This window comes from Geotrypetes seraphini, chromosome 4 (genome assembly GCF_902459505.1).
Source record: "Geotrypetes seraphini chromosome 4, aGeoSer1.1, whole genome shotgun sequence".
In the NCBI taxonomy this organism is placed as follows: domain Eukaryota; kingdom Metazoa; phylum Chordata; class Amphibia; order Gymnophiona; family Dermophiidae; genus Geotrypetes; species Geotrypetes seraphini.
The window spans coordinates 244,421,653-244,565,831 of record NC_047087.1 but is presented as its reverse complement, the minus strand read 5'-3'; the positions used below and the strand labels follow the sequence as shown (position 1 = coordinate 244,565,831).

General features: G+C 42.1%; 2 protein-coding genes across 9 annotated transcripts in view; one reads left to right on the top strand and one right to left on the bottom strand.

Annotated features, from left to right (window-relative positions):
- Positions 1-9,597, bottom strand: part of RTKN2 (rhotekin 2) — a 175,826-nt gene extending 166,229 nt beyond the window's left edge. For 4 of the 5 annotated variants that reach the window (XM_033943543.1, XM_033943544.1, XM_033943546.1 and 1 more), the window contains exons 1-2: positions 9,168-9,597; positions 2,674-2,873 (exon numbers count right to left, since the gene is read on the bottom strand). In XM_033943543.1, coding sequence (XP_033799434.1) covers positions 2,674-2,873; positions 9,168-9,278 — 311 coding nt within the window. In that variant the 5' untranslated portion in view covers positions 9,279-9,597. Of the gene's footprint in view, positions 1-2,673; positions 2,874-8,722; positions 8,826-9,167 lie in introns of those variants that run through there. The other variant, XM_033943545.1, reaches the window with a different exon arrangement.
- Positions 9,598-44,851: 35,254 nt separating this feature from the next.
- Positions 44,852-102,514, top strand: ZNF365 (zinc finger protein 365). 4 transcript variants are annotated; one of them, XR_004539254.1, is made up of 6 exons: positions 44,852-44,987; positions 50,579-51,310; positions 78,683-78,863; positions 88,614-88,651; positions 92,094-92,282; positions 95,111-95,245. XR_004539254.1 is itself a non-coding variant. In XM_033942477.1 (6 exons), the coding sequence occupies exons 2-6, from the start codon at positions 50,592-50,594 to the stop codon at positions 102,102-102,104; spliced, it is 1,149 nt and encodes a 382-aa protein (XP_033798368.1). In that variant the 5' UTR covers positions 44,852-44,987; positions 50,579-50,591; the 3' UTR covers positions 102,105-102,514. The 4 variants fall into 4 exon arrangements, 3 of the variants coding, with proteins under 3 accessions (XP_033798368.1, XP_033798367.1, XP_033798369.1); XM_033942477.1 differs by lacking the exon at positions 92,094-92,282 and adding an exon at positions 102,085-102,514 and having other exon boundaries at positions 95,111-95,301; XM_033942476.1 differs by lacking the exon at positions 92,094-92,282 and having other exon boundaries at positions 95,111-96,309.
- The last annotated feature ends 41,665 nt before the right edge of the window (positions 102,515-144,179 follow it).

Genomic DNA, 144,179 nt, shown 5'->3' with positions numbered 1-144,179 from the left:
TACAAAAGAGTTACCCCACAGCTATAGTCCTCTGAACCAGAGGCTGTACCTTCTCCCAGGCAGAGTTATCTCAGAAATCCCTGGAACCTCTAGGGCACCATGAAGCCTCAAACTTCAGATTAACAACCCCAAAATAATAACTCTGTTACACAGCAGAAGAAAAATACACCTTCTCAACTTGCTTGCAGAAGGAAAAACTTGAGGAGATGGGGACTGCCCACTGACACAAGGAGGCAGAGTTGAAAAGCTGTAGATCAGGGGTGCCCAATACTTCGATCGCGATCGACCAGTAGATCGGGAAGGCAACACGAGTCGATCGTAGAGCCCATCCCGGGCTCCGTGATAGACTCGTGCTGCTGTCCTGATCTACCGGACTAATCAGCCTTCCTCTCCCTGATGTCCCCCACCACCCTCCCTGCAGAAGCATCAGACCGACCAGCATTCCGCTCCCCAACGTCAATTCTGGCGTTGGAGAGAAAGTTCTGGGCCAGCCAATCGTTGCCTGGCTGGCCCAGAACTCCTCTTTGATGTCAGAATTGATGTCGGGGAGCAGAATGCTGGTCAGTGTGATGCTTCTATAGGGAGAGCTTGGGGCGGCGGTGGCTTGAGAGCCTGTTCCCTGATGGCAGCAGCGGCGGCAAACCTAGTGGCTTGGGGGAGGGCAGGGAGAAAGAAAGGGGGCAGGCAGGCAGATAGAAAGAAGGGGGACAAGGAGACAAAGAAAGAAGGGAAACAGAAAGAAAGGGGGAACAGGGAGTCAGAAAGAAAGGGGGCATGGAGAGAGAGAGAGAGAAAGGGAGGCAGGGAGACAGAAAGAAAGAAGGGGGAAGGGAGAAAAAAAAAGTTGGGGGAGAGAATGAGGTCTTGAGGGGAGGAAGCATACAGGAGGCTGAAAGGGAACCAGAGACTCATGAAATCACCAGACATCAAAAAGTAGGAAAAATTATTTTATTTTCAATTTAGTGATCAAAATGTGTCCGTTTTGAGAATTTATATCTGCTGTCTATATTTTACACTATGGCTCCCTTTTACTAAACCGCAATAGCAGTTTTTGGCGCAGGGAGCCTATGAACGTTGAGAGCAGCGCAGGGCATTCAGCACAGCTCCCTGTGCTAAAAACTGCTATCGAGGTTTAGTAAAATGGGAGGGAATATATTTGTCTATTTTTGTATGGTTGTTACTGAGGTGACATTGCATAGAGTCATCTGCCTTGACCTCTTTGTAAAAAACCCCGGAATATAAATGATAATTAAAATTTTCTCTGCGTACAGTGTGCTTTGTGGTTTTTTTTTATTTTATTGTTGGTAGATCATTTTGACTTGGTCATTTTAAAAGTAGCTTGCAAGCCCAAAAAGTGTGTGCACCCCTGCTGTAGATGATTCCTTCTACAAAAACTCACGGGTAGAGGCGGATAACCCACTGGTCAAGACTCATGTTCCTTTTGCACTGGAACTCGATTAGCTCTCACACCCTATGAATTGGCAACTGGCAGAAATGTACCTTTAGGGGATAGCAGCCCCTGAGTAGGTAATAAGATACTTGTTGAATCTTTGTATATTTATTTTTCAGCTCTGGAAGCCATGAATGCTGAAATCAAAACTCAACCAGTAGGTCAATATTAGAATCCATCAGCTCCAACATATCGCTACAGTGTTGGCCATTGGATTTACAAGCAAATACATGACCGAAAGTACTGGACTGTTCCATTCTTCACAGGTTCACATCAAATTGAGGTTTGCACCCCAAGAGCAGTCAAGCTAACAGGCTCTAATTGGTTTATCCACAATTCCAATATCAGGCCAGCACCTTCTTCAAACACTGTAGACTCAGAACACTATTCTTTTTGAATATAACTTACAGTAGTTGAGTTAAAGGACATATTCTAGTTTTCCTCTTGTTCACATTTTTTTTTATTTACACATTGTGAAGGCTAAGAAAAAAAAATGTTAACCGATCACATGAAGGTAGCCCTGATAGCTGGAGTAATTTTTGCCATTGTATACTGGACATATGAAGTAACTATTATACTGTTGTCAGATGTTAAAGTGTATAAAAATGAAAATCACATGTCTAAGGTTGCTAGAAATCAAACACTCAATGATTCTAGATCTATTCAGCTTTTGGATCATAATCTGTGGGTAGAGGGCAAGCTTTATGTAGCCATGCAATTAAACATCACTAACTATTATTTGTACTCCCATTCCACCTGCTGCTAATGTAGCACCAGTCATCATGGTACCTTTGAATACTTCTGAAATGTTAGGGAAATTACTAAAATGGGATCCCTTTAATATCAAATGGGATTAAATTTGAAAATGATACCTGGACTGCATTGCTTTTTCACAGTCAGTGTGGTCACACTGCTTTTTATGGTTAATATATTCTTTTGGTCTCATAAACTCCCTCCCCCACACACACACACCTTTTTTTTACAAAACTGCACTAGCATTTATAGCACTGGTCACGGTGGCAACAGATCCGACGCTAAAAAACACACTACGGTTTTGTAAAAGTGGGGAGGGGAAATTTGTTGGCTAAGGATGAAGAGGAACAAAAATTAATCATAGGGATTTGAACATGTATATCAGGTACAAAAATATTCAGAAAATAATTTTATCTAAACAAATTTCTGTATTAAGAAAAAAAAAAAAAAATCAACGATATTTTACTGACCTTCTCCCTGTTCTGTCGATGATTTGATTGTCCATTTGCTTATGTTGCTCTGACATATAAGCTTGAATACGGGAATTGCAAGTCATCAGGTTCTTAACTGCATGGAGTACTTGATCTTTTTGGGTGCTCACTGAAAGCAGTCTACAGATCCCTTCTCGCATGCGCATCTCAAAATCAATTTTTTCTTGAATGCAGTTATTCTAAATGGGAGATTTAAATATGCAAAAAAACACACACACACACTGTCAGAAGTCTATATTTAGGTTCTTTTAGCCCTCAAACATTAACCATTTTTAACTTAAAAGATCAGTAAAAAGCTGTCAAATTCTTATCAAGAGGCTCTAACCAGCTCTTCAAGATGCCATGCCTTTGAGTTGGTGTAAAGGTCAATGTGGCTGGAAGACCAGCAATTTTGAGTCGTTATTGAAATTCCTGTCATTGTTCCCTATTTCTGCTTCCCCACTACCTCCAATAACTCCAATATTACAGGTCTGCTATTTGCTATATACCGTAGTTTCTGAGTAACATATTTGCAGGTTTCTACGTGACTTCACAGCATCTGTTATTTTGTGTTGCTGTTACTGAGGTGACAGTAAATTTGCATATACTGTATAGGTACTATTTGTTTTGTTGTATGAAAAGCAAGAAATCTAGGATTGATGCGTTTTATACAGCTTTTTGATACTGGATAGACAAATTCAAACTAAAAACAAGTTAAACAATGAAATATTTAGGCATGCTTTGTTCAGCTGTGAATATTTGTGTTTGGAATGCACATACATGAACATTGTCTGTCAGACATGTCACAACTGAAGAAAGTCTCTGAAATATGCTGTTAGCTATGCATTGCCATCCTAAGTTTACCATGCTATCTGTTACCATACTATGTCTGAGAATGCAGGTGAAGCTACAGCCTAGGCATCCTGAGATTGTGCATGCAGGCCCACGCTGCTCCTTGTGACCCTGGGTAGGTCATCTGCTCCTATATTGCCCCAGGTGCAATAGATAGACTGTGAGCCCACCAGGACAGTCAGGGAATTATGCTCGAGTACCTGAATAAATTCATGTAAACCATTCTGAACTCCCCTAGGAGTGGTTCTCAGCCTACGAGTTCTATACCTGCAACAGTCTCAGCCATCCCAGAGAATAGAAAACCTCACTTTGGCATTGAACAGAGGTCCTTCTGCATGATTGCTTACCACACTAGGAACCTGACCAACCTTAGCAGCCAATTTTAATAATGGTATAGTGAGGTTAGTCAATGTTGGCATCAAAATACTCAGCACTGAAGGAGACATATCAGCTGGCAGATTGTTCAACACATCTGTTATGATCAAGGTATTCAGTGCCAAAACCTTGGCAACAATTCAGTATCAGATATGCTAAATTCTCCCTGAGCTGTTTGGGTAAAGGATGAAGGGGAGGTACAATAATGATGTCACAGACCTCAAAGGAAAAATGAGACCTTGATCCAGAGGCAACTACTAAAATGGTCTTCATCATAAATCATATGGGGACAGACAAAGATCTCAATATGTATACTTTGGAAGGAAGGGAGGGGAGATAGGTTTTTAAATGTTTCTATCATATGTGGCATAAATGCACAGGAGGCGAGTCTCTCTCAGTTTAAAGGAAACTCTGGAATGAAAGGGCATAGGATGAAGGTGAAAGTAGACAGACTCAGGAATAACCTAGAGAAATACTTCTTCACAGAATGGATAGTGAATTCATGAAACGGCCTCCCAGTGGGGATGAAAACTGAATTCAAGAAAGCTTGTGACAAGCACATAGGATCTCTAAGGAAGTGAAAGGGATGACATGGATGGGCAGACAATAGGCCATGTGGTCTTTATCTGTCTTCATATTTCTATATACCAGTCAGCAAAAAACTACATCACTTCTCAAAGATAACAAATATCAAAAATGCTCAAAGTTCCTCACTGAGTACCTGGTTTGGTCTATCACACCAATTTTGACTTTCTAGGATGGTAAGTGGAATGCACCCTCCAGGTTCCATTAACCTCCTGAGGTATACAAAAAAAACAAAACCTCTTGCACAAGGCTAGTGCAAAGGAAATATTATCGTATATACTCAAATATAAACCCATTCAAATATAAACCAAGGTAACCTTTTCCCCCAAAAAAAGATTGACTCAAATATAAACTAAACATGTACCAGTCTTGCAAGGTTACTGTGGGAGTGAGCGGCCTAGTGATTAAAGCTGCTGCCTTGGCACTCTGAGGTTGCAAGTTCAATTCCAGCCTGTTCCTTGTGACTCTGGGCAAGTCACTTACCATATATACTCTAATATAAGCCAAGATTTGGGGCAAAAAATTGCCCAAAAATTGGGGTATTGGCTTATATTCGGGTCAGGGCCCTCCCACCCACCCTCCCCCCACCCCAACCTGGACCTTTACAGGCCTCCGTCATGCCTGCCATAAGAAATGGTGGTCCAGCAGTGGCTGGGGCACGAGGGATCCCTCCCGCCTCCTGTCCCAGCCGACTATGATGACTTAGCTCCCTCCTGCCTCCCCAGCGTACCTTTGAAATCCCTGGTGGTCGATCAGTGGGACAGAGTAGTAGTGATCTTCCCACGCTCCTGCCCTGTGCTGAACCGCTAGCTGAATGGCTGCCGCGAGTTCTCACAAGTCCCGCAGCAGCCATTCAGCAGTTGGTTCAGATGGAAGGCAGAGATAGCCTTAGGCAAGAATGACAGAACTGTCCTGATTGACACGCCCACCTCCATAAAACAGAGAAAGATCTCCAAAAGAAGAGAGCTTACAATTCCAAAATCCTCCTAGCCATAGAAATGGCAACCAGCAAGTTTCCATATTTTTTGTTCCATCGGAAAAGTATTGAACGAGAAAAGTGTATAGTCCTTTACTAAGACTGTCCCAACTGAAGTTAGCTGGGCTGAGAACTTTTCAGCATACCTTCATACACTGGATTGTTTTGGAGCTGCTTTTCAAGGTTCTTGGGTGGGATTATAAAAAAAAATATCTGGTAACACTGCTTTCCTTTCTAAAACCAAGAATATGTTTTGATTTTCTTGCAAGTTACTTGGAAAGTACTATGGGCTAGATTCACTAAGCAAACCAATCATGTACCGATCGGTTTGCGAGCTCTTTGCGACCAAATTTCCCTCCAACCCCATTCACTAAAGCCTGTAGCGATCCGATCCCGACCCTTCCATGCAAATTAGCAAAACCCCATGCAAAATAGCCAAGCGATTGATTCACTAACAATTGCTTGGCTATTTCGAATCGGGTTTTACTATTGGCAAACCCGACTGCTGCAGACCTGTCGGTGAGTTACCGACAGGTCTGCAGGATTTTTGACAGGCCTGCCTATCTTTTTTATTCATTTTTTTTCCATGGCACAGATATGTTGCGTGTATTACACATGCAAAATATCTGCCCCATTAAAAAAAATTAATAAAAGACAGGCAGGCAGGAGGGATGCCAACTCTGCCTCCTGCCCCCCCCCCCCCCCGCCACGATCGGCACAGACCCAAAAAGTTGGGAGCAGGAGGGGTGCTTAGTCCCTCCTGTTCCATAGGCCTGCCACCCCACCCGCTGCCCAGCCCGGCCAGGACTCCAATACCTCTATGTTGGGACCAGGAGAGGTGCTCAGTCCCTCCTGCTCCTCTAGGTCCAGCGACAGTCTGCTGGGCCTTAGGCCCCGCCCTGGTGCATCATGTGATGCACACGGAGGAGCCTAAGGCCCTGATTGGCTCAGGCCCCTCAGGCCCCTCCCATGGGGGGAGGAACCCGAGGCGCCTCAGCCAGTCAAGGCCTTAGGCCCCTCCCCGTGCCTCAGATGATGCATTGGGGCATGGCCTAAGGCCGCTATTGCACAGCAGCCAGCGGGGGTGCAGGAGCAGGATGATTTTGCGCTTCCTCCTGCTCCCGAAGACTGAGGCCTAGGAGCAGGAGGGACCGGGCACCCCTCCTGCTCCCAACAATTTAAAAGGTACGCGGGGCGGGTGGGTCGGGCCCGACCTGGGGTGGGCCGGTCAGGGTTGATTCAGGGGGGGTGTCGGGCTGGGCCTGGGTGTCAGGCTACTGCAGATTACTGCAGACTCTTCTGCCTGTCCCGACTCTCCTGCTCTCTGCCGCCGTTCCTCCATTGCAGGCACGCTTTAAAACGACGGGCTTGCACTGCGACGGTGGCAGAAAACAGGAGAGACCGGCAAGCAGGCAAGAGCGATTGGGCAGAGCAAGGCAGGCAGGAGAGATCAGGGCACAGCCCTGACAGCAGTGACAGGAGGCTGCTTCTCCTGTCACTACTGTCAGGGTATGCGCATGAGCAGGGATCGCACATTTGCGATCCCTGCTCGCAAATAGGGGCGTTCCTCCGATCACCCCCATTTGAATACAACTAATTGGTGAATTAGTCAGACCTGCCCCAATTGGAAACAGATTGTTCCGATTTGGGCAGGTTAGTGAAACTAGCCCTATGTCCTTAAGTCATGTAATAAATGAAATAAACCCATACTCAAACACCCTTTCTTGGGCTTCATCTGTAATGCACTTAATCTTAGGACACAGTACTAACCAGAGAAGTAGCCCAACAGTGCAATGGCCTGAAAACCAAGAGGGTTGATTCCCACTGCAGTTCTCAATCACTTAACCCTCATGCAATTTTTCACTAATTGTTCCCTACACTGAGCAGAATATGTGATTTTGTTGAGACAGTGTATGATAAAATGTCTAGTAAGTTACCTTTTTTATTGTTTTTACTCTTGTTAGCTGGAAGAACTATGGGCTAGATTCACTAAGTCCACTGATCATGACCCAGTCCGATTCACTAACCTTCCGAACAAGCGTATCTGCTTCCGATCCGATCCGTGCATGCAAATGAGGGAAAACGGCATGTAAAATAGGAAGGGCTTCGATTCACTAAAAAAATTCAGGCACACCGACAGGGCTGGCCGATTCAAAAACAAGCGACTGCTGAGGACCAGTCATTTGTGCAAAAAACCCTGCTCTCTGCCCCAACTCTCCTGCTCAATCTGCTGCCCTGACTCTCCTGCAATTCTCAAGCAGCAAGTGCTAGTCTGCAGTAAGGAGGCGCACTTTTCCAGCCTGAATGTTTTAAAATTTGCAGAAGAGCTGGCTTGCTCCCATAAAAAAAAAAAAAAAGTGTTCAGCCAAGAACTTCAGTTTTATTTTGAAACTGCATCTCCTGCTCTCTGCTCGCCCTTCCCCGCAGTGCGAGCCCATGGTTTTAACCCGCGGGTTAAAACCACAGGCTTACGAAGTAAAAAGTTTCCAGCTCTGTAAGCATGCACAAACCATCTATAGGCAAAAAAGATGGTCTGCGCATGCGTCGGGATCACTCTACAGCGATTCATGTGGTCAGTTTGGGGCGTGCCTCTGATCGACCTAATTAGCATGAGGATGCGTTGTGAATCGGGCGCCTGGCCACCTCACGGATCGGATCCGTGAGGTTAGTGAATCTAGCCCTACGAAACTTGTGGGTTTTAAAGAATATGTATGTTGAATTGTGAGCCGCTTTGGCTAAAAGCAGAATACAAATGTTTTAAATAAATCGGTTAATGTTATTTGAAGTTGGGGATGTTTGTAAGTTTCCAAGACGTACACATTTCTTTTTGAAAATTTGGGACCCATATATTCAAAATCTTTCCTCTAGAGCACGAAGTATGATTATTAATATTTTACATTGAAGCTTTGGAAACATTTATAGCATTGCAATACCTGGTAATATGTGTTATCTTCCATTTGGGGAGGGGGAGAATTGGGAGGTGCAGGGGTAGGATGGAATAGGTCATATAGGAATGTATATTGAAGAAATGATAGAAATATGTATGTAAATTTCATAATTTATTATAATTTGATTAATTACTTTAATACAATGTGAATAGGAGGGGGTCGATATGGGTCATATGGAAATATATTTTGGAGGAATGATAAAAATATGTATGAAAATATCATAATTGTGAATCTGTTTGAAATGAAAATATATTATATTTACTTATTTCCTTCAATAAAATGTTATAAATTAAATAAATAAATAAATAAGTACCTGTATAAAACATGTAAACCGCTTTGATTGCGAGCACAGAAGGCTGTATATCAAATCAAATCCCTGTCCCCCTTTCTCTTAAAAGCCCGAGCTCCACTTTTCTTCTTCCCCATTTCAATCTTGCCCTTACCAAAAAAAGTTAAGGTTAGCAGATGCACCTCATTTCCATATGAATTGCTCCAGCCATCGCCCATTACAAAAAAAAACCACCAAAAAACCACCCCCACACTATAATTTATCCCTTGGTGGGGAAAGAAAGTCCTAACTCTCCATCTTTACAGTATTTTGTTTTCTCTGATGAACGTTATAACTCTGTGGTGAGTGCTGCAGTGGCTGCGGGCTCAGCTCAGAATTAGGGTGAGACGAGGCGGGTCTCGCACTTCGTTCTCTCGTGGCAAAGTTAGAAAGAAATTTATTTTTTTTTTAAAAAAAAGGCGATTGTTACCGTTTGCTCAGGGAAGTCAGGGCTGAGCTGGTCTCTACCGCGTTTCAACTCCATGCTGCGGGCTGAGTACCCGGAGAAAGTGGCGCGGATCCTGTCAGACCGTGTGAACATGTTTTGAAAGTGGCGCCTCTGCTGACACCGACTAGCGAGTTAGCAGACAAACGCAGGCTCGACGTACACCCCCCTTCTAGGTCCGTCGTAGGACTGTACCAACCCCGAGGTGGAGGCCTCGAGATAATTTCACTTGAGGCCGGCTTTATGGCATTAAGGGACAACGATAGATTGCCGGAAAGAGTATAGTGCACTGGAAATAATTACACGTAATTTTGAATTTCTGTTTTTTGTTTTGTTTTAAACCGCGGCATTTGAAATCACAGCCAGCTGCTTGACTGCCTCCCCAATTCTTAGGCGTCTGTTCTGTTGGAACAGAGCAACTGCTTTGTCGCAGGTAGTTGAGCAGAGTCAAGCTGAATGAATGGAAATCTGTGTAAATTTCAGCCCCGGATATGCAGAGGGGGAGGGTGCGAGGAGAAGTACTGTTTCAACAATACTTGAAAGGCTGTCTGGCAATGCTGCTTCTTGGTAGCCCTAGCTTTAGTCTAGGTACGTGGAGGGGGGGGTATTAAATTTATATTAAACATTGTCTCCTTTTAATTTAAAACATTTGCTCCAGACCTTGATACCTTCAGTAAAATACAAACGTCTAAAATTTACAGCATTTATAATCTCATAATCTGAAGAAAATTTCTTCCAAGACAGCCATTATCTCAGGTTCAAAAGCAAAAGGAAGGAAATCCGGAGAGTACAATGGATGGGCAATTAATTCAAACTGCAGTTCATGCAATTTCACATTCATGATTGTTGATGTGTGAGCCATTGTGGTGTCCTAGTGGAAGATAACTATCTTGTGAAACACACTAAAACCTTTGAAACTTGGCTAAAGTACAAGACACCATTACCTACAACAGGTAATATAGAGAGGTATCAGGGATCTCAAGCGCTCACAGTTAAAAGCCCAATGTTTGTTTCAAGGCTAATAACTACAATGTGAGCTATTATTGGTCCCGTACACTCTCTGAGTTTTTTTATATTATTTTATATGATTTAGTGATTTCCTATGCCATGCTTTCTCATTGTGAGATTCAATATAGAAGTACTTAGCCAAAGCTAAGTCGGAGTGTTCGTTGTTAAAGCGTACCTGGTAAGAACGGGATGTGAGGAAGCCACGAAACCAGTTTAGTACCTCAGCTCTGATACCAATGGCGTCTAAGCATTGCATCATTTTCTCATGGTCTACCAAGTCGAATGCAGAGCTCATGTCGAATTGCATGATCAGGGCGTTGAGGCCCTTACTAAATAATAGGCGCAGATAGTCTAGGATGGCAGCAATTACTGTCTCCGTACTGAATAGGGTTCTAAAGCCGGATTGAGTTTCATGCAGGAGAGAGAATTGATTAAGGTAGTCCATTAGTTGGGTACTAGTCCTTCCATGATTTTTACAATGAATGGGATAGATGCTATTGGTCTGTAGTTTGTTATTAGCGCTGAGGATTCTTTTCTATTTTTTTGGGATGGGGTTATTATTATGTGGCCGTTGTTAGTGAGGAAAGTCCCATTTTTTAGGTTGTGGGTTAGGTAGTGTAATAGTGATATTTTGAATTCTGGTGGTGCCGGAGGGCATGTATCTAGGATGCAGTGAGATTTAGAGTATTTCTTGTAGAGTTTGGTGTAGGTATTCCATTCTGGATCTAGAAAGGAACTCCAGATCATGTCTATAGGTATTTCATTGTCATGTGAGTTAGCTATTTGGTAGTTGCTGGGGATGATTGTTACATCGTTATTGCTTATACAGTTATTTTTTAGGTTTTTAATTTTGGAATCAAAATATAGAGCTAGGTCCTTTGCGGTGGGTAACTTCGTGTTGTGCTCAGGTGTGGTGTAGCGGGTGGTGTCAAATAGGTTTGTGACTATGTTGAATAACTCTTTTGTATTGATTCCTTGTGAACCTTTGCATGATAAGTTAATTTTGGTGGAGTAGAACGCTTTGCGTTTGTCTTTTATCAGTTGTTTGTAGGTTTTTATGTAGACAAAGGTTAAATTGAACCAGCAAGAAGCTGGACTCTGCATACAATGCAACACCATAGAAACAGTGACACATGTCTCCTAAAGCAATAAATAAATAGAAAATTTTTGTTCTACCTTTGTCTTCTCTGGTTTCTGCTTTCCTCATCTTCTTGTTGCTCTCTTCCTTCCATCCACTGTCTGCTGTCTCTCTGCCCTATATGGCATCTTCTCTCCTATACCCCTTCCAGAAACTGTATGCCTCCCCCTTCCATCTCTCCTTTCACCCCCATTAGTCTGGCATCTCCCTCCTCTCCTTCCCTCTCCCACACCTCTCCTCTGCCCTTTTTTCCCTCATTTTCCTTTTCAATTTATTTTCTGCATCCGTCTATATTACGTTCTTACTACCCTCTCATCAATTTCCTTTTTTACTATACTGAAACGAATGTGGTCCGTTTCTTGGTCCCGAAAATGTCCTGCAAAAAATCCTGCCGCCTGGTCAGATATCTGGAGGCAATTTCCTTAGGTAAGAAGGATTCACAGAAGGCCCAAAGAAATTACCTGTTTAATTTTCAGAATACATCCAGTTATATATCTTTTCACATGGGTCAGTGGTAACCATCACAGGAAAAGGGGGATGGACAAGAGAGGGGAGGGGGTGCGTGAGCAGGATATGTACATGGTAGGGGGTTTGAGCTTGTATTGTCTTAAAGACAAACTTCATTAACATGATTAAATGAACTCCTCCCAAACCATCAAGAGAGCAAACACGAACACCCCACACCCGATCACCTCCAACACAGGCAGGAACAAAAGACATAAAATATGTGTGTCCTTTTTAAATGTGTCCTTTCATAGACAGAGACAGAAAACCTATCTATTCAAATGTGTCCTTTCAACTATCTACCTACAGCTCGCCACCTCTTTCCCTCACCCCCTCCAGTATTTCACTAATTCAATCCTTTTCCCCCCATCATGTGCCCTCCTTTTATTTATCCCCCTCCTTCCATCATGTGCCCTCTTTCTCTACCCATTCCATCTAATACCTTCTCCTCTCTCTGTCCACTCCCATCCAGCATCTGCTCCCCTCTTTCTCTTCTCCCATTTCCTTCCTACATTTGTTCCCTTATTTCTCCCATCCGCACTTCCATCTAGCATAGGCTCCCCCTCTACCCACCCCACTACCATCCAATGCCTGCCCTTTCTCTCTCCATCCACCCCTCTTCAATTAGCATCTACCCCCTTTCTTTCCCTCCAATCCAATTCCATCCAGTATCCTTTCCCCTTATGCCTCTCTTCCCTTTCCCTGCACACCAATTCCATCAGTACCACCCTTCCCCCTTTCTCTCCCTCCACCACTCTTGAAGTCCTGCTCCCTTCATGTAGCAAGGTCCCGCGATGAGTATGTCTGCCGGCTCTGCTCCGAAAGAAGTTACTTCGGAGGGGGTGGATCCGGCATACGCAGGGAGTTGCGATGACTGCATCTGCCGAGTCCACCCCCTCAACATAACTTACTTCTTCTGGAGCAGAGCAGGCAGATGTACTTATTGTGGGACCTTCCTGCATCTCAGCGCGGCTGCCGACTATGCTCCAAAGCAAGTATATCGGAGGGGGTGCACTGGCAACCTCGCTGAGGTGCAGGTCTTTCTCAATAGTAGGGCAGGACGTTCCAGACCCAGACCACTAAGCACCCCCCTAGGGCGTGCACCTGGGGCGGACCTCCCCCCTCGCGGTACACCACTGGATGGTAGCCATCCCCTTCCCAGCCAATGGAGCTATTTTCACTTTCTTTGAGGTTGGTTCTTCTCTTGTAGTCCATTGGACTGTTGTTTTGTTTCAAAAGTATAGTGATGAACCCCATCCACAGTCACAAAACACTGCAAAAAGTCATTCTCGTTGAGCTTAAAATGTTCAAGACGCGTTTTTGAAATATCCAATCAAACTCATTTTTTGGTTGATGGTTAGCAAATGCAGCTCCCACTGTGCATTCAACTTCCTTGTGCCTAAATATTTGTGTGGGATGGTGTGTACTCATTCTGATGAAATGCCAGCAGCCTCTGCTATCTCATTTAGGGTCAATCGGTGATCTTCCACCACAATTCGGTAACCTTATTTTGTTGGTTGTTGCTGTTTTTTGGACATCCGGAGTATTCTTCATCAATAGAGCTTGTCTGGCCAGAGTTAAACTCAGCAGCCCACCTTTTCACCATTGAAAATGAAGGAGACACATCATCATACATTATGGGCTCCTTTTACAAAGCTGCGCTAGGGCCTTAACGCATGGAATAGCGCACGCTAGTCGCTACCACCTCCTTTTGAGCAGGCAGTAGATTTTCGACTAACGTGAGCTAAAACGCTTAGCGCACCTTCGTAAAAGGAGCCCTATGTCTATGTCTATGATTTAGGGCTCCTTTTATCAAGCTGCACTAGTGGGGTTGACGCGCACGTTTCATCACGCGTTAACCCTCACACTGGCCTAAAAACTAATGCCTGCTCAAGGAAGGCGTTAGCGGCTAGCGCGGCCGGCAGTTTAGCATATGGTATTACATACATTAAACCGCTAGCGCGGCTTGATAAAAGGAGCCCTTAATTTTGGTAGGCGATTTTCCCTTCAAATGAAAGAATTTTATCATGGCATGATACTCAATTTTGTCAATTTGTTGGGTTTTTTTCATTACTATTTTGTTGAAATTTTAAAAATACAACAGTTAAAATATAATATACAAATAAAAAGCAGAAGACAGAAAAAGTCATAGGGTGTCATGAGATATGAATCTAACTAAGCATAATACATTCATCATTAAGTTTCAATAAACATTCCCATACGTTCCTAAATTTCTCTAAATTACCATATTTAATTGCATAAATCTTTTCATACTTACTATATAAACATAACATATTCCACCACATATTATAATCCAATTTAGAAAAATCCTTCTAGTTAATGTAAATAGTTTTAAGTGTTAACATTAGTAAAATCTTTAACAATTGTGTCTTATAGGTACTTAAGGCGGTTTGTAACCCGAACCCTCCTAATATAATTATCGGATAAGACAATGGCTCTGTTATAGGCAATAAATGTGAATTTTTTATAAAGTGGAGCAGTTATTCACTTTAAAAGGTTGACACAACAAAACTAGACATCAGACTAACTTGAAAATCTAGCCGTAGATGTTTGTCAACGCCATCTGCCAGACAGTTGTAATATTATGATGCTAATCTTGCTCTTTCTTGGTCGGGCCAGACACTTTTCAATTGACCCTCTGGGACATTAAACTCATAGAGTGATGACACGTCCATAGCTAATTGTATACCTAGGTATTTAAAAGAGCCTTCCGCCCACCTTAGAGGGAAGTGAGGGCCCAAGCCTGCCTGTACCCCCACTGAAGATGAGAGTGCTTCTGATTTTAGTAAATTTAAACAAAAATGTTTTTTTCTGCATCAAGACTAATTAACAAGTGAGCATGGGGCATTGACGCCATTTGTGAAAGCTTCAGGTTTGAAAATAATTCTACATGCAAAATGACACCAGCGCAAGGTTTTAAAATTATAACCAGGATTTATTGAATTATTGGTTCTATTTTCCCATTATTAGATCAAAAGAATAGCATAATTGCTTACGTTGCGCTCATGGGAGATCATCATCGTGGCCAAAGACTGGCCTTCTCACAATGGTCTCGTTTTTCTATCTCATTACAGTCTATTATATAACTTTTGGTTTAGTGACATCATCAAGTTTGACGACCAATAACATTTCTATGGGTGGTCTTAAAGTTTAGACAAAGAAACATTCCTCCATGTTTAAAAGTTAGTCAAAGTTTCAGATGATTTCTGAATTAACATTAACATTCAAAAGAATTCACAATTATTAACATGGTAAATTCTCAGTCCTTCCATGCTGACAAGTTCTGAGCCTTAAAGGAAAAAAACTCCTAAGCTGACAGATTCAAATTGCACAGCCTTACACAGAAATCTTACTCAGGAGAAAAAGGGGGGGGTTAAATCCCCCTCTCCTCTTCCTGAAGCGTGGGTTTCCAATGCCCCCCTTTTCCCTATTCTTGAGACTGACTCTAATTACTTCCAGATGTTATGCTCAGGATTTTTTCTTAATGTTTATGCTTATAAAACCATTTATATATCCACAATCATATCACATCCATGGGCCCCAAACATTCATAATTTCATTCATATCTTGGCCATTCATACTTCATACATTTTATATCTCAGTTTGGAATATGGAATCTAATATGCTTTTTTCTAACTAGCCTGAGCACATCTGTTTTCAATTAGAACCACGAGGCTAAAGGCGGGAAGCTGAACAAAGAACAGAAACTATTCACTGGCACAAGATGCTGGCCTAAGACAGGACAGTTATAGTAAAGAACCTAAACTGGACTCCATGTAATCATGATTTCATGATTTCCACCATGATTTAGCTCAAACAGCAAAGTACACAAGATCCTTATATTAATCTTTAGTGTGTTTTTTCTTCTGGCCTTAGCTACATTATATTTAAATGTTTTATTCACCTGTTTTTCGTACGCTTCTATTTGGGCGTGGTCCTTAACTGACACAGAAATGTCTCTAACTAGAATTACCCAGAACCATATGAAAAACTGGCGCTACAAAAATACTGCACTATCATGCTTCTGACATCCATTGCATCGTACCATAAACAGCACGTTGGCCACGCGCCACGCGCCATGCGCCACGACTCAGTCCCCTCTTGGATATTACTGAATTTATGAAGTAATATTCATAATTGAGCTCGTGGTCTTATCTGTGGCGCTGGGGTTCACTCAGGGTACGGTTCTTCTTATGGATCAGTGTGTCTGTGCAAGTATATTCTTTTAAATGCCAATTAGATAGCAAAAGCCAGAAAAATGTACTACCTAGGCCTGCAACGGCAGGTGCCTAGAAGATCTTACCCAAAGCTTACTTGAATTCTCTAGTGAGAATGCAAGCAAATCCCATCCACTATTCTAGATAAAACCCATTTAAGTGTACATTTATGTAAGTTGCTGTCTAAACCATATCATATAGGAAACTTACCATTCCAGTGGTAGTTAGACAGTCAGTGTCTGTTCTAGGTGCAAGTACAGTCCTAGAGCAGAGACGTCTGTTGTTTTATTCATAGAGGTATTCATGAAACTCCAGTACTTTTAAAGTTTAAAAGTCAGAAAATTTAGAGAAAGTATAGTTAAAGAAAAATAGAACCCTAGATTTCCCTAAGATAAAGAGAACCTCAGTATTACCTAATTTAATTAGTCCCTATGCTCAAAAGTGTTATGTTATAACACCTTGGAATTATATCAATAAAGTGTAAAATAATGTACAGTGTTAAGAAAACCCAAATATATGCTTAATATGGAAATGTACTCATGTGCAGATAATGCATGCACATCAGATATAAGTTTTCTTTTTCTGTGTGTGTTGCAGGAACTCATTTCTCAAATTTAAATTAAAATCATTAAAAGGACTGATGATATCAGCTGTTAAACCCAATTAAACAATATTGTGGCACTGTGTTACAGCTTAGAAGCTGCCACTGTGTATAGAAATACAGTCATATGAAATAAAATTTAAAATACAGGATACACAAAATATTTTCTGAGAACAATGCATGAAGACAATGATAAAGAAAATACAGTTATTAATACAATATCAGAATAAGTCTATGAAATTATGCAAAAGCATAATTAAAGTTCAGAAGCCTAATTCAAATGAAATGATTTAAAGTAACGTGGTTTAAGATAAAGTCTGTTTTTTCATTCAAAATTTTTTATATGAGTCCAGAAATGTCTTTTGCAAATAGTTTTAGCAACTTGTAAGGTCGGAGTCTCTAAATTAATTTCAGTGAAATTTAAATCATGGCTTTAAAAAGTTCATGCTGCAACGTTTTCATAATTCAAGCTTGGCTTTTCTGTAACTATGGAACTGCTTTTCTTTACACCTGGTACAACTGAAAGGTAAGCACAGCTCATTAGTTGAAGACAAAGGAACACTGAAATTCCCGCCGAAAATTCAGCATCGGAATTTTTTCTCTGTGTTCTCCACAGCTCTAGTGGTGGAATGTGGTACTGCTGATCAGTGTAAATCCTGGAAGGAAAGCACATGTTCATTAACAAAAGAACAAAGAAAAGAGAAACACATAACACGTTATCACGTTATCCCCTCTGCAAACAGTACTAATTCTTGTATTGCAGAGTCTTCTGTGTAGAATTGTTGAAAAGATTCAAAGAAGGTTCTTAACTGAAACACAAAACATACAGATTAAATAGACTTTTTTCAGGGTCCTGTAGTACCAAAATATAAATTTAAACATGCAGACACATTCTCTACATGTTAAAATTAGACTTTCTTTTTTTCTAATATCAGGGAATTATTCTCAATTCCATATTCTTTATTAGGTTCCTATCCTGAAGAGCTTACTTGTAAAAAGTAAGCAAAATTTCAATTCCGAATTCATCCACTTACATAAAAGTTTATTATAATTGTTCTTTTCCTTTAACTAAGTTAGCAAGCCCTTTGTTTCACATTTATTTCGAATTTCAAAAAAAATATATAGGTACTTAACCTCTATTTTTGTTAATCTTTTTATTTTAAACTTCCCAATTTAATTTTAAAATGCATTTAAATTTAATTACTCCCTAATCATACATTTTGGACAATGCACAAGTTTTAAAATACTTTATAAACCATGCAGGGGCACAAAAATTCATATTCAAAATTAATTTGAACCCTGAGATAAAAATATAAAGGCAGGGATTTTATTTTTCCCTTATGCACACTTGCCTGCTTTTAAGCATGGTATCTGTTTTTTGGAATAAATCTTTTTCTTTTCCACAAAATTATTCTTTCACTGTTGAATACATTCCCAAGTCCAGCAGAATTCTTTCTTTTCTCCCATCTTCCCTATCGAACTCCTCCATATCAGATCCCTTACAATCAGGTCATAATTCATAGCACATCCTTCCTTAACACGTCTCACAAAACTTTCTTCCACATTCTTGTACGTTCATTCTACAGACTATCTCCCTGCTTTGAAACAGCCAAACATTTAAACTTTCTTTTCCTTTTCACTTAACCATCTCGTTTAAAAATCACTTTCCAATTACAGTTCTGTTCTTCCAACATTCTAATAACCTTTTTAAAATATAAAGGAACAAGGGAAAAATTCAAGCTACATAACGTCTTTTTTTTCTAGAGTGCATCTTGTACTGAGCCCTTAGGCTACAAACAGCTTCTGAAACTCGCCCAAAGTACCTCCATTGTTCCTAACATAGCAGGGATCACTTAGCTATGTAAACTCTGCTCTCCCAATACACTGCATTTTGAACTTAAATCAACATATTCAACTTCTCGACATCAAAACCACTTTGAATTAACTTCAAGTGCCTTACTAAACAATTACCCGGCTGATCGGAACTCCAACCTGCATGCATTTCCCTGTTAAAGTTTTATCGGAGAGAGACCACATTGAATCTTTTTTCTACTACATCGGAAACAAATTTAAGCCACGGATACATAGGATTCTCATGTCTTGCTAAACTACCAGTTCTCAATAAACCCTTTTAATATGCAAAACAGACTTGCTCCGAGATAAGCAAATACCTGTTGGAAATCTGTAGCCCCGAGACAAAGGACTCCATTGCTGCTATTCCCTCCCCCTCTTTCCTCCCCCTTCCCCTCTTCCTGGTAATGAACAAAGGAGAACACGTGATAGCTCTGTAGAAGGCATAGAGGGAGGAAAAAGGTGGGGGTGAAAATCCCCCATTTGCAGCCCGCTCTTTCAAACAAAGGAGACTGAAGGGAACGGGAAGCCATTAACTTTATTTTTCTTTTTCCAGAGACAAGAGAAAAAGTTAGGGCAGAGCACGACAGAGAGAGACAGAACTGGAGTTTAGAAAGACAAAGCTGAGAAACACAATTTCTTTTTTCTTTTCAAAGTAGTTACTTCAGATAGGCACTGAAAATGCACTGAGGGAGAAAAAGAAGGAGGGGGTGCCCTCAGCCCGTTTTTTCAAACAAAGAGACGGGTGAGGGAAACTTTTCAAAGTCAGATTAAAACAGACAGTTTTCTTTTTCACAGAGAGAAAGAGTTAGTTCAGAGATAAAGCTTAGACACACAGCAGGAAAGAACAAATTTGTTTTTTTCTTCAAACTTAATAACGCATTTTCAAACAAGCAAAAACTTACGTTTTTTCTTCTTTCAGACAGGCACTGCTCAGTTTAAAAGCCAGATGGAAAAATGCCAGCACTGCAAGGTTTTTTCTTTCTTTTCACAACATTCTTTCTGTGTTACTTTTATTTCTAATTTTTTCTTTTTTCTTTTTCCATTAATATTTAATTTCCACTAACTTCATATAATTATGTACAGATATATACAAGCAGCATGCTCATTATTGTTAAATAAAAATTTTTTTTTTTAATTATTTTTAATTATTTTTTATTAATTTTTTTTTCTTTAAACAGGCGTAATACTCACAATTTTCCAGTTTTCCGGTCCCGTTTTATCTCTAATTTCCGCCATATTCCTGCGCAGCCAGTCAACCTTTGACTACCTTTTGTTACACAACCATGCGAAATCTCCAGAGCTCCTAGAGTTTCCATGAATAACCTATAAGCTTTTTCAAGGCGTCAAATTAGTTAGTTAGTTCCCGGGTTTCGGCACCAATTGAGCATGGGGCATTGACGCCATTTGTGAAAGCTTCAGGTTTGAAAATAATTCTACATGCAAAATGACACCAGCGCAAGGTTTTAAAATTATAACCAGGATTTATTGAATTATTGGTTCTATTTTCCCATTATTAGATCAAAAGAATAGCATAATTGCTTACGTTGCGCTCATGGGAGATCATCATCGTGGCCAAAGACTGGCCTTCTCACAATGGTCTCGTTTTTCTATCTCATTACAGTCTATTATATAACTTTTGGTTTAGTGACATCATCAAGTTTGACGACCAATAACATTTCTATGGGTGGTCTTAAAGTTTAGACAAAGAAACATTCCTCCATGTTTAAAAGTTAGTCAAAGTTTCAGATGATTTCTGAATTAACATTAACATTCAAAAGAATTCACAATTATTAACATGGTAAATTCTCAGTCCTTCCATGCTGACAAGTTCTGAGCCTTAAAGGAAAAAAACTCCTAAGCTGACAGATTCAAATTGCACAGCCTTACACAGAAATCTTACTCAGGAGAAAAAGGGGGGGGGGTTAAATCCCCCTCTCCTCTTCCTGAAGCGTGGGTTTCCAATGCCCCCCTTTTCCCTATTTTTGAGACTGACTCTAATTACTTCCAGATGTTATGCTCAGGATTTTTTCTTAATGTTTATGCTTATAAAACCATTTATATATCCACAATCATATCACATCCATGGGCCCCAAACATTCATAATTTCATTCATATCTTGGCCATTCATACTTCATACATTTTATATCTCAGTTTGGAATATGGAATCTAATATGCTTTTTTCTAACTAGCCTGAGCACATCTGTTTTCAATTAGAACCACGAGGCTAAAGGCGGGAAGCTGAACAAAGAACAGAAACTATTCACTGGCACAAGATGCTGGCCTAAGACAGGACAGTTATAGTAAAGAACCTAAACTGGACTCCATGTAATCATGATTTCATGATTTCCACCATGATTTAGCTCAAACAGCAAAGTACACAAGATCCTTATATTAATCTTTAGTGTGTTTTTTCTTCTGGCCTTAGCTACATTATATTTAAATGTTTTATTCACCTGTTTTTCGTACGCTTCTATTTGGGCGTGGTCCTTAACTGACACAGAAATGTCTCTAACTAGAATTACCCAGAACCATATGAAAAACTGGCGCTACAAAAATACTGCACTATCATGCTTCTGACATCCATTGCATCGTACCATAAACAGCACGTTGGCCACGCGCCACGCGCCATGCGCCACGACTCACAAGGCATGGGAAGCAGTCTGGGCCCTCTATTCAAAGGAGGCCATTATTTTGCATGTTTTTTTTCTACTGAATGACCCTGAACAAAACCCACCTGGACCTCATGTATAAGGTTTGGCAAAAATCTAGCCAGTCTATTGGCTAAGACCTTGGCTAAGATTTTAACCTCAGTATATAGTAAAGAAATAGATCTATATAATTTAGGATATGCTAGATCCTTCCCCGGTTATGGAAGAATTATTAGAACATAAGAGGTCCATCAAGCCCAGCATCCTGTTTCCAACAGTGGCCAACCCAGGTCACAAGTATCTGGCAAGAGCCCAAGGAGTAAAATAGATTTTATGCTGCTTATCTTAGGAATATGAGGGAGTACTGAAAAGTTCTCAGCCCAACCAAGAAAGGAATAATGTGGAGCCATGAAACTTACAAGTTATTCCACATATTCACCCCCTAAGTTCAACACTCCAAATATATAACTGCTATAGATACTTAAAAAGATACAAATAAAGCAGTAATAGTCAATAGGTTCTTAAAGGGGACCATCCTGTATACATAAGCACTTGCCAACACACAAATTGTTTAAATAATAGCTTAATTAATTTGTAAAGCGGGGTGTCCTCAATGTGAAAGGTCAGTGAAGGGAGAAGATTCTCCAGCGCTATACACAACAAGGCACTGGTTAAAAACCCCTACCCGCACACCATCACTGGACACTTCACGTATGCTCAAAACAATTAATAGTGTTCCAACTAAACAGTGATATTTACACAAGTGCATTTGTACAGCAGTATCCTTTAATTGGTACAGCAAGTTACAGTAGTATTCTGTATTAACTGTTTGGCCCCTTGGTAGATAATCAGTCATTACAACACCTTTCTGATCTTAAACACCTGATGACTTTTGGGTTTTGAATTCCATTGGTCTTGGAGAACCTGAGTGCCACCATTGCATGGACTGTTCTCTTGTTTCAGGATCCTAGTGGTGTAACCATGTTTCATCAGCAGTAATTAGTCATTCCAAAACGTTGGCACCAGCTCACTGAAAATGCTGCAAAATCTTGGACGTGTCCACTCAACGTTGTTTCTTGTCAGCATTCAAACATTTAGGTACCCACTTGGCTGACAGCTTCTGCATACCTAGGGTTACAAGACGTCCGGATTTCCCCGGACATGTTCTACTTTTTGAGAACATGTACAGAGGTCCAGATGGCTTTTCAAAACACGGCACTTTGTCCAGGTTTTGAAAAGTTCCTCGAAATCACGTTGGGCAGAAGGGCATCTGTGCATATGTGGATGCCCTCCTGCCTGACAAGGGGGGAAGGGGAATGGGGCTAGGGCAGGACTGGGACTTAACAGGGCGGGGATAAGTGCAACTGGATGGGCTTGGGAGGCGGGTCTAGGGGAGTCAGGATTTTATTAAAGTAAAATCTGGTAACCCTTTGCATACCCAGCTGCTCATGGATTATGCACCCATGTTCCCTGGATATATGTAGTGTCTCAGCAATTGTTTCAGCTGATATTCGCTGATCTGCCAAAATCAGTTCAACAATTTCAGGAGCTTACACCATTTGAGGCTACACAGATCTTGCTGCATCTTCGGTATCAAAATCTCCATGCTGAAAGTTTGCACACCACTTCTTTATTATGGAATATGATGGGTATTTATCAATCACCTACCCTTTTACAAGACCGCAAAATCGTTTTTTAGTGCCAGCTGGTGTGCTGAATGCTCTGCGCTACTCCTGACATTCATAGAATTCCTGTGAGCATCAGGAGCAGCGCAGAGCATTCAACTCGCTGGCTTGTGCTAAAAACTGCTTCTGCGGTTTTGTAAAAGGGTGGGGGTGTCAATGTCTGCATCATACTTTCATGGATTTCCTTTGGAGTTTTTCTTCTGCAAAGAATAGGAACTTAATGACGACTCAGAGTTCCACACTTTTCGTTGACATAGTAACATAGTAGATGATGGCAGATAAAGACCCGAATGGTCTGTCCAGTCTACCCAACCTGATTCAATTTAAATTTTTTCTTCTTTGCTATTTCTGGGCAAGAATCCAAAGCTCTACCCAGTACTGTGCTTGGGTTCTAACTGCTGAAATCTCTGTCAAAACCTACTCCAACCCATCTACACCCTCCCAGCCAATGAAGCCCTCTCCTCCTCCAAACGGCCATGTACAGACACATACAGTGCAAGTCTGCCCAGTACTGGCCTTAGTTCAATATTTAATACTAATCTTATAGCCCGTTACATTAATAGGTGCTAGAATATATGTGTGTGTGTCTGTCTTTATTTCTTTCTCTCTCTCTCTCTCTCCTTCTCCTCTCCTTCTGTATTTCTGTTTCTTTCTGTCTTTCTTTTTCCTCGGCTGTCCACCCATTCTCTCTTCCTTTTACCTTCCCTGTGTCCACCACCACTCCTTCACTGCTCCCCTTATCCAGCGAACACAAAAATGGAACCCAAAAATGTATAGGGAGGAAAAATATATAACTGCTGCAAAACCTCCCCAACCCCAAGAAAACCAACTGACAAGGGGGAGAGACAAGAAGAAACCTCAATCTAAGTTAATCAGCAAATTACACATAGTGTGAAACAGGAGAACCCTCAGTAACACAGCCGCCCACTAAGGGAAAGGCTGTCACCGGCTGACACTCAGAAAGAGTGTAAACTGTGAAACATCCCCGGGTTCTTCCTGTAAGTGAGAATAAATCAAGTGCACCCCCAAAAAGTGCTACGTGTGAAAAAAGATTCTAGAAATCAAAAAAACACACTATAAGGTTAAGAAATTCTTGTCTCTACTCCTTGCCAGGGGGGCCAAACAAGGAAGGAAAGTGTCCAAATCTGTCCAAATCAGAACCAAGCCAGTCAATGAGTGGAAGTACTTAGCTTCTTTAAACTGTAGAACAGCCAGCCGATGTGTGACATCATCCGTCCAACGGGACTCCGTTTCGGGGGTTTCCCTTAGTGGGCGGCTGTGTTACTGAGGGTTCTCCTGTTTCACACTATGTGTAATTTGCTGATTAACTTAGATTGAGGTTTCTTCTTGTCTCTCCCCCTTGTCAGTTGGTTTTCTTGGGGTTGGGGAGGTTTTGCAGCCCCTTATCCAGCAGCAGCCCTTCTCCCTTTTTTTAATCTCCCCCTGTCCAGCAGCACCTCTTTCCTGTCCCCCTGTCCAGAAGTAAGCCTCCCTTCCTTTTTCTCCCCCCACCTAGCACCTCTTTCCTGCTCCCCCGTCCAGCAGTAGGCCTCCCTTCCTTTTTCTTCCCCCCTAGCACCTCTTTCCTGCTCCCCGGTCCAGCAGTAGGCCTCCCTTCCAAAAAAAAAACCTCCCCCAACAAAGCGCTCCCTCCCTTCCCCCCTCCCTGAACCCCAAAAAATGGCAGAAGGAATGCCGACTCCCTCCTACCATCAGCGCTCTCCCCCTCACAGCGCTCTAAAATATGGCAGGAGGGATGCCGACTTCCTCCTGCCATGGGGCCAACTGCTTTCCTCCCCCCTCCCCCCAAAAAAAAACAACACAGGAGGGATGCCCACTCCTTCCTGCCACTGGACGCAGACCCACGCTTCCCCTCCCCTCCCCCTCCCCTTACCTCTAAAAGTTGGGAGCAGGAGGGGTGCTCAGGCCCTCTTGCTCCTCTGACGAACTGCGGGCCTTAGGCCCCACCCCAGTTCATCATGTGCTTTCTGCCCTCCGACGCAAGCCGCCGTGGCCTGCAGACGCCAACAGCCGCAGCGGCCTGCAGGCGCCGACAGCCTCTGCGCCACCTGAAGCCAATAAAACCCTAAGCAGCGCATGCGCACTCCTACCTGCAGGGACCTACAGCACACGGAAAACAGGAGTACGCAGTTAAGAGTGCGCATGCGCGGCTTAGGCTTTTATTATATTAGATTATTTTCTGATTCTAGATCCTCTGTGTTCATCCCACACTTCTTTGAACTCAGTCACCGTTTTCCTCTCCACCACCTCTCTCAGGAGCGCATTCAAGGCATCCACCACCCTCTCCGTAAAGTAGAATTTCCTAACATTGCTCTTGAATCTACCACCCCTCAACCTCAAATTATGTCCTCTGGTTTTACCATTTTCCTTTCTCTGGAAAATATTTTGTTCTATGTTAATACCCTTCAAGTATTTGAACGTCTGAATCATATCTCCCCTGTCCCTCCTTTCCTCTAGGGTATACATATTCAGGGCTTCCAGTCTCTCCTCATACGTCTTCTGGCGCAAGCCTCCTATCATTTTCAGCGCCCTCCTCTGAACCGCTTCAAGTCTTCCTAAGTCCTTCGCCAGATATGGTCTCCAAAACTGAACACAATACTCCATGTGGGGCCTCACCAACGACCTGTACAGGGGCATCAACCCTTCTTCCTTCTACTGGCTACGCCTCTCTTTATACAGCCCAGCATCTTTCTGGCAGCAGCCACCGCCTTGTCACACTGTTTTTTTGCCTTTAGATCTTCTGACACTATTACACCAAGGTCTCTCTCCATATTGGTTTCCTTTTTCTCTTGTTTTTATTTATTTTCTTCACATAAAGGTCCATAGCCATTTTTATCGCTCCTTTCAGCTTAGACCACTGTCTTTCCACTTCTCTTATGTCCTCCCAAACAGCTCTTTCTTCAGGTACTCTCCCATTTCATTAAAGTCCGTACATTTGAAATCTAGTATTTTAAGTATCGTGCGGCCGCTCTCCACTTTAGCCATTATATCAAACCAAACCATTTGAATATCACTACTTCCCAGGTGAGCACCCACTCAAACATTAGAGATACTCTCTCCATTTGTGAGGATCAGAACCAATATCGCTTTTTCCCTCGTGGGTTCCGTCACCATTTGTCTGAGCAGATCCTCTTGAAAGGCATACACAATCTCCCTACTTCTTTCCGATTCCACAGCGGAACATTGCAATCCGCATCCAGCAGGTGAAATCTCCCAACAGCAGCACCTCCTCTTTCCTTCCAAACTTTTGTATATCCACAATCAGATCCATATCAATTTGTTGCGATTGAGTCAGAGGTCTGTAAACTACACCCACATAGATAGAAGTTCTCTTTTCAGAGCGATCCATATCGCTTCTTCCTCTCCCCAGATCCCTTGCATTTCGTTTGCTTGAATATCGATCTTTACATAAGATTGTAGGTGGGTAATAAACAGTTTTAAATAAATAAAAAAACCTGAAACATAACACCAAAGTAACATCTTTTTCAGCTACAGTGCCAAAATAACGCTCAGAATTTAGGAGGTTGGTTGGGTTGAGAACTTTTCAGCACCCTCATATGCAGCTATGTTTAGGGAGTCAGGTAGGGCTTATGCATTTACCATAACATCTGATCATTTTAGTAAGTGGAGCCATTATTGCCTCTCCTAATAGCTTGTAAAACTCAACTCTTACTTCAATTTCTCCCAGGTCGTGGCAGACAGAAGGCTTCCATATCTGCTGCAGGCAGTGAACAGGAATCGCTGCTACTCTCACTGGCCCTTTGAAAAAGCTAGCTGCTGAAGGGAAATAGGTGCAGGACCCCGGAAGTTCCCTCGATGCTAGCTGTCAGATTATTGTTGGGTGGGCCTTAGGTTTTGGAGAAGCATGAAAAGGTAGATATTGGGGGGGGGGGGGGGGGTGAATCTAGACCGGGGAAAGAAAGGCTGGGAAATTGGAAGGAGGAAGAGAAGACATGTGAGGGAGGGAGAAATGAGAGGAGAAGCTGCATGGAGGGATAATAGATGCAGCAGGGGAGAGGGGAAAGAGTGGGGAGAGATGCTGCATGGGGGAGGGGAGAGATGTTAGACCGAGGGTCTAAGGGAGAAGGCGAGAGAGATGGTGGACAATGGGAGAGAGGAAGAAGGGAAGAGAGGGATAGGTGTTGGATATGGCAGTGGAGGAGACAGAGGGAGACATGCTGGACAATGGGATAGAGGGAGGGAGAAATGCTGGACTATTGGGGAAGGGAGGAGGAAGGAAGAGCAAAAGAACTAGAAGATGCTGGTGGAGGGGGGGGTGAGAGGAACAAAGAGATAGACTATCAGGGAGGGGAGAAAAAGGAAGCAGTGGCTGACCTAGAAAGTGGGAGGGAAAAGGTTCTGGGAATAGTGGAACTATGTGAGAGAGGCTGTTGGGGGGAGAGGAAGGAATGAGAGGAGGACAGTGATTACAAAGTATGGAAGTAGGTTAAAGATAAAAGGGATTGGAAGGCTAGAGAAAGAGTAAGATGAGAAATGGGGAGCAAATGAGATGAGAATAGGAGATAAGTAGTTGAAAAATATAAAGAAAATATGTTAATGGGCAGTGGTGTAGTGAAAGGAGGTACCCATGGCGGAGATGCTTGGCTCACACCATGCACCCCCACCCTTCCCCACTGCATCATTCTTTCAGCCCTGACACCACCCCCACCCCCAGTACTCTTCCCCTGTCACACTCAGCCCCAAATACCTCTTCAAAAATCTTTACCCGAAGTGAGCAGCATCTCCTTCCTGCTGCTTGCATTGACCTCAACTCTCCCTCTGATGTCACTTCCTGATCCCCACTCTCCCCCTCACTACACCACTGGTTTGGGGAAATGTACATATCAGATGTCTTTGCATCATTTTCACTAGAAAATGAAATGCATTTTCCTTTTTTTATTTCTCGATTGTTGCAGTACATGCTGTTTTACTTGGGATTCCCAGTTCAATTTTTGCCTGCATAATTTTATTTCTAATTTGTGATTCCTTGTTCTGTATTTTGTGAGGGTATGTCAGTGTGATTGTAATGACAGGTGGAGAAATCAGAGGGGAGAGAGGATCTGGGGTGCCCTTCCTTTATTTTCTAACCTGGGTCCTACCATGTCTACCACCTGTCCTGACTGTTGATGTAGCTGGTGAGGATCCCAAAGCATCAACAGCTAAGGACCTTCTCTAAAGGCAGTCAGAACTCTTTTTTATCAGGTTCTGCAGTCGATGACAGCATCCCTGAGCCACCGACAATTAAGCATGCATGAGGTGTTGGCATCAGTGGCTCATAAACGTTTCTGCTGTCTGCCAAGCTTGATAAAAGTAGTTCTGGCTGCCTTTGGAGGAAGACCTCAGAAGAATGGGGAGATGGGTAGAGGCTGAGAGAAAATTGTATGCCCACTCATTATGAGCTCAGGCCTACCCAAAATTGGCTGTCTGGCTACCCCACTGTCATCAACTACTCCTTTCCGAAATAATAAAGCAAACCCCTCTTTGTTGAGGTTGCAGCCACACAGTCTCCCATTCACCACTGTTTCAGTTTAGCATGTTCAACCTCATCAAGGTGGGTTTCTTGCAAGAGAGTAATATCTATTCTATGGCGATGTAAATGCTGCAAAACATTTGTAAGATTTATGGAGAACTTGATACCACCAACATTCCAAGTTACCATATTTAGAATAGTGCAGAGGATGACAACACTAACCAACAAATAACCCATATAATTATAAATAGAGGGAAAGGCCATCCCAGCCACCAGTCTTCCTTCCCAGTTCTCCATTACTGTAAATAAGTATGCCCCATATCTGCTCCAGGCACTAACACTCGAAAATAGAACCCAAAATAAAAAATAACCCCAAAACACCTCATCTATTCCCACCTCTATAAAAATCCTTTCCATCCAACATACCCACCCCATCTCCATCCCTTCCCTCCCAGTACACCACCACCACCACACCCCAGCCTGAAATAGGCCTGGGTTCTCATTAGAGAAAATGCTCTCCACAGTAGCATGGCTGTGCTATAGCTAAAGATCTTGACTCACTCTTTCCACTCCTTTCCTACTACCCTTCATACCCACTAAAAACACTTGATCCCCACCCCTACACCTAAACTACAATCAGTCCCTGTCCTCACTGAACTCACACCATATATTGTATATTGCACTGAGAGTGTTATTCAGGATCAGCAATATACTCGACTAAGATACCATGTTTCCCTGAAAATAAGACAGTGTCTTATATTCATTTGGGCCCCATAAAAGGCACTAGGTCTTATTTTCAGGTAGGGCTTATTTTTTTCATGTACATGATCATCTCTCCCTTCCTTTTCTTCACCCCAATTCTTCCTCTTTGCTTTCCCCCACATGTACAACATCTTTCCTCCCTTCTCACCCATCCCCTTGTGCCTTCCCTCTGAAGCATCTCCCTCCATCCCTCCCATCTCCCTGTGCAGCAGAACCCTTGCCCAGCTTCCATCCTTCCTGATAAGACGCTACCTGTCGGCATAATATTTATAGTGGCCTAGGGTACCACCTAGTTACAGATTACATCACATTTTTATTGGTTATATGGTATATATATTTATCATGGAGCCATACTGAAGCATGACGTCACCTGGTGCCAAACCTGACCTTTCTATATTTCCCTGACACATGCATTCCCAATACTAAGGCTAATAACTTCAGAGAGCAAGTCCCCACCTTCCTGAGTTACACTGTCCTTCACTAGTACTTCTTAGGAGGACCTCTTATCATGTATTGTACTGTTCTGTCCCAAAACAGTGATGTCACAGTCAGGAGATCTAACTGCTGGTTCTGGAGCAAAGGTGAAGCTCTCTCTTGCTGGCACAGAGGAAAATGACTGCTTAGAAGTCTGAATTCATATGCACAATGTCTCTCTTAGAAATATAACTATTTCGGGTTCTCAGGGGTCTTCGCCTACAATATATGCAGGTTTTATGCTTGCGTCTTCTTCCACCTACATTTTCATGCAGGTCTTACTCCCTATTTTCCCCTGATTCGTCCTCACTCCCATCCCTTGTGCAGCAGATCCCTTTGCCAAGCTTCCCTCCTTTCCTCCCTCCCATCCCCCTGTGCAGCAGAACCATTGCCCAGCTTCCCTCCCTCCCATCCCTTGTGCAGCAGAACCCTTTGCCCAGCTTTCATCCTTCCCTCCCTCCCATCCCTTGTGCAGCAGAACCCTTGAGCACCTGCTGCCGCACCCGCCGCACAGCCAAACTGCTGATGACCCTCCATCCTTCCCTCCCAACCGATCCCTGCAGACTGCGACCATAAATACCTTGCTGCAGAGGAGCATTGGGCCAGCAGCACTCACAAGCTGCTTTATGCAGACAGCCCCAGCCCCAGAAGACCATAAAAGCAGAAAAAAAGGCACTTCAGTGGCCTGGGTTTGCATTCGGCTTGAGAATGATGCACTCTCTTACTACACTCTCTGCCAACGGGAGAGTAATGTCTAAACTAAAAGCCTCCTCTGAGAGTTTAGCCATCCTACTCTGCTGCACCAGGTCTCCTATCAACACCAGGCAGCCGTAGCCTTCATGGCTTACTGGGAGTTAGACCAATACCAACATTCCTCCTCATGAGAGTCATTCAGCTCCCTAAGGAGCTTTTGCCTTCTGAGCTCTCTGTGATGGGAGAAGTTCTTTTCAGCACCACAATCCACTCCTAGTGAGTAGACTGCTCCCAGCAGCATTTGCAGCTGTTATGCAAATCATAAGAGGGAATGGGACATCAGAGTGTGATCTCTCACAGGGTAGTTAGGATGGTGGGAGGGTCAATAGAGTGGGCAGACTTGATGGGCCTTGGCCCTTTTCTGCCGTCACTTTTCTATGTTTCTATGTTTTCTATGTTTCTAATGAGCTCCACTGCTCGGACTCCCTCTGCTGGCAAGTAACAGGAATTCCACCCTGTCACATTATTTTCCATAACATCATAAATTAACATGGTCTTATTTCTCATAGAACGAAGGCTCAATAATCCAATTTTCAATCCTCTTAATGCTGCAGATGCTGATAAGTCCAACTGAACAGACAGCAATATCCTACCACATATTGTGTCTCTTCAGTAGAATCATGCTGGCAGTATCCAATACCATCCTTGCCCAACTATCACAGGAATTTTATATATTAGAAACATGGGTAAGCGGTCAATAATCTACCCAAAAAGAATCACCCAAAGTCTTGAACAAAGGAGCAAACTAAGGAGCTCCTTAGCTACATTCCTTTGTCAATGTGCCTGCTTTGACATGCACCTGCTGGCATGTGGCGCCTCTGGCACACAGCCTCTGAATTTCAACCACCATGCTATCAGTGATATCACTGGGAGTGGGGCAAGATCTCACTAAACAGCGGGCTCTCACAGCTGATATTCTCAGGGAACAGAAAGTAGTAGTAGGTAGCAACGGCATTTAGGCAGGTCAGCAACTCTCTCATTCACTCTGTTCTTGGCCTTGTAACAATGGAGTCAGTCTACCAACACCACTTATAGTAGTAGCTACACCAATGAGGCAGGAGGGATCAGGGATTATGTTTAACCCAAGAAGTTTTAAACATTGATTGAAATGAAATGTGAAATTTTGTTAAAATTTCCCATTTTGTTTCAAATTAATGCTCACATCTATTAAAGAGCTAATTTAGCTTCAACAAAGACTTGCACATATGAAAATTTCTATGTTTATTTTATCAAGCAGTTACACTGTTTGAAATGTGAGTTTTCTGTTCCTTAAGTTGCTCCTTTTAAGGAGACAAATTATAGTCACACATTAATACTGAACATCAGTAATTAATTATTTTTTGGACCCGAAATATAAATCACTTTTTTCACATTAAACTCTCTGATATGTTGACACTTTTCATTTAATTATACAATATTAATATTATTAATATGATAATACCTCAGTAACTTTATTAATTTAACTAATAATACATACTCTGAAAATATCTCAAATGCAATTCATAATGCTATAATAATTTCAATATTAATCACGTTCTCAATAATATTTCAGTGTGAAGTGACATTGAATAGGCATGACTAATTTTTTAAGAGTTAGTCTGGAAACTTACTCAATACACTTTTCATAAAACAGCAATTGCCATATATTGAAGATTCTCCCACTAATAAAAACATACATCTCCTGAAGAAGGCCAATTCAGACAAAGGGGAGCAAAGGCTGTGAACTAATTGTTGGGGGTAGGCCCAGCATATCCACCAGAATCCACATATGGACATGTGCATTAGTGCATCTAGAATTTAGTCACTATTAGCATGACTGGCTGCACTTAACACATGCTAAGTACCATGCACTCACATCAAAATGCAGTGCTTACCTGTTCTCAGCCTAGTTACCCACTTGCTCCCTCATTCTTTAATACTGCATGCACAGGTTATTTATGTTTAAATCATTTTTATTAAACACCACAAAGGTAATACAAAACGCAAGGAAACACATTGTCATAAACATAGTACAACTCCAATCCCTACCCTCCCAATCATCTACCCTCCCACCCTCCACCCCACCCAGGCAGCAGCGGTAACAAATAAATAGTTTATAGTTTATTCAGTTTTTGATTAAACGCTCTTTCGAATCTACAAAGCATTGTACAAAGTAAAAACATTAACATTAAAACAAAAATAACAATTGAACATACTTTCCTATAAAAATTACAGGACTAGTTAGATTGTCCAAATTTGATTTTGAACATAAGAAGTAAAAGTCATACTAAAAGGGTACCAGAATTGATAAAACAAACGTCCAGCTTTGGTTGACATGTCCATGATATCTCGGCGTTCCAATAACATTTGATGCAGCATTAATGCTCTCCACTGAGGGATAGTTGGAGGCTGTGGCGATAGCCACTGTAACAGAATGCATTTCCGTCCCAGCAATACAGTTTTTCGAAGGAAGACTGCGCAATCCGGTCTAGGTGGATGAAAACGAATCTGTAAAGTAAAGAGGAAACTGGGATGCATCCTCCAAGAACAGCTCCAAAGCTGCGCCACCAAAGACACCAATTGTATCCAAAAGGAAGATACCAAGGGGCAAGTCCAAAACATGTGTCCAAAAGATGCCATGGGACATGCACACTTACTACAACAATGTCCCGCACTGATTCCCATCACATGTGCTCTCTTAGGTGTATAAAAAGCACGTAACAAGAACTTGTAATTCCTCTCTCTCTCTCTACCGAGGACATGGTAGAGGCTTGTCCCAGACGGATACCTTTACGAATCATATCAGCTGAAATAGGTAACTGGAGATCCATTGACCACTTCCGGGCCAAAGTGAGAAAGTCCAAGTCACCAGCATGTTCTTGCAATAACTTATGATAGAATTTTAGCGGTATTGGCTCCTGAGCTGTGAGGGAAAGTGCCTCCTGCAATCTGTCCTGAACATCCTCCCGCAGCACTGCCGGAGTCAAGGTCTGTAAATAGTGTTGAAGTTGTCGATACGCAAACCAATCCGTAGGTAAGAAACGAAACTTCGTCTGCAACTCAGTGAAAGAGACAGGAAGACCAGTATGTTGCACAGCCTGAGACACATATTGAAGGCCCACACTGGACCAATGCTGGAACACTGCAGAATCCAAGCCAGGTAAAAAGTCCTCGTTACCAACCATAGGAAGGCAAGGTGTTCTGCGGGGAGAAATCTGTAGCATCTTACATAACAGCTTCCAGGCTTTGCGCATAGCAGGCAGAAGCGGGTGAGACTGCAACTGGGGCAGATCTGGCAACTTGAGAGCATGAAGGAGATAACTAAAATGGTAAGGCTGAAAATGGAAACATTCAATCTCAGGTAATGAAAAGTTAGCAGTATTACAAAACCAATCATGGATATGACGTAATTGACATGCAAGGTTAAACCTAGATACACATAAGAGACCCAACCCCCCTTGAGCAAGAGGAAACATTAACTTCGCCAGAGAAATCCTAGCTCGTTTACCCTGCCACAAATATGTCGATAGGTGAGACCTATGTAGCGATAAATGTTGTGCAGTTAACATAATGGGAAACATTTGCAATATATAAAGCCATTGGGGCAATATCATCATATTATAAAGAGCTATGCGGCCAGAGAGAGAGATAGGAAATTTCCGCCAGTTGTGTAACAAACCTGAGGTACGACGGAGCAAAGGTAAAATATTAACTTTATAAAGCCCATTCAAATTTTGGGGAATAATCACTCCTAAATACTTCAAATGAGAGGGAGCCCACTGCAGAGGAAACTCTCCAGGCCAAGTCCGTCGCACCTCAGATAGAGTAGGAAGCGCCAAGGACTTCTGCCTGTTGAGAACTAAACCTGAATAAATATGAAATTCATCCAAAAGTTCTAATGCTCGCGGCAGCGATCTATGAGGATTGCCCAATGCAAGCAACAGATCGTCCGCAAAAGCTAGTACCCGTAACTGTGATGAACCCTCTGGTAAGCCCACAATCTCATCGTCTCTCTTGAGCGTGCGTAACAGGGGATCTAAATATAAAAGAAAAAGAAGGGGGGATAGCGGACAACCCTGTCTTGTCCCCCTACCAATGGAAAAGGAGGGACATCTCACACCATTGACCAACACCGAGGCCGTTGGTCTAGAATAGAGCGCCTGTACCAATGTCAAATTACTGTTGGGAATCCCTATGTATTGTAAAACCTGGAATAAATAATGCCAGTAAACCTTATCAAAAGCTTTTGCTGCATCTAACCCAACAAGTAGACCAGGACATTGTGCCTGTTGAGCACGAGAAAGAGCTAGAAGAACCCGTCGAACATTAAGTACAGATTGACGATTCCGAACAAACCCCACCTGCTCAGGTACAATGATAGAAGGCAAAATGGGGGCTAACCGATCAGCCAAAATACGAGCCAATATTTTAATATCAACATTCAATAATGATATCGGTCGATAGGATTCTATATCAGCTGGTGGTTTAGAGGGTTTCAAGATTAATGTAATCAAGGCGTCATTAGCATAACGGGGGAATACACCCTGTTCTTGAATAGTCAAGTAGTAGTCTAAAAGAGAGCTACCTATAGATAAGGATAAGATCTTGTAAAACTCTGGTGAATAACCGTCCGGTCCCGGTGCAGTACAAGGTTTCAATTTCTGTATCGCCTGCAGTACCTCCTGTAAACGTAAAGGCCTATCCAACACGGATATCTGAGTAGCCTTCAGTCGAGGGAACCCCGCATCCTCCAAGTAATCACACATATCTGGACCTGCGTAAGGACCCGGGGACGCGTAAAAAGCCTCAAATTAATTCTGGAAGCTAACTGAGATATCTACTGAGGATGTTAAAATCCTCCCCGAGCTCTCCTGTATCATAGAAACGTATCTAGATCCTTTCCAACTTTTAGTTATAGACGCTAATAATTTCCCGGCTTTATTGCCATATTTGTGGAAATGAAATTTACGAAAAAACAACAACTTCTTCGTACGTTCATGAATAAGAGAATTTAACGCTACCAACACCGCCTTATACGCCTCTCTATTAGCCTCTGAAGGATCTCGCAATAAATCCCGTTTCAACAACACCAGCTGTCGTTCAAGCTGTACTATGCGATGTGCTATTCGACGAGTTCTAGTAGCAACATAGGCAATGATATCCCCACGTAATACTGCTTTAGCTGCGTCCCAGAACAGGATAGGTTGGTCCACATGTTGGGCATTGTAAGAGCAATAAGCCTCCCACTTCTCAATCAAGAATTTCTGGAAATGGGCATCTCTATGTAAATAGGAGGGAAATCTCCAACCAGACCCCGGGCCTACTGGACCACCTAGTGCTACATCAATCCAAATCATGTTGTGATCCGATATTTCAAGGGGGCCTATTGTGGCTTCAGAGACCCGAGCAAACAATGTTTCTGAGATTAAAGTGTAATCGAGCCTAGAAAAGGAACCATGCGCTCTAGACTGGTGGGTATAATCTCGTTCGGTAGGGTGAAGCAATCTCCAGGGGTCCACCAACCCCAAAGCTCGACAAAGATAAGGAATACCCTTAGCTTGCGTCACCGTCGCCACTCCAGTTGACCCAGAGCGGACTGGAATGTTCCGTCTGCGGAATCGGAAAGAAGTAGGGAGATTGTGGATGCCTTTCAAGAGGCTCTGCTCAGACAAATGGTGACGGAACCCACAAGGGAAAAAGCGATATTGGATCTGGTCCTCACAAATGGAGAGAGTATCTCTAATGTTCGAGTGGGTGCTCACCTGGGTAGTAGCGATCATCAAACGGTTTGGTTTGATATAACGGCTAAAGTGGAGAGCGGCCGCACGATACTTAAAGTCCTAGATTTCAAACGTACGGACTTTAATGCAATGGGAAAGTACCTGAAGGAAGAGCTGTTAGGATGGGAGGACATAAGAGAAGTGGAAAGACAGTGGTCTAAGCTGAAAGGAGCGATAAAAATGGCTACGGACCTTTATGTGAAGAAAATCAATAAAAACAAGAGAAAAAGGAAGCCGATATGGTTCTCCAACCTAGTGGCTGAGAAAATAAAGGCGAAAGAGTTGGCGTTCATGAAATATAAAAAAACCCAAGAAGAGGAGAGCAGAAAGGACTACAGGGTGAAACTGAAAGAAGCCAAGAGAGAGATACGTTTGGCGAAGGCACAGGCGGAAGAACAAATGGCTAAAAATGTAAAAAAGGGAGATAAAAATTTTTTCAGATATATTAGTGAAAGGAGGAAGATAAAAAATGGAATTGCTAGGCTAAAAGATGCTGGGAACAAATATGTGGAGAGTGATGAGGAGAAAGCAAATGTGCTAAACAAATACTTCTGTTCTGTGTTCACAGAAGAAAATCCTGGAGAAGGACCGAGATTGTCTGGCAAAGTTACACGAGAAAATGGAGTAGATTCTGCGCCGTTCACGGAGGAGGGTGTTTATGAGCAACTTGAAAAACTGAAGGTGGACAAAGCGATGGGACCAGACGGGATCCATCCCAGGATACTAAGGGAACTCAGAGAGGTTCTGGCGAGTCCTATTAAAGACTTGTTCAACAAATCTCTGGAGACGGGAGTGATTCCTGGGGATTGGAGGAGAGCGGATGTGGTCCCTATTCATAAAAGTGGTCACAGGGATGAAGCAGGAAACTACAGGCCGGTGAGCCTCACTTCAGTTGTTGGAAAAATAATGGAAGTGTTGCTGAAAGAAAGGATAGTGAATTTCCTTGAATCTAATGGGTTACAGGATCCGAGGCAACATGGCTTTACAAAAGGTAAATCGTGCCAAACGAACCTGATTTAATTTTTTGATTGGGTGACCAGAGAGCTGGATCGAGGACATATGCTAGATGTAATTTACTTGGATTTCAGCAAAGCCTTTGATACAGTTCCTCATAGGAGGCTGTTGAACAAACTTGAAAGGCTGAAGTTAGGACCCAAAGTGGTGAACTGGGTCAGAAATTGGCTGTCGGACAGACGCCAGAGGGTGGTGGTTAATGGAAGTCGCTCGAAAGAAGGAAAGGTGACTAGTGGAGTCCCTCAGGGTTCGGTGCTGGGGCCAATCCTGTTCAATATGTATGTAAGTGATATTGCTGAAGGCAGTGGCGTACCAAGGGGGGGGGCGGGGGGGGGCGGTCCGCCCCGGGTACCAAGCCCTGAGGGGGTGCTCCCAGTCCGGTCCAGTTACCCCCCCCCCCTGCGCCGGGTGTCGCGTCTGGAAACAGCCTGCAGCAAGATCGCGATGCCAGAGATCTTTGCCTGCTTCGACTGTTTCCTCCGCCACGGTCCTGCCCCTCCTCTGATGTCAGAGGAGGGGCGGGACCGCGGCGGAGGAAACAGCCGAAGCAGGCAAAAATCTCTGGCATCGCGCGATCTTGTTGCAGGCTGTTTCCCCAGGGCAGTAGCGTACCAAGGGGGGCGAGGGGGAGGTCCATCCCGGGTGCCGCCTTAGGGGGGGGTGCACAGCTGGCCCGGTCCCTATCGCGCTCCTACCCTCCCAGCGAAAGCAGCATCGGCGCCATTATCGAAAAAGGTAATGGCGCCAGGCCTTGGAGCACCAAGGCAGACCGCTTCTCCCCCCTCCCAGCCGAAACCCCGCTGACCATCCTATCTCTCTCCCTCCCCCCAAGTGAACCTTTCTGACCCTCCCAGCGAAAGCAGCAAACCTCCCTCCAGTAGCGTCGGCTTTATCCTCCCTCTGCCGCATCACTGATGACGTCATCAGTAACGCGGCAGAGGGAGGAGAAAGCCGCGAAGGAGGTTTGCTGCTCTCGCTGGGAAGGTCGGAAAGGTTCAAGGGGGGGGGGGGAGATAGGAGGGTCAGCGGGGGTTCGGCTGGGAGGGGGGAGAAGCGGACTGCCTCGGTGCTCCATTACCTTCTTCGGGCAGCAGCAGCGTTTACAATTCGCTGCTGTTGCCGGCTTCAGGCCTTGTTCTCTGCCGGGTCCTGCCTACTTCCAGTTTTCATGAAGACAGGACCCGACAGAGAGGAAGGCCTGAAGCGGGCAACATCAGTGAATTGTGAATGCTGCTGCTGCCCGATGAAGTTCAGGACATCGGGGAAGGAGCAGGGAGAAATCGGCTGCTGGCTTGGGGGTGAGGGTAGGGAAAGAATCGTGGAAGTGGAGAAAATCGGCACGATGGCTTTGTGCAGGCTAGGGGGAGAGAGAAAGAAAGGAAAAAATAAAGAGGGGGGCCAGGGGGAGAGAGAAAGAAAGGCAGAAAGAAAGAGGGGGACCAAGGGGAGAGAAAGAAAGGCAGAAATAAAGAGGGGGACCAAGGGGAGAGAAAGAAAGGCAGAAATAAAGAGGGGGGCAAGGGGGAGAGAAAGAAAGGCAGAAAGAAAGAGGAGGGCCAGGGGGAGAGAGAAAGAAAGGCAGAAAGAAAGAGGGGGACCAAGGGGAGAGAAAGAAAGGCAGAAATAAAGAGGGGGGTCAAGGGGGAGAGAAAGAAAGGCAGAAAGAAAGAGGGGGGCCAGGAGGAGAGAGAAAGAAAGGCAGAAATAAAGAGGGGAGCCAGGGGGAGAGAGAAAGAAGAAGGATCAGAAGAAGGACCAGAGACTCATGAAATCACCAGACAAAAAAGTAGGAAAAATGATTTTATTTTCAACTTAGTGATCAAAATGTGTCCGTTTTGAAAATTTATATCTGCTGTCTATATTTTGCACTATGGCCCCCTTTTACTAAACCGCAATAGAGTTTTTTAGCGCAGGGAGCCTATGAGCGTCGAGAGCAGCGTGGGGCATTCAGCGCAGCTCCCTACGCTAAAAACCGCTATCGCAGTTTAGTAAAAAGGGAGGGGGAATATTTGTCTATTTTTGTATAGTTGTTACTGAGGTGACATTGCATAAAGTCATCTGCCTTGACCTCTTTGAAAACCCGCGGAATATAAATGATAATTAACATTTTCTCTGCGTACAGCGTGCTTTGTGTTTTTAAAATTTTATTGTTGGTAGATCATTTTGACTTGGCCACAAAGGTAAGGGGGAGGGAGGGAGGGGAACTGCTGAAAGACATCTAATAATCCTTGCAGGCTTGATTGCAGGGAATTATTTTTGTAAAATCATGTTTTGTTATGTGACTGGCATTATCTAGACTTTAATTTCTATGAATGAATAGAATGAAAATGATATAAAATTACTTGCTTGTTTTTATGTGCGTGCGCTGAAGGAAAGTGGAGAGAGAGTGGGCTGAGGATGCTGAAGGGAAATGGGGAAGAGAGTGGGGAGAAGACGCTGATTTATAAATTGACAATTGTACAGAATATTGTTTCTTTTTATACTTTAATATAAACAATTCAAGGCTTGTGTGGATGGAATCAGGTGGTTTGCGGGGATGGGGACCGAGCTTACGGGGATTAGTCCAATAAAATTGTATTTTTTTATATCTCATTATTTGTTTTATTTTTATTTGTTAATTTATAAAGTGGTGATTGTTATGTATCAGTTTTTTCAAATTTACATCTACTGTCTTTATATTTTGCACTGTTTTAGAGGACATGTGTTACTGTTTTTTGTGGTGTTGCATTGTATCCAGGGTCTGGTTTCTTGGCGGATCAGTTTAACTTTTGTCTACATATTTCTATTTTTAGTTTGTGATTATTCCATTTTGGGCGAGGGTGTATCTCTGTTCTGTGTGTATGAAAAAGACATAGTTTTCAGTTGGCATTGACTACAGGACCAATTGACTGTGCGGGATCTGGCTTGTTTAGTTTTACAATGTATGTGTTGGTGTTCTAGTGCTCACTGCAGTGTTTAAGATGCTGCCTTTTCCTAGGTACACTCTTGTGGTGCGATATGTAGATTGGTACTAAAAATCATATTTTTCATATAGATGGGGGGGGTGTCAAAAAATGATGGGCCCTGGGTGCCACATACCCTAAGTACGCCACTGCCTGCAACTACTCCATATGTACTTCTAATGTCATGACAATTTAGACATAATTTATGTTTTGTTATGTTTGGAATAATGGTTACATATATGAGGTTCAATAAAAGAAAATTTTCACTGCCTGTTTCTATTCTGACCATTTATTCCATTTCATGGTTATTGCAAAAAAAAAAAAAAAAAAAAAATTTTTACATGGGGGGGGGGGGGGGTGTCAAAAAATGATGGGCCCCGGGTGCCACATACCCTAGGTACGCCACTGGCTGAAGGGTTAGAAGGAAAAGTGTGCCTTTTTGCAGATGATACCAAGATTTGTAACAGAGTAGACACTGAAGAGGGAGTGGAAAATATGAAAAAGGATCTGCAAAAGTTAGAGGAATGGTCTAATGTCTGGCAACTAAAATTCAATGCAAAGAAATGCAGAGTAATGCATTTGGGGATTAATAATAGGAAGGAACCATATATGCTGGGAGGAGAGAAGCTGATATGCACAGACGGGGAGAGGGACCTTGGGGTGATAGTGTCCGAAGATCTAAAGGTGAAAAAACAGTGTGACAAGGCAGTGGCTGCTGCCAGAAGGATTCTGGGCTGTATAAAGAGAGGCGTAGTCAGTAGAAGGAAGAAGGTGTTGATGCCCCTGTACAGGTCATTGGTGAGGCCCCACTTGGAGTATTGTGTTCAGTTTTGGAGACCGTATCTGGCGAAAGACGTAAGAAGACTTGAGGCGGTCCAGAGGAGGGCGACGAAAATGATAGGAGGCTTGCGCCAGAAGACGTATGAGGAGAGACTGGAAGCCCTGAATATGTATACCCTAGAGGAAAGGAGAGACAGGGGAGATATGATTCAGACGTTCAAATACTTAAAGGGTATTAACGTAGAACAAAATCTTTTCCAGAGAAAGGAAAATGGTAAAACCAGAGGACATAATTTGAGGTTGAGGGGTGGTAGATTCAGGGGCAATGTTAGGAAATTCTACTTTACGGAGAGGGTGGTGGATGCCTGGAATGCGCTCCCGAGAGAGGTGGTGGAGAGTAAAACTGTGACTGAGTTCAAAGAAGCGTGGGATGAACACAGAAGATTTAGAATCAGAAAATAATATTAAAGATTGAACTAGGCCAGTTACTGGGCAGACTTGTACGGTCTGTGTCTGTGCATGGCCGTTTGGAGGAGGATGGGCAGGGGAGGGCTTCAATGGCTGGGAGGGTGTAGATGGGCTGGAGTAAATCTTAACAGAGATTTCGGCAGTTGGAACCCAAGCACAGTACCGGGTAAAGCTTTGGATTCTCGCCCAGAAATAGCTAAGAAGAAAAAAAAAAAAAAAATTTAAATTGAATCAGGTTGGGCAGACTGGATGGACCATTCGGGTCTTTATCTGCCGTCATCTACTATGTTACTATGTTACTATTTTACATATTGGGATTTAGTACTTGATTCAGGTCGCCCACCAAAATTAATGGGCAATCGGAATCTTGCAAGCAAATATTAACCAAATTCTGAAAAAAAGAATGCTGATAACCATTAGGGCCATATCCCACTAATAGTCTAAAGGTCCCGCCAGGTCCAACCACTCTCACCAAAAGGTAACGGCCCTGGAGGTCACGTCGTAAGACCTGTACTTTACATAAGAAGCCCTTTCGAATCAATATGGCCACCCCCGCCCGCTTCCCCGGTGATGATGCATAGTACAGTTCCCCAATCCAACCTCTCTGAAGTTTCTGATGTTCAAGATCAGTAAGCCTAGTCTCCTGGAGGCAAGCTATGTCTGCAGAATGATGTTTCAATTGTGATAGTATTTTTGTGCGTTTAGCAGGGGACGTAATTCCTGATACATTCCAGGAAAGTATACGTATCTTCCGGTCACTCATAGGAATCCTCACCCCTCATGTTAAAGCAAGCAAGCCATTGAAAAATAAGTGTTCCAGGGCGCCCAGCCTCACCCCAAGACATCACAAGCACACTCCAATCAAACCATCCACTCAGCTGTATATAAATCAACCTAAAACAAAAAGCAAAATAGAACACAAAATACCAATACCATACCACTGCTGTCCCCAAAAAAGCCCCCCTGTGCCCCCCAACAAACCCAAAAACCCCCATCCCGTGGGAGAAATGTAGGTCACAAAAGATATCCCCCCCAGGGCCACCCTAACCATCAAAATATAGTGCCCACAAAAGGGCCAGTGAGACACCTTCCCCGATTATGTGCAGCAAATATTGCCCTGAATCATCAACAAACCCCTCTAGGTGTGTACAAAACCAAACAGTCAATCCGCCCCAGAACCGGGGCTCGCAAGTTGCTTAATATATTCATCTGCTGCCTCCGGGGTCTGAAAAGATTTCCAGACTCCATTACATTGAATCCGCAGTATGGCCGGATAATTAAATTGAAAGCGTTGTTTCAGTTCAGATAGTCATGCACAAAGAGGGTAATAAGGTCTCCTTCGCTCCTGTAGCGCCACAGAAAAATCTTGACTGATGCGGACTGGGTTTCCATCATATTTCAATCCATCTTTCCTGGCTCGGTATTGTTGCAGTAATTCCACTTTATGTTGGAAATTTAGGAGCTTCAGGATGACCACTCGCGGGCGTGTTTCCAAACCAGGGCGGGGGCCCAAACGATGCGCCCGCTCCAGGCGCAAAGGCCCCACAGAGAGCTGAAGAGGGAATTCATCTTGCAGCCACCGCTCTAACATCTCCAGCAATAAGCGATCAGCAAGCGTTTCAGGGATGCCCATCAGGCGCAGGTTAGAGCGACAAGATCGATTCTCCAAATCGTCAAGTTTTTCAGCCTGAGCTCTAACCTGCGCCTGCAGCACGCCAAGATCTGTGCCACGCACTGCAGAGGAGTCCTCCAGGTCAGACACTCGCTTTTCTAACTCTGTTGTGCGAGCTGCAGCTGCGGCGAGCAGCGTCTCGATATTAGTTATTTGTGTAGTAAGCGATTCCATTTTGGGCCCCAATACTTGCGCCAACGCATCTTTAATATCGCTCAATGCTGTTTCAGTGAGATGTGAGACCGCCGTTGCGGGGCTCGTCGCCATCTTGGAATCCACAGGCCGCGCTCGCTCGTGATCTTTTTGCGCCGATTTTGCCTGCATGGAGTCTTGAGACCTCGTTAGATAACGGTCCATACAATAAAGGTATCTCTCAGGGCTCCACTCATGCGGCGATGATCAGGAAAGAGTCTCTAAATATGCAATGTTAGGCAGGGCAGCCCCGGAGTGAACGAGGAGGCTCTTCACTCGTTCATGACATCACGTGACCATGCAATCAGGGAACCATCAGCATGCACGAACAAGATCAAATACCACAGGAGGACGAACCGCCAGGTAAGCTCGCAACTGCAGGACTGATGCCTTTGAGTGGTCATGAGACAGCTGCAGATGGACCTGGTGCACGCAGCGTTGCTGAAGCATCAGAGAGGTCGTGCAGTGCGGGTTCGGCGAGTGGTTTGGCGAAGGGGTCTATAGTGGATGTAGTGGCTGCTGGCGGTGGCACCTCTGGAGCTGCCTTGAACTTTTGGTTATGGCGGTATAAAAGAATAAAGTTATTATTATTATTACTGCTGCCCGACTTCCCCTGCTTATGCCTCATCATGGTCCCGCGTCCTTCCCCTGCTCCATCCTCTCGCTTCTGCTCACCCCTGAACCAGCCAAAACAATTCCAGACAGCGCCTCTGTCTTAGAGCACTTTCAGGCCGCCCCTTCTTCCCTCCTGCCCACACCCACATGCTCCAACGGCTCTTTGGAAAATGAGTTGCCAGCCAGAAAATATATCTCCGCCTCCTCCTCCGACGAACTGACCGCCGCTACACCGCCCGTCTCCATCTCCCTACAACAGGAACCGAGAGACCACCGCAGCAAAAGAGACCGCGATCACCAACCGCTCCAAAATCTGAACACGGACGGAAAGAGCTGCAACAAGAAAAAGCCGTCCTGGAGGACCCTGGAAGGAACCGAGTTCTCCAAGGTCCCGGCTTTAAGACCTCGCCGTTCCTCCCTGCCTCTACCAATCACTTGCCCACCTTAAAGCGGGAAAAACTCCCCTGACCAATCCCCTACCTACCTCTCTATTAACGCTCACACCCCTCCCAACTGCTTCTTGTCTCCACGGGCAACACAAGGGCCTCCCAGCCCCGTGTTACGTTATGCCCGTCGAGACAAGCTCTCAGGCTGCATTTTAATGTAATAAATAACATGATGTTGCATTGTTAGTAAAATGTAGTTTCTTGTTGTTTTGGGGTTTTTTTTAAAGGGGGGGGGGGTTGCCAGCAACCAAATATTATCTTCAATGATAAAAAAAAAAGTACAGTATTACTATTGGTAACTCGTTGGAATCATTATTCAGCACACAAAAATAAGTCTTTTATTTAAAATCTTTAGAGAAATATCCACACCACCAGCTGCAAATAACACTGCTAAATCACTAACCATTTCCAACAAGACATCTTAAAAACAGAAAAATATATATATTTGGGTGAAGTAATCAGATATTGTAACTTAACTATTCTAAAGCTGATACCCAAGTGTCTTCTGCTGTTTCTATACCAACTGAACAAAAAAGCAATCTGGTCAGGGTAGTAAGATTGTCCAATCATTTGGCATTTCTCAATGCCCAATCAGAAACTGCTTTACATTTCAATTTTGGGCAAGGGAATGGTGGTTTTAGTGATGTCCTGTGAGAAAATGCCCTCCGTGCCTTCACATTTATTGTGTGTCGGTCTCAACCTGATTTACGGCTGTGCTGAAAAGGGATTTTACAGCAGCTTCGGCAGCAGCAACAAGTCGGGTAAGTGCTTATCGCTGTGATTGCAGGAGCAGAAGGCACGATTTTGCACTGGTTAATGAAGTAATTGAGGCTGCTTTGAGATGCAGAAGTTCTGAAAAGAGCTGAGGATCAGAAACCTAGGCTGCGTATATAGGACAGGTCCAGAATTAGGAGAGAAACACAAACCTGAATGGTGTCGAACTGAAATGGATGTTGTCTTGCAATTAACATGCACAGATGCATCAGCTACAGTGAGAAAAATGGAGGAGGCTTATGCTGAGTTAATAATTGTTCATAGTTATGTAGCACAAACAAACTAATAGAGACACCATTACTTGCCTATATTAATAGCTTCTAGGATTAGATCTAAAACCTAATGAAGTTGCTGTTTAATGTGAAGAACTAAAGAAAAAAAACCAAAACAACTTACGCACGTAATCACATCCCTTGATAAATCACACTTTAAACCCGGACATGGTTGCAGAATAAACACTCGTGATATATGGTTGAAAGAAAAACAAATAATGTATATGCAGGTGCCTTTTCTTTCCTAATTTTAGAACCTTATCCAATTAAAATTGTGCTTTTTTTCTGTAGTCACAGTGTAGGAAAAAAAAATTTCTTCTGAATAAGACTATTTAACATAAAAATGTTGCTTTTCATAACCAGTGCTAATGTGCTCATTTATTATTTGCTACACTGACCAATGGAGGTTCAATTTTAGCTAACGAAAAATAAGGATTTGTAATTCGAAAGCAAGGATTTGTAATTCGATGCATTTGCTCTGTTTTTGAAAACAAATCTAAATATTTTGTAGTTAACTATTTTAAAATCGTCTGTTTTGAAGCATGCTTTCTTTGTGTGAGCAGTTACATAGGGAGGGAGCTGTGAGTGAAACATAGTTGATTTATATTGGCTCTGTTGAAATTTGGCTTTAAAATCACAGTTGATTAAGGCCTAATGCCTTGTCACCAAAGCTGGCTTAACCTTTAGGCAGAGTAATAATAATAATAATTTTATTCTTATATACCGCCATACCGAAAAAGTTCTAGGCGGTTCACAACAAGGTGAGCTAATACATGGGATACAGGTAAAATACAAATTAGAATAATGGACTTAAAAACAGATAAAGACAGAAAGCATTTACAATATAATGCAGAAAATACCGGCATGGCAGGGAAAGAAGTAATACATAGAACAGATAAAATACATCAAGTTGAATATAAGGAACTTGATTGAAAAAATGAAGCAGAGTAGGCTGTCACCTAAAGTGGCTGCTTCTTAGAGGGAGCAAAGAGCAGTTGTCGTTATTGATTTAGGGCTCCTTTTATCAAGCCACGCTAACAGTTTTAACGCGCGTAATAACACACGCTAAACCGTCCGCCGCGCTAGCCGCTACTGCCTCCTCTTGAGCAGGCAGTATTTTTTGGCCAGCGCAGGGGTTAACCGTGATAAAAAAGTCACGCGCGTTAACCTCGCTAATGCGGCTTGATAAAAGGAGCCCTTAGATTTAACTTACACCATTTTCAGTAATAATTCTAGGTGGCTCACTTTTAAGTGCACTCATTATTTTCCTCTCTCTGGAACACTTAAAACAGGGGTACCCACACTTTTGGGGTTTGCGAGCTACTTTTAAAATGACCAAGTCAAAATGATCTACCAACAATAAAATTTAAAAAAACACAAAGCATTTATATTCCGGGGTTTTTTCAAAGAGGTGAAGGCAGATGACTCTATGCACTGTCACCTCAGTAACAACTATACAAAAATAGACAAATATACCCCCTCCCTTTTTACTAAACTGCGATAGCGGTCTTTAGCGCAGGGAGCTGCGCTGCTCTCGATGCTCATAGGCTCCCTGCGCTAAAAACCACTATTGCGGTTTAGTAAAAGAGGGCCATAGTGCAAAATATAAAGTAGATATAAATTCTCAAAATGGACACATTTTGATCACTAAATTACATAGTAACATAGTAGATGACAGCAGATAAAGACCCGAATGGTCCATCCAGTCTGCCCAACCTGATTCAATTTAAATTTTTTCAATTTTTTCTCTTAGCTATTTCTGACCAAGAATCCAAAGCTCTACCCGGTACTGTGCTTGGGTTCCAGCTGCCAAAATTTCAGTTAAAACCTATTCCATCCCATCTACACCCTCCCAGCCATTGAAGCCCTCCCCAGCCCATCCTCCACCAAACAGCCATATACAGACACAGACCGTGCAAGTCTGCCCAGTACTGGCTTTAGTTCAATATTTAATATTATTTTCTGATTCTAGATCCTCTGTGTTCATCCCACGCTTCTTTGAACTCAGTCACCGTTTTCCTCTCCACCTCCTCTCTCGGGAGCGCATTCCAGGCATCCATCACCCTCTCCATTAAAGTAGAATTTCCTAACATTGCACTTGAATCTACTACCCCTCAACCTCAAATTATGTCCTCTGGTTTTACCATTTTCCTTTCTTTGGAAAGGATTTTGTTCTACGTTAATACTCTTCAAGTATTTGAATGTCTGAATCATATCTTCCCTGTTCCTCCTTTCCTCTAGGGTATACATATTCAGGACTTCCAGTCTCTCCTCATACATCTCCTGGCACAAGTCTCCTATCATTTTTGTCGCCCTCCTCTGGACCGCTTCAAGTCTTCTTACGTCCTTCACCCGATATGGTCTCCAAAACTGAACACAATACTCCCAAGTGGGGCCTTACCAATGACCTGTACAGGGGCATCAACCCTTCTTCCTTCTACTGGCTACGCCTCTCTTTATACAGCCCAGCATCCTTCTGGCAGCAGCCACTGCCTTGCCACACTGTTTTTTCGCCATTAGATCTTCTGACACTTATCACCCCAAGGTCCCTCTCCCCGTCCGTGCATATCAGCTTCTGTCTTCCTGCCTCCCTTTCTTTCTTTCTGTCTATCTTTCTCTCTCCATGCCCCCTTTCTTTCTTTCTGTTTCCCCCCTTTCTTACTGTCTTCCTGCCCCCCTTTCTTACTGTCTCCCTGCCTGCCCCCTTTCTTTCTTTGTCTTTTTTTCTTCCTGCCTGCCCCTAAGCCACCGCCACTGCTATCAGGGAACAGGGCCCCAAGCCACTGCTGCCGAGTTCTGAGTTCTCCCTGTTTCCCAATGCCGTAAACAGGACGCAGAAACGCCGGGCTGACCAGCCTTCCCCCCCCTTCCCCACCCCCATCAATTCTGACAGAGAGGAAGTTCCGGGCCAGCTAGGCAGCAATTGGTTGGCCCAGGACTTCCTCTCCGATGTCAGAAATGATGGGGGGGGGGTGAAGGCTGGTTGGTCCGGTGCTTCTGCATCCTGTTTAAAGCATCAGGAAGCAGGTAGAACACGAAGGCAATGCGAGTCTATCACGGAGCCCGGGATGGGCTCCGCGATCGACTTGCATTGCCTTTGCGATCTATTGGTCAATCGCAATCGATCTTTTGGGCACCCATGACTTAAAACAATTGAGTAGGTCCTAACAACAGCAACTCAAAGAACCATGAGTTTTTACCAGTAGGAAATGCAAGCAGTTTGCAGTTCAGCTAGATATATAGCAATTTACCTGTAGTTTTTTTGAAATTCAAGCCCATAAGTGTGTGTGTATATACACTCGCTAAAACTCAGTGGATAGGCTTGGTTGATGATCTTGTCACCCAAGACACCACAGGCAAATCTGAGCTATGTGCTGTAGGATGCTGGCCCTTGCCTCCAGCTAGAAGAAAACCAAGAATCTAGTTCACCATTTCTGTGAATCCACCATGATGACCAGCAGTTCGACTTTATTAGTCTCCCTTCATTGTCAGCACTCACTCTCACTGTCTTTCTCCATTTTCATCACCTGAAATAGAGACTTCCCAGCCCTAGTCTTTCGCCCTTTCCCTCCATTCTTACCTACCCAGGCAAACTCTTCCTTTACTCTTCTCTTTCCAGCATACCCAGGCAATCTATGCCCCCTCCCCCAATATCACTATTTCTCTACCCAGCCAGGATATGAAGGGGGTGACATGTGGGATAAGTGTGTGAAGAATAAAAGGTGAGGCTTGTCAGCTGGAGTGGTCTGGAAATATTGATTAAAAGGTTGCAGACAGCAAAACACAAGCTAACTACAGCATACATGGTGGTAATAGGGGGAGCCGGGAGGAGGTGTTCTTATTTATGTTGGGTGGCTGTAGAGAAAGTAATGTGGGTAACAGAAGCCATTAAGAATGCAGCACCAGGGACGTGATGGAGGAGTGGGACATATGTCCATGGGAGTTGAGTATTGAAGGGGCAAGGCATGTATCCGCAGGAGCTAGAAACTAAAACTAAACCTTAATTTTATAGACTGGGTCATCAACCAAAAGGAGCTCGACTCGGTTAACAATGATGGGAATAACAAAGGAAATAACTAGAATGGTTAGTTTCCAGAGTGTTTAGCAAACAGGAAAGTTTTAGGGATTTCCGGAATAGAGCAAATGCACCTAAACTTTTTAATGCAAGCGGTAAAGCATTCTATTAATTTAAAAGCGAAAGACTGACTGAGTCCCCTGAAAGATCCCTAAGGGAAGGAAATATAAGTTTTAATTTTTGAGAGCTTCTGGCAAGATGGGATCGATGCACATTCCAGTCTAAAGGAATCAGAGTAGTAAAAATTCCAAATAAGATCTTAACTGCAATACAAATACATTTAAATTGAATTCTGAGATATACTGGAAGCCAGTGTAATTCCTCGAGCAGCGGGCTTATGTGATCGAATTTACTTGTACCGAAAATAAGCTTAACAGCCGTATTCTGTAACAACTGGAGTCTTTGCAAACTTACCTTTAAAAGACCCAAATAAATTGAATTACAATAATCCAACCTTGACAAAATAGTTGATCGAACCAATACAAAGAAGTGTTGCTGATGAAAGAGCGTGCTCACTCTTCTCAGAATATGGAGGTTAAAAAAACACTTTTTAACAAGTAAATTTAGTTAATCCTTAAATGTAAGAGATGAATCAATGACAATACCCAATATTAGTGAAGAATACTCAATTTTCAAAGATTCTCCTGAGTCTAGGACCACAGCAATAGGAAGAGAGTCTAACTTTGGGCCAAGCCATAAGAGCTTAGAAGGGTGACTTGGCATAAGTGACATTATGTTAGTGGCAGGAGTATGATGAAATTGGGAGAAGACATGAGTGAAATGGCATAGGAGTGTTGTACTTAGTGGCGTGAGCTGTAGGAGTCTAGCAGTGAAAGTGAGCTCATGTTGGTGAAAGGTGTGGGGGTGCAGATAAAATGGATGGGAAGATGAAAACTGCAGACTAACCCTTGTGTGTAAGATGTCCAGTTATTCACAGGATCATTCTGGGAGGAGTGGTGTTAGGGTCTTCATGAGGGTTGAATTTAATTTTCAAAATCTCAGAGGAGGGCTTAGGAACCTGAAGATAATGGGATGGGGGCACAAGGCTAAAAGTATACCTATGATGTTAAACTCTTGCCCCAATCCTACTGGTCAATAGAGCAGCATGTGACTCTGAAGGAGAAATATGTAAAGGAAGCCCATATGGATAGTATGTTCTGAATATATTGGATAGTTTTATATAGATATATATAAATATCTATATATTTTCCCCTCTCCCCCCTCCCCCCAGGTGTTTGAGCGTAATGCAACAGAAGGCCTTAGAAGGAAGCCGGTCTTCTTGGCAGGAGTCATTTGAAAATGTTAATCCTGGCAAGCCTTTTCGTTGTCCGCAGTGTGGTGAACACACAAGGTTCAGAAGCTTAACTTCCTTAAGGGCACATTTGGACTACAACCACAATTATGAGAGAAAACCTCTAGTGCAGAATGCCAGCTTGTTTGCTTCTGAAAACACAGAACTGGAAACTTCCTCAGCACTTCAGCTAAATGGTATATTGGGGAGCACCAGAAATCTTATAAAACAAAAATCTTTATCTGCTAATTTGTGTGATCTGTCATATGAAAATAGAAAGAACAGGAATCCATTGGAAGCAGTGGCTGAAAATCCTTTGGCACTTGTAACTCAGCTGCCTATAGATTCCATTATCAATCTGAAGTCTGGACATTTCGTGACGGATACCAAAGCCTCTTTGGAAGCTCGTGTGAACAACAAATTTAGTCGGATGGTGGAAGCTGTAGACAGAACAATAGAGAGAAGGATTGACCACCTTACTAAAGAGCTGTCAAGGAAAACTGCCGAGTTGTTGGAAGTTCGTGCTGCATTTTTGCAATTATCGCAGAAAAAACAGGAAGTGCAGAGACGAGAAAGAACCCTGAATAGGCAAGTGGATGTTGCAGTGGAGCTAATTGCTGTCCTGAAGCAACGTCTTACAGAGTCTGAGCAAGCGCTTCTCAGGAAAGAGGAGTAAGTGAAATTCCATGTAAAGGAATTTAGAAGCAAATTTACAATGAAATTCCATTCATGTGCTTAGATTAATTCAGTGTTAATGTACAAAAAGAGTACAGTATTCCCCTGCGAATTCGCGGTTCGCGGACTCAATCATTGGCGGACTGTTCCAACCACCTCTTCCTGTAGTAAAGTTGGGCTACACCAATCAGGAGCTGCTTTGACATGCAGCTCCTGATTGGTGTGGCCTGACTTTACTACAGGAAGAGGCGGTCGGAGTAGACTGCGAGTGATTTTCTTCACCCGCCGGTGCTCCAGCTGCCCTCTCCTGCCTCCCCTGCCTTTTGACAGGTGAAAAACTGCATTTGTGATTTTTTGAAATTCGCAGGGTTTCTGGAACGGAACCCCCTCGAATATCGGGGGAGTGCTGTACATTATCAGTTAACGAATATACTATAGGTTTAGCATTTGTAAAACCCAAAGAGAAAGAGGCCTGGTCTTAATTATCCCCCTCCTTTACTAACATGTAGCACGGGTTTTAATGCCGGCAGCAGCGGTAACTGTTCCAACACTCATAGAATTCGTATGAGCGTCAGAGCAGTTACTGCCGCTGCCGGTGCTAAAACCCACACTACATGTTAGTAAAGGAAGGGGTATATTAATTTCCGTAGTATCTTTCCTACATGGTGTGTGTTCTTGTAAGAGTGCATTTCATAGATTTGTATTATCGTCAAAGAATTAGGTCAGGAGATATGATCACTATTTATAAGAAGTATTCAAAACATAATCAACAAAGAGGTTGATGGAATTGTAGACTAACACATTTATTGAGGCATAAACTTTTGAGGGCTAGAAACCATTTCATCGGTTGCATCACAGTATATAGACAGTGAGGATAAAATTAGGTAGAGATGAGAAACAGTTGCTGCTGTCAGCAAAATGTTTATTTCAGTTTAATAATGCTTTGTCTTGAGAGCTTTACATGTAACACCAAGGATCCCAGTGTTATATCTGATTCCTGTATTTATTTAAGAATATACATTCCACTCAATCTACAATTCTTGGTAGATAAATAAAACATAATAATGCAACATAGAGGAGATAGCTGGCTAGTCAAAATGTATAGCACTGAGTACACCTTTCAATGCTATATAAGTGATAAATAGTAGTATTAGTTGTAGTCCCCACTAGGAGCAATATAGGGTAATTGCTGAGGATCAACAAAGTACAGATAACTAGAAATATCAGGATGTACGTAAATCTAAGATGAACATAGGACACCATACAGGTATTATGTGTGCAAATAAGTAGGATTTAGTTAGTATGAACATCCTAGTATATGTACATAGGATGATTGATTATGGTATAAATGTGTCTGTATTGAAAACCATCTCAGAAAACACGTGGAGAGGCATAACCGAAAGGGAGGTCTAAGTCCGTTTACGTCCATCTCACAAGTCGTCCAAAGTTAAAAAGAGCCTAAGACACATTTTCGAAAGATGCGTTCAACTTTTTTTTACTTTTGAAAATCATCTAATTATACGTCCTGCCGATCTGATCGTCCAAGCCACTAAATCGTCCATCTTTATACCACCTTTCCGTCCAACTTTCTGTCTAAGTCCAAAATGCCTAGAACAAGTCCTGTTGGATGTGGAAGGGGTCTGTAAAGTGATGGACTGCACACCCAGACATGCTACCTAAATAGTGGGGTACCTTACAGGACATTGCTGTGAACTTCACAAAAAGGGTGCCATGGCTTCTCCTCACTACAGCTCCCTTATAGGTGATGGTGAGCCCCCTCAAACCACCTCCAGAATCCCCTAGACCCACTTATCTACCACCCCAATAGCCCTTATGGCTGCAGGAGCCACTTATATGCCAGTACAAAAGGGTTTTCGGGATGTATAGGGGAGTGCACATGTTTAAGTATCAATGCAGTGATTACAGGGGCTTATGGGCATGGGTCCTCTTCTCTATGGGTCCCTAACCCACACCCAAGACGACTTAAGCTGCCTCTGGGCTGGACGACTAGGCTTTCCTATGCCAGGCGGCCAGGTGATGATGGTCCGGAGGCTGAAATTTAAAGTTGTGAATAAAATTTTTATGGGGGGGGGGGTTGGTGATCACTGGGGTAGTGTGTGTGGGTCTGTGTTATGTGTTTGTAGTGCTTATGTGGGTTTTTGTGACTTAGACCATGTTTTACATGGTTTAAGTCACAACGTCCAAGTTCCGTCTAGGCTCTGTTGTTAAACTTTCGGTTATAGATGGTGTACGACTAAGTCTAAGCCGGCCCACGACCTGCCCAACTAGCACCCTTGACACGCCTCCCAAAACGCCCCATTTAGCTTTGGACATTGAGTGGCACTATGAAGGCCTAGGTCGTTTAGAAATACGACCAAAACCCGTTTTTATTATTGGCACTTGGACGTTTTTGAGAAATGTTCATCCAAGTGCCGACTTAGGCCGGCTTTTGGATGTTTTTCTCTTTCGATTATGAGCCCCTAACTGTATTGTAACACCTTTACAGAAGCTCATGTAAACCACTCTGAATTGACTCCCCAGTCATTAGTAGCTTTATAGAAGCTTTCAATAAACAATAATCGTAAACTATAAAACATCATGGGATCCTTTTACTAAGTTGGGCTAAAAAAATGGGCTTAGTTCTCGAATTAGGGAGAGGGAAAAAATTTTTGTAGTATTCTTTGATCGATTGTAAGTGCTATCTATGATGTTAATTGTATGTATATATTTAATGCACTGTTCTCGAATTGAAAATTAATAAAGATTTATTAAAAAAAAAAGAAAATGGGCTTAGTGTGCTTTTACATGGGTCTTTCCTGCATTCTAAGTCCATTTCTTTGTCAGCTTTCAAACCGCTTTTTCTGTTTGTTTGATTTTTTTGGCTGGGCACTAATGTTAGCATTAGCGCACAGCCATAAAAAAAAAAGAAATTACTGTGGGAGCCCTAACCCTCACCCTCAAGTTCTCTAAAGTGTGCCTAAAGCTAGGTTATCCTAGTAATTGTTACACGGATCGGGATGGTGCAGAAAAGTGGTAAAGGGGTGACTTTTTCTTGAAGCAGCCTGATGGCGAAACATGTCGATGTGACAGGTCCCTTTCCCGATGTGATAAGATAACAAGAAATGAAAACGTTTAAGATAAGTTTTTATAATAAAAATTAAGTTATTGTTATCAATATTAAGCACTTTAAAGAAAAATTTAAAAAAATTTCAAAAAAATCTCTAAAAATATATATTTAAAAATAAAAAGCACGGAAAATACATTGAGAGGGGCTAATGAAGAAGCCATAGCCAGTAAGAAACATTTGGCAACCATGAAAAAATGTGTGGTGACCAAATGGCATGTCTGAAGCCCTGATAGTTTATTTAAAAGAATAACTAAAGAAAAGTGGGGGGCATTGAGGTGTGTATGTTATTATGAAAGATTTATCAGTGCCATATTACTGACTGAGATCTTTATTGTAAAGTTAGGTACGTACATCAGCGAGCCTTGCTAATGTAGGCACCTAATTTTTAATTAAGTAATAGGCTAAATTGGTGCCTATAATCAGCACTCAGCACCTTTTAATTGGCACTAAGTGAAATTAATTGAAAGTTAGGCACCTAACTTGGGAGGTGTGATTCTGCAAGCTAGGCCCCTAGTGCAAAGTGCATAGCTAGGGGATGGATCAGGGGTGTATTTTTGAATTAGGCACCATTGGGTGCTTAACTTAGGTGTAGGCATTTATGCCAAGAAAACCCTGGCATTAATAGGGTGTATCTAAATGTTAGAACGCTTGGCACTGCCTAAGCACACGTAGGCGGTGCTAAGCATGATTCTATAATGGGTACCTAATTTTTATAGAATCATGCTTGGTGCCACATTAGTTGGCACAGATTTTTTTATGTGACATGTATAGAATCGGGCCCTTACTGCCTTCTATTTAGGAGGCGCTAAGGACTCCCACATTATGGACATGCCAGCCAGTTAATATGGTTAAAATGTAGATGCGATAACTGATCAGTGCATCCATGCCCATTCTCTGCTCCCTGACATGCTCCCTCCCCCCAAAAAAAATTACAAATGCTTAGCGTATGCAGATGTCAAAACTAGTGCAGAATGCTTTAATGTGTCCCTTGCTAGGCTGTTATTGCTGTGTTACGCATGTGTTAGCGCTTAAAGTAGCTTAGTAAGAAAGCCTGAACTCTAGTCATTACTTACAAGCAAAAATACCGCTGAAGCTGCATTCAGTGGTTCATCAAGTGCGCCTTCAGTTGCTTGCGGAAGGAAATCAGCTGTTCTGTCATCTTTTAGCTTGAGGGGCAATGCAATCCATAATAAAGGCACTGCCACAGGGATAGTCCGCTGATCTGACTCATGAAAAATATGCTACATCTAATAGGTTCTTTAATTTTCAATAGTTAAATCAAGGTACTCCATAAGAATATGCAGAAAATAATTTTATAACCGGTTGCCTGCATCAGGAGGTCAACCAGGCCTATTTTATAAAGATGCATATGGTGCACATATATCTTTATAAAAATTGCTTGCAAAGCTGCAGAAATCACGGCTATAATGAAGCTGTGTATATGTGAATGTGCATATTTTTTAAACACTGCACAGCTTCTCTGGTTGCATATACAGAGTGTAATAAAGTCAAATCTCCACCTGCTGGTTCCCTAAAGTCAGCTCGCCGGGATAATTAGCACCAGCGATCAAATTGGCGGGGGCTGCTAAGCGCTGGGGAACATCATGGCCGGTTCTAGCTTCAGCGTGTGTCCCATCTGTGATTGGCACCGGCGATCTCACTTTCCAGAAGTTCAGCTCCAAATAAGCGTTTACGGTAGAAATGAAGCAGAAGCTCCGGAGAGTGATACAAAGGGTTCGGTACCAGTACCAAAAATGAGTTTGAAACCCTGCCAAGTCTTCAACCTTTTTCTCCTTACAAAAAGGAAAACCAACAGGCACTGCTCTCCCTCCTGCCCCAGGGCTTCTGAAGCCCCTGAAACAGGCAGCAAGAGCAGGGCAGAATGCAGGGCGGCAATGGAGCAGGAGAGTCGGCAGAGAGGTGTGCGACTGGTCCCCAGCAGTCGCTTTAGGAGTTGATTGGCCAGCCCAGTTGGATCGAGAATTTTGGGAAAGTGAATCGCTGCCTTCCCTACTTTTAAATGTCCCTCCCCTCACGATCGGTTTGCTTTGTGAATCTAGCCCTTAGGCAGGGCTCTGGACCACCTTTAAAGTTTCTTTTAGGGAATAGAGACCTGCCTTTGCCCAACCCCTATCAACATGCTTTTCAGGTAGACAGGCTTCTGGCTGGCTTTTTAACTGTTCTCTCAGGCTCACAAAATGGTCTTAAGCCCTCTAAGCATTTCTCTCACAGGCAATATTAGTTTGTTAGAAACTTTTAGTAATTTTTCCCCACAGACTTTCATTCACACATCCAGTCCTCATTCATACTCACTGCTTCAGGTTTGCTGTATATTTCTGACTCATCCTGCCCATCTCCATAGGCAGTTCCTCCCCCTTCTGAGTATAGGGTTCCTCGTTGCATAAAGCAGTTTCAAAGTACTTCTGCCCAGGCTGTTTCCAACACCCTCTGACCTTGGTTTCAGTGCTGGGGTTCTAAGAGCTCTGGAGCAGCTTTGAATGTGCTTGCCAGGTGCAGGCACTGGAGTATCTTTTCTCCTCCTGTCTTACTTTCCTGGACCCCTTCTCTGCTGTGAGTTCCTGATTGCCTCCTGCTGAGATCAGCTGAGTTTAATTTATCCTGCTGAGGCTTCAGGCCTACTCTGGCTGACAGAACACTCTGTAGCTTTGAAGTCCCTCCCTTTTCTTTAACTCTTGCTGTGTCTTTCTGCCTGCAAAGGGTTTTTGCTTGAGTATTAACTTTTTTGAAAAAACTATAGGGAAGTAAAGAAACCCTCTTGTTTTCATCTACAGTGTTCTCTTTTCTGTAACTGACCTGCCTTTCTTTAGGACTGGGCACAGCCTTAATGGGCAGGTTTCTTTCTTTGGGTACAGGTTTGCTTGCTTTTCTGGTCTGGTTTAAACCAGTGACTTCCCTGTCACAATAGGAATACAACAAAGAACTTGGCATCATCGTCATTTAAAATCTTAAAAGTTAGACATACAATCTTAAATTCCACACAAGAGCAAATTGGCGGCCAATGCAGGTTTCATAAAATTGGGGTGATATGATCAAATTTTGAAACCTTCACAATAATTCGTGCAGCGACATTTTGAGCGACTTGCAGCCTGAATCAAACATTTAGGAAAGCCGAGATACAAAGCATTACAGTAATTGAACACCGGTATCAATACTGCACTAATTATTGTCTTGAAATTATCTACGGAGAGATTGTCTACACACAATAGGTGAAATTAAAAAAATACATGAGATACAACAGGCTTCACCTAGATATTTACACTGATGGAGAACAGGAAGTGCAACATCATCTAACACTATCTCTGAAGGAAACAACTCCAACTATCATTCCCGACCAACACATAAGAGCTCAGTTTTCACCACAAAATCAATTTAATCTGATTATGACACATCAAGGCCTTAATAATCTGAAAACAATTTTTAAGATTATTGAGAGCATCAGCTATTGAATTATTCACTGGAACCTAAACTGTAAATCATCAACATATAAATGGAAATTTACCCCAAGTTTTCTCAGGTCTTGACAAAGAGGTAATAAGTAAATGTTAAATAGTGCCACATACAATGCTAAGCTTTGGGGTACACTACAAGTTAGCATAGACCAGTCTGACTTCTCTTGAAACACCTCCACACAAAACATCCTATTTTCTAAAAATGACTGAAACCATTCTAAAACTTTACTTCCAGTACCCAAAGATCTCAATCTTGTCAACAATATCTGATGATTAACTGTGCTGAAAGCAGATGAAATGTCCAACAATATCATAAAAAACCACTCTCCATGATCTAAACCTTGACGTAAAGTGTCAAGAACAGAGAGCAAGAATAATTCTGTGGAATGCTTGGACCTAAAGCCAAACTGAAAATTGTCCAAGATATTATGGGCTCCTTTTACAAAGCCACACTAGGGCCTTGACGCGCAGAATAGCGTGCGCTAAATTGCCGCATGCGCTAGCTGCTACCGCCTTCTTTTGAGCAGGTGGTAGATTTTTGACTAGCATGCGCTAATTCGGTGCGTGCATTAAAAACGCTAGCGAACCTTTGTAAAAGGAGCCCTATGTCTATCCCCCTAAAAATCTTGAAACTGCCCTAGTACAGCCTTTTCCAATACTTTGACCAAAAAATGTAAAGATGAAATTGGACGAAAATATTCCTTCAAAGTCCCAACAACCAACAGAAGGTCCAACAGGACAAAATCCCACAGGTACTGAGCAGCAAAGAAGACAGTGGGAACGGAAAATGATCACTCCACAGGAATAATGGTGTGAAGTAAAACCTTGTTTATTTCAATCTGAGACGTACAGTAACATGGACCCAAAGTCCCATCCATAGGATTCTTTTTAAAGAACGAACAATAACTTTCTTTAGCTCATTAGGAACACAACCAGCCGACAGTGAATGCGAAACTATTGATGAAACTGAAGGTGTTAATTTCTGAATTATCTCTGTTTCTGCCAGATCCTCAAAATCTGACCATAACACATCCTGTGGACTTTCTACTGCTGCTATTTAGTGAGGTGTGTTACCAAGTCAGAGAAAAAAAAAAATCAGGTCAAAGCAAAATGAGCAACTTTAACGCAAATCATGATGTTGCCCCTACAAGCAAAACGCAGGCTTGCGCTACAGGAAGGTGAAGAGGAAACAGTAACAGTAGAACACTCTGCCAATACCTCTCTTTTTCCCCCTTTCACTATATACTACCATTATCTGATTTATTTGTATAATTGGGCAGAAACATCCTTTGCAACACCTCATTTTGTTTGAATTTCTGAATGGATGGTCAGAAATATAATGTTAACCTAGTGAAAAGGATATCATTTGCGCTTTGTTGATCTTTATTTCCACATAAAATTATTAAGCAGTAGAGTTGTTAAAAATATCTTCTGGTTAGATGATTTTATGGACTTTACATGTTGAAATAGAATCATAATTCTCTTTGCATATTTCTGGAAATACACAGTGGCCTCTTCTATGAAATTCAGCAGCGTGTTCAAATGGTCATGCTATGTTTTCACCTAAAATCAGTCAGCCCAATATTCAGACCATGGGAGGCAACCCAGCTATCTCCCATGGTTGTGGCAAACCTGGATATTCAATGCTGGGACCATCTCTGGCCATTGGCATTGAATTTATGGGTTAAAGTTAGCCATGCAGACTTAGCCAACCAAGCCAATATTCACATGTTTGTCTGGTTACTAGACTTAGCTGGTGAGCCGTTGAATATTGTCAGTGACATAACCAGTCGCTGGCCAATCTGCTGAATGGGATATTCAGTGGGAGATAGCCGTTAGTTGGCTTAGCAGTACTTAGCCAGCCAACTACCATATTTTCACGCATATAACGCGCACGTTATACACTATTTTACAAACCGTGCATAACCATGCGCGTTATACGCGTGAGCGCGTTGTACAACTTATTTTTTACATAGTTCCCCCCCCCCCCGACACCCGATTCACCCCGCAGGACCGCTCGCACCCCCACCCCGAAGGACCGCTCGCACCCCCACCCTGAAGGACCGTTCGCACCCTCACAGCCTCCCCCCCCTCCATCATGGAGAAGCTGCCTACCGTTGTCCTGCTGCTTATGGAGAGGGAGAGAGATGATGGACCATGGTTTTTAGGGAGGGAAGGAACAGAAAGGGAGAGAAGTTGGACACAAGGGATGGTGTGGAGGGGGGGGGGATAGAGATACTGGATAGGAGGGTAGTTGGGAAAAGAAAGGGAGAAATGGTGGACCCTAGGGTGGTGGGGAAGGAGGGAGAGATGCTGGATGAAAGAGTAGTTGAGAAAAGGTGGATCTGTGGATGTAGACGAAAAAAAGGAAAGATGCCAGACCTCCGGGAGAGGGAAGGGAAACGGAAGGGGAGGACAGAGATGGCAGATGCATGGTTAGCACAGAGAAAGAAGAAAGAAGGAGACCCTGGCAAGCAAGTTATCAGAAGACAACCAGAGCCTGGGACCAAAAAGATTTGAATAATGACCAGGCAACAAAAGGTAGAAAAAATAATTTTATTTTCTGTTTTGTGATTACAATATGTCATATTTGAAATATGTATCCTGCCAGAGCTGGTGATAGACCGCAAACGTGAGCTAGGATTTAACAGAGAAAGAAAAGGGGTTTTTTGTTTGTTTATTTTGTTTACACCACAGCGCCAGTGTGGTTAGGACAGGGGTGTCCAATGTCGGTCCTCGAGGGCCGCAGTCCAGTCGGGTTTTCAGGATTTCCCCAATGAATATGCATTGAAAGCAGTGCATGCAAATAGATCTCATGCATATTCATTGAGGAAATCTTGAAAACCCGACTGGACTGCGGCCCTCGAGGACCGACATTGGACACCCCTGGGTTAGGAGAAGGCAAAGGGGGTGAAGAGGCTATAAAATAAACCCACCAGGATGTTTGGAAAAAAACTCCCAATTGGGCAGGAAAATCGAATTGAATCAAAAAAATCGATTCAATGGGCTGAATCAAATTGAATCGAAATTTTTTTTCCTGAATCGGGCAGCACTAATTCTCACAATGTCCAGTTAAATCAAGCTATCCTTAAAAGACACACCCAACTTATATTTTGGTGTCTTTTACAGTTAAATCAAGCTGACATCTAAAGGAAGACTCACTTCCTTAATTTCCAACTGTTCATTGTAAAGAAGTGAAACAGATAATGTACTATATGAAAGTTGGAAAACCTCAAAGTCCTCGAAGCTAAATGCTGATCAATGGAGATCGCTCTGAGGGAAAGGGATGTTACCAGTGGTGTGCCTTAAGGTTCTGTCCTTGGGCCTGTTCTTTTTAACATTTTTATAAATGATATTGCTGAAGGGTTGTCAGGTAAGATTTGCCTCTATGCAGATGATACCAAAATCTGCAATAGAGTAGACAAGCCGGATGGTGTGAATAACATGAAGAAAGACCTGGCGAAGCTTGAAGAATGGTCTTAAATTTGGCAGCTAAAATTTAATTTTAAGAAATGCAAGGTCATGCATTTGGGCTGCAAAAACCAGAGGGAACGGTACAGTTTAGGGGGTGAAGAACTTATGTGCACGATGGAAGAGCGGGACTTGGACGTGATTGTATGTGATGATCTTAAGCTGGCCAAACAGGTTGATAAGGTCATGGTGAAAGTTAGAAGGATGCTAGGGTGCATAGGAAGAGGTATGGCCAGTAGGAAAAAGGAGGTATTGATGCCTCTGTATAAGACTCTGGTGAGACCTCATTTAGAATATTGTGTACAATTCTGGAGGCCGCACTTTAAAAAAGATATAAAAAAGGATGGAATCAGTCCAGAGGAAGGCTACTAAAATGGTGTGTGATCTTTGTGATAAGGTGTATGGGGACAGACTTAAAGATCTCAATCTGTGTACTTTGGAGGAAAGGCGGGAGAGGGGAGATATGATAGATTTGTTTAAATACCTACATAATATAAATGAACATGAGTCGAGTCTCTTTCATTTGAAAGGAAACTCTGCAATGAGAGGGCATAGGATGAAGTTAAGAGGTGATAGGCTGTAGAGAAATCTGAGGAAATACTTTTTTACGGAAAGGGTGGTAGATGCGTGGAAAAGTCTCCTGGAAGAGGTGGTGGAAACAGAGACTGTGTCTGAATTCAAGAGGACCTGGGATAGGCACGTGGGATCTCTCAGATAGAGAAAGAGATAATGGTTCATGTGGATGGGCAGCCTAGATGGGCCATTTGGCCTTTATCTGCCGTCATGTTTCTATGGATGACAGGCTGCTAGACTTAAGGAGTAGATGGTGAGTGACTAGAGAGAAGGATTCTGAATTATTGCAGAGATGGAAGTTAAACTTTATTGGAAAAGGGATATCTGCTTGTTGACTGGCTAGATGCAAGGTTCAGTGCAGGAATAATATTGGGTGAAAAAGAGGATTCATTCTCAGTGGAGAGAATGGGACAGAGCTGAGAACAGCTAGCTTTTGAGCTCTGGATGGAGAATTCTGCTTCTGTCGTGGGAAGGGATGCGCTGATAAGAGTAGAAGCTGAGAAAATGGAATTACTAGGGTCAGAACATATCCTTGGGAGGCCTGAAGCATGAACCTGGCAGGTTTCTTAATGACTGGGGAAAGTAAGTCACGTGTAAGGGGTGATCTATGAAAACAGAGGAGGAAATTGATGCTAGCATGCTTACCTGGTATTGTATAACTGTGCATAACTTTTCGAAATGCCTCCAGCACGCCAATGATCTCTTTTGGGAGTTAGGCACTCTCCCATTTTGGAAGGTAGGCACCCTGCCTTATAGAATAGTGTGCAGCCAAATAGGCATGCAAATTTTAATGATTGCTAATTAACACCAAAAATTGGTTGTTGGCACCCAATTATTGATAAGAGCTCATTGATTAATTTGCATACACATCTTGACAGGGTGCCCAAATTTGGACACTATATATAAAATCCAGAGTTTATGTTTGAATTATGTGCAGAGTTCACCAGCAGAAGGCCTGATGCTATCTCTTGTTCTAGTTAATGTTTTCTGTCCCCACTCTTTAGCCTTCCCTCCCCCCCTTTCAGCTTTCTGTCCACCAAACTTTCATCAAGGCCCCCCCATTCCTAGGTATTACAAAGGATCCCTCTCATACACATACTCCCATTTACACAATTGCTCCAACCTCTACTTTACCCCCTGCTTGAAAAGATTACAATGTACAGAATGCTGCAGTGAGGGTAGTTTTTAATCTCTAAATATGATAGAATTGCACCATTTTCCATTAAATAACATTGGTTGCTAGTAAATACAAAGATTTCTATAAGGCCAGGTGCCATGTTATTTAGTGGAACTGATTTCATTACTAGTGGACTAGGCATGCCATCAGTACATATTCATATTACTTGTTTCATTATATGATAGCTCTTTTGTGATACACAATATCTAAAGCTTGGCAGTAGAAATTTTTTTAAATAAATAAATAATAATGTCCCTTAGGAGAAGCTGCTGCATGCTGGAGGGAGTCATGGGAAAAAAGAAGGGGAAAGAAACTGATTTAAGTAAATTAAAGTTACCCTATGAGGGGGTGCTGAAAAGTTCTCAGCCCAGCTAACTTCCTAAATTCTGAACATTTATTTTGCCACTGTAGCTGAAAAGAGTGATATTTTGTTTTGCAAAGTGCCAATTTGCAGAATCGTAATGCTATGTTTTGACATTGTTTCAAACCATGTCCACGAAAAGTATGGAATTTTCAAGTGTGGAACTCCGAGCCATCATGATGTTCCTATTTCTGCAGAAGAAAACTTCAAAGGAAATCCATAAATGTATGATGCAAACACTGAGTGACAAATACTCCTCAGTGAAGAAGTTGTGTGCAAACTTTCAGCATTGAGATTTTGAGACTGAAGATGCAGCAAGGTCTGGGAAGTCTCAAACGGTATCAACTCCTGAAATTGTTGACTGTGTCCATGACCTGATTTTGGCAGATCAGCTAAAACAATTGCTGAGTCACTACAGGTATCCAGGGAATGTGTTGGTGTATAATCCACAAGCAGCTGGGTATGCAGAATCTGTCAGCCAAGTGGGTGTCCAAATGTTTGAATGCTAATGAGAAACAACATCGAGTGGACAATTCCAGGTTGATTTCTGCAGCATTTTCAGCAAGCTGGTGCCAACTTTTTGAAACAACTAGTTACTGTTAATGAAACATGGGTTATACCACTGTGATCCTGAGACCAAACAACAGTCCATGCAATGGCAGCACTCAAGATCTCCAAGGCCAAGGAAATTCAAGATCCAAAAGTCAGCAGAAAAGGTCATGGCCACAGTGTTTTGGGATCAGGCAGGTGTTGTAATGACTGACTACCTACCAAGGGGCCAGACAGTTAATGCAGAATACTACTGTAACTTGCTGTGCTGATTAAGGGGAGAGTGTAATTTTAATTTACTTAAATCAGTTTCTTTCCTCTTCTTTTTCCCATGACTCCTTCCAGCATGCAGCAGCCTCTCCTAAGGGACATTATTATTTATTTATTTTTTAAAAATTTCTAATGCCAAAAGTGGCCAACCCAGGTCACAAGTACCTACTGTAGCTGGATCCCAAATAGTAAAATTGATTTTATGCTGCTTATCCTAGGAATAAACAGTGGATTTCCCCAAGTCATCTCAATTATGGGCCTATGGACTTCTCTTTTAGGAAATTATACAAACCTTTTTTTAAATCCTGCTAAGCTAACTGATTTCAACATATTCTCCAGCCAGTGGCGTACCTAGGGGGGGGGGGGGGGGGGCGGGCCGCCCCGGGTACCAGCCCTAAGGGGGTGTTCCCGGCCTTGCCGTTCAGTCCCCCGCCACCCCCGAAGGACCGCTCGCCCCCCTGGCCTCCCCGCACCACCTATGAACAGCCGCAGCAGGATCGCGAAGTCAGCGTCAGCATCCCTGCGCTGCTTCCTACGACGCGATCCCGCCCCTCCTCTGACGTCAGAGGAGGGGCGGGACCGTGGCGCAGGAAGCAGCAGGGATCGCTGACGCTGACTTCGCGATCCTGCTGCGGCTGTTCATAGGTGGTGCGGGGAGGCCAGGGGGGCGAGCGGTCCTTCGGGGGTGGCGGGGGCCTGAACGGCAAGGCCGGGAACACCCCCTTAGGGCTGGTACCCGACGCTGACTTCGCGATCCTGCTGCGGCTGTTCATAGGTGGTGCGGGGAGGCCAGGGGGGCGAGCGGTCCTTCGGGGTGGGTCGGGGCATCAGGCCTTCAGGGTCGGGCGGGCGGGCAGGCAAGCAGGCTTTCAAGGGGGAGGGGGTGACAGGCAGGCAGGCAGGCCTTCAAGGGGGGGCAGGCCTGCGGGGGGGGGGGTGCAGACATTCAAGGGGTGCAGGCCTTCAGGGGGGGCAGGCAGGCCTTCAGGGGGGTGCAGACCTTCGGGGGGGGTGTAGGCCTTTGGGGGGGTGCAGACCTTCAAGGGGGTGCAGGCCTTCAAGGGGGGAAAGGCAGGCAGGCCTTCAAGGGGGGGACAGGCCTACAAGGGGGGGGACAGGCCTACAAGGGGGGGGACAGGCCTACAAGGGGGGGGACAGGCCTTCAAGGGGGGGTGCAGGCCTTCAAGGGGGGGTGCAGGCCTTCAAGGGGGGTGCAGGCCTTCAAGGGGGAGACAGGCCTTCAAGGGGGGGAAAGGCAGGCAGGCAGGCCTTAAAGGGGGGACAGGCCTACAAGGGGGTGGGACAGGCCTTCAAGGGGGGGACAGGCCTTCGGGGGGGGGACAGGCCTTCAAGGGGGGAAAGGCAGGCAGGCCTTCAAGGGGGGGACAGGCCTACAAGGGGGGGGACAGGCCTACAAGGGGGGGGGACAGGCCTACAAGGGGGGGGGCAGGCCTTCAAGGGGGGGTGCAGGCCTTCAAGGGGGGTGCAGGCCTTCAAGGGGGAGACAGGCCTTCAAGGGGGGGAAAGGCAGGCAGGCAGGCCTTAAAGGGGGGACAGGCCTACAAGGGGGTGGGACAGGCCTTCAAGGGGGGGACAGGCCTTCGGGGGGGTGCAGACCTTCAAGGGAGTGCAGGCCTTCGGGGGGGGGGGTGCAGTCCTTCAGGGGTGGGGTTTAGGCCTTCAGAGGGGGACAGACCTTCGGGTGGGAGGTAAAGTCCTTCGGGGGGTGCAGGTCTTCAGGGGTGGGGTGTAGCCCTTCGGAGGGGGGACAGACCTTCGGGGGAGGGGGGTCCTGGTGTAAAAGTACACAGAGGGAGAGAGGGAAGGGGGGGTTCAAAGATACATGCATATGCCAGACTTTGGGGGTTAGAAATAATGGGTCTAAAAACAGAGGAGTGGGAGAGAGATGGTGCATAATGGGATTTAGGGAGGGAAGGAACAGAAAGGGAGAGAACTTGGAAACAGGGGATGGTGTGGAGGGGGGATAGAGATACTGGATAGGAGGATAGTTGGGAACAGAAAGGGAGAGATGGTGGATCCTGGGGTGGTGGGGAGTTGAGAAAAGGTGAATCTGTGGATGGAGACAAAAAAAAGGAAAGATGCCAGATCTCCGGGAGAGGGAAGGGAAACGGAAGGGGAGAACAGAGATGGCAGACGGATGGTTAGCACGGAGAAAGGAGACCCTGGCAAGCAAGACAACAAGAGCCTGGGACCAACAAGATTTGAATATTGATCAGAGAACAAAAGGTAGAAAAAATAATTTTATTTTCTGTTTTGTGATTACAATATGTTAGATTTGAAAAGTGTACATGAGACAGCTTGAAATGGGAACTTTTCTATTTTTGTGAATGGCAAGGCTGAGTTCAGTTAAAATATATGCTTTATAAGAAAATATAATAATGTGTTTTATAAAGTTTATAAGCATTGCTGGCATACTCGGTGAGGTGTTCCTAGTGTTGGTGGTGGTGGTAGCATGTCAGTGTGTTGAGAGGAAGAGGTAGTCTGGGAAATTCTGCTGAGCAAACTCTGGGCCCATTTCCACCCCCAGTTAGTCCACTCCACTCAACTGGTTCACACACTGAGTGGGTCTTTGGGTGTTATTTCTGGGTAGTTGTTTTAGAATCTCTTCCAGTGGTTTGTCAGTATCTCCTTCTGGTCCAAGGAAGGAAACTTTGTCAACCTTAGCATTGACCTTCAGAATATGTTTGTAACAGCGCTGCTTGTGTGGCATTAGGCTATGTAGTGATCGAAAGAAAAAAACAGACCTTTGCACATTTTTGCACTATATGGTGGGTGTATGAGGAGATTCATTTCCTGCACAGTTAAGTCCATTTTTTCTACTGAATAATAGTATAGGTACAATGAAAGTAAATAGCAAAAATGTTTGAGTAGATAATTAAGGAAATCTTTTTCATATTGCTTGCTTATGGACTGGGAAAAAAGACTGTTCAAGCAAATGTCTCCAGAACTGCTTTAATGGAAAAATGTGATTTTTTTTTTTTTAAGTACTTTGTGAAATTTATTGTTGTTGTGAAATTTATTGTTATACTTTGTTTAAACTTAAAAAGCGGTGTCATTAACAGTGAATCTAATCGAAAAATCGATTCAACAGGGTGAATCGGATCGAATGAAATATTTTTCTCTGAATCGGGCAGCACTATTGGCTACCATGAGAATGGGCTACTGGGCATGATGGACCATTGGTGTGACCCAGTTAGGCTATTCTTATGTTATGTTCTCATCTGTAGGGGCCTTTGTTTTCACTTCTTATTTTAATGTATTTTTTTCCTGGGAACTTATCAGTGTTTTTTTATAATGGGAACAAAAATGGAAGAGAATTAATGTGTGTGGAATGGGGGGGGGTAACTAATTTCTTCAGCTAAATAATTCAATCCACTTCAAACAGACATAGGAGAACTCACGCACCATTCACACACCCTCCAACCAAAAACGTCAAAAGAAAAAAACTGTTCGACAACCTCCTAGCCATTCGAGCTGCAACACTTGACCCCCAACTCTACAACCTATTGACCTCGACCACAAACTACAAAACCTTAAAAAAAGAAATAAAAACCCTTCTATTAAAAAAACACATAAAACCAAACTAACATAATCAGAACTGTCCCAAGCATCACCTGCAACTACTCCATATGTACTTCTGATGTCATGACAATTCAGACATAATTTATGTTATGTTATGTTTGGAATAATGGTTACATAAATGAGGTTCAATAAAAGAAAATTTTCTGTGGGAGCATTTGTTGGAACTTCTGTTATCCTGATTTCTTCTATCTGTGGGCTTTCTTTAGCTAACCTACTTATCTGGGGCTTTCCACTTCTGCAGCTGCCCTTTTCACGGTCCACTTTGCGCTTGCACTCTCTGGGGAGGGGGGGTTGGGTCTGGGCTTGGTGGGGTAGGTGTGTCTGGTAGTTTTGTCTGGGTGGTGGCTGGGTGTTTCTTGGGTGCTTGTTGTGCGGATTGGTGTGTCTGGTGAGCGGTCTGGGTGTTGTTGCTTGTGGGGGTTTTTTTTCATTATAAAATATGGCTGAGGGTCTAGTCCGGCTTATTATTCTTGTGGGTTCTGGGGTGGGATTTGTTTGCTTGCCCCAAGTTTTGGCCTTTTGTTGTGTATTGCTATGCCTCTCATTGGCAATTTTCTCTTGGGAGAGGCTTGTTCATGCTTGTTGTTGCTGTTACTCTCATTCTGTGTTCTTTTTGATAATGTATAAGTTTCTGTACAGACCATGGTTGCTTGTCTGGACCTTTTGCCATTCTCAATAAAAATACTTTGGAAAAAAAAAAAAAAAAAAAAAGAAAATTTTCACTGCCTGTTTCTATTCTGACCATTTATTCCATTTCATGGTTATTGCAAAAAAAAAAAAAAAAAAAAATTTTACATGAGGGGGGTGGGGGGTGTCAAAAAATGATGGGCCCCGGGTGCCACATACCCTAGGTACGCCACTGTCTCCAGCAACAAATTCCAGAGTTTAATTTGTAAACAGTAGCAAGAGTCATTAATGCTTCATCTCCAGCTTTTGTCTTTCTTGTATCTTTTATATATTCTCCAGTTTATGGAGAATTGATTTAAATATGGTTGAATTATGAATGTATATCTCATATTTACTTGAGTCTTGAGTTTTCAGGCTGCAAACTTTTGAGAGATTTAAATATCAATAGGGGAATAGATATGTAGATGGATGCGGTTTCCTAGCCCCTCTATAGTCAAACACTTTTTTTTCCTGTTAATATAACAGGGATGTAGCCCTGGGGATTGAGGTTAACTTGGTTCTTGCTATGGTCCTGATTCTCTAGTATGTATGTATATTGCAAAGCTTATTTAAAATTCTTTTTAGAATTTTAGGTGGTGTTTAATAGAAATCCCCTGTTGAGAAAAGTACTGAAAATATTAATATGGTATATGGAAACCTAGCTCATTACATAGATGTAAGAAACAGGTAGTTAACAGAATTCTCATGTTATCAGTAGTGCATAATTATATCAATGCTAAATTACTGTATTCCTAAGGATACAGTTTGAACAAAGGAATATATTGTACATTATCACAGAGTTCTTGACAGACATCTTTCTTTTCTGTAGTCTTAACAGAACTCTTAAACTAGTTTCCACATTTTAGAGTTCCAGTGTTTTATTTATTTAACTTTTCTTTAAGCCCGTTACATTAACGGGTGCTAGAATAGATGTGTCTGTCTGTCTGTGTTTCTTTCTCTCTCTCTCTCCTTGGCCGCTGTCTGTATCCTTCTGTCTCCCCCCCCCCCCCCCGAGCAAAGCTGTCTGCCCCCAGGACACACCTCCCCCCCCCAAAGCAGGCCCCTTTCCCTCTCCCTAACTGTCTCTCCATGGCCCTCTTCTGTCTTCCCCCCCCCCCCCGAGCAAAGCTGTCTGTCCCCAGCACACCTCCCCCCAAAGCAGCCCCCTTTCCCTCTCCCTATCTCTCCATGGCCCCTTCTGTCTCCCCCCCCAGCACACCCCTCCCCCCAAAGCAGCCCCCTTTCCCTCTCCCTATCCATGGCCCCTTCTGTCTCCCCCCAGCACACCCCTCCCTCCAAAGCAGCCCCCTTTCCGTTTCCCCCTGGCTCCTGGTATTGATTCCCTTCTTACCCTCCCAACATCCAGGCGTCTTCTGGCCTGCTCCTCTTCACCAAAGCAGCCTGCGATCGTGGTGGCCGTCTTTAGCGAACCTCGCAGGCTGCTCTCCAACTCGGTAACATGTTCCCTCTGACGCGATCCTGTGCGTCAGAGGGAGTGTGCTACTGAAGCTGGAGAGTGGCCTGCGAGATTCTTTAAAGCCGGCCACAATCGCAGGCTGCTCTGAAGAGGAGGATCAGTGGCGGCATGGGCAAGTGAGGGCGGGAGGTGACATGGCGACTCCTTCTTCTGCACGGAGGTGGAGAGCGGCTTGCAAGGTTCGCTACAGCGGCTGGCGAACCTCAGCAGGCCGCTTTGAAGAGGAGCGGGAAGGAGGAGTCGCTGGTGTCTTCTGCACAGTCACGCGCAGGCGCCATGAGGACTGGCACAGAAGCACACCTCACGGCGCCACCGCTCATGAATTTTCAAGAGCGCATGCGCCTCTAGCATTTTATTATTATTGATAAATCAGTGACAATGCCAACATTTACAAAAACTTCCCATCTTTTTATCCATTAGATGATAGGACACTGCACAGCACTACAGACTTCATATGTGTGCAGAAGTACAAAGAAGACAAAAGAAACTGAGGGGTGCCAACGCCAATTATAACACCATTTATACAATAGCACTTGGTACCATGAACCACACCAACTTTAGGCATGGCCATTTCTATCTACTGAAACATGGTGTAAATCCTTGTGCCTAAATTAGGTACAGATTTCCCCTTATTCTATAATCACATATCTAAATAGCAGAAACACTGCAATACACCCATGACCCTTCCATGGTCATGCCCCCTTTCTGGAAATACATGTAAAATTTATTCATGGATCCTGTGTCTAAAAATGCATGCATAGATTTTAATTGCAATTAGCATTAATTATTGCATGTTAAGACCCCAATTATTGGCACATGCCCAAATTTGCTCATGCAGTTATAGAATTAGGCTGTTAGAGGGAATGCAACAAAGTGCACAAAGTGCATTAGCACACGCTAACCACTAAAGATGCCCATTATATTCTATGGTGTCTTTATCTGTTAGCACATGCTAACGCGCTTAGCACCCTTTGTTGAATTCCCCCTCCCCCTTAGAGTGCGCAGTAAGTATAATGCATTAGTTGTAGCTTCCATGACTAGTCTTACCCATGCTACCCTCCTAAATGAAAAATTGTAAAATCAATTTAGTAATAGCAGTTTAACACACAGAAATACCCCCTAATTGGATTGGATTTAATGAATTTGATAAACCACTTGAACATAGGTATTAAGCGGTTTACAGTACTAAATAACTACTCTCCCGGTTCAGAATGGGCACACAATCTAATTAAGCATACAAGAGAAGACATCACTAACATTATGGAGATATATAATAAGAGGGAGGAAAAGAAAGTACCCCATAGAAAGTAAAGAACATTGAAGAACAAAGAAAAAAAAAACCACACCTCAAGATCCAAGAAAATGAGTATTATAAGGAAAAATATAATAGTTAAACTTACAATCTAAATTTAGAAATATCAGTAACAGGAAAATGAGAAGATTAAAAATTAAACTAAAGTAAACTGTAGATCAGGGGTGTCCAACCTGCGGCCCAGGCCGCATGCGGCCCCGTGAAGTATTTTGTGCGGCCCCGGTCGAGGGCGATGCAGTGTTTTTCTCTGCTGCCCCGGGTGTTTACCGTCTTGCCAGCTCCCTCCTCTGTCTTGCTGCAGCGTTTGCGCGGCCCAGAAACATTTTTTTTTCGGCCAATGTGGCCCAGGGAAGCCAAAAGGTTGGACACCCCTGCTCTAGATAGTTTATAGTTCTGAGTTTCATTCCGGCCCAATAGACAGAACAAATGCCTCAATTTATTCAAGAAAGGCTAGCGCCAAATGCAGTATTTAGCTTGACATTCATTAATGGACTTTGGATGGATCCATAGTGAAGATTTTTGAATTAACTGTAGGCATGATAGATTGGCTATGCTTGACCCTAGAAATAATGTGTTACAGTAATCTAAGTGACTAGTAATGAAAGCAAGAGTTAGTTTTGTTAAGTTATTTACAGAGGGCACAGGTTTTAGTTGCCACAATAGTCTTAGATGGTAGAAGAACATTTTTACTACATGGCTTATTTGTGGAATGAAGTTTAATTCAGAGTTATAACACATTCCTAGAGGGGAGCTGCTAGTTCTGTGTTGGGACGCTGGAGGAGTTCTTCATCGCTGCCCCTTGTTGCCCGCAGCAGCGGCTGGCCCCGGAGGTGAAATTCAGGCAGGCACTGTGGAGGACGGACCCTTGACGTCACCAGGTCCGTCTCTCCTCGTTGGTTTTCTTTAAATTGCAGCCTGCTGCCGCGGTGTCTTTGGGAGCTGCTAGTTCTGTGTTGGGACACTGGAGGAGTTCTTCATCGCTGCCCCGTGTTGCCCGCAGCGGTGGCTGGCCCCGGAGGTGAAATTCGGGCAGGCACTGTGGAGGACGGACCCTTGACGTCACCGGGTCCGTCTCTCCTCGTTGGTTTTCTTTAAATTGCAGCCTGCTGCCGCGGTGTCTTTGGGAGCTGCTAGTTCTGTGTTGGGACGCTGGAGGAGTTCTTCATCGCTGCCCCGTGTTGCCCGCTGGGGCGGCTGGCCCCGGAGGTGAAATTCGGGCAGGCACTGTGGAGGACGGACCCTTAACGTTGCCGTCTCTCCTTGTTGGTTTTCTTTAAATTGCAGCCTGCTGCCGCGGTGCGGCCGCAGCCGCAGGGCATGGCCGAAGGGGCGTGGCCTAAGGGGCAGGCCTCGCCCCTTGGAGCAACGTGGAGCCGGGGAGTGGGAGCTCAGGTTGTATAACTTTAATTTGACAATATGGGTAAAAGGAAAATTAAGCCCAAGAGCTCAATCCCTGCTGTTTCTGGTCCTATGGACAGACATTTAACATTTCCTGCAGAAATTCCATCACAACCTTTACTTGATATGAACTCTCCCACATCAGGAGCATCGTTGAGTCCCCTCGAAAGGACACCCCCCCCTTCATCCAGTATCTGGAGGTAGCGGGAATATTACTCCCGCTCTTTCTACTGAATTAGTGGTTTCATCTACTCAGACAAGTAAACTAGTTTTTACTGAAATACCTAAACCACCTGAATTTTCAGGTGTAGTAGAGGATCAACCACAAACAGTGGAAAAACAAGATATTACCCTTAAAGATTTGTGGTTAGGTATTTCTAGAGTTGAAGGGTTTCTCAGAGAATCAGTGAAACAAACTTCGGACTATTCACATTCTGTGTCTCAAAAGTTTCAGAATGTGGACTCTAACTTAAGTTGCTTGGATAAAAGATTAAGTGTGGTTGAAACTCAAGCTAATACATTGCAAGCTGTCTCAGTATCTGCAGTTAGAAGAAATAAATCTGACAGAGTTTTTGGAGGATTCTCAGGATGTGATCCAGAATAGGTCCACCATGGTAATAACATGCATGAGTGAGATAGATGAAATGCTAATAATGAAACTTTACTTTAAAAACAGGTTGACTAAATTTTGTGGAGATTTTGTTAGGATTTTTCCTGATGTCTCAAGGGCAACGCAGCTAAGAAGGAAAGAATTTTTGAAATTAAGAACAAGAGTCTTAGCACTTGAGGCATCTTTTTACTTAAAATTTCCATGTAAATGTCTTGTCAAAATACAAGACATTGAATATGTATTTTGGGATCCTATTCAATTACAACAATTTCTAATAGCTCGAGAACAGAAATGAGTTTTTACTTTTGCCTTTAAATGATTCACTACTGAGAAAATGGTAGGATGTCAGAGTCCCAAATAGTTGGGAATATCTAGATTCATATGAATCAAGAACAATCTCTTAATTTTCCTTATTTTGTTAGTTTGTAAGTAGCATGGCTCCCCATTGTTGTGGACTCGAAAATGATTTTTTGTGTTGTACATTATTGTTAAATTTGGTGTTAGAAACCTTTTTTTCCTTGGTATCATTTGATATTGTTAACTATTAAATTTATAAATTTAAAAAAAAAAAATATATATATATATAACACATTCCTAGAGTTAAGAGTTCATGCTTGAGTTGGATGGGTTTGCCAGCTAGTTCAGGAAGTTTACATAGTGCAGAATGGCTGCGTGTTAGCCACATTACAGATTATTTTTCTGCGTTAACAATTAATTAAGCTATTGTCTGCAAGCCAAATGTTAAGATCAATCAATTTGCTATTAAGGTCAGAGAGCACTTCTTGGTTCTTGCCCACAAATATAAGTAGTTGAATATCAGTGCTGCACATCTGGAGTACTTTTCTGAAACTTAGACATCACTCCCCCCCTAGTTCTATAAAAAGAACTGAAAATTGTGCATGCAAATGTGGGTATATGTGCAAGTCAAAAAAGGGGGGGTGCAGAACTGGGCAGGTTTTGGAGTTCACTTTTATAGATTATTCTAGAATTGCTGATATATTTTGTAAATCTAATTGGACTGCTTATTTTTCTTTCTGATACCACCTGAAGCTTTTTTGAAGAAAGTGGCAAGTAAAATATTTTATTAATAGGAGGAATATTATCTGAAGAAAACTTCTAAATCTCAACAAGATATCTCATATAAATCAAGTGACAAAGCACCAGGGGGCTTCAGAAAGTTCAATATGCATAAATTCAACCTCCTAGAAAAGTTCTCTAGTTGTTAAATTCTTCGATGTGTATCCAGTTTATCTTGTGCCATAGTACCTTTAAATTGTTGAAGATATTTTATCCTTATGAGAGGATAAATCTTGTTTAACCACTTCTACTATGTCCATTATTTGATCAACTTTTGATACCAAAGAGATACCTCCTTTGTAAAGTGGGAGATAGTCGCTTGAAGTTGTTGCAACACAGTCCAGATCAAATCCAGGGTAACCATCTGCAAAGGCGCTAAAGATCCTCTGGCTCCAATTTCTTGAATACCACAGCCTTCCATCAGTCTGGTGCCCTCACTAAGGTGGGTCAACATAGCAACTTTGGAAGTGCTTGCCCTTATACCAGATTCAATTGCTGTTGCAGGACACAGTGGATTATTGGCTGTCAGGGGAAACAAAAATGTTTCCAGTATCAAAGGAGCAAGTGTTCCCACAGTGAAGAATTCACCCCAACCATTTCCAATGGAAGTTTGACTGCAAAGCGGTCAATTGTTTGCTGACCCAGGGGCATCATCTGTGCTGCAGAGGGAACAGCACACATGACCCCCTTTCTCTTTATATGAGGCACCAGGTACAAGGAAAAATGCTAATGCAAAGAGATCGACTTACTCTGTCAGTATCCTGTCACCCTAAAATATTTAAAAAGTGGCCAGTATTAAGCTTTTTGTGGTTGAATGGGGTTAAACAAAGAAAGTGATAAGGATTGGGTTATCAAGGTTATCACTGCTTGGTTTCAGTTGAAACCAAACCCTTCCCACATCTGTAAGCCCTCGTTGGCCTTGCCTTTGAAGCCCTGGTGGTCTAGTGACCCTTTGGGACAGCAGTGGTGTCGAGCTGCTTCTGCCTCCATTAGGTCCACAATCAAAATGGCTGCTGAGAATTCTTGCAGCAGCCTTGCAAGACTGCTGTGGCAACTATTTTGAGATTGAGATTGGCATGGGCAGGAGCAATCCCCAGGGCTTCGAAGGAAGGACCTACGGATGCAAGTATATTGTGGGTTTCTGCTTACTTAATAACACATGCTGTAATGAAATTCAAGTTCTATATTTCAGAATTTATGGATTTAGGGCATTTCTGGGATTTGAGAGTTTTAACAATCATTTTCTTAGCTTTCATTGGAAATATAGGCAATCTGAGTTTAGTTCAGAAGCAGTCAATTTAGCAGGCCGAAACATGAAGTGTAAATGAAATGTATAATGAGGTGTATGATGATTTTCCAGCATGGAATTTTGGGTTTCCTTTATTGTCTTTAATTTGACTAGTAAAGGTCCTGTGATTTAAGTGTCCTGTAACTTATCCTATGTTATCAGTCTAGACTTCACGACACTCAGCTGTACCAGGAAGCACAGTCTCTTGTGTTCACAGTAGTTCAAATAATAAAGGATTTGAAATCATAATAGATTTTTAGAAGGTGGATGTGTTGTCTTGCCATGATTTGTTACTCAATGTGCAGGTAGGTTATGGAGCAATATCTAGAGCAAAAACAGACTTTGATACACCTAGTAACAAATTTTTTTTCTTTTTTTTTGCTCCTGGATATATGAATACATCACATATGAAATATATTGTGAGAATCTCATACACATTAGTCATAGGTGAAATAAATGTATTGTTTTCATTACCACAATTTATTTTATTCTACAGGATGGTACAGAGGGGAAAAGAGAACCATGAAGTTTGCTATCCCGAGAATTTGGTGGGAACCCACTGATCACTCAAGTGACTGCTACTTCTGCATCGTTGACACTTCCAAATGTGAAACTGGCAATCACATATCCAGACATTCCTTCATCCTTTGCCCTGATCTCACATTGCCCTGAGCTCCCCATACCCACTCTCCCAGAGAGAGAGCAGCTGATAGGAAAAATCCATACTATCCAAACCAAAAAGACCTCAATGACTTGATCAGAGATCTTGGCCTCACCAAGTCCAGTGCCAAACTTTTGATGTCTAGGCTCAATCAGTGGAACTTGTTAGAAGAAAGTGTGCAAGTCGTAGATCAGAGGAAGTATCACCAAGCTTTTTCCACCGCCTTCACCCTTCAAGATGGGCTCTGATTCTGCCACAATGTGACCAGTCTGAGGCAACTGGAATTGCCTGTACCCTGAAAGAGTGGCATCTCTTCATTGACAGCTCATCCAGGAGCATCAAGGCCATGCTGCTCCATAACAGGAACAAGTACTCGTCTCTTCCACTGTCTCACTCATTGCACTTCAAAGAGGATTACAACAGCATAAAGACCATTCTAGGTGCCTTAAAATATGATGTGTATGACTGGGAGGTCATCGGAGTCTTCAAAATGGTGGCATTGTTAATGGGTCTCTAAGACAGTTTTACCAAGTTTTCCTGCTATCTCTGCTTTTGGGACAGCAGGGAAACAAAAGTTCACTACCAAAGGTGGTGCTGGCCACAGTATGCCGGGTTCTCTATGGGTAGAAATAATGTCAAATGGAAATCACTGGTAGACCCCCGGAAGGTGCGGATGCCACCATTGCACATCAAATTGGACCTAATGAAATAATTTGTCAGAGCTCTAGATAAGGAGTCGGCAGCCTTCAGGTACCTTCAAGACATCTTCCCTAATCTGTCTGAGGCAAAGGTCAAAGCTGGTGTCATCATTGGATCACAGAAGATCCTGGAGTGCAAGGAATTTCCCAAGAAGCTAACTAGGAAGGAGAAAGTGGCTTGGAACAGCTTTGTCACAGTGGATGGGGGCTTCCTGGGCAATCACAAGGCTGAAAACTATGTGGAACTGGTTGAGAATATGGTGAAGAATTGCAGTAAAATGGCCTGTAGGATGTCTCTCAAAGTCCATATCCTTGATGCTCATCTTGAGACATTGAAGAAGAACATGGGAGCATATTCGGAGGATCAATGTGAGTGCTTCCACCAGGATATACTGGACTTTGAATGCTGCTACCAAGAACAATAAAATGAGAACATGATGGGAGACTATATCTGGGAACTGATTCGTGAAAGTGACTTACAATATAATTGCAAATCTCAAAAAACTACTCCTAAATTTTCTATGGTCATCTTTGTATAACTTCAATATAAATATACATTGTGATTCATTTGTTGCTTTTTATGACTTTAAAAGCCTGAAAGATTAAAATTCAGCAATTTCACATTTTAAATAAGTAAATTGCAAAATTTGACTATCCTGGTCACAAAAGCAAAGTTTATGGAAATGACGGACATTTTCTTTACTTTTTAGACATGAGCAATTCTAATTACACTTACTGCCCAAGAACAAAAATCATATTGCACCGTGCAATAGTTCCTCTGGGACCCTCCTTTCCTAGACTGACCAAAGTATCTTGGTTGCAGTTCAACCTAGCTTTGCTCTGGCAAGATATTGATTACATGGAATGATATATTTTGGAAATGCGCAAGAGGTATTACATGGGACTGAAGAAAAGGATCCTACCACTGGAGACAGATGATTGGGGTTTAGAAAGACAGACCTAATTTTAAAAAAAGGAAAAATAATAATTGTGCTGTTGAGTATATAGATAGCAACTCAAGGTGTCATTGTCCATAGTCTTCATGATCTTCACACTTCATTCTCCATTGCCGTGGGTATAAACTTACAGTGTGATTTACTAACATGCATGAAATGCAAAATATGGGGCTTGCATTGAATTGTATTAATGTATGTAAATATCCATTAATCCTGGATTGTAAATCTAGTCTACAGATTGTACATTCTCTCAGGACAAAGAGATAACTGTTGCACATGAATGTAATTTGGTTTGAGCTACTAATGAAAGGCAAGAGCTAAATGCAAAAATAAATAAGCTCAGCCTTTGAGAGCTGCATGCAGATAGGTCCATGGAGATGGATGTTGCTTAGATATATGCACAAATTAGATGATGATCATCCATATTAGGCAATCTTCAGACTCCAGAGATAGTGTTTCTCATTTACTGTGACAGAATAAGGACATTTGGTGTATGCTTTTATACATTCTGTGTTTTCTAGATATAGAAGGCTGTTGTGACTGTGACATGGAAGCCTAAAAAAATACATTTGAATGATTAGTAATTCTTAAAATTGCTCTGTTTTCATTGATTTGTGTCTTGCAGGGAAGTTGTTATTATCAACCATTTTCTGGAAGCAGCAACTGAAAAGGAGGTACAGGGAAAAGCCAGGCTGCAGGATTTCATTGAGAAACTGCTTCACCGAGTTGACAGAGCAGAAAAACAATTAGAATATTATCGAAGTCAAAAGGACAAGTGCAGTTATTCTGACATCAGTGATCAAGCGGTATGTCTAAAAATAAGGTCCTTTTAAATTAATTAGTTAAGAGTTTCATTTAGAAGGACCTTATTTTACCACTGCTGTGTACTTCTTTTATATGTGAATGTTCATAAAATTTCTGAATAGCTCATAATTCAGCCCATTTACTTGTAATGTTTTTACCTTTGCTTAGATATAAATCTTGTTGTCTGTTGAATATGAGAGCTAAAAATGCAGAGCATTTGCCAGTTTGGAATTTTGGGGGAGATATTTAACCACTGAGGGACGGATTTTGTAAACGGCGCCACCATTCATGCGTCAGTCACACTATGGGCTCCTTTTACAAAGGCGCGCTAGTGGGGTTAACGCGCATGACTTTTCATCACGCGCTAACCCCCGCTCTGGCCTGCTTAAAAGGAGGCGGTAGCAGCTAGTGCGTCCGGCGGTTTAGCGCGCACTATTAGGCGCGTTAAACCGCTAGCGCGCCTTTGTAAAAGGAGCCCTATGGCGCCATTTGCAGAATTGCAGCAACATCAAAAGTAGGCGCCAGAAATGTTGGTCAGGGTTTTACAGGCCTACATTTATGGCACCTACCTGTGATGAGAATCATCTCTACATAGGTGCCTACTGGCGCCTGTGTCTACTTTCCGTGCAAACTACACCTACTTTTGACATAGACTGTTAGACACCTCTATAGAACGGACTTGGACGGCATTCTGTGGAGGTGCTTACATTAAAAAAAAAAAATTTAATTGATTTTAAACAACACAGTCAATCACTGTACCATTTAATACCAATTAAATTAGGCAGTGGTAGGGCACCTACCATCGGCTAAATTATGGCATGGTTTTGAGAATTAGGACCTGAGGGATTAAAGGAGCAACCTTCCCTAACCTCCAGAGGAGTTCTAATCAATTGGAGCAATTTGCCAAAACATAAACATGCATAGTAGCCATGCTAAATTCCGATGTTACATAGAAACATAGAAATTGACGTCAGATAAGGGCCACAGCCCATCCAGTCTGCCCACCCTAATGACCCTCCCCTACCTTTGCCTTGTGAATAGATCCCATATGTCGATCCCATTTGGCCTTAAAATCAGGCACGCTGCTGGCCTCAATCACCTCCAATGGAAGACTATTCCAGCGATCAATTACCCTTTCAGTGAAAAAGAATTTCCTGGTGTCACCTCGTAGTTTCCCGCCCCTGATTTTCCACGGATGCCCTCTTGTTGCCGTGGGTCCCTTGAAAAAGAAGATATCTTCCTCCGCCTCGATGCGGCCCGTGAGATACTTGAACGTCTCGATCATGTCCCCCCTCTCTCTGCACTCCTCGAGGACATCAATGTTTATTCCCCTTCTGAAACTTTCCAAAATACGCCTAGACCACACCCCATTACTATTTGCATGCACTTGGGTTTTTAACATGCATGTCCCAATTTTGTAAAATGTGAATATAGATGATTTTGCAAGATAAACATTTAAGTACCAGTTTATGCACGTCTCTAAAGCAAATTCCCTTCCCCACTCAGGGGAGCCGAGGCATCCTATATTACATTAAGATCAGCGCTCAGAACATCTTTCTTCTCCAGGCTTTCCCAGGGGCAACAGGCTCGTAGGTCTTGCCCTGACTGCAATTTGCTTTAGTCCCTTTTTAGGATATGTAATCCTACCTTTTCTGATCCTTTATTCTTTACTTCTCTTCCCTGTCTGTCATTTGTAGTTTCTGTTTTTCTTTGATTTGTCTTCACTGAAAGTGGCAGATCAGTCCTTCTGCTGGCTCTGTCTGCTTTTCTGCAATGGGCCATTTCTGACTTTGGAAAGAGACCCTGGAGGAAAGGGGGCTGGGAGGGGGGTGCTGTTGGAGCTTTCTCCCCCTCTTCCTGTGCTGAGGCATCAGGACCCCCAAGATCCCAATTATCTTCAACAGGAACAGTGGCCATTTGCCTCAGACTGTTTCTTTTGATGTATCAAGTTTGTAACAGCAGTATGCCTCTCTGCCCCCATCAGGGCTTGGGGGTGGTGCTCTTCCTTCTCACCCATATCAGGTCCCCTTTCAGGGGGCTACACTGGGGATCTCAGGGGGCCTCTTTGGACCCCAGGAATTTTTTTGGCTTCAGAGCTTGACCCAGATGGTTAAGCAAGCCCTGCAGAAGGACACTGGGCCCTCAACTAGTGGTGGGGTCTCTATGGGCTTGGAGGCCTGCAGCCAGGGCCCACTTCTGGAAGTCAAGTGTAACTGGGGGATTGAGTATCCTAGATGCTCCAGTCAGATCTATGCATCTGGATTGGACCTCGATGCTGTCCCAGTTTCTCTCGGTCTTGGATTTGGAGGCTTGTCCATGGGAGAAGTAGGAGCAGTTCTGTGTGATCCATCTCTTCCATCACCAGGACCTTTCCTGGCTTATTGATGAGGTCATGGAGACTCTGGCAGACTCCCTGTTAGAGATCCTGGCTGGGCCCCAGAAGCATTTTCCACTGCACAAAAGGCTCACTAGCATGATGATGTTAAAATGGGAATCCCCAGATGGAGCCCTCAAGGAGGCTTAGGCTCTTGAATGCCTTTTATTCTTTTGCTCCTGAGAAGCTGGACAAATATTGATTGTACCCCAAGGTGGATGTCCTTGCCATGGCTATCACCAATGGCTATTTCTGTTCAGAGTAGTTCGGCCCTTCAGGAGCTCCAAAGTAAACAGGTGGAACTCCAGCTGCAGTTAGCCACCATAATTGAAAACCTGAATACTTGATGCTCCTACTGAAAAAAGCTATGTGGCACACATATCATATTCTGCTACCGTGTTTCCCAGAAAATAAGACACTGTCTTATATTAATTTTGGGCCCATAAAAGGCACTAGGTCTTATTTTCGGGGATGTCTTATTTTTTTCATGTACAGTGATCATCTCTCCCTTTCTCTCCTCCACCCCAATTCTTCCTATTTACTTTCTCTCCCCCCCATGTGCAGCATCTTTCCTCCCCTCTCACCCATCCTCTTGTCCAGTATCTTTCTATCCATATCTCCCTCCCTCCCATCCCCTATGCAGCAGAACCCTTGAAGTTTCTATCCCTCCCTTCCTCCCATCCCCCCACCACTGCTGCTGTGCACCCCGCACCCCCTACTGCTGACCCTTTCATCTCTCCCTCCCATCCAAACCCCGACCGCGACCCGAAATACCTGGAAATAAACAGCAACGTCGGCAGAACAGGCTGCATTGCTGATGATGTCATCAGCAACGCAGCATGGAACAGCCAGGCAGGAGAAGGGCAGGCCGCGATGCAGCCTATGTGCCGATTCTGCTATTTGTTACCAGGTATTTCGGTCTCGCGGTTGGGGTTCAGATGGGAGGGAGAGATGGAAGGGTCGGTGGGGGGCACGCAGGGGGGGAAGCACTGCTGCTGCTGACTAGGGCTTATTTTTGGAGGTAGGGCTTATATTAAGAACTATCCTGAAAATCATGCTAGGGCTTATTTTCGGGGTAGGTCTTATTTTCAGGGAAACACGGTAGCTGTAGTAGCATACAGAGTCTTTGGGGATCTCCTAGTTGGATATGGAGGCAGCCACCTTGGTGATTGTTCTTTATGATTTAGGCTTCCTGGCATTGCAGTCAGTGTACTTAGTTGTGGTGGGCTGGCTTTGGCTGTGGCTCCATCACTGGGTTGTGGATGCAGCCTCCAGAAAGCTTCTCAGATGGCCCTTTCAGGGACACCTCCTTTTTAGAGAGGACTTGGAGAAACTCATGAAAGACATGGTGAAAGACAGGTCCCTTCTGCTTCCTGAGCTGAGGGAGAAGGGATCCAAATGCTCCTAGGCATCCAGAGGATGCTCCAGGAAAGCTAGCTGTATTCAGGCTGCTCGGCATGCTTTCCTTTCAGGCCTCTAGGAGACCCTTTCTAGTGGGCTTCTTTTGAGAGTCCAGGTGAGTTCTTCAGCTCCTGCAGGGGAAGTCCCAGTGATTTGTCCAGCTCAATGAGGATGTGCTAGGCCCCTTGATGGTGCAGATTGGGGGCAGGTTGTCTCTCATTTTTACCAAGTGGGTCCATGTTACTTTGGACCAGTGAGTCCTGGAGGTGATCGAGAGGGTACTCCTTGGAGCTCACCGTCCTGTTCATATCTTTATGCTTTCCCATTTGGCTTGGAGCAAAAGAGGAGGGTGGTCATCCTCACTTTCAAATGCCTCCTAGCTCTAGGATTGGGTGAGCCAGTGCCTCTCAAAGAGCAAGACCTGGGGCATTATTGTTTCTACTTTGTAGTATCAAAGAAGGGTGGCTCTTTTTGTCCTTTCCTGGACTTGAAGGTAATAAATGCCTGCCTCCAAGTTCAGCATTTTCATATGGAGATCTTCAGCTCGTATGGAGATCATCTCAATTCAGCTGGGAAATGCTTGATGTTCTTTGACCTCACAGAAGCCTATCTGCATATTCCCATTGTACCCATCATAGGCGTTTTCATTGCTTCTATGTTCCGGGGTGCCATTTCCAGATTTGGACCTTGCCTTTTGACCTGACCACAGTACCCCAACACCTTCTCCAAAGTGATGGTGGTAATGGCTGCCTCTTTGTTTTGCTAAGGGATCAGAGTTCATCCATTCTGGGACAACTGGCTGATCACAGCAGATTTTGCCAAGGAGGCCATTCTAGTCACCTCTCAGTACATTTCTGTATATGCTTATATTTTAGCATGGAATACTGGGCCTACTATAAAGTATATAAATATCTTCGAGTGAAGCTAATAACTTAGTTCATCAAAATCGCAACATTCTTAAAGTAAACATCAAAACTGTTATCTTCAATTTCTAATATGCTTCAATAAATATTTTCATTATTTCACATCTTAAAAGCTTCTCATAATCTTCTATTCTTCAACTGACCTCAGGGCTACATTCGAAAAATCTATTTCATGTATAATTCGAATATATTGTGGCAAGCCTCCTCATCGGTCAAATTTAATCAAAAATTTTATAAAGATAAATATTATGCCTATGGGCACTTATCTTAGTTAGCAGCATGGAGGGACTCCGACGTGAATTCGCGTTTCGCTATTAGCCGTTTCAAGGAAAGTCCCCTATAACAAACATGAAACACCATTAGAACGCATCTAACAGACAATCTAACTAAATAGGTTAAATAACCCAATGGTATATATCTACATAAATATATTCTCACCATTTAGATCAGACCACCACACTCTCCGTGCTGCTCTAATATGGCGTCGTCGTCTTAGTTTGCCAGTTAAATATAAAGTCAGATCTCATTCATCCAATCGGAAAGCTTTCCATAGAAAACCCTCCCACATTCAAAGCAACGTCATCCATTCAACCTCGGCGTTCAGCTGACAGCTCTTAACTCAAAGGCAGTTATGTAGGTATTGGCCAATTACTGTCAGCACCAATTATTGTCAATAATTGGTTGTTAAAGCCAATTGGACTTTAATAATTCAATCAAGTTATGCATGTAATTGACCTTATTCTATAAATCAGGCATTCAACTTTGCGCTCTAAGCATTAAGTTGGACACACAACCTTATAGATGTTTATGTAGTCTGACTAAAAATTAGGGTTGCATAGAAGTGCCTTTGATGAAAGTGTAAGACAGTTAGGGGCTCATAATCAAAAGAGAAAACGTCCAAAAACCGGCCTAAGTCGGCACTTGGATGAACATTTCTCAAAAACATCCAAGTGCCGATAATAAAACCGGGTTTTGGACATATTTCTAAACGACCTAGGCCTTCATAGTGCCGCTTAACGTCCAAAGCTGAACGGAGCGTTTCGGGAGGCGTGTCGAGGGCGGGAGTTGGTCCGGACGTGGGCCGGCTTAGACTTAGTCGTACAGCATGTATAACCAAAAGTTGAACAGCAGAGCCTAGACGGAACTTGGACGTTGTGACTTAGACCATGTAAAACATGGTCTAAGTCACAAAAACCCTCCTAAACTCACCAGATAAGCACTTCAAACACATAACACAGAACCCCACACACTATCCCAGTGATCACCAACCCCCCCCCACCCCCATAAAAATTATATTCACAACTTTAAATTTCAGCCTCCAGACCATCATCATCTGGCTGCCTGGCATAGGAAAGCCTAGTCGTCCAGCCCAGAGGTAGCTTAAGTCATCTTGGGGGTGGGTTAGGGACCCATAGAGAGGAGGACCCATGCCCATAAGCCCCTGTAATCACTGCATTGATACTTAAACATGTACTCCCCTATACACCCTATTGTACTGGCATATAAGTGGCTCCTGCAGCCATAAGGGCTATTGGGGTGGTAGATAAGTGGGTCTAGGGGATTCTGGAGGTAGTTTTGGGGGCTCTCCGTCACTTATAAGGGAGCTGTAGTGAGGAGAAGCCATGGCACCCTTTTTGTGAAGTTCACAACAGTGTCCTGTAAGGTACCCCACTATTTAGGTGGCATGTCTTGGTGTGCAGTCCATCACTTTGCAGACCCGTCCCACGTCCAACAGGGCTTGTTCTAGGCATTTTGGACTTGGATGAAAAGTTGGATGGAAATGTGGTATAAAGATGGACGATTTAGCGGCTTGGACGATCAGATCGGCAGGACGTATAGTTAGACAGTTTTTGAAAGTAAAACAAAGTTGGACGTCTCTTTCGAAAATGTGTCTTAGGCTCTTTTTAACTTTGGATGACTTGCGAGATGGAAATAAACGGACTTAGACGTCCCTTTCGATTATGCCCCTCTTACTGTTTATGCAGACTACTATTTGAGATCATAGAATTGATAGTCATTAAAATGTGACTGAAGATATAGTAGTGTACAATTTTGTACAAAGTGAGAGTGATTGTATTTATGTAACTAAATGACAAAAATTTTTAAGGAAAAATATTCTACCCTTCAGGCTATAGTTACTCAGCAAGTGCGGCTGTTATCATGAATGCATTGGCCATGGTTATTTGTAATGAAAAAATGACAAATTATATTAAGCTAATGAAAATAGTATTACAGACAATGCATTTTTACTGGAATTTATCTATGCTATTAAAGCTCCAGCTAGAGAACACTTTGACTCTTTCTAGCTGGCTGATAAAATTCATAAGATTCTCTTTTTTTCATATTGATTTATATTTCAGCTATTTTGAAATCTGAATGATTTACAAATTTTGAAACCCTCTCCTGCGTAGCCATTTCAGACATTATGATTGCCAGTAAAATAGCGTGCTTATTTAGTGGCCTTTATTACAACATTTTCTAAGGACAAGAAAAATATCAATGTCCTCCCACATGAGTAACATTGTTTGACAGAACTCAGCCGGAGGAATGTGTTCAGAATTTTCTAGAGTGGTACAATATGCACATATGAGACTTCTGTGTTTTCTCTGAATGATATAAAGCTGTCTGTGTGGCTTGCTAAGGAACCTGCTTCCTAGAAGTATAAATGATTCTGTCTCTTTCTCATGGCTACTTGTTCCAGCAGCCCAGTAGTGCTGGCTCATTAATTACTGCCATAAACTCTTCTCCTGCAGCTCAGGAATAGGGAGCTGCTGCTTTCAGCTGTTGTACAATAGTGAAGCATTTAAGCTAAAGGATTGTATTCTTTGAAATGCATAATGTATGCCTAACCTTAAGACTCTGGTGAAGAGGACTGTATATAATTTGCCTACTAAAGTCCAGAGCTGGCAATAGGGTTAAAGTTTATTGAGGAATCTTTTCTTTTGGTTATATTTTCATGTTCACATGAAACCTGTGATGAACTATGATTTTGAGGCCAGTGGCCAAATAAAGTATATATTTTTCATTAAGGCCATTCTGACTAAAGGGTATTCTTTGCAAGACCTTTGATAGAGCAATTCTAGGCAGTTGCCTAGGGGTAAAATCCTGAGAGGCTGCCCTAGTTCCAAGGGGACCACGCCAGATTGGAGCAACGTGTCACTACCTGACTGCCCATTACGCTCTTTGGGGACACAGGTGTGACACCATCTATCCCAAGCTCCTCCAGGCATAGGAGTAGTAGAGAGTGATCAACAGCATCAAAGGCAGTGGACACGTTAAATTGCAGTAGAACTGTTTGCTGGCCCTTGCTCAGATAGTGTTTCGTCTTGGAGATGAGTTCGAGAAGAAGTGATTCAGTACTATGTCAGGCTCTGAAGCCATGCTGGGAGTTGTGAAAGCCATTATCTTATCAAGGAAGTCTGATAGCTGCATGTGAAACACAGAATTCCGACAGCTTGTCTGGCCATGGGATGCCTGCTATTGGCTTGTAGTTTTCTGCTTTGGTGTGGTCAAGTCCTGCTGCTTTGAGGATGGCTGTTAGAGAGATGGCAGAGAGAGTTGAGGGATAGATCCCATTCATCAAGCATAGGTTGATTAGGTCAGTCAACCAGTATATGATGTCGGAAGGTGCTTGGTCTAGTAGGTCTACCAGCCCCATGCCCAACATTTCTCCTATCACCCCTCTCCCTCTATCACTATGTCCAACATTCCTCCCCTTGCATCCCCTTTAATCTGTCCCTCTGTTCCCTCTCCACCACCATATCCAACATTTTTCCCTCTCATCCTTCTCTTCCCCATGCATCTCTATCTCACTCCTCTCTCTCTCTTTCTATGCCCAACAATTTTCCTCTTTCTCCCTTTCTCCATGTGCACCATCTCTTGCCCTCTCACACATTCATGCCCAGCAATTCTCCCTTTCTATTCTCTCCCTCCCTCCTATGTCCCAAGTTAGTGCCCCTTCCTCCCTCCCTTATGTCCCAAGTTCATGCCATCTACCTTCCTTCTGTGTCCCAATTTGTACCCCCCTCCCTTCCTTCTATCCTTTGTCCCAAATTCGTGCCCCTCCCATGTCCCAGTGCGCTCCTTCCCTCCCTCCTTTCTCCCACGCTCATATCCCCTCTCTCCCTTACTTGTTCCCTTCAGGACCGTCCAGCTGGGCTGTTCCTTCCTGCCCTCAAATGCACTTGTTCTTTGCAACGACACAGGCAGCGGCTCTTGCAAGTTGCACATGGCTGACCCGCAAGCCTTCCCTCTGATGTTGGAGGGAAGGCTTCCGGGTCAGCCACGTGCAGCGTGCAAGAGCTACTGCCCTCGTTGCTGCAAAGAACAAGTGTGGCTGAAGGTAGAAAAGAGCAGCCCACCTGGAAGGAGGACTGTTGAGGTAACTGGGATTCCCAGCTGACCCGGAAGCCTTCGTCAGTTCTGATATCGGAGGGAAGCCTTCTGGGTTGGCTTTGGCTGGGGGTGGGGGTGGGGGGGGGGGTAGGGAGTATGCAGCTGGAAGGCAAGAAGAAGGTCTGTTTACAAATGGGATCTCCGTTGGTGGCAGGGGCGAATGACATTGGGGAGGAAGGGGACGGGAGACCCGCACAGTGCCATGTACCCACCACAAGCAGTTAATGGTGGTAAGGAACGAGGAGGGAACTTCCAACTGCAGGGACAAAGCTTTTCACCATTCTCGTGGGAAGTAAAAATTTTGTTCCCGTGTCTGCATTAAGTCAGGCTTTGGTGTCTCCGTAGCTGTGGGCAAACCGTGGCCCACCGTGGCATGCCGCAGTGTTTGTTCACCATGTCATTCTCTAGTCTAAAGTTCAGCCACCAGCATGTCTAATTGACCCAGGAGAACATTGTCTCTCTTGCACTCCAAGTAAAATGATCATCAGCAGTGTTCAATGGGGAATGTTTACTGGCCTTTAGGTTGAGCTTGTTTAAATGAAAATTAATTAATTGCCTATTCTCTTAAGATTCTTAAAAAACTGTTTTATTGATGGCTCATGATTTCACTTTCATTTTCAGGTAAACAATAAAATAATTTGTTCTTTTATTCTTTCCAGTTTGCCGATGTCACAGCAAGTAGGATTTCTAAATGCCAGTATGTATGTTCTCAATCAAAACTTTTGCCACTTCAAAAACAGCATGCTTGACCACACCTGTTATTGTCTTATCCATTATGAAACACATATCCGATTTAGAGGAGTGTGTGGCGCGGTGGTTGAAGCTACCGCCTCAGCACCCTGGGGTTGTGGGTTCAAACCCCGCACTGCTCCTTGTGACCCTGGGCAAGTCACTTAATCCTCCATAGCCCCAGGTACGTTAGATAGATTGTGAGCCCACCGGGACAGATAGGGAAAATGCTTGAGTACCTGATTGTAAAACCGCTTAGAAAACCTTGATAGGCGGTATATAAAATCCTAATAAACTTAAACTTAAACTTTCCTTTGAAAGGAGAATTTCATTTTAGCTGATCCCAAAATTCTAAAATATATTAGTATTTCCTCCTAAATGAAGAAATTGCTTTCAAGTATATTAATTTCTTTCATGATTTGGGTTTGGAATATGGCATGTTTTCTAGCAGGGCTATAAAATCTGTGACAGAGTACAACATTCTAATTCAAGTATTCCAAAATTCAGACAATGGACCTTCAACCAGGTTTGGTTTTCAGGATATGCACAATAAATATTTACCATACTATACTATATTGTTTCTTATACCCCTCAATTATCAGCAAGGAATCATTTCGACTTACGTAAGGTTAATAAAGATTCATAACAGTAACATCAAGGATCAGTTAAAATAGAGTTCATGTCTTGGATTATTTGTAGTATTTGTGAGTCAGCTTTGCATATATTTATCATTTTACATGTTTTGGTTATCCTAAAAATCAGATCTGATCAGGGGTACAAGGACTGAGTTTGAGAAACCTTGCCCTTTCCTTTTCCTTGTGATAAGCTCAGCAGCATGAAGAGCACCTAGGAAAATGTTCCAAAATTACAAATCGTTAGAAAGTTATATCCTCACCATCTGGATGAAAGCATGGTGTGAATTATTATCAAGGAGTTCCCCTTAAGGAGAGTTGCCAGTGATTTCACTAGGTAAAATAAATAAATATGCTTCGATAACATATGCTTTCAGAAATTTTGATAAGATGAAAACGCAATGTACTTTTTGCCTTGCATTCCATACATAGCTCCAGAATTAATTTTGTTCAAAGGAACTTTTAAAAATAAAGCCACAGTTACACAACAGACAAAGATTTACACCCTATTGTAGTGTATGTACTATATAAAAAACACATTTCGCCTTTTTATTTTGCATGTCTTTTTTAAATATTGAAACAATCTCTGTGTTTCATGGTAATTGTGCTATATTAAATTATTGGAAAGTAATTTCAAGGGACAGACATTAGAAATGAGGTTGCAATGTTCAAACAGGTCCTTGTAATGATTAGACTAAGGTTAGCAGTTGTCCTGATATATGTGGGTTGTTCCCAGTTTCAAAACAGATTCCCCAGCTAAACCACCTATGGGTTACCACCTGTCCCTGATTCCAACAGGGACAGATGTGCAGACATTGTTAGACTTTCCAGGGACGAAAGCAGCAGATGGAAAAATTAGAGGTAACAAAAACTAGAGGGTGGCATTCCTCAAGACAGATGCATGAGATGAAGGCATTGGCATATCCTTGCCGTCTCCTTCTACATAAGCTTCCTGTTAGTAACAGGAAGTCAAGGTTGAAGGAGACCACAAGAACGAGACAGTGCCTTTAGTGCAGGGGTGTCCAATGTCGGTCCTCGAGGGCCGCAATCCAGTCGGGTTTTCAGGATTTCCCCAATGAATATGCATTGAAAGCAGTGCATGCACATAGATCTCATGCATATTCATTGGGGAAATCCTAAAAACCCGACTGGATTGCGGCCCTCAAGGACCGACATTGGACAACCCTGCTTTAGTGTGTGCATCTGCTTCGACTTAGACCAGGGGTGTCCAATGTCGGTCCTCGAGGGCCGCAATCCAGTCGGGTTTTCAGGATTTCCCCAATGAATATGCATGAGATCTATGTGCATGCACTGCTTTCAATGCATATTCATTGGGGAAATCCTGAAAACCCGACTGGATTGCGGCCCTTAAGGACCGACATTGGACACCCCTGGACTTAGACCTTGCATTTTACACATTTTATCACCGTATACCCAGCCCAGGTATTTAATAGTGCTGATTGCAGCCCAGGGAAGATGTAGGAATTCTGCGTTTTAAGTCCCACCCTGCCAAATTGTAAAGCACCCATATCTGTTGTCATTTCCTCTTACTACCCTACCTTCTCCACCTCTTAGGTCCCTTGTAATTCCCACCTAAGTACCATAAGTAAATTCACTTTGTCCTCTAAGTCTGTTATATTTAGACTGTAAGCTTTTTCAAGCAGAGTCCATCTCTTGCCTGTTTAATGTACAGTGCTGCGTGCGTCTGGTAGCACTTTAGAAATAATAAATAGTAGTAGTAGTAGTTGTAGGGGATAGAGAATGAGAGATGATAGATGTCGGAGAGTAGAGAAGAAAGAGAGAAGGCAGATGCTTAATGGAGAAAAGGGGAAAAGAGAAGATAGGAGCAGAGAGAGAGAGACCAATTGCAGATGAGAATGGGGGGGGGGGGGGGCAAGTGCTGAATGGGAATGGAAAAGAGAAGGAGGAGAGCAAATGCTGAATGGTGGAAGAGAAAAAGCAAGAGAGAGGGCAGTTACTGGATGACTGGTAGAGGGAAGAGTGCTTCCCCTTATCAGAACAAAGAGAGCATGGTTTCTGATTTTTGACTGGGAACAAGCAGGAATATAGATATTTAGGGAGGGAGGGATGGCAGAAGGAGAAGGGATTAGGAGAATGAGAGAAGGGGACCTGTTGAAAATTTGCTGGGTGGAAGGAGAGAAGGAAGAGTACAGAATATAATTTTTTAAGTTAGCCATATGTTTAAATCCCAGATGACAGTGGCTTTTCCCTCCAAATGCCTAAAGCAATTGAAGTACGGTACTCTTTGGAAACAGACCTGCCAGGACTAGAAAACTTGATTCAGGTTATGTAGTATTTACCTCTTCCTTGCTAGTGCATTAATGCCAGGTCTTTTGGTAATAAAACAGCATAGCAGATCATTAACCAAAAATATGGTTAAATTTGATAGATGACCATTTGTTCTTAGAGATCTGTCCCCTTAGTTTATAGAGGTTTTCATCAACATAGAGAGAGTTGTAGAGGTGGAGGAATTGCAATAATTTATAAGGATTTTTTCAAAGTAAAATAGATCAGTTATTTTCAGTGTTTACTTGGGAAATGTTTTCGTGTAATACCTTGGATAATGCATTAATTAATAGTTAGGGATGTATTTTACTTTATAGATCTCCTGGTAGCTGAATAGTGCACAGGAAGATCTTTATAATTTTATTTCTTATAATGTGATATTTCAAAATTGTATTTTATTAGCAGATGTAAATATTCATTTAGAAAATGCTCAGGTTTCAAATGTGGTAAACTTTAGAAATTCTTTTTTAGAATTTGTAGGTTCTTATTTGCCTGATTTGCAGTCATCTCATTTAGATCTACTATCAGTATTTCAAAGATGGCATGGAATCCAGTTATTTGGCCTGACTGTGATCTTTTAGAATTTACATTGAAATGGAAAATGACAAAGCATTAGATCTAGAGAGTCTTTATGGAAGAAGAATAGAGCTTACAAAAAAGGTAAGATAGAGTTAGATAATATAGGTGAAAGTTACAAATAGTGTTGAATAATTGGAATTCTTTAGTAAGCATTGCTTAACATAGAAACATGACGGCAGATAAAGGTCAAATGGCCCATCCAGTCTGCCCATCCACAATATCAACTATTTCTTCCTTTCCCTAAGAGATCTTATGTGCCTGTCATACGCTTTCTGGAATTCAGAAAACAGTCTTTGTCTCCACCACCTCTACCGGGAGACTATTTCATGCATCTACCACCCTTTCTGTAAAAAAAAGTATTTCCTTAGATTACTCCTAAGCCTATCGCCTCCTAACTTCATTTTATGCCCTCTCATTCCAGAGCCTCCTTTCAAATTAAAGAGACTTGACTCATTCACATTTAGGCCGCATTTCGGTATTTAAACATCTCTATCATATCTCCCCTCTCCCGCCTATCCTCCAAAGTATACATATTGAGATCTTTAAGTCTGTCCTTATACACCTTATGACAAAGACCACCGACCATTTTAATAGCCCTCCAGTGGACCGACTCCATCCTGTTTATATCTTTTTGAAGGTGCGGTCTCCAGAATTGTACACAATATTCTAAATGAGATCTCACCAGATTCTTATACAGGGGCATCAATACCTCCTTTTTCTTGGGCCTGTTCTTTTTAACATTTTTATAAGTAATATTGCTGAAGGGCTGTCAGGTAAGATTTGCCTCTTTCCACATGATACCAAAATCTGTAATAGAGTAGACACCCTGGATGGTGTGAATAACATGAAGAAAGACATAGCGAAATTTGGCAGCTATCATTAAATGCTAAGAAATGCAAGGTCATGCATTTGGGCTGCAAAAACCCGAGGGAACGGTACAGTTTAGGGGGTGAAGAACTTATGTGCGTGACAGAAGAGCAGAACTTGAGGGTGATTGTATGTGATGATCTTAAGGTGGCCAAACAGGTTGAAAAGGTGACAACGAAAGCTAGAAGGATGCTAGGGTGCATAGGAAGAGGTATGGCCAGTAGGAAAAAGGAGGTATTGATGCCTCTGTATAAGACTCTGGTGAGACTTCATTTAGAATATTGTGTACAATGCTGGAGACCGCACATTCAAAAAGATATAAACAAGATGGAGTCTGTCCAGTGGAAGGATGTTAAAATGGTACGTGGTCTTCTTCATAAGGCGTATGGAACAGAATTAAAGAATTTAATATGCATACTTTAGAGCAGGGGTGCCCAAATGGTCAATTGCAAAGGCAATGCGAGTCGATCGCGTAGCCTTTACGACCTTTTTCTTCCTGCCTCCCCAAGCCAGGCCAGGCACGTACAAGCGCTGGACCCACAATACTTCACCTCCAACGTCAATTCTGACGTCAGAGAGGAAGTTCTGGGCCAGCCAGTCGCTGCCTAGCTGGCCTGGAACTTCCTCTCCGACGTTAGAATTGGCATTGGAGGAGAAGGCTTGTGGGTTGGCGCTTGTAAGCGCCAGGCCTGGCTCAGGGAAGCAGGGAGAAATCGGCTTGGGGGGATAGGGAAAGAATTGGGGAAGTGGAGAAATCAGCTTGGGGGGTGCATGGGGAGAGAGAAAGAAAGACAGGCAGGCAAGGGGAGAAAGAAAGAAAGATAGACAGAAAGAAAGAAAAGGGGAGGGGCAGAAATAAAGAAATATTGGATCTACAGAAGAAGGAAGTGCAACCAGAGACTCATGAAATCACCAGACAAAAAGGTAGAAAAATGATTTTATTTTCAATTTAGTGATCAAAATGTGTCCGTTTTGAGAATTGATATCTTCTGTCTATATTTTGCACTATGGCCCCCTTTTTACTAAACCGCGATAGCGTTTTTTAGCGCAGGGAGCCTATGAGCGTCGGGAACTGCGAGGGGCATTCAGCGTAGCTCCCTGTGCTAAAAACCGCTACTGTGGTTTAGTTGTTGCTGAGGTGACATTGCATATTTTAAAGTCATTTGCCTTAACCTCTGAAAAAAACCCCGAATACAAATGATAATTAACATTTTCTCTGCGTGCAGTGTGCGTTGTCTTTTTAAAAATTTTATTGTTGGTAGATCATTTTTGACTTGGTCGTTTTAAAAGTAGCTCGCAAGCCAAAAAAGTGTGGGCACCTCTGCTTTAGAGAAAAGGCAGGACAGGGGAGATATGATAAAGACGTTTAAATACCGGATGAGTAATCTAAAAAAATACTTTTTTAATGCGTGGAACAGTCTCCTGGAAGAGGTGGTGGAGACAGAGACTGTGTTTGAATTGAAGAAAGCCTGGATAGGCACCTAGGATCTCTTAGAGAGAGGAAGAGATAATGGTTACTGCGGATGGGCAGACTGGATGGGCCATTTGGCCTTTATCTGCCATCATGGTCCTATGACCAGACAACAAAATGTTGAAAAAAAATAATTTTATATTCTATTTTGTGGTTACAATATGTCAGATTTGAAATGTGTATCCTGCCAGAGCTGGTGTTAACCAGCAAGCATGAGCTAGGACCTAAAAGGTGGTTGTGGTTCCTGGGCATAGGTTTGAGAAGCAATAGTTTAGATTCAGATTACTGAGACTAGTTAAATACTATAGAAGACACTTGTATAAAAACTTTAAAACACTAATGCCTCTTTAGGAGTGAAATAACATCAGAACAAAAAAAAAAGGTTTTGTTTGCTCAAATTGTCAGAATAATTTCCTGGTTCTGCCACTTTAAAGCACTGAGAAAACTTTTACAGGACCTGCAAAGAAAATTAACTGGGAGATGTTATTATACTTGAATGAATTTATCAATAAAAGTTTCTGATTGCATCTCCTTTGGTTTAAAAATGACCTGTTTTTTTTCTACTTAACAGGAATCGGGGGAATCATCAGCCCACTTCTAATATTCCAGATATGAAAATGATTTCCATGCAGAAAGAGAGAATATTTCTGAAAAAAGGCAAAGAGGACCGAGCCAGCACACAGAAAGTCAAGTTCTGCCACGAACCTGCCACCACCTCTAAAGAAACATGCAACCCCCAGATGAAAGGAGATCCCAGGCCAGGTGCTAGGAAGGCTGTTAATAAATCCAAAGCAGGAAGAAAAGTTAAAACTTGCAGTAGTAATCAGTAAAAGCAAAAAGACATCAACTCTAGACTTCTGAAAAGACAGGCTTCTATAAATGATTGTTGTTAAGGAAATTATTTGGTGCATAATATGAAAATTTAATTATATAAAGAGATTTGCACCAGAAAAACTTCAGCACTTTATATCATGACCAGAAGGGTACTGCGATCTTGACATTAAGTTGCCATAATGGTTTGAATTTAATGATCGTGTTTACATTTTTAGCAGTTATGAATTATTTCCTTAGCTTTGTATATGAAAGGTAGCCTTTAATTTTGTCAAATTCCTTTTAAAGGTTATGTTTAAAGTATGTCTGCATATAATTTGCAGATGGGAACCTTTTTACTGGACCAGCTAACACTCAAGTGTAACAAGTTATACCCTCTTTCTCATGATAATGTTGAACACTGAGCTGGATGTTGTTTATATACCAGGATGTGAAGGTCGAAGTAATTGAGTATGGGGTGCAGAGGGGAGAGAGGGAGTCATGAGAGCTAAGATCCAAGGCAAAGTTTCAGAGTCCGGGGTCTCCCTAAGCACACGGAAGATCTACATTTTAAGATGCAGTCAGCAATGCATTTGTATATTTCATACCCATAAAATTTCAGGATGGATTGAAGGGAGTGGAAACAATTTTCATAGAGTGTGTAGAAATGTTTTTTGTCTTATATGTAATGGAATCATACACCCATAAAGGATGCTGCAGTATTGCTAACATACCTAGTTTCAATACTGTTAGCATCTAATCCAATTTTAATGGCAATTCTCATCAGTAAGCTTTGACTTCTAAGCATAAATCATAGGGAAACTTTGTCATTACTAAAATGACAACTTGTATTGCTCAACAAGCAAATGAGCAATTTACAGTCTAGTAGTCTCACTTATCAAAAACTTAAAAAAAAAAAAAAAGTAGCCCCAATGTATGACACGTTCAGTAATATTAGTGCACATTTACCAAACATCTGGATGTACACAATGATGCAGTACTGTTTCAGCAAATAATACATTTTTCTTAGATCTAGTTTATTCTTGGCTACTTTAATTTTCTTATTCTGTTTCTCTCTTTCAACGGTACACCGTCAAAAGCACGGAGGACAGTGGTGCGCCGACAATCCCACACCAACATTTGAGCGCAGGAGAAATGTGCGCTGCCGCTTCCATAACTTTTGAGGCTTTCCGTTTTATGCTGTGAGGATGTGTATGTGGGGGAAACCCTCCAACTACACTTAGAACTGCTCATGCTCACGTCTTGGGGGGAACTCCCAGTTCAGGTACACCGTCAAAAGCGCGGAGTCACCATATGGACAGCTGTGTGGTTTGAAGAAAGTTGACTCAACTACCATCTTGTGAGCAGAAGAGACAGCTACCAATGGTAGGAGAAGGGAAAGCTAGTTTTCATTCTGTGGTGGATTATAGGAGGAGCCAGCTGCTGGTACGTGAGTGGAATAAGGGAGACACCTATCATGCAGGTGGAAGAAAAGCTGTTGTAGTGTGGCAGTAAGAAGGCGGCAGCGTAGGGTAGCTGGTGTCTGGCCTTAAGGAGGAAGGAGGGCTTCTTAGCTAGTGGTAGTATCTCTGCACCCTGTGCTGAAACAATATTTGTAAACATTTTACATTTTGCCCTCTATAGGGGAACATTAGAAATGCATGCTGTTACTGTAGTTAAATTGTCCTTCTCCTACAGGTTTCATTTACAATAATTTATCTTTGGCAGACGTCCCTTTGACTTTCTTAGTTTAGAAACAGTAGTTTTGTCTAGAATTCAAATCAACATCTGTTAAGATGGATTATTCTACCACCAACATGCTAATTTAGCACAGGCCCAATTTTATCCAATTATTTACTACTAATTGGGTTAACAGTAAAATTACACATCTTAACAGTAGCTCATGATAACTCCCCTTCCCCCCTTTTATATTTTTAGACAACATCCAGCTCATTCTCCACATTTTTAAAACTTGACTACTTGTATATTTTATTTTTCCTTATTTTCTGGTTATACAAGGTTGTCACAGTTCTGATCCAGTATCAAGTGATTTAGCGTGTGTACAATTAAAGAAGAAAATAGACACCTAGGTGCTGTTCTTTCATATACAGAGCTTCAGCTATCATCATATGACTTGAATACTGTTAAACAAAAAATGTCTTACAAAAATTAGATAGCATACTACTATAACCAAGTCCAGTCCACTTGAACATGCCAAAACATGCAACATAAGAAGAGACAAGTTAATTTAATCATGTATTTTTAATGGGTATAACTAATGGGCAGACTGGATGGATCATTCAGGTCTTTATCTGCCGTCATTTACTATGTTATGTTACTATGCATGCCTTCATTATGGCATCCTTATATCATCTTACAAAGCAATATAAGTTAATTCTATAGCTGCCTCTGTATATAGGAACCTAGAGGATGCTTTTGTGCCGACTGCTGCATAAAGGAAAGTTGACAGCTACTTTCCTTCAAAGAATACTAATGTAACAGGTGCAACATTAACCTAAAATTTAGGTGTGAGGACTTAATGCCAGCTGTAAAACTGGTATAAGTGCTTATGCCTAAATGCTGGAGATGTGCATATAAGTTTCCTGCAATGTCTTGTCTTGCCCTCGTTTCAGCATCGCAAATTTGTGCTTCTTGTGGGTGTTTACCTCCTCTGGCTGATTCTCTCCTCCCAGTCTCACTTCGCAAAACCATGGCCGTTGGTTCCTGCAGCTCACAGCTGACTCGGAAGCCTTCCTTTTGACGTGAAGGGAGACTTCCAGGTCAGCCGCGAACTGCTATAGAGCTGGTGTAAATGGTGGCACCTAGATTGCTAAAATGTGCACTTTTATTTATTTACTTACTTACGCGGAGGGGCATAATCAAAACAAACGTCTAAGTCCAATTTGGACATAGGGTGCTAGTCGCCTAAAGTCGGTAGCGGGAAAATATCCATTCTTCGAAAGTACGTCTAAAATATATATATATATATTTTTTTAAATCATCTCTCTGTACGTCCAGTCATTTGATCGTCCAGACTGCCACTACATCTATCTTTATACCATATTCTTAACCAAAAATTTGTCCAAGTCCAAACGCTTAGAACAAGACCTTTGGATGTGAGAGAGGCCAGCATTGTGATGGACTGGCCACCCAGACGCCTTATAGGGCACTTCTGTGAACTTCATAAAAAGGGTACCAGATAAACATCTCACCAGAACTCCCTTATAGGTTATGGTGAGCCCCCCCAAACCCAATATTCCTACCTGACTACAACCCCAATAGCCCTTATGGCTTCAGGTGGCACCTTTATGGCAATACAATAGGGTTTGTTTGGTTTTTTTTTGGTGGGCTCACATTTTCCACCATTAAGTTAGTGATAAGAGTGGCTTATGGGCCTGGGTCCTCCTCTCTATGGTTCAGCAGCCCACCCCCCAGACTACGTAAGTCACCTCTGTGCAGCTTTACTAAGCTTTCCTATAGCAGGCGCTGATGTTCCGGAGGCAGGTATGTATGTTTTTATTCTGAACTTTGTGGGGGATGCAACAGGGTCAGTAAACATGGGGGGAGTATGTGTGGGTCTTTACTTTGTCCCTGCAGTGGTTATCTGGTCACTTTGGATACCTTTTTGGCACTTATACCTGCTTTTACATCGTCTAACTCACAATGTATAAGTTTCGCCTAGGAAGTCTCATCAAACATTTGATTATCCCTGCAGGACAACTAAGTCTAGGTTGGCCCACATCCTGCCCTAACCACTCCTCCAGAAATGCCCTGTTCAGCTCTGGACGCACAGCGGGATTCAGAGGCCTAAAAAGTCCCTGGATACATCCAAAAAGCCATTTTGATTATCGGCAGTTGGACGACCTGTCTTTTAGGATAACCAAGTGCCGACTTGGGCAGGATTTTAGACGTGTTTAAGTTTTGATTATGAGCCCCAGCCAGCGTGTGTAATTGTGCACCCCACTCATGTTCCACCCAGACTTTGCCCATGTCTACACATATTTATCAAACTATGGTCCTTTTGTAATGAATAGTGTATAAATCAAATATTGTCATATACAGTATGCAAATGTACTGGTATTCTGGAATGGCCAGTAGGAATAAAGGAAGTGAGAATGCCCCTGTAAAGGACTCTAGCAAGATCTCATTTAAAATATTGTGTACAATTCTGGAGCCCGCACTTTCAAAAAAATATTGTATGTCACCTAGAAATAGGCATGATAGAAATATTTAAATAAAATAAGTTAAAAAGAAATGGTATGGAGTTAATCCAGAAGATGGCTACTGAAATGGTCTGTGGTTCCCATAAAGGGTATGGGGACAGACTAAAAAATCTCAATATGTATATTTTGGAAGAAATGTTGGAGAGGGAAGATACGATAGAGGCATTTAAACACCTATGTGGAATAAATTTACAGAAGGCAAGTCTCATTCAGTTGAAAGGAAGTTTGGAACTAGGGGGCATAGGATGAAGGTGAAAGGAAATAGATTCAGAAGTAACGAGGAAATACTTCTTTATGGAAAGGGTGATGAATTCATAAACAGCCTCTGGGTGGAGGAGTTTTTATTCTGAACTTTGTGGGGGTGCAACAGGGTCAGTGAACATGGGGGGAGTGTGTGTGGGTCTTTACTTTGTCCCTGCAGTGGTTATCTGGTTACTTTGGATACCTTTTTGGCACTTATACTTGGTTTTACATCGTCTAACTCACAATGTATAAGTTTCGCCTAGGAAGTCTCATCAAACATTTGATTATCCCTGCAGGAAACTAAGTCTAGGTTGGCCCAAATCCTGCCTGAACTGAAGAAAACTTGGGACAAGTCCATGGGATCTCTAAGGAAGTGAAAGGGAGAGTTTATGGCATGGATGGTTGGACTAGACAGGCCATATGGTCTTTAATGCCCTTTGTTTTTTTATGTTTCTATTTGTGTAATCTTCATGCCCTCCTTAAAGAATTACATCCTTTGTATATGCGACTGCCATGGGCTAAGGCCATCCATGCTAAAATAAATTCCTGAACTTCTCAAACCACAAGGAATAAACAATATTTGCTGACAATTATTTTCATGTATCTAAATTTACTTTTTTTGATTTGAGAGACTGTCCTTTATCCATAGAGGCCCCTAGTACATCAATTTATTATGCTTCTATGGCATGCATGTTGACTTTCACATGGAATGGAATCTATTCAATTGCACTCATAATGAAGGCAGCTGTAAAAAATGCCCATGGCAAGAATATCGGGGTGTATAAATAAAATTTAGGAAAACACTACCTTCCTTTTTAAAGAAAGCTGTACTTTAACCTGTGTCACAGTTATTCTTAGAGATTTCAGGTTTGAATTTAGCAAGCTGCCTAACTGGTCTTCATCAATGTTTTTTCTTTTTTTAGTTCTGCCCTTACTATGTAAAATCAATTTTTTAATAATGTATTCTGCAATCCACTTTTGTTTTTCTAAATTAATTAACCTGCACTAATGACATCTAGAATGTGTCTTGGGTATTTCTTTTGATGTAATCCTGTTTCCAACCTTGGCCATTTCAGGTAACAATAACAACAATTTATTATTTTTATAGCACTACCAGGCATATGCAGTGCTGAATAGTGTACATGCAAGAGACAGTCCATTCTCAGAAAAGCTTACACTCTAATTATGACAGACACACAGAGGGGGGCTAAAAAGTGGGATGGGACTATTGAAGGATTGACAGACAGATATGTTGGTTGGGTCAGTGTTTAAATGCAGCTTCAAATAAGTAGGTTTCTAGTCTGGCTTTAAATACCGCCAGAGAAAGCACCTGATGTAGCGAGACAGGCATGTTGTTCCAAGCATGCAGCACAGCATGGTAGAAGGGTCAGAGATGGGAGCTGGTGGAAGAGGAGAAGGGTACAGAGAGGAGGGACTTGTCTGATGAGCAGAATTCCCAGAGGGGAGTATAGGGGGTAACAAGTGAGGAGAGATACTGAGGAGCTGCAGATCGAGTACACTTGAACGTCAGTAAGAGGAGTTTGAATCGTATGCAGAGACGGAACGGGAGCCGGTGAAGCAACCTGAGGAGAGGAATAATGTGGGCATAATGACCCTGGCGGAATATGAGGCGCACAGCTGAAGTAGAGAGATATGGCATAGTGTAACAAATGCCATTAATCCTGAAGGATAAGCAGTGGTTTTAACCAAGTCTCTCTTACCTCAAGGATAAGCAGTAGCTTTACCCAAGTCTTCCTTAATGATGGCCTGTGAACCTATCCTCCAGAAACTTGTCCAAATCTCTGTTTAAACCAAGCTATGCCATCTGCTTTTGTCACATCTTCCATCAGTGAATTTCAGAGCGTAACTACGCATTGAGTGAAAATGTATTTCTCCATTTTGTTTTAAAAGTACCACCTCCTAACATCATGGTGTGTCCTGTAGTCTTTGTACCTTTTGAAAGAGTAAACTGATTCATGTTTGTTTCATATTGCTCATCATTTTCTAGATTTCTCTCTCCCATATGTTTCCTCAACAGTTTTTTTTTTAAGCTGAAGATCCCCAACTTCTTTAGCCCTTCCTCATAGGGAGCCAATCCATCTATTTTATTATTTTAATTGCCCTTATCGGAATCATTTCTAACTCTGCTATATCTTTTATGGGATTTGGAGACTATAATTGTATGCAATACTTGTAACATTCTTTTTGCTTTTTTGGCTGCCATAAGTTTTTGCTTTATTTACAACTTATGTTTTCTATAATTTTCCAGAACAAAGATTTTCAAAATAAGATACAACATCCATAATCTCACATAAGAAAAGAGTACATTCATAATCTCATATTACTCTACATCACTTCAAGAGCCCAGTTGAGAGAAGGACAAGGAAAGAAAGAAGAAATTCAGCATTCCAGAGACCAAAGAAACACATCCTAAAAGGCCCCATCTGATGGTAGACTGCCTCAAATGGCAATCTACTTTGTGGTCAACTTCTGGATAAATTCTTGCAGATATCCTGTCTCCTAAAATTTATAGGGGTTTGTATTCAGCTGGCTGCACTTGACGTTTTCCTGACTGCTGCTGGTGTTATTAGAGAATGACATGGGGACACATTTGTCCCTGTCCCTGCAGGAACTCAATTTCCTCGTCCTGTCCCCGTGAGTTTTGTCGCTGTCACCGTCCCTGCCCCATTCCTCTAAGCTCTGCCTTAACCGCACAAGCCTCAAACACTTATGATTTTAAAGTGCTTGAGGCTTGTGCAGATGAGGACAGAGCTTGCAGGAAAGTGGCAGGAACAGGAAAAGAACTCGCATGGACAGGATAGGAAAATGAGTTTCTGCGGGGATAGGGAAAAATTTGTCCCTGTTTCATGCTCTAAGTGTTATATCAAGAAATTCAATGCTGGGCCATGCCCATGCTCTAGCATTTAATTTTTGGCTTATAGACCAGGCGAAATCATAGCTGATTAAGTGTAACATTGAGTACTTAACTATCTATAGCAAACTGCATAAAGACTGGACTGACTTTTATGTGGTTATCGTGCCCCCAGAACACCCCCCAAACTGCTAGTTTCAAGTTGAATACTAACTGAACATTTTCAGTAGTACTAACCAGTTAAGTGCCACTGAATATGACAGCTTAGCCTCAAACAATCAATTTACCCCCCTTTTATGAAGTTGTGTTAGGATTTTTTAATCGCAAGCCGTGGCGGTAAAAGCTCCAATGCTCAAAGGAATATTGAAATATTCTTTCCCTCTAAACTTAAACACTTACCAGGAAATTTCTCCCCTCCCCCCCAAAAAAAATCCCATTCCAAGTGCAAGGCCCTGGATTGAAGCAATAAGAATTCTTTCCTAGCCTTCTGTGAATCAACAGACACATTCAGGAAGACAGAGATCTTTTGACCATGAAATAAATTTAAATCGTGCTACCAATTCGTAGGCACTGATGACCCAGCATATGCAAATGCATATTCACTGTAGATATTCTGAAAACCTGACTGGCTGTGGGTTCCCAGGATAGATTTGGGAAGTTCTCCTATGATACTGGCAAGATTCCATCTGGCAACAGCCAGGAGAGGAAAGGTCTGAGCCTTAACACTAAGAGCAAACAGGAAAGCTGGAGGCAAATAGTGCCAGGGGTTGTAAGAGACCAATAAAGGGAAAAGATAGCTTCCTCCCTCCAGTGAAATGAATTGGCCAAAGCCAGGCAAAGTGAAGGTAGTTAGTAATAGGAGTTCATTCATGGCAATCATACGGCTTTCTAAGCTCTCTAGTAAAGTAAACTCTTCCCTTTCATGGTAAAGACTTTCTAGTCTCAAGTTCTAGCTTCAGCTCCAAGTTCCTGGGTTGCTTCCAGTATTTGCCTAAACACTGTTTTCAAATTGTGCTTCTAGTTCCATTCCAGGACCTGATTCCTAGCTTGGCTTAGTAACAATTTCCAGTTTGTCATGACCCAAGCTTCTACTTCAGCCTCTAGTTCCAGCTCTGAGATTTTGTCTTGCATAGAATCTGTTTCTTTTCCTGTTTCTGATCCTTTTACTCTAGACACTGCCGGTTGGTTCCTGACTCATCCTGCTGCTGCTCTGAGTTCTGGTTTTAATAGTCAAGTGTTTGCTCCAGTTGTAGTTCCTCAATTCAGCTCAGACAGTTTTGATGCAGTCAGTGCTCAGTATGTATTTTTAATGCTGCTGCCTATATATAGAGAGAGGCACTGAATTTATGTATTAAGTTGAACACCAGTTCTGATTCTTAACTTAAAATGACACTGCTGGACTGCTATGTCCTTGTTTTGTAGATACATTTTACATTAAGCAATAGTGCCTATTGTCATGGGTCTGGCTACTTATTGGTCCACCTATTTTTGTATGTTTGCATATGCACAAACAAACCTCTGTCTAGGGTAGTCAGAAGAGGATTGGAGGGAAAAGAAGATACTGGGAAGGCCAGGCCTCAACCTCTGAAGATCCAAAGGAGCCAGTGCTTATGATGGAAAAAGAGCTTTGGAGTGGTATGGAGATCAGGCCCATCATCCAAAGTAGGGGGGAATTTATCAGCATGGGCTATCATTAAGTTGTGTTATTTTACTGTTCCCCTAAATTATTAGTAACTAGGTCTTGTTGCATGAGATGGCTCTTTGGTAATATAGCATGAGTTAATGTTCAAATAACACGTCTTAACAATAGCCCACATTGACTACACCCCTTAAAGAAAGAACAGTGGCTAGAGTAACATGGTAGCAGGGAAGGCAGGTCATTCTACTCAAAAAATGAATAAGCTATGGCCAGATATAGTAGGAGCAGTGTGAAGGCACAGAGGTCAGTCCCCAACATTTGAAAAAAAAAAAAAAAAATGGAGCAGTGACTAGAGGCAGTAGGAGTAGTACAATAGCAAGGAGGCCAGATCTTGTCACCTAAAGTAGTGGCCAGAAATGGAAGAAGCATTATGGTGCAAGTGAATCTAGGCTCTGGAACCTGATGCCATAATGGAGTGGTAGCAGCGGAAGACCTTATTACTGTTTCTCACCAGTCAGCATGCCAGGAGTCAAAGATCACCAACGATACCTGATGAGGCCTTCAGATTTTAGCTAGGACATGCTTTAATTCTAGATCTGGGCAAGAGGAAGGGAAAGGCCAAATGGGAAGAAATATTTAATACTTTCACCTTCACCCTCATTTCAGTCAGAAGGAAGCTTTGGTTATAGAATGAGAGTGAAAGGAAGTAGCAAAGAATAAGGTAGAAAAAAGTTTTATTTTGAATTTATTAACTGGAATATGTTAGCTTTGGGATATGTTCATCACAAATATATTTGTATTCTATTCATGGATAATGGTGGGGGGAGGGGGGGGGCTGGAGTCCAAAATGGGTGGATGGCCACCAAATGTTCTCCCCACCTGAATACAAAACATAAATACTTGAGCTGGTGGGGATCCTGAAGCCCTGCCAACTGAAGCCCTCCTCCTCTGGTCCAGCAACCAAGCTTTGCAGCTAATGGCCATATCCTCAAGCTGAATGCATAAAAGTCAAGGGGGTAGAGAGGCAGCAGCAGCAGCTCTGAAATACTGTTGCAAGCTGCAGACCTTGGAAAATTCTGGTCACTGGACCTGAGAAGGGGAAGGAGGTGGTCATCGGCTGGTGAGGCTTGAGGATCCCCACCAGCTACAGCAAGGGAGATGTTCATTTTGAACGGGCCTAAGTGCAAAGTGAGAAGCCCAGCCCCCTCTCATGCTTATGCCACTGATTGTGTTTAGTACAAAACGAAGTACTTGCTGAGTTTAACGTTTTGGGGTTTCCAGTTCAGCTTTGGTATTCATATTTCTAATTTGTGATCCATTGTTCTGTATTTGGTGAAGGTCTGTCTGCATTTTGTGTGTGAAGAAGTCATTTAAAATTGTTATATACGTATATGGCAGTAATGGTGCTTGGGAAAATTGGGAGAGGGGCAGGTAGAAGAGGGGCCCCCTCCTTAATTTCAGCCCTGAGTGTTGGAACCTACTCCCAATCACACTTCATTCCTGTGACCACTACCTCAGATTCAGAAAAAATTTTAAAAGCTCATTTGTATCAAGATGGCGAGTTGACCATGACCCCGTGACTGCAACTGATTTAAGGACCCACCACTAGATAAGCGACTATAATTACACCCATAACAACTTTGACTGTCAAACTGTACATTATAATTTTCTTATTTAATTTATTTACGACATTTATACACTGCCTACAACTAAGCAGTATGCAAAAATATTTTTTACATGCATGTATCCGATGTAAGATAAGAATGACGAGATGGTATGGAATAGAAGAAACGAGGAGCATCAAACAGGAGATGAAAGACTGATTCCAATTATTTGAATTAAGCTTTAGCAAGCAAGTTCAGTGATTTACGCCTGCCTCAGGCAAGAGTAAATTTTCATTTGGAAGGCCCTTGCATTGTTGGTAGGAAGTTCCAGGGAAGCCATTTTGGGTGTCTGTGATATTCAAGTGAGAGCCTCTCCCACTCTGGCAGACAATCTGCCATGGTCCATGTCTGATCTTCATGGTAGAATATGAAAAATAAAATACTGTCTGTTGAACATTAGGAGAGATTTGACTATTTAGTATTTGCTAAATTTGACCAAAGAGTAGCCTCAGCTTTTAATGACTCCATTTAGAAGGTCTTGCTTGCATTATCCAATAAAGGCTTGTTTGTTCTTTCAAACATCCAGTATGAATATAAATAAAGTCTGATTTCTGTTCTGAAAGTAATTACTGTGTCTCTCTTATCTAGTTGTTAAGAGGTACAAAAGCTGCTTGAAAAACAACTTACAGCAACATACGAGGGGAAGATAGCATTTCTAATGGCACATTTTCTTGCTCATGGATTTAGTTAACAGTGGAATGACGTACTAAATATAGGAAAACATAGTTACGGTAGTTGGGAAATGGTAGACTGGAGGAATAAAATGTTGTTTATGATCACCAGATCATTGTTCCACTGTTAAGCTTACAATAAAGAACACTTTTTTAAAACATTTTCTGATTCTAAACCAAAGCACAGAAAAAAGACATACTGTATGAACTTTAAACTTAATGCCATCCTTTCTCCACTAACCCCCCCCCAAAAAAAAAAAAGAAAACACATCCTAAAAGGCAATCTTACAATATTGTATTACATTGATATGACTTATGGGTAAAATATGAAAACAATACAGACTTCTCTTCTATATTTGAGCAGGTTTTATGAGTTTAACATAATAAAAGGTGAATCTTGATGTGAATCAAGATACTAACCTTTTCTAAAACATATACTAGCAGGGTAATAGAGAACTGAGATCAAAAGTCTATTGTTCCATTCAACACTACAGTTGGTACAATTGGTAGAGTATGATGGTTTAAGAATAAAATAAAATTTTAATCTGTAACATATAGGAAGGAGGGGGAGAGAGAAGACAAAAGAGACTCTAAGGTTTGATGTAATACCTGTTTAATGCTAGTGTTTTTGTAATAGAAGCAACATGCTTGGTGCTTTTGTATTTTATCAAATCCCACTGATCTAATTCCGACCTCTTGCTGATGGAAGGTATTTAAATCCAGACTGAATTGGTTGATTATGTTGGGATAGTCTCACAAAAGTTTTTAATCAGATCTTGTATAGCTTAACATAATAGACTATAACTGCTCATAAGACACTATGTTATAATATTTAAAAAACTATAACTATGTTATAATATTTAAAAGTTTCAAGTTTATTAGTTTTTTAATATACCGACCATCAACAAATATCTGGCCGGTTAACAATAAAATTTTAAAAAGAGAAAGAAAGAAAAAAAAATAAATAAAAAAAATAATAAATATTTGGAAATATATAGAGTGAACATCAAAGACATTAACTGGACAGACTTGAAAGTGAGGGTAAGAGGGAATGGAGGGGAAAAGTTACATATTTGAGAAGAAGAGGAGAAAGTGGGAGTAGGATAAAACATATTGGGTTGGTTGCTTAAGAAAGAAAATGAAAAAGAAGAGAATAAATAAAAGAAAGAAAAAAAAAAAAAAAGGAGAAGAGAAGATAAGTCTAAAAACAAGCGAATGCGTCACAAAATAAAAAAGTCTTCAGGCTTATCTTGAATTTGTCTAGACTATAACAGCTCATAAGACACTTTATTATAATATTTAAAAAACAACAACTGTGTTTTGTAGCCTTCTGGAGTGGAGAACAGCTTAGGGGTTAGAGTAGCAAGCTGAGAATTATGCTTCTTCCACTGATGCTCTTTGTGACTTTGGACAAGTCATAACACTCTCTGTTACCTCAGGTCAGGGATGGACTGACTATTAGAATGACAGGGCAGTGCCCGAGGGCCTCTCTTCCCTATCTTCCTTCTAATTTAATCACTGTTGATAGGGCCTGTGACTTTTACTGCCCTAGGGCCCAGATCACTGTCAATGCATACCTGCCTCAGGTAAAAATTTAGTCCCTCATTGACTAAACTAATTTAATTCAATAATATTAAAGAGTTAAATAGTAATTACTTGTGTTAATAAGTCAATTTCATGAAAATACTCCACAAGTTATAGAACCAATATATATCTAAAAAACACAATATGCTGTGTAATAGAAATAAATATTCATTAATATAAGTGAAGTACTCAGTCACCAACCGATCTGTGCATAAAGTACCGTTAAAAGTACAAGCGCCGGTTGTACATCAGGGACCATCATAGTACTCACAGTCCCTAAACCTTCCTTATACAGTAATAATTGTCAAGAAGAAATGAAAAAACACTTATCTTCAAATAAGCAAAAGGAAGGTAGCAAATGCTTTGTTCAAATCCAGCGCTCGTAACAGATATCCATCTCAATAAAGACTCCCCGAATTTGAAACTCCCATAGCCTCCCTTCGACTCGAGTTTTGCAAAAAGCGTAGTCAGGAAGGGGGCACTGTGAACAGAAAAAGTACTACAGTTTAAAGATAAAAACTACAGACTAACTAAATCTCCAACTACACTTTAAGCACAGTTCAACCAAAATTACCCTCATCTAATTTAAACATAAATTCATAATCCTTAACTTCATATAAATCTTAATACAACTTACTCAGCTTCAGGCTGGAGGCATTCTCCTATCCAAACTGGAGATCAGAGCAGACACAGGAGACTTCAATTTGCAAAACTTTATAGACACTCAACAGTCATTCATTTTCTTACAATCAGTCACACAACCAATCAGAGCGTGTCATGGGAGCCAAGGAAACCAAAACCCTCCCTCACATTAATCAGTCACAGCTGAAACCACTCGATTTCCTTATTCAGTCCCAGGGGGCTCAAAGTTTGCCATTCGTAAATAAATCTACATTCCTCAGAAAGAAGTCTGTGGGAAATATCCCCCCCTCTAGGTACCGTATTTTCACGCAAATAACACGCACCCGTATAAAACGCGCACACGTGTATAGCGCGCAGAAATCACGATGATAAGCACAAAAACTTTGGTATAACGCGCTCACGATTATACCGCGCATGCTGCCCGACTCTCCGTTCACCCCCCTGACTTCCGTGCACTGCCCCGCCTCTCCGTGCGCTGTCCCGACTCTCCGTTCACCCCCCCCTGACTTCCGTGCACTGCCCCGACTTTCCGTGCGCTGTCCCGACTCTCCGTTCACCCCCCCCTGACTTCCGTGCACTGCCCTGACTTTCCGTGCGCTGTCCCGACTCTCCGTTCACCCCCCCTGACTTCCGTGCACTGTCCCCCCTTGAAGGTCTGTCCCCATCCTGAAAGCCTGATGCCCCCCCCCGACGTCCGATACATCCCTCCCCCCGAAGGACCGCCGATTCCCCAACAATATCGGGCCAGGAGGGAGCCCAAATCCTCCTGGCCACGGCGACCCCCTAACCCCACCCCGCACTACATTACGGGCAGGAGGGATCCCAGGCCCTCCTGCCCTCGACGCAAACCCCCCTCCCCCCAACGACCGCCCCCCCAGCCGACCCGCGACCACCCTGGCGACCCCCACGACCCCCCCACCCCCCTTCCCCGTACCTTTGGTAGTTGGGCCAGAAGGGAGCCCAAATCCTCCTGGCCACGGCGACCCCCTAACCCCACCCCGCACTACATTACGGGCAGGAGGGATCCCAGGCCCTCCTGCCCTCGACGCAAACCCCCCCCCCCCCCAACGACCGCCCCCCCCCAAGAACCTCCGACCGCCCCCCCAGCCGACCCGCGACCCCCCTGGCGACCCCCACGACCCCCCCACCCCCCTTCCCCGTACCTTTGGTAGTTGGCCGGACAGACGGGAGCCAAACCCGCCTGTCCGGCAGGCAGCCAACGAAGGAATGAGGCCGGATTGGCCCATCCATCCTAAAGCTCCGCCTACTGGTGGGGCCTAAGGCGCGTGGGCCAATCAGAATAGGCCCTGGAGCCTTAGGTCCCACCTGGGGGCGCGGCCTGAGGCACATGGTCGGGTTGGGCCCATGTGCCTCAGGCCGCGCCCCCAGGTGGGACCTAAGGCTCCAGGGCCTATTCTGATTGGCCCACGCGCCTTAGGCCCCACCAGTAGGCGGAGCTTTAGGATGGATGGGCCAATCCGGCCTCATTCCTTCGTTGGCTGCCTGCCGGACAGGCGGGTTTGGCTCCCGTCTGTCCGGCCAACTACCAAAGGTACGGGGAAGGGGGGTGGGGGGGTCGTGGGGGTCGCCAGGGGGATCGCGGGTCGGCTGGGGGGCGGTCGGAGGTTCTTGGGGGGGACGGTCGTTGGGGGGGAGGGGGGTTTGCGTCGAGGGCAGGAGGGCCTGGGATCCCTCCTGCCCGTAATGTAGTGCGGGGTGGGGTTAGGGGGTCGCCGTGGCCAGGAGGGTTTGGGCTCCCTTCTGGCCCGATATTGTCGGGAAGTCGGCGGTCCTTCGGGGTGGGGGTGCGAGTGGTCCTGCCGGGGGGGGGGATGTATCGGACGTCGGGGAGTCGGCCGGGCAAGAGGGCTTGGGCTCCCTCTTGCTCCGATCGTGGATGCGGGTGCGGGTGGGAGCGCGTGCGAGCGGTCGTTCGGGGTGGGGGTGCGAGTGGTCCTGCCGGGGGGGGGGGATGTATCGGACGTCGGGGAGTCGGCCGGGCAAGAGGGCTTGGGCTCCCTCTTGCTCTGATCGTGGATGCGGGTGGGAGCGCGTGCGAGTGGTCGTTCGGGGTGGGGGTGCGAGTGGTCCTGCTGGGAGGGTGAATCGGGCGTCGGGCGGGGTGGGAACTATGTTTTAAAACTTTTGTATACCGCGCTCACGCATATAACGCGCGAGGGGTATGCGCGGTAGGTAAAAACGCGTATAACGCGCGCGTTATATGCGTGAAAATACGGTAAACTAATTTGTTTTAGAACAGTGTATTGAAAATCATGAATAGAATGTCCCCAATAGATGACACCCATAGAATTGCAATCTGTATGAGTTCTTAAAAAGAATTTCGTATTTTTATGGGGGATCATTATGTGTCCCTTAGACCATATTAAAGAGCAATAAATACAATGATTGCAAGGTTTGTGAGGGGATTGCACCACAGTACTTCTGTCAACTGAATCATAATTAGAATTCAACATTTCACCTATTTCAACATTTCAACTATATTTCTCCCTCGTCTAAATGCAAATTTAGGGATTTATTGAATAGGGACATGTATTTTCAGAATAGGCCAATGTTTACTTATAATTTTGCAAATTTGATGGCTCCGAGGAGAAAAAGGAAGAACACAAACTAAAGGGTTATTAGTTTCCTTGCTAGAAGATTTTAAGAGCCATGTCTGTTGACAAAAATATGCCCGTTTCCAAGCTTTTTTTAGAATTTTATCCAGATAACCTCTGTTTAAATTTATCAAAGAGGATACTCGCTTGAATTTTGAATTCCCTGTCATCAGAACATAAACGTCTCATTCTAAGAATTGGCCTATAGGGATACCTTCCTTCAGCTTGGTAGGGTGATAGCTACCATATTCTAGTAAAGTATTTAGATCAGATGGTTTACTAAATAATGTAGTGCTAAGATGATTGTTATATTTGTAAATAGTAATGTCCAAAAAGGAAATTTTTTCATTCTCGATGTTGAAAGTGAACTTAATATTTTCATCAAAGCTGTTTAGTTCCATTATGAACATCTTTAAATCATCTTTTGTCCCGTTCCATATAAAAAAGATATAATCAATGAAACATTTCCACATAAACACCTTTCTAAACATCCGGGAAAGGTACACATGAATTTCTTCAAAACATGTCATAAAAAGACAGGCTATCGATGGCGCTATAGTAGCTTCCATGGCCACTCTAATTTGATGGTAAAATTGATCTTCAAATTTAAAAAAAGTTAGATTGAATTAACAAAGCTCCAAAAGTTGCCAATAATTGTATTTTAAGATCAGAAAGCTCAGTCCTTTGAAAAAATTCTTTACTCAGCCGCACAGCTGCTTCCTGCAGAATATTGGTATATAGTGCTGTAACATCTGCAGTGACCAGCAGACAATCCTCCAGCTCCAAATCCTCTATTTCATTAATCAGATTTAAGAAATGGGTAGAGTCTTTAACATAAGATTTGGCTAACGGAACAAAGGGTTTCAAATAAAAATCTGCATATTGAGACAAAGGCTCTAAAATAGATTGAATACTAGAGACAATTGGGCGTCTGGGAGGGGAAGTAGTCGACTTATGTATTTTAGGAAGAAAATAAATCTGAGGAGTCTGAGGGTTGGATTGTATCAAAAAATTATATTCTTTATGTGTAATTATACCATCATATTTAGCTGTTGAAATTATGTCCTTTATAGTTTCATATAATCTTTTAGTAGGATCCTCCATGATTTTGTTGTAAAAAAAAATGTATCTTCCAACTGACATATAGCCTCCATTCTATATTTAGAATAATCTTGGATCACTATTCCACCCCCCTTATCAGCTCTCTGAATTATAATAGATTTATCATTTTTCAAATTCTGAAGTAATCTATGTTGATAAAATGAAAGATTATGAAACATCTTGATGTTCTTCTACTTCTTTTAAGACAATTTTTTCAAAAGCCGCTACCAACGGGTCTGGAGATCCAGGAGGTATCCAGCTAGATTCACATCGCAAGCCTGTTGGATTATTTTCTTTATTTGAGGTATCAGAGTTCTAAAGAAAGTTTTCAATCTGAGAGTTCTAAAAAATCGATATAGATGGGAACGGGTCAGAAAACTGTCATACCTTGTTGTGGGGAAGAATGAAAGCCCCCTCCTAAGTACTTTCTCTTCATCTTCACTAAGGGGACGCGAGGAGAGGTTAAAAATACCTGCATTCATTTTTTGATTACTTTCTTTGACCATGTCCCTTTGGAGACAGTGTCGAGTGCCCCTGCTTGAACTGGGGTAGAATGAGTTTGAATTCTTAAAAAAATATCTGGTAGGATGGTGGTGGATTCTACATTCTTCTGTATGGTTTTAATTTTACTCTTTCCTTCCCCCTCTGAAGATGATTCACTTGTGGACATCTTGAAGTTAACCTTCTTATTACTTTGTCTATTTCTTTTAGATTTGTTGCCCTGACTCATCCATGGGTAAATGTATCCCTTAGTGAAATCAAATTCATCACATTTATATTTTTTTATTTTAAACATTTTTTGTTCAGCTCGATATGAATCCATAGAGGAATCCAGGTCTAGCTTGTGCTGTTGGTATAATTCCTCACTTTCTAGTGATTTTAACTGGTCCAATTTAGATTGAATCTCATTTTGTTGGGATTCAATAATAGGCATCAATGCATCTATGGTAAACAACATAAGATCAATTGAGCATTGTGTAAGAATGCTATTCCAGTTTTTCACATATTCCTCATTATCCAAAAATCGAGGTTCTTTGTTAATTCTTAAACCGCGTGGAACTCTCTGGCACAACAATATTCCACCAGTGCTGCTGAGTGGAGTTGGGCTCTAATTAGGGCTTTATATGCTGTTTTTATTTCTTCCCATGTGGTATTAAACAGTTTACTCTCCTCCCCAAACAAGTAAAGTGACAATTCGGTCTACAGAGAGCCCCAATTTGGAAGTCAATCCTCCTATAGCCATCTTCTCCGTATATTCAGTATATCAAACTCAATAATATTAAGGAGTTAAATAGTAATTATTTGTGTTAATAAGTCAATTTCATGAAAATACTCCACAAGTTATAGAACCAATATATATCTAAAAAACACAATATGCTGTGTAATAGTAATAAATATTCATTAATATAAGTGAAGTGCTCAGTCACCAACCGATCCATGCATAAAGTACCGTTAAAAGTACAAGCGCCGGTTGTACAACAGGGACCATCATAGCTTCACAGTCCCTAAACCTTACTTATACAGTAATAATTGTCAAGAAGAAATGAAAAAACACTTATCTTCAAATAAGCAAAAGGAAGGTAGCAAATGCTTTGTTCAAATCCAGCGCTCGTAACAGATATCCATCTCAATAAAGACTCCCCAAATTTGAAACTCCCATAGCCTCCCTTCGACTCGAGTTTCGCAAAAAGCGTCGTCAGGAAGGGGGCACTGTGAACAGAAAAATACTACAGCTTAAAGATAAAAACTACAGACTAACTAAATCTCCAACTACACTTTAAACACTACAGTTCAATCAAAATTACCCTCATCCAATTTAAACATAAATTCATAATAATTAAAATTACTTTTAACGGTACGTTATGCACGGATCGGTTGGTGACTGAGCACTTCACTTATATTAATGAATATTTATTACTATTATACAGCATATTGTGTTTTTTAGATATATATTGGTTCTATAACTTGTGGAGTATAAACTAATTTAATGCCAGTTAAACAACACAAGTCCCATTATTCTCAGTAGGGCCGATTTGCTAAATAGGCACTTAACACCTCTTAATAAATGAAGACCTTAAATTGTAAGCCTTTGGGGCTAGGAGGATGCCTACAGAACTTGAATGTAATTTACCCTGAGCTACCAGTGAAAAGGTGAGCTAAATCTATTGTAAATAAAACTAAATCATGGACCTTCAGCTAATGGGATTGGTTTTCATGATATTCACTAATTGGTGTTTCCTGGGGAAAAAAAATCAGAGCCACCATTTCCCATCATCCCCTGATACCTAAACCTGTGCTGAAGAGGTTCAGCTGTGAGATTTTTTTATAGGGTTATGGGCTATTTTCAAACATCAAACTAACCCATGACGCCATAGAAAACCGACAGGAATTGGTTTGACCCCTTTTCATCAATATACAATTACCTTTGAATAAATGATTACAAAAAACTAAAAGCAGCATCTTGAAAACTGAAATTATTCCCTGTCTGCATTTTTAAATGTGTTTGCCCTGTATCTTTATCTTTAATAAAAGAAATGCAGCACTGACCAAAGTGCAGGCTGGTGTTACACTATCAAATGTATTACTCGAGCACCATTTACTGCTATTTTAAAATACTAGTAGTTATATGGGTGTTAGTATTTCTGTGCACGCAATGAAAAACAGCTGTAGGCTGGAGGTATAGTGGTTATGGTTGAGTGAGAGAATGAATCTGATTATAAGGCATAAATCAAATTCTATGACTGGATGCACACAAACCTAAAATGTCTGACTGTATCTACAATATCATTTGATGTGGAGGAATTGGCACAGACTGGTCTATCCCTGATATCATGAAAGAAATTGTTTTTAGAGTAAGATTACACTGGCCAACACTCATTTTGGAGCCTCAAATGTTAGATCTGTTTCTGGGTATATTTGACCTGCTAATTCAAAAAATGGCACCAGTTTTCTCCTATCAGCTCTAGTTTTTGAGATTCAGAACATGTGCTATATAACACTCTTCATTCTGCTCGCCCATTAAAAAAATCAGGATATTTTAATGTAGTGTTTAAATTAATATCTTTTAAGCATGATGGAAACATTAAAAATGAAAAGAAAAGTGTACAACATGAAAATCTACTTATTTCATGCAAAAAGCACAAGTTTATGATGCAAACTTTCCAGTCATTCGACACAGAAGCTCCTTTTTTAAGACTCCCGATAGTGGGATCTGCCAGGACAATCCCGCATAAGATTCCAACAATAGTCTGCCATGGTATCTGGCTTTCATTATATTTATGTCTTGGTGAAATCTTTCACCTTGCTCTTCACGTAAGTCATCAAGGTTCTCTGGAAAGCAATCTAAGTGGCTGTGCAGATGTTACAGCTAAGCCTGTTGAAATGAAAGAGTATATCCTCTACTATTTGTGTGTAGTTGTCTGTCTTTTTGATGCCAAGAAAGTTTCTCACAACAAGAGCAAAGGAAGACCAGGCACATGATTCAATTTAATTCATTGATGCTATGAAATGTAGGTCATTTATAAGTTGTCTGATCTGTGGACCATCGAAAATTCCTGCCTTCAGTTTTTCCATGGTAACATATGTGCTATGTATTCAGTGCATGAACCGTCTTTATTCAAAGCCTTTACAAATTGTTTCATCAGGCCTAGCTTTATATGTAGTGGTGGCAGTATGATTCTATCTCATGCTACCAAAGGTTCATTGATTACATTTGTCTTCCAACCACCATATATTCCCTCGGAGGCCAATCATTTTTTGCCCAATGTTCATGTTTGGCTCTACTACCCCAAAGGCATAAATTCAATCATATCTAAGAAACAAGAGCTGATGCAGTCTATCCAATGCAATTTTCTGAATCAGCGCCCTAAATAACCCCAGGAACAGGTAAAAAAAAACAAAGCACCAAGAATTTTTATTTTTTTTTTGGACTGTGATATTCATGTAAAAAGACAATTACAAAGCAGTTCTTTCTACTTGATCACATCATTTTGTTATTCAAATGAAAAAGAAGTAGTAGATTTAAAACTGGAGATAATATTCATCTATTAAATTCTGGAATTTGTTGCTGGAGCATGTGGTGAATTAGTTAGCTTAGCAAGGTTTAAAAAAAAAAAGTTTGGCTAATTTCCTAAAAGAGAATTTCATAGAGCATTATTGAGATGGCTTGGGGAAATCAACTGCTTATTCCTAGGATAAGCAATATAAAATCTATTTTACTACTTGGGACCTAGATTGGCCACTGTTGGAAAGAGGATACTGGGCTCGATGGACCTTCAGTCTGTCCTGGTATGTTCTAAATAAAATATAATAAGAGGCAATGTTACAGGCACCTGTTCATTTATAATATGGCAGAGATTTTAGCATAGCGCCTGATTGGTCAGCTCAGTGTAGCCATCATGGAATCTGGATATTAGCATCTGACCCCTGAAGGCAGGACTAACATTTATTTTAGTTCTTAATTTATATTTTCTTTTTTAATGCTTTTTACTCTCCTATCTCGCAGACTTGAATATTTAGATTACATTGTGATTGTTTCCTATTCTTATATTCATGATTTTTTTTTTGTAATTTTGGAATGAAACACTTAAAAAAATTAAGCTATCAGGGCTGGCTCGCTGTCTACATGTGTGTACAGATAAAGGAGAGAAAGCACAGCCAGCCACAAGGTTTTTAATACATGAGTGCATAATTCAACATTCTTTTGATTCAGTTAATATGGCTCAACTGAAAGAAACTCATGCCAGTGCACTACCAGTCCTTAACAACAGCTATGAAAACAATATTTCTCTGAAAACATTGAACGAGCTGCAAATTCAACCAAGCAACTATTTAAAATAGTAAACAGCCTACTGCAAACTTCACAACAGAACCAGTCTTCCCAATTGCAACTAACTTGCAATGATTTTTGCCACATATTTTGCCAAAAATTAAATATCTCTTTCAAGACCTACAGACAGTCCCATCAAAACTCTCATCAATTAATGAAGAAAACACTCTGTCATCCTCACTATGCACAGCTATCTGGGACTCATTCAACTAGATCACAGAGGAAGCTGTTAGAAAAAAAATCCTGAAAAGCCTATGATATACAACCTGCCCTCCAGCAAAAATAATACAAGCGAGCAAAGGCATCATTGAAGGGGCCACTAGAATTGTTAACTCCTTTTTTGTGGAAGGGTAGCTGCCAACAACACTAAAAAGAGCAATGGTGCGCCCCCTACTAAAAAGAACACCCTTGGTAAGGACAAGCTTGAAAATTACCAACTAGTCTCTAATATTCCTTTCCTGGCAAAACTTATAGAATGGAAAGTCTACATTCAGTGACTGGCTAATTGAAAGTACTGTATTTTGGTGAGACCCATGTCAATCTGGCTTCAGATCTTGGTATGGAACAGAGACAGTTCTTGTGTCCCTTCTTGATGATTTGCACAGAAACTGTGACAGGGGATCTGCTTTGATACTAGTGTTACATAGAAACATAGAAACCTGATGGCAGATAAAGGCCAAATGGCCCATCTAGTCTGCCCATCCACAGTAACCATTATCTCTTTCTCCCTCCGAGAGATCCCACGTGCCTATCCCAGGCCCTTTTGAATTGAGACACAGTCTCCGCTTCCACCACCTCTTCCGGAAGACTGCTCCACACATCTACCACCCTTTCTGTAAAAAAGTATTTCCTCAGATTACTCTGGAGCCTATCACCTCTTGACTTCATCTTATGCCCTCACATTGCAGAGTTTCCTTTCAAATGAAAGAGACTTGTCTCATGCACATTTATATTATGTAGGTATTTAAACATCTCTATCATATCTTATCTTATCATATCATATCATATCATATCATATCATATCCTTGTCCTCCTTGAGACTGACCAGAACCTCACCAACCTCCACGAAAACATTACAGCTTGCATAATGAGACTCCGTGCCTGGTCCCTCTCGGTACAGATGAAACTAAACGAATCTAAAACAAAACTACTCTGGCTCGGCCCAAAATTCGAACACCTGCCCACACTTTTCGCACTACCCACAGGCGATACACTACAGCTCGAGTTCTCATGCAAGGTCCTTGGTATCACTATCGATTCCTCTCTCTCCCTCAATGACCACCTCAACTCCTTGGCAAAATCATGCTTTTTCAGCCTTCACATGCTGAGGAAAGCTAGATCCTACTTCAGCCAACAACACTTTGCCATCCTTGTCCAATCCATCATCCTCTCCAAACTAGATTACTGCAACGCCATCTACTTAAATCTATCAAAAAAAAGTATTCTAAGACTCCAGCTAATCCAGAATACTGCAGCCAAACTGATCTTCTCAAAACGCAAGTCTGACCATGCCTCCCCACTCCTTGCCAAACTTCACTGGCTTCCAATAATCTCCAGAATCCATTTCAAATGTTCCTGCCTGGCTTTCAAGATCATTCACAGAATCCTGCCTCCTCTTATCCCACTGTCTTTCAACTCCTCCAGAACTGCCCAAAGGCTTAAACTAGCCTTCCCCTCTCCAAGCGGCATCCACTATTCAGGCAAACTGCGAAAATCCCTTCTCTTCAAAATCACAGGTCTTTGGAACGACCTCACCACCCCGCTGCGGAACCTGAGCTCCCTTCAGTTATTCCGCAAACAACTGAAAACCTGGCTTTTCAGCAAATTGTAGCTCTATCCTTCCCCCCTTTCTCTCCCCCCTTCTACACATAAGTTCATGTAATCCTTTTTCTTCTTCTCAACCCACTATTTTAAGTTCTTGTAAACCGTGTCGAGCTCCATTCTCATGGAGATGATGCGGTATATAAACTTAAGGTTTAGATTAGATTAGATTAGATATCTCAACTCTCCCGCCTTTCCTCCAAAGTGTACAGATTGAGATCTTTAAGTCTGTCCCCATATGCCTTATCACAAAGACTACACACCATTTTAGTAGCCTTCCTCTGGACCGACTCCATCCTTTTTATATCTTTTTGAAGGTGTGGCCTCGAGAATTATACACAATATTCTAAATGAGGTCTCACCAGTTTTCAACACTGTAGATCATAATATCATTCTTACAAAACTGGCAGAAACAGGTAAATGTAGCACATTATTTACATGGTTCAAATTCTATGTATCATAGACAATCAATTCTGATCAGCAACAGCACATCATTACCTTGGGCACTGAACTGTGGGGTGCCACAGGAGTCCATACTATCTCCCATCTTATTTAATATCTACCTTTCATCTTGAGCTATTCTCGACCTGCTCAAATCGGGCTTTTGCCCTCTCTTTTCTACGGAAACTGCGCTCAGTTAAGTTTCCAATGACCTGCTCCTGTTCAAATTCAAAGGCCTCTATTCAGCCCTCATCCTTCTTGCTCTATCTGCAGCTTTCAGCACTGTAGATCACCACCCATTCATTGTTACACTGTCCTTGCTTGGATTCCAGGGTTCTATCTCATGGTTTTCTTCCTATCTTTCCCATCACACTTTTAGGGTATACTCTGGAGGATCATACACTGCATTTCTGCAATTGGTTGGCATACCACAGGGCTCTGTCCTGGGACATGTCCTCCCTTGGCACTCTAATATCCTCCCATGGCTTCCAGTACTATCTCTATGCTGACAACTCACATATTTACTTCTCTATGTCTGTAATTTCTACTGGAATCTAGGCCTGAGTCAGCCTGCCTGGCTGACATTGCTACCTGAATGTCTTTCCGCCATCTAAAATTAAACATGGCTAAGACTGAGCTCCTTATCTTTCCTCCTAAACCTGCCTCTTCCCTTACCTCCATTCTCTCGGTGGATAACGCTGTCATCCTCCCTGTCTTGGCTTGCAACCTTGGGGTCATCTTTTTTCTTCTCTTCATATATCCAACAGACCATCAAAGCTTGTCTCTTCTTTCTACATAACATTGCTAAAATCCGAGCTTTCCTTTCTTCCTGGCCCCTTAACCTGGAAGTGATTCAGAGGGGAACCAGGCTGGTGCAAACTATAGGCTGGAGAAGTTGCTCGTGCTAGTGAAGATCTACAAAGGTACTGGATGAGGGGGGGAGGGATGGTGCAAGAGTGGTGTGGAGGGGTGGGGCAGATAGGTGCCCAGGGTGGTCTGCCCTCATCTCCTTACTATGCCACTGCCCACAGCTGTGAGTAAATTGACTGCCTCTCTAACCTCAACTCAGGAATTGGCAAACAACAACAAACAGAGATTCATTGGGTTCCTAATAGAGAATGACACAGGGAAAAAATCTGTCCCTGTCACTGCACTGTCCCTGGCCCACCGTCCCCTTCACCGCTCCGTCACCGCCATCCCATTCACCGCCCCATCACTGTCCCCGCAGCATCCATACAAGCCTCAGTACTGCAATATTTAGCTTATTCCTTCTTTATAAATCAAAGATTTGGCTGCTGAACTGGAGAAAGAGATGTTCAGCTGGCAGGGCTTTGTTTATAAATTTTTATCAAGCCAACTAATATACTACTTTATCCTGAAGCAAAAAAAAAAGAAATATAATATTTTTTTCTATCTTTGTTATCTGGTTTCTGCTTTCCTCATCTTCTCATTCAATTCCTTTCATCCACTGTCTCTCTTCTCTCTGTGTCTTCCATTTGTTCTGTTACTGTGCCTCTCCCTTTCTCCCCCCTTCCAAATTGGTCTGGCACTCTTCTTCCCTCCGCTCCCCCCATAGTCTGGCATCTCTGTCTTCTTCCCTGCCAGCATCTTCTCCTCACTCTCTCTTCCCCATTTCCCTTCAGCGTCTTCTCCCACTCTGTCTTCCCCATGTCCTTTCAGCGTCCTTCTCCCCCTCTGTCTTCCCCATGTCCTTTCAGCATCCTTCTCCCCCACTCTGTCTTCCCCATGTCCTTTCAGCGTCCATCCCCCCCTGTCATCCTCATGTGCTTTCAGCTTCCTTCTCCCCCCTCTGTCATCCTCAGGTGCTTTCAGCGTCCTTCTCTCCATTCTGTTTTACCCATTTCCCTTCAGCGTCTTTTCCTCTCCACCCCACATTTCCTACTCCTTGCCCCTTACCTTCGTGGCGCTTTCAACCCCCCCACCCCCCTGGACAACAGGCCCGGTGCGACAAACCTCCCTGCCCCTTACCTTTGTGGCCGTGAGTCTAAATTGCCTTCTTACAGCAGCCGGAGCGTTGTAGTTGCATATGGCTGCCGTAAAGGTCGTCTCTGATGCAACTTCCGGTTGCATCAGAGATAACTTTTACGGCAGCCACATGCAGCTTCAATGCTCTGGCTGCTGTAAGAAGGCAATTTAGACTCGCAGCCATGAAGGTAAGGGGCAGGGAGGGAGAAAGGGAGCTGTTTCAACTTGGCGGCGGCAGTAAGGAGGGAGGGAGTGCAATAGGTGACCGCATGCATTCCTTCCCTTAACTGCGGGGACAAGGCCATTCACCGCTCCACGGGGCGGTGAATGGCCTTGTCCCCATAGCCATGGTGGACACAGGTTTTTCCTCATCGTTGTGGCGGGTTACCCGCAGCTACCTGCAGCTAGCCGCGGGTAACAGCCACCGTATCATTCTCTAGTTCCTAATACAACTGGACAAACACCTGACTTCAAAATATCCTTTGGGAAGTATGAACTCCCCCTAAAATCACAGGTCAGGAATCTCAGGATACTTCTGAATTCATGTCTCACTCTGATCCTGCAAATTCAAACAACCTTTAAAAATTGTCTCTACCATTTACAGCATATTTTGAAAAGACAGATCTGACCACAGAGATACACAGGTGGTGGAGAGAAGATAAAGAGGGATTTGTTGGATCCCAGAGCAGAAGGGGGTGATGGATAGATGCTGTACAATGGGAGTGAGTGATGGGAGATGTCAGGAATGAAGAGAGAAGGGACAGAGAGATGTCAGGTTAGGAGGGCAGACAGAGGACGAGGAGGGAGCAGATGCTGGGATAGAAGAGTAGAGGGAAGAAGACATTGTCAATGGTGGAACCCTATTGGTGAATGCAATGAGGAGGAGAGACGTGGAAAGGAAATGAATGAGAGGATAGTGATTACAGAGGGTAGAAATGTGGTAAGGTGAGTAAATTAGAGATGAAGTGGAATGGAGGGTTGAGGAAGGAATGAGGTGAGGAATCGATGGAAAAAGCTGGAAATTTAATAGATAGCTGAAAATTAAAGAGGAGAAGGTGATAAAGAGGCACAAAAGAGCTAAAAAGGAATGTCCTAGGCAGGTGCAATGAGGAAATAGGAGAGAGGAGAAAAGAAAAATGGACAGCAGCCACTTGAAGAAGAATTAGCAGATGACAGGAGAGCAGAAAAGGTAAACTGGAACCAACATGATGGAATAAAATGTCCAGACAACAAAGGTAGTAAAAAAGCATTTCATTTTCAAAATTTTAAATGGAATGAATTCCAGAGGATATTGTAACAATGGTTAGCGTAGCTGGGTTTAGAAAAGGTTTGGACAAGTTATTGGAGGAAAAGTCCATAGTCTTCTACTCAGACAACAAAGGTAAAAAAAAGTACAGTATTTCATTCTGAATCTATTAATTGGAATATGCCAGTCATTTGAAATGCACATCTCTGATTATATTGTACGAGTATTTTCTCTACTATTGCTGTATATGCTGAGTTTGATTTCTTGAGGTTTTCAGTTAAGATTTTTCCTTCATATCTCTATTAGTGATCTGTGGTCCCATGTTTCATATTTGTTGAGGGTCTGTCTATTTTATTTATTTATTTAAAATTATTTATAACCCGCCTATTTACAATACACACATACAAAATCAGTGCAAATAACAAACAAAAATGCAATAAAACCAAAAAATACAATACAATAAAACCAAAATGAAAAGAACCTGCACATCCATACGCTGTCACATAACATACACCTCAAAGGACAATTCAATAACAATACAACCCTCGGTCTGAAAAGGAAAAAACTTTATATCCTCATACTATCGCGTGACTTGCACCAAAAGTACGCTCAAATTACACAGTTTTTATTCCTTTTCTGAATTGTCAAAGCACAGTCAATTAACGCAATGACAACAGTAAGGCATTCCACAGTGCCGGATCTTGAACAGACAACATAGATTTACGGTTGCCAGTGAGCTTCACAATTACCAAAGGCAGGATTTCCAATGTCAGGCTGTCAGCAGACTGTAGCTCACGTGAAGGAGAATGCCACCGAAAAAGGGAGCAAACAACCGAAAGACAACTGTTTTAGAATACCTTAAACATCAAACACAGAACCTTGAATTCAACCCGCATACCAATGGGCAGCCAATGAAGCGCACACAATATCGGAGTGATATGATCAAATTTCGAAGCATGAATGATAAGGCGCTTCCCGGAGAGGTGATAAGACAGAGTACAATTCTGGGGTTCAAAAAGGGACCGGATGACTTCCTGGAAGCGAAGGGGATAACAGGGTACAGATAGAGGTTTACCTTACAGGACATTGAGCGAATAGGGTATGGACATTTTAGGTTAGGTAGGGAAAACTTTCAGGTCATGGACCTGGAGGGCTGCCGCGGGAGCGGACTGCCGGGCACGATGGACCCCTGGTCTGACCCGGCAGAGGCAATGCTTATGTTCTTATATGCAAGTGATAAGTATGTCTTTTTAGATCCAGTCCAGTTGGAAGGTTTTCTAAAAGATAAACTGGTTCAAATAATATCCTAGATTTATAATTTTGGTTACTTTCAACTAGGGAGGATAATTGAAGAAATGTAAAGTAGTAGATGTCACATTCTGCCTACTTAGTTGTTTTCCTTTACTAAGGGCTCCTTTTACGAAGGTGTGCTAGCGGTTTTAGCGCACGCTAGCTGAAAAATTACTGCCTGCTTAAAACCACTCTGGGTTTGGCGGTAGAAATTTATAGGGGCAAAGCCTTGATAAAGCTCTAGCAGCGAAACATGTCGGCGTGATGTTTCCCCTAGCCAGAGACCACAAGTTGAAAGTTAAGTACATGCTTATAAGTTATATAAAGTAAAATAAATTATACAAAAGCTAACATAAGAAAAATATAAGCCGAATATTAAATTTAAGGAACCGATGAGGAGCTGGCACATAAAGCTTAGAGCTATGAAATCTAATTGAGCTCTGAGTGGTGGCGCTGAGGTTCCAAAAAGGGTTTAAAAAGTGAAGGGATGCAAGCGGACTGATAGAAAGCTATACTATCAGGAGGAGAAATTGGTTGATAGTTGAAGCTCCCTTTAAACTACTTTAAAAGTTGTGCCGTAGAGGATTTATTGGACAACATCATAGACATCCCCCAATATAAAATATAAAAAATCAAGGCAAACAACATCCACATCAAATCAAATGATCAATTCTAAGGTAGATAGCCGTAGCAATTCACATTAGTATGCAAAGCAAGTCTAATACCATCAATTCAGAAATACAACATGCTTTAGTTTAAATCATACATTGCTGACAAGGAATTCTAAAGAAGATATTATCAAAGGAATAAACATTAGCATAAGAAGGCATTGGCAAATATTTGCATTTTCAGCATTTTCTTAAAGTTCATCCTCCCAATACAGAAACGCAAAATACCAGGCAGGGCATTCCATAATTCCACACTAGCCACAGATACCATTGATGCTCCCATCTTAACATGCATAATCGACATTCCTCCCTTCAAACTTAATTTCATTTTCAGATCTAAATTTTCTTTTCAGTTTAAATCGTCATCGATCTTTTTTATCTTTTCTTTTTATTTCTTATAAATACTTTTTAATTATATTGTTAATAATACTTTAAAACCTCTAGCCATGAGAAATAGGCACAATCTGAACAGATAAGTATTTAGAATATTATCAAATATTTACAATCTGAACAGATAAGTATTTATAATATTATCACTGTGCTTGTACAGTTTCTCTTGCTGTTAACCGCATTGAACTGTGAGGTATTTGTGGTCTACAAATAAAGTTATTATTATTATTTTGGAGCGAGCAAAGCTATTTCTTCCTCTTTCTTATCTTATTATGTAGGTTGCCCACTGAAGATGCCTGCTGTGGCAGTCATCAAGAATACACTACACTAGAATTCCCTAGTGTGAAAATACACAAAATAATATAGATCAAATATTTCCCACTCGTGTGAAAAAGTGCACAATATAAACACTATAAAATATACCTAATACTGGAGGAGGCCTCAGTAATGGAGCCTACGCATAGTCGTATTCACTGACTAGAGAAATCAACGTAGTTGCTTAGCTCCTTTGCTCCAATCATTGGCCATATTCCAGTCTCTCCTTATTCTAAACTGTTTATTTCAACCCCCTTATTTTAAACTGTTTATTTCACTTTTTTCTATTTTCTGAGACTTTAATTCTACAATATCTTTTTCTAAAATGATCTCTTTTTCGAGTTTTCTAAAAGTTCTATAATAATAATATTTCTGCTTATCTTCCGATGTTATTATTTATATTTCCTATGTATTATTCATTCATTCATTCATTCATCTGCACTAATTCATAATTATGAGACTTTGCTGGAGAACGTCTTAACATTTATAGTGGTTTCACTTATATGCTAATAAAAAATTACTTAGCTTAAATCAGCACTTGTATTTCAAATAGTGCATTCAGTCAGCGCTTGTGTTTCAAACCATGCCAACGTGGCCAGCGTTTCGTGGAGTTCTATTCGTAACCACTGCCTCAGGGCCAAATTATGAACCAAGCCGCTGCCCTTCTGAAGTATAAGGCTATGGTGCACTTGTTTCCTAGCAGAGAAGGTCTGGTTCCTTTCTCTTTCCCTGCTGGGTTCCTCCTGTGTGGCTGCCTGTAACCCCACCCTTTTCTCTCTCAGTGGCTAACTGCGTAGGCTCCATTACTGAGGCCTCCTCCAGTATTAGGTATATTTTATAGTGTTTATATTGTGCACTTTTTCACACAAGTGGGAAATATTCGATCTATATTAAGTCATCAAGAATAGCCTTTCATTTTTAGGCCCAGTAGCACAGTCACTTCTTCGTCCTTTCTTTGCCATGTGGGAAGACACCTAATCCCCCCTTCAGTACTTCCCTGGGGATCAGCATCAGTGAGTCAGTGATCCTGGAAAGCAGTGATCCCCCTTCACTCCTGCCCAGATTGGCACCTGAATCTAAAATGGTGCATATGGCACTTCACTTAGGGAGGAACAACCCCTGGCAGTAGTACTATGCCATTTTGGATTCAGGTTCTGACTCAGGTGGCAACAGAGGGGGATCGCTGCTGAATAGGACCACTGACTCACCAGTGATGATCCTCAGCTAAGTTGCAGGCAGACTAGAGATGGGGGGAGGGGAGGGCTATGGGACAGCAGGGTTTTTTGATCAGAGGGGGGGGGGGGGTGGAATTTAGTGAAGGGGTAGGCTCTTTGTTTCCGTGACTAGATTCTGAGTAGGGGTGTGGGAGATGTCATTGGGGAATTCAAGGGGTGTTGGGATATTGATCAGGGGGTTCTGGGTGAGGGCTTGCGCAAATGGGGTTGGGAGTGTATCACGGTGGGGTTTGTGTCCAGGGTTAGGTTATTATCTTGGGGGATTGGGTTGTGATGGGTTGGGGGGTGAAGGGGCCTGATCAGGGGATTGGGGTTCAGCTGGGGAAGGGGACTGAGACTGGATAGCACCGTAAGTCAGCTGAACTGATGTTCAGAGAGATCTTTCCATTATGAGGAGTGAGAAGCCGTAAGAGCTCTTGCTTTGCTTTCAAAATTACCTCTTGTTTTGTTCCTAGTAATCTGCTACAGGGGTAGTCAGCTCCTTGAATCTACTTCAACCAAATCCTGCTATTCTGTTCTCTTATTTTCCATCACTAAATGCTCGCTGCTCTTTGCTCCTGCGTCAGCCCTAATGCTGATTATTTCTGTACATCCTGTCTGAAGTGCTTGCAGTAGACTATTTTAATGTTTGTGCACAAGCAGTGTTTTATTTTTCACCAGAAATTATCCTACTGGATAAAGTGTTCAATAGATGCATAAGCACTTTATAAATAGAACTTGTAATGTTGACAAGATGTCCAAGCTTATCTCTTTGCAGACTGGGTTCAGCTGTAACATTTATAGGCCTGTCTTGCCTCTCCTTTGAGGGGAAAGAGAAACATAGAATGCATTTAATCTGAACAGAGATAGTTTAAAAACTTGGGTGTATTTTTCCAGTTAGGAAAAATGAATTCCTGGTTAAGTACTCTGATTCCACAAACACAATCATATTATGCTTTCAGAAAGTTGTTAAAAACTTGCTTGTTTGATAAGGGTATCATGATTATTGCTGTAACTATGTTTACATGTATGTTTCACTGATTGTACAGTCCTTCTTATAGTAACATAGTAGATGATGGCAGATAAAGACCCAAATGGTCCATCCAGTCTGCCCAATCTGATCTTGATTGTGAACTGCCTGGAACTCATGGTTGGGCGGTATACAAGAATAAAGATTATTATTATTATTATTATTAAGTTAGTTGTTGATTTGATTTATAGAGTTTGGGTAAACATTTTGCTGATATTAGCCAAATCAACTCACGGGGTATTCATAGTTTAAAAATAAGTGAGAGGTTCACAAGGAATATGCATAAGATAAATCTGCATGCACTATTTCTATTATATGCAAATTTAACTCATGCATATTCATTGTGGGTATCTTGAAAACCTGACTGGTTAGGTGTGTCCTGGGTTGCAATCCCTTACATTAAGGAGCCCTTTCACTAATATGATGTGGTGTGCGTACCTTCACCAGAAACCCCTAATTTAAAGAAGGCCTCAGCGAAAACACACAATCTGAAAACAGCATGGGTTTAGAGACAGGAACAGATACCATTGATGATACTCATTTGCATACAGATTTGCATATGGACATTTCAAAGATACCTTGGAGTTCGCTACTCACGCTGAGGGGAAAAGGGTTTAGAAAACAAGACTCCCAGGGCTAGTAACCTGAAGAGAGAGAGAGCTTGTCAGGCGTTCTCAGGTTAGCATGCGGCTAATCTTTGGAAGCCAAAAGGATTCTTAGATGGCCAGTGTATGGCCAAGGATTTTGCCCTATGAGAGGTCAGATTGGATCCAAAAGTACTCAGAGTGACCAGTGAGACAAATAGAGGACCAGAAGTGAACAGTGGTGACTAGAGTGACTGGAAGTGACCAAAGTGACTGGAAGTAACTGTTTAGCAACTACAGGTGACCACAGTAACTGGAAGTGACTGCTTGACAGCTAAATTGTGTTAGTTGCTAATGCAACTTAAAATGGCATCCTGCAGGACATGCTCAGGGTACTGTTCCCTCCTACAGTTCTGCCACCTCAAAGGTAAGAACATAAAACCTTCAGTAATTGATTTTCTGTAGTCCTAGTAAAGAGCAAGGGCAATATTTAGCAAACTTGCAACTACTGCAGTACAATCATCATATTATAAAGTGTCCCTTTACCCATCAGAGATAGGGAGTACATTTGCCAAATTCTAAGTCTTGTAGTGAAGTCCAATAAAGAATGGATGTTGCATATATATATATATATATATATATATATATATAGTTGAATGAGATCCCTTGGGATCATGATCCCCAAGTGATGAACCTAATTGTTTGCCCAAGACAATAGGAAGAGCTCCCAAGATGTTTTATTTAAAAACTTGATATAACTCCCAGTCTTATCAGATCAGGGAGGTTTACAGTTTCCAAAAACCAAGTTTAAAAGATGTAAAAGAACTTCATTAAAATAATAATAAATACTTAATCACATCCAAAAGAAAGACATTCAACTAGAAATCCATTCATATTCCTATCACTTATCAACACTCTTAAGGTATAATCGAGACTAATAGATCTAACTGAAATTTGTGTGGGCTGGATCACTGACTTATGGTTGTTGAGAGAAAACCCCAAATGAAAGCCAAATTCTTCCACTGCTCCTAAAAGGTGATGCAAAAAAAAAAAAAATATATAAATAAATAAATAAATAAATAAAAAGGACAAGGCTCTGAGAGAACCTACAACAAGTCATTCACAAATGCCAAAATTTTAAGAGGTTGGGCATCCAGGGAAACCCCATTGATTTGGTCATCTTTAAGAATCTTGTGAATAAAAGGCTTGAGATATAAAAGAAGGAGTAGTGGAGATAGGGGGCATCCCTGTCGAGTGACACATTTGATGCTCGAGGAGGTACGAAAGCCGTTGACCTAAATCAATACCCTGGGTCATGATACAATGCTTGAAGTCCATTAAGAAGCCAACCCTCAAACATGATACAGTATCAGACATATAAATATTTAAGAGCATTGTAAAATTATCATATAATAGAAATATGATAAATATCATCAGAATATGAATGTACCATAACAGGTAGCATAGAAGAACATTCATATAACATAGATTTGATACTCACCATGTCAGGTTATGATAAGGGTGAATATTACCTGTTGATTAGTTTAGATATTTCATCAGCTTTTGACACCATTAATCAGGAAATAATTAACAGGCTGAAGTCAATTGGAATTACTGGTTTAGTCCCGGAGTGGTTTGCATCTTTTCTTAAAGATAGGACTTTTAGTATGATATTTAAATGTGGTATTTCTACTGAGATTAGATGTCCAACCGGTGTTCCGCAAGATTCTGCCTTGTCAGCTTTTTTGTTTAACATCTTTTTACTACCTCTTTGTAGAGTATTGAATAGCCTGGATATACGCAGATGATATTTAATTTCTATGGAAAATTGATAGCACTATTGAGGGTGCCTTTGCAACTTTATGTATGTATCAAAGATTATTGAAAAAATTATATATTATCAATTGGATGATCATTTGCAGCAATGTAATGTTTTAGGTGAGCATCAATATGGTTTTTGTAAGGCTCACAGCACTGAGTCATTGCTAATAGCCATGTTGGATGAACTTAGATGTGGCATTGATCGAGGAGCTAGGTATTTTTTGATGTTCCTTGATATTTGTGCTGCTTTTGACATCTTGAATCATGATATTTCATTGTCAAGACTCTGTGACTGAGGCCTTAGAGGAACTGTATTACATTGGTTCAAGTTATTTTTGAAAGGTAGATCACAGGAAGGAATCTTTAAAGGTGTAAGGAAGTGTTTACAGGGGTTCTGCAAGGTTCAACATTGTCTGCAGTTTTATTTAACCTGTATTTACTGCCTCTATGTAAATTGATGAAACAGCAAGGTATATTGTACCAGCTTTTTGCTGATGATATACAATCTAATCTGTTTGGGATGTTGGTTTTTTTATTTTTTTTTTCCTTTCTGGATGGCCCACAATCATCTTGCTTGCTTTATTCCTCGTGGACATTGTTCCAGGAAGATTTCGAATTCTCAAGCTAAGTGATTTATGAACTTTTGAACACAGCTATATTTATATATCATTGTATGATTTTTTTGTATGGCCTTTTCCAGCTTGGTTTGATAGTGTTCGTTATATGTTATATGTTGTTATACCTTATCTGGTTTGTTTGGTTTGTTTGTAGTGTTTGTATGGTGTTCTGTATATGCTATTCTATGAAAATTTTGTGACATTTTTGCAAATTTTAAATTAATAAATATGTACAATATTTCTAACTTTGTAATTTGAGTATATTGCTCTGATATTATAGTATTGTTCAGAGATTTCTTTTTCTTATCTTTGAGATTTACTTTTGAATCCCGTTGTTTATTGGTTGTAGCTCTCCGTTTTATTTTTTGTTTAATACATCAGGGCTGACCAAGTCTTGGGCAGCCCTGTATACATGATATAAAGAGACAGGGGTGGGTCTTTGTGGATTATGGGTGAGTATTGTATGTGAGGGTGGGGTGGTTTGTTTTTAATGTGTATTTTATGTAGGACAAGGCAATTAAGGCAAGTCCATGCTTGTATGTATGTGTTTTGTGTGGTTTTTTTTAAACTATGTATGTGTTTTGGAACCCGTTTTATATAAAGCGGGATATAAATAAAAACCATAAACCATAAACTCTCGGCCCAGTAGGTTGCCTGGATTCCAATGTATAACTTCCTTATCATAGATTTATAGAAATTATACAGATAGTATTGGCCTGTTTACATTGCTAAGGGTCATTGTTATCAATATGGGCTAGCCCCTCCCCCCTTCCTTACTATGCCACTGCGTATGAATGCTTTTCTTGCACTTATAGGCTATGGAGGGAATTCAGTAAATAGTGCTGAAAAATCCATGCCCAAAAAAATTTGGTGGTAAGCGTGATTTTATAAAGGGTGCTAAAAGGAGGTGTGATGCCGGTACCTAGCAGGGGTGATTGACCTAATCCTATAATTCTGCATGTAACTTTTGACAACACCTGGTCACATCCCCTTTTCAGAAATACACTATAAAAGTTGAATACGGTTCTTTATAGAATAACATGCAGCAACATACAAGTGCCGCTACCAATCAAGCTAATTAACTACAATTATTGATTGTTAATGCTTTTGCCCAGTTAGCTATGCGGGTATGTAGCACCAAATAGCGGTACCTGCATAACCTCTGGGTATTGTTGCTGTCCGAATATTCTGGGGCTAACCTAGGTGTTGGCAGTCGGTGTTGGCAGTCAGCATTTAAAAATCTCTCACTGCTGCTGGCTAAATATTGATGCAATTGATGGTAGTTTTCCCATTGTTTTTTGTGGCTTCTCTCGCTCTGGTGTGCTTGTTTGGCAAATATACAAAATTAGTTTACCTATCACTAAATATCTTCTAAATACATAAACAGATTAATTGAACCTCCTCTCTTCTGTTGGTAGATTTCACAATCAAAACAGAAAGGTAATTTTGCAGAGATATTTAGATGAAATATATCTGCATGATGTGTGTTCCTTTTGCCACTAGGTGGCAAAAGGAACACATGAATTAATATACTAAAGTTTTTATGTCAAATATTTTTTTTCAGATTGTCATCACTTCAATATTTGGAGTATTACAAAGATTGTAATTTTAACTGTTGGGTAAAAATGAGCATAAGAGTTTAGGCCCTCTTTTACTAAGACGCAGTAGAGGCTTATACCGCGGCCTGGAGCGCTAAATACTCCAACACTGCTCAGGGCAGGATTAACCAATAGGCCAAGTAGGCACATGCCTAGGGCCCAAAATGGTCAGGGGGCCCGATGAAGGAGGGCATCAACATTGTTTTTTCCAAACGGCTATGGGCCCCTCCAGCATCAATCGGCAACGCAGGGCCCCCCCCCCTTTGACAAATTAATCCTGCGCTGATGCTGCTCCTACTCTCTTAGGAATTCTATGGGTGTCAGAGCAGCATTGGAGTATTTAGCGCTCCGAGCCGCAGTAGAAACCTCTACCATAGCTTAGGAAAATAGGAGGGTGGGGGGGAAGGGAGGGAAAAGACGAAGAATTGTTGTACTGGGTCAAATGAAAGGTTCAGTACCCAGTTTCCAACAGTAGCTTATCCAGGTCACAGGTACCTGGCAAGATTCCAAAGAGTACCAAGACTCTATGCTGCTTATCTCCAGGTATAAGTAGTGACTTTCCCCAGGTCTGCCTTAATAAAGGTTTATGGATTCTTCCTCCAGGAATTTGTCCAAACCTTGTTTTTAAACCTAGCTATGCTGCTTTTTCCATTTCATCTAGCAATCAGTTCCAGAACTTAAATATGCACTGAACTCCAAATTCTGTTTATAGCAACATAAGTTTTGCATGCAAATTGGAATGTACAGCTAATTTACATGCACAACTTAATTAACAACACCCTGAGGTTGTGTGTTCAAACCCATGCTGCTCTTTGTGACCTTGGGCAAAGTACTTAATTCCCCATTGCCCCAGGTACATTACATAGATTGTAAGTCTGCCAGGACAGACAGGGAAAAATGCTTGAGTGCCTGAATAAATTCATGTAAACTGTTCAGAGCTCCCCTGAGAGAACGGTATAGAAAAATTAATATATAAATAGTGAGAAGTTTCAGCCTCTGATAACCAGAGCTGGTATTGTGACATCACAATGCCTCATTCCAGCAGTGCCTAAGAGCCAACCTCATCAGTGAGGTCACAATGGCTTGATTGTGCTATACTTGGCTCACTTTTACTACATCTTGATTTCTAAAGTGGTGCAGTGGTTAAAGCTACAGCCTCCGCACCCTGAGGTTGTGGGTTCAAACCCACACTGCTCCTGGTGACCTTGGGCAAGTCACTTAATCCCCCCATTGCCCCAGGTACATTAGATAGATTGTGAGCCTACCAGGACAGATAGGGGAAAATGCTTAAGTACATGAATAAATTCATGTAAACTGTTCTGAGCTCCCCTAGGAGGATGGTATAGAAAATTGAATAAATAAATAATTGATGCTAATTGGCAGTACTTAGAAGTTACAAGCACAACTTAGTAGGTGCACTGTACAAAGTGCTACCCATCACTTCTAGTGCACGAATCTGAAAAGGGAGCGTGGCCAGGGGAGGAGCATGGGCAGATTGTGGGTGTTCCTAAAAGTTATGCACACTGTTATGCGCCTGATCCATGCACAACTTATGCTTTTTTTCCTTGGCCTAAATTGGTGCGCCTAAAATTTATGACACGCACTAGTGCTATGTGTGATTTTATAAGGTGAGTATACCTTTCAAAGAACTGTGCTAAGCGCTGCCCTGATCAGCGATGAATTTTTAGGCACCATAGGCAGAATCAGGCCTTGAGTGAAAACATATTTTTTCTGATTTCCAATGTACTATTTAGTAATTTCATAGCATGTCCTCTGGTCTTTTTACTTTTTTGTAAAAGTAAACAATCGATTTATAGGTACCCATAGTTACTCCCCTCAGGATTTTATTCTCTCTCATACTTCCCCTCAGCCATCTGATCTCCAAACTGAAGAACCCTAACTTTTTTATGCTTTCCTTATATGAGAGTTGTCCCTTCACTTTAATCATTTGTTCATCTTTTTCTGTACCTTTTCCAATTCTACTCTGGCTTTTATTTTACTATCATCTCTATATGTAAATTACAGCATTTAGACATCAGGAGTTCTGGGGGCTGTGATTGGGTTTTAGGAGAGAAATAATGCATGTATAGAAGCAGGGGCATAGTAAGGGACAGGGGACGGACCGCCTTGGACGCTGTCTTGGTTGGGGGCGCTGGCACTTCTCCTCCTCTCGTCCCATGCTCCTCCCTGACTATGTGTACTTTCACTCCCCTCCCCCTCACCTTACCTCTAGCTCTTAACGGTGCAAGCAACTCCAACCTACTGCTTGCACCGGCTTCAGCACTCCCTTCTCATGTTACTTCTGGGTCCCGAAGCAAGGAAGTGATATCTGACGGAGAGCCGACACTGGCAGCAAATTGGAGATCCTGTTCACGCCGGGGAAACTAAACAGGTGTGGGGGAAAGGAAGGGGGCGTGTGCATGGCAGGGAGAGCGGAGAAGAGGGCCCTCGCTATGTCACTGTAGGGGATTATCAAAACACACATACACTATTTTACTCCCTTCTCCTGAGCTGCTCACAAAACAATAACAAATGCAAAGTGGGAGCTGTTAGCATGCAAGCTTTATGATAGCAAATTTTCAAAGAAAAAACCATTTGGGAAAATTAGATGCCTCAATTGCCCCCATTTTATGCATTTATATAAATTTGCCCCAGGCTGGGCATTATTTAGGTTTAGACTACTGCATAAGGGTGCGCGTTTATTAGAATACATTTGGCTCATTTGGATGACTGAAAAATTTTAATGTGCACAATTCAATTGTATGCATGAATACCTGTGAATTATCGCATGTACAATTTATTTGTGCATGTAAGAAAGTTATAGCACTCCTATAATGCATGCGTTAAAAAATGAATGTGCAAAAGGAATAAAAAAGAATACCCCAGAATTGGGAATATTTTGGAAAAATATGAAAATGAACTGAATTACTTTCCTCAATACAAGAATCGCTGAGAGAGAAACCTCGTATAACATGGCCATAAAAGACCGGCGGGCCATTCCATTCTGCAAAATTGACACCCAGTTCTTCTTTAGTTTTCACTTCATTTCGTCATAGCTTGTCTCGTACTTTCTTTCGTTTTGTTGAGTATTTTGCTTTTACACTCTCATTGGCCAGAAAATAGTAATAACTTGTCAATCAAACTGAAATCTCTCTATCTTCCCCGGAGCTCTTCTCTATCAACCCCTGCAGCAGTATTGGATAGGATACCCCCTCTCTCTATGGGTCCTGGCGGGGGTTTGGACAAGCAAAGACCTCATGCTCAAAATGGCGACTCTTTTTATTCCAACACTGCTCCTCCCCCGATGACATCGGCCTATCAATCATTGCACTTTACTCTCACAATACTATATCAACTATATACTATTACTAGCATCACAAATCAATTGACTGTGTATACCACTCCTCTCCAGCCAATAACCACTCTCCCATGCCTTCTCCCAACCCAATCTGGTTAGGAGCCAGATATGCTTCCTGGAAAACTCATCCAGATTCAACCCCATTTGGGTTTCCTAGGGGATTACACTGGAAATGTGTGTAACATACACCAGTATTCTATAAGTTACATGTGTGAGTGCTGCTCATGCTACAAATATGTGTACTGTATGTCCACCTATGAAATATGAGTTATGTAAGATATTATAGAAAAGTACTTAAGCAGAATTTTGACATATATTAACATCTATTTTATAGATTTACATCCTTTGCAACCTGAGAAATAGACATGCAGCTCCTTACTGGGTGGAAAGTCTGACAGCACATTACTAATGTCTAGCAAGAGGTACATGATAAATGAGAGAAACACATCTTCATTTGTGTAGCTACGAGACAAATCGATAAATCATTTGTATCTTACATTGTCAGTGTTCATTCATTACTTAACAGACTGAGTAATCAGTTGAAGGAGACATAGTAAACTTTATTGTACTAAGTTAGTAACTATGGCAAATTTAACCTATAAACTGTATATTGGTATTAGATCCTGAGTATGTGTCGAGTTAGGATAAAAACTTGTACTGTAACTATGGTAAATTACAACCTGTAAACTGTATATTATGTATATTAACCTGTAAGCCGTTCTGAGCTCTTTGGGGAGGACGGGATAGGAAGCGAATGAAATAAATAAATAAATTAGAAGTGCCCTAGGATCAGTAATGCCTACTAGGAAGACCTCTGAAACATGTCTCCTCTGCTATGGCATCTTTCCATACAAAATCAATGTCATGTACCTGAGCCTTCTGGACCAATAATTAAGGAAACTAATTAGCTAAACTAATAGGAGGGCGACACTGGTATGAACATGTAACTCTTTTCCTGCTCAGGTTGCACTGGTTCCTGTGCAAAGTGAGAATAGAATTCAAACTCTTTTTTTTTATTATTTTATTTATCATTTTTCAAATACATATCAAGTATCCACTTGTACAGAAAGCTAAAGATAAAACAAGTAATCAACTCAAGACAACACCATTACAACTGAAACAGTTAACTAAGGTAAATTAAAGTAAATTATGATTCATAATAAAGAAAACTTTGCTTAAATTCAGCTCAAGTCCTCAAAGTGACTTTTCTTTAACTCTTGCTGTGTCTTTCTGCCTGCAAAGGGTTTTTGCTTGAGTATTAACTTTTTTGAAAAAACTATAGGGAAGTAAAGAAACCCTCTTGTTTTCATCTACAGTGTTCTCCTTTCTGTAACTGACCTGCCTTTCTTTAGGACTGGGCACAGCCTTAATGGGCAGGTTTCTTTCTTTGGGTACAGGTTTGCTTGCTTTTCTGGTCTGGTTTAAACCAGTGACTTCCCTGCCACAATAGGAATACAACAAAGAACTTGGCATCATCGTCATTTAAAATCTTAAAAGTTAGACACACAATCTTAAATTCCACACAAGAGCAAATTGGCGGCCAATGCAGGTTTCATAAAATTGGGGTGATATGATCAAATTTTGAAACCTTCACAATAATTCGTGCAGCGACATTTGGAGTGACTTGCAGCCTGAATCAAACATTTAGGAAAGCCGAGATACAAAGCATTACAGTAATTGAACACCGGTATCAATACTGGGAATAGCAATAGTGAGTTTCATTCTAATTAGAAGCCTAAAGCAAAAGGAAAACAATGGACAGGTTAACTAAGCATTGGATAATCCTTAATCCTAAACATGAGCACTCATATTCTTATTCTTCCCCTCTTCCAGGCGTCAAGAAAGTTGTCAGCTGACAAGGTTCAAAGAAAGCCTATTTTCTCAAACGATAATGTATCACACATTTACATGGATGACGAAGGAAAAATGTCGCCCCCAGAGCTATAACTCCTGGTTTTAAAAGTAAAAATTCTCGCCTATGCTTTTGTGTATCACGTGTTAGATCTGGAAACATTAAAATTTTTAACCCAATAAATTCCTTTTGCTGATTTTTAAAGAAAAGCCTAAGCAACCAGAAAGAAGGGCTACAGAAAGAAGAGCCACTTCCCTTTCAGAAAGTTCCAGTATTGTGGTTCTATTAAGTGGCTGTTGACCATTTTCTTGTATAGCTCCATTTTGTTTCAAAGGCAAGTAATAAACTTGAGTCAAAGGTGGCAAAGTTTCCTCAGAAATTCCCAATATTTCTTTCATATACCGCGTCACCATTTCCCTAGGTGTTACCGTCATCACCCTGGGGAAATTAATCAACCTAAGATTATTATTGCGGGAAAAGTTCTCCAAAGATTCTAACTTTCTTCTTAGGTTTGTGTTATCTTTAATCAATGTCTCAGAAATTTGTTTAGTTAGTTTCATTTTTTGCTGAAGAGTTATAATAGATTTTTTTTGAATCGTCAGTTTCAGCCCTTAAATTTATAATGTCTTTTTGCTGAAGATTAATTTTATCGTCCAGCCGTTTAAGCTGGGGTTTTAATTAATTAGCTAGATCTAGAATTCAAACTCTTAACCATGACTTTTAAAAGTCTCTTTGGGATGACCCCAGACTATCTTCAAAAATGTGTACAAATGTAGCAACCAAAAAGGGCCCTTAGATCACTGATAAGCATTAGATTGGCACTACCGAGCCATAAAGATTGTCACCTAAAGGACATTTAATTCAATTCTCTTAGGTAAGGGGGCTGAGCTAAGAACTCCCTACCGTTAGAACTCAGAGTGACTCCAAATTATATGTGCTTTGTAAAAACCTGGCTTTTTAAAGAAATATTTCTAAGATAGGATTTGATTTGGAAAATAATACCAGGACAAGTATGTTGGTGGAACAATTTAGGCGACTGCTGAAGACTGATTTATTTGGTTTTATTATTGAACTAGGTCATCTATGGCCAAGAAATGTGGAGAGCTTGAAAAAACTGGTCATAATTATCAAGGTGGGAAGGATGAACTGTTGTTCTGTTGATGAGTTCTCTATATAAGAAAATATATTTTACTTGTCTTTGTGAAGAATTGTTTTTGTTCTCTGTCCTATGAATAAATTGCGTATGTATTACTGTAACCTGCCTAGGTATTAGGCGGGAGAGAATTTTTTTACATAAATAAATAAATAAATGATTCCAGTATGAACAAAGGGGACAGGAGCCTAGAAGTCAATATCAAATTATATCTTGTTTGAACTCCTGACAGTTATACAAAAATTAAATGGCTTTATCTAATCTAATACACAATTTATTAATCGCAGTATACCATAAAGGTTCAAGGTGATTTACATCCAAATAAGCCATAAAATCTACAAAAGCAATACAAAAGCAATCAATAATTAAAATATCATCATTCCATGAATATTACAACATATCATATAAAAAAAGTTTTCACATTTTTAAGGAAACCTTAAGTAATTGATATCAGTCCTAATGTGAACAGGTAGATTATTCCAAATTGTAATAGCAGTGTAAGCAAAAGAAGGGTTGAGCTGTCGTTTATACTGTACTCCTCTAATTTGTGGAAAATGTAGTAACAAAGTACCACATACTCTGGTAGAAGAATAATGCAAATGAGAGAAAAGCAAAATCAGATTATCTGACGAGTCGGTCTGTAATATACAATGAACTATGCAAGCTGATTTAAACTTAATTATCCTCTCCATCGATGAAGAGGAGGGAGGAGGGAAGTTCCGCACTTCCCTCCTCTGATGCTGACGCTGGCCTTCCTCCCTCATGGCAGCTGGCTTATGAAGAGGGAGGAGAAAGAGGAGGAAGGAAGTATTCAAGCAAGTAACATCTCTGCTCTGGGCATTTGGTACCCTTTAGTACTGATGCCCTGGGCCAGAACCTCACCTGGTCCATAGGTAAAGCCAGCCCTGCCTATGTGTGTTAAATGTGAGTCCTGCCCAGACTTTGCCTATAATACCCAGACTTTGCCTTAGCCATATCTTATATTGGCCATATTTTATACATAAGATTGTATAAAATATGGCCAATATAAGATATGGCTATTTTTACAGTATAGCAGTTAGGCAGGTTCTTGGCATTTATGCACATATATTATTTTATAAGTCATTATTATAATCATGTACCGTATGCATGTCATATATACATACATATTATTGCCTGCTTTATAAAATTATTTGCTTAATGCTCAAAATGGAACTCTGAAGAGGCTGAAGAACTTGTATGCCGAGCTTTTTAATGGTTTTCTTACATATGATCAGCTTTTATTGAAGTCTCATTTAAGATGCTGCAAGATGAAGACTTTTATCATGATGCAAGCCAATGCTTGGAAATGATTCATCCCTTGGGATAATACAGAAGAAGCTATTTATAGGCAGACTTGGTATTCCCCATCTTGGATTACTCACGGAGAAGGAATATTTTTGTCTGGTACATGTTATAGAGTACTGCAGAAGTCGGGAAGGACAGTTTATGGCTTCTAGTCCAAGCATAACACTCTGGGGGGGGAGATGGGAGGAGATCAGTCGCTAAACTGAATTAGCAGTATAATTTTCCTTGACTATGTATGAAATTCTATGTCTTGCAGATTGTTTAGACAGACTCGGAATTCTGGGTTCTGCATCCCTGTTTTTCATTGCTCTGTCTGGCTTTTGGCTTTGGGAAAGTCATTTCATATTTCTGTGTCTTACTTTTCCTGTTCCAGTAATATTTACAAATAATGGGCTCATTTTACCCATTTAAGGGATGATGTAGTAACCTTTGGCAAGTTCATTCACCTTTCTAAAATTACAATATGTGATAAACTTTGGTTTTTGTGCTATTCACAAAACATACAGAATGCAAATTGGATTGCTTTTATAATTCTCATCATAACAGATATCATGTGAGAAATTGCTAAACCATATGTTAAGTGGACCGAGTGAAAGGGCAAATTAGCACAAGTTTAAAAATCCAGGCAACAATAGCCTTATGGAGACTCTCTTCCATAAATCCCCAATTCCTTTAAAAAAAAAAAATTAGGAGAGAACAGCCAGAGAATTTATCCATGTTATTTCTGGAAATGTGTTTTTTTTCCATCGGGGAGAGGGGGAGGGGGGGGATTTTTCTTTCATTTTGTCATTACATGCACAATATCATTAAGGGGTCCTTTTATTAAGCTGCTAATGCCAGTTCCAATCTCAAAATGGTGGGTGTAACTTCCTGCAGCAATCCTGCGAGGCTTCCATTTTTACAATGCAGCTCATAGAGATAGGAAGAACTCAGGATGCTTTTGCCCCAAAGAGGCTACTAGACCACCAGGGCTTTTTTTTTTAATTGAAATTTAATTGAAATTTTACAAATACAAAAGTATAATAATAAAACAAAACAATAAGCTGCGGATACCAAAATATACATAATAATATGCAAAATATAGTATAGTTAATATACAAAGTAAAGCTAATTGGGATTTATATGAGTCTTTACATATTCATCAAGAGGGGTCCAAATTTTTGTGAATCTGGCTATGTTATTTTGTTTGAATGTTATTATTTCCTCATACTTTCTGATGACACAAAGGTGATTCCACCATTCGTAAAAATTAAGCCTAGAATTGTCTTTCCAATTGGAAACAATATGGTGGATAGCTAAGGCAATCATGAAATCAAATATTTTTTTATATAACAGTGGTATTGATATATCTGGATTAGAGGAACGCAATATGATTGATTTATATGACATGGGCAACTCATTAATAGTCATGTTAAAAATTGAGCAGATTTTGGACCATATGTCTGACCAGTAAACTTGTAAGTTAGGGCATTCATATAAGAGGTGTATTAGAGTCCCAGTTTGCTGTTGGCATGACCACCAGGGCTTTTAAAAGGTAGGCCTGGGGAAGGTCTATGAATGAGGGGTGGTGGGAAGCCTGGAGGAGGGATGGGTTTTCTGTCAAGGGAAAAGCTAGTTTGAGGGGTGATAGCCTTGCAGCAGGGAGAGGGCACAGTCTCAGTTTTGGCTTCAGTTCTGGCCAAAATCGAGCAATGAATTTCATTTGTGGATTTGGTTTTGGCCGGAACCAAAACCATAACCATCAGCTTCAGCCAGAGAACAAAAATAGCCAAGGCAAGAGACAAGTGCGTGATGCAGTGATTGCAGTGTCCAAGGTAGCAGCAATAGTGCTCTGTGATTACAGCAGAGCAGCAGCAAGATGGCTGGAGGGAGCAGTGGTACAGATAAAAGTGGTAGATAGAGCAGCAACTGGCCCTAGGAAGAAGGTGTTGTTACCTTACATTGGTAATGCACCTAGCAAGGTTTAATGTAAGCATACTTCACAGCTTATAATTGGCAAATAGCGCATATTGCCTTAACAGAGTTTAGTTAACAGAGACTTAGATTGTAAGCTCTCTGGAAATACCCAGTGTATGTATCTGATTTGTAGCTTGCCTTGAGCTCAGATTTGGAAAGACAAGTCATGAAAGCCCTCTTTTACTAAGCCGCGGTAGAGGTTTCTACCACAGCCTGGGGCGCTAAATGCACCAACCTTGCTCTGACGCTCATAGGAATTCTATGAGCGTCGGAGCATTTAGCACTATGTAATGTAATGTAATGTAATGTAATTTATTTCTTATATACCGCTACATCCGTTAGGTTCTAAGCGGTTTACAAAAAATATACATTAAGATTAGAAATAAGAAAGGTACTTGAAAAATTCCCTTACTGTCCCGAAGGCTCACAATCTAACTAAAGTACCTGGAGGGTAATAGAGAAGTGAAAAGTAGAGTTAGAGGAAAAATAAAAATAAAATAAACATTTTAACAAGACAGCATTGATCTAAATACTTTGGAAGGTAGAAGAGAGGAGAGAAAGGAATAGAAGCAGAAGGGGGAGCTGTTGAACAGTAGAATTCTGGAGAAATTTAAATGATAGAAATAGAACAAAACAAAGACAAAAGGCAAAACAATAGATAAGATTAAAGATAAATCGTAAGCTGGAAAGAAAAATAAAATAAAACTTTGTCTTCAATCCACGGTTTCAGCGTCAGTGATGAAGTGGAGCAAGTAAGTTTAGGAGGAGCGATTGACGTTTCCAGAAAGGGCTTCTTCAGGGAAGAGACTTGGCAGACAGTCCCAGGATGCCTATGTCTCCTCCCCTGCGATGTTCTCCCATCCATGCATTCCCTCCCAGACACACTGCCCGTGCCCCAGCCGCTCCAAGGAGGCTGCCCCAGATGAGGCCCACGGTGAATGCAGGATTCTCTCCTCTGCGGGAAAGCCGCCCGGAGCCGACAGTCGATCTTCTTAGCGGATTGCATGGGGGGAAGAGTTCACACTCTTGGTAGGATCGGGTCTGTGTGCTCTCGGTGGTTGTGGCTAGTCTCGTTGCTGCTTAGGTGTAAAAGCAGTTGATCTCCTACTTCTGATAATATTTAAAAGCAAGCATATTGATTTTTCCAACGGAATGCTGGGGGAAGAGCTTACTTGTTTGGCTGGATCAGGGCAAAGGGCTCTCGGTAGTGGTGGCTGGTCCTGTTGCTGCTTAGGTGTAAAAAACAGTTGATCTTCCTAGTGGACTGCAGGGGGAGGTGGAGCTCACACTCTTGGCTGGATCGGGTCTGTGTGCTCTTGGTAGTTGCGGATAGTTCCGCTGCTGCTGAGGTGTAAAAGCAGTTGATTTCCCACTGTTGCTGATATTTAAAAGTAGGTAGATTGATCTCTCCAATGGACTGCAGAGGGAGGAGCTCACATGCCTGGCTGGATCGGGGTAAAGGGCTCTTGGTAGTGGTGGCTGGTCCTGCTGCTGCTTAGGTGTAAAAGCAGTTGATTTTCCTAGCGAACTGCAGGGAGGGTGGAGCTCATATTTTTGCAGGACCGGGACTGTGGGTTTTTGGTGGGTTGGTCCCGTTGCTGCTTAGGTGTAAAAGCAATTGATCTCCCACTGCTGCTGATATTTAAAAGCAGTCAGATTGTCCAGGGAGAGGAGCTCTGCACTCAAACTGCCATCCTCCTCGCCTCCAAGTTCCGGAATCTATGGACCGACTTAGTAAAAAGGGGGGGGGGGAAGTGTTTAAAACCAAACAAGACAAGTCATTAAATCCAGAGCACAAACAGTGACATGTTTCTATACTTTTTTACAGAAAGGGTGGTAGATGCATGGAACAGTCTCCCAGAAGAGGTGGTAGAGACAGAGACTGTGTCTGAATTCAAAAGGACCTAGGATAGGCACGTGGAATCTCTTGGAGAGAGAAAAAGATAATGGTTACAACGGATGGGCAGACTAGATGGGCCTTTTGGTCTTTATCTGCCATCATGTTTCTATAACCATAAAGCTCTATGACATCACAATGCAAGTGTTAAGAGCCTTAGCCAATAGGGAGAGGAGGAGACAGTG

Excerpts from the sequence above, each read along its gene's own strand:
- ZNF365 (XM_033942476.1), top strand. The coding sequence starts at position 50,592 with ATGCAACAGAAGGCCTTAGAAGGAAGCCGGTCTTCTTGGCAGGAGTCA. Across the intron at positions 78,864-88,613 it reads CTGACATCAGTGATCAAGCG|TTTGCCGATGTCACAGCAAG; the intron begins GTATGTCTAAAA and ends TATTCTTTCCAG. Across the intron at positions 88,652-95,110 it reads AGTAGGATTTCTAAATGCCA|GAATCGGGGGAATCATCAGC; the intron begins GTATGTATGTTC and ends TCTACTTAACAG.